This window comes from Pogona vitticeps, chromosome 1 (genome assembly GCF_051106095.1).
Source record: "Pogona vitticeps strain Pit_001003342236 chromosome 1, PviZW2.1, whole genome shotgun sequence".
Lineage (NCBI taxonomy): Eukaryota > Metazoa > Chordata > Lepidosauria > Squamata > Agamidae > Pogona > Pogona vitticeps.
This window is the reverse complement of record NC_135783.1, coordinates 172,106,883-172,250,393: the sequence shown is the minus strand read 5'-3', so window position 1 is coordinate 172,250,393 and position 143,511 is coordinate 172,106,883. Positions and strand designations below refer to the sequence as shown.

The 143,511-nt window shown below is 41.6% G+C and overlaps 1 protein-coding gene and 2 long non-coding RNA genes across 3 annotated transcripts; 1 reads left to right on the top strand and 2 right to left on the bottom strand.

Annotated features, from left to right (window-relative positions):
* Positions 1-84,996: 84,996 nt before the first annotated feature.
* LOC144583984 (uncharacterized) lies at positions 84,997-89,561 on the bottom strand. Its single transcript, XR_013537943.1, has 2 exons — positions 87,862-89,561; positions 84,997-85,455 (listed from the first exon to the last, which is right to left on the bottom strand). It is a non-coding gene; the product is annotated as an uncharacterized LOC144583984 (long non-coding RNA).
* A 48-nt stretch (positions 89,562-89,609) lies between these two features.
* On the top strand, positions 89,610-92,548 carry ARL4C (ARF like GTPase 4C). The gene is made up of 2 exons (XM_078378877.1): positions 89,610-89,871; positions 89,902-92,548. Exon 2 carries the CDS (start codon positions 90,381-90,383, stop codon positions 90,963-90,965), a length of 585 nt encoding a protein of 194 aa, XP_078235003.1. The 5' UTR covers positions 89,610-89,871; positions 89,902-90,380; the 3' UTR covers positions 90,966-92,548.
* A 2,189-nt stretch (positions 92,549-94,737) lies between these two features.
* Positions 94,738-142,913, bottom strand: LOC110086111 (uncharacterized). Its single transcript, XR_002301760.3, has 4 exons — positions 131,352-142,913; positions 122,771-122,927; positions 107,911-108,015; positions 94,738-106,754 (listed from the first exon to the last, which is right to left on the bottom strand). It is a non-coding gene; the product is annotated as an uncharacterized LOC110086111 (long non-coding RNA).
* Positions 142,914-143,511: the final 598 nt, after the last annotated feature.

Here is a 143,511-nt window from a genome sequence, read left to right as displayed (position 1 = left end):
GGTTTTGAGTTGTTCTTGTAATGTAAAATTTCAGTTAAAGCCAGACTGGAAGCCTTAATTGATTGGGTTGGGATCCTCACTGAACTGCAGTCTTATGGAAAGGCTTCTTCTTTTGGTGGCAGAATTTTCCACAGGTGGCTTAATCCAATGGAAAAAAGAGAGAAAAGATCAGCTGTGTGATCTGTTGAAAGTGGGTGAGTGGCACTCATTTTAGGGGAGGACTAGATGGGAGGTTGTCCCAGGCTGAAACACAATTTTCAATACCTGACATTCTGTACTGGCTGGAATTGTTATCATTCAAAAGGAAATATTTACCCAGGGAAGGTGCATTCCAAGTGTCCATCCAAGGAGGGTCAAATTAGGTACATTTCTCCGCATAGCACCTCACATCCTCTACTACCATTATTCCCACCTTCCTCCTCACCAGCCCCCTTTATTTCTTCTGTTTATGAAATTTCCTTAGATCTCCCTGTACATGGGTGTGTATGTGCATCTGTGTCTTCTAGAAAGGAAAGAAGCAAATAACCCCTTTTCTTTTTTCTGTTTCTCCTTTTCCATGCCTGAGCTGATCAGCCAAGTAGGATTTACAGACAACATGTACATGAGCAAGCATGCACACACATACACACATTCTCTCTCACACACACACACAAGCCAAAATCATGGCTTCAGAAAAAAAATGTCCCAGAGCTATCAGAGAGGAGCTCAGCCTTGGGTGTTGGGATGAAGGCTCTAGGGGGAAACAAAAGGCACTAGAGGCATTAACTAGATAGTGAGTGCACTGGGCAGTGGGACACAGTTTCTCACACACCCCTATTCCCATTTCTAATAAGTGTCTGGCCTCTTCAGGCTGCAGACAGCTCTCTCTCTCCCTCTTGTTATGGAAAGTGCTGCTAAGCAAAGCTAAGACAACTGGAATAACCTCAGAAGAAAGACAAAGGCAATGTGAGGTGAGAAAGTCTCCTCAAGTTCTAGGCACTTAAGCGATTAGAAGCAGCTCTGCTGCCATTCTGAAAACCAAGTGGTCTCTTCTGCTATGAACTTACAAGATATGCCCATTCTTAATTACTGCTGCAAAAGGCACAGGAAACCAAGCTTTGCTGTCTCAATAAAATGAACCAAACACCCATGTAGAAATATTGTGTTGTGTAGCTAATGGGGGGGGGGGGAACATTGACATTTACAGTGAGAACTGTGGTACACATGTCTGCCTAATCACACCCTTACAGTCCAAAAAGTGCAGGTCTTTGCATTGGAAAGAGTAAAGAGAGATGACCTCCTCAGGTTTCCTAGACAGTCCTTTACCTGCTCTGACCTGTGCTGACCTTCCTGCAAGCTTAGATTGCTGTTTTTTTAGGATTGCTGACGTCACTTCCTCCCATCTTTTGCCTTTCTCTTGTCCTCCCAAGGAGGAAATGTCTTGCCTCTGGTCTCTAGAGATGAAAGGGCCAGTCATGGCTCTTCAAATGAATTAGCTGTTGTTATTATCTTTTCTATCCTAGATGTATTTCCCTAATAAATGCAAACTTTCTTTCATTTTTTTTCTTAGAAAGAGGTATGAACATGATACTTTTACAAAAGGTGGGGAATGTGCTCAGGTAACATTTCCGAATCTCAAAAGGGCTGAATCCCACAAGATAACTCCTGTATTGCTCCTGTACTGCTGTGTGCTTCCTCTCCAACATGATCAATCAATCCAAAGCAACAACAGCCTGGTTCAAGTAATACTTTTATTGGATGGCATTAAAATAAATTACTGTACAAAGAAAGTGAGCTTTCAGATTGTATCATCAGGCAAAGTCAGTATAATAAAACTTTCCAACTATCAGGAATATTGTGCTGTTTCCTACGTAAATCAGGTATTGCATGGAGGATGCTGAAGAAAAATTCAGTCACACGAGAATATAATCACCCTCTCTGTCAATCTTGTAAAAAAATCCCTTACACTGTACAGTACTATAACCCAACAATATTAAGCTCTTCCATCATTGTGTGTCTTGTGTTAATTCACATCAAAAGAATTACGTCCATGTAAGTGATGAGGTGAGGAACACCATACTGTCATTATGAAAAATCTCTGACACTGAATGTTTATTTGCAAATGGAAACACTGTTGCTCTGTGGAGAGATAGGCTATAAAAATAAATAATAAATCCTATCTGTATTCTCATAAGATGTGACTAACATGCTGCACCAATTCTGGCTAGATGAGAGTACGCAAGGTGCCTCCAACATGCACCCTGGCACCTTGTGAATTAGCTGCCATGGCAAATTTTGCAAGCACTGTGTAAACACCAGTAGGATTCTGACCAAAACAACAATGACAAAATAATAAAAATGATGAAGAGGAATCAACTAGCAGCCTCCTTGTATTTAGAAGGGGTGGCCAGCACATTTGCTCAACCTTTGATATACAGGTTGCTGAGGATCACCTCCCTCAGCATCTTTATAGGGAAGAAGAAGTCTTGCGCAAATGGGGGGGGGGGGGAACCTGCGGTCCCTGTTGACTTTAAATCTTTCTTCACTTTTGCTTGGCAGCTGTCTATGTAGCCAGGGAAAAATTATCCCAGATCAGATGAGTGATGACATCACCGTTATTAAAAATTGAAAAACAAGCCAGTGCAAAACTCTTGAGTCTAATTTAGCCTATGTTCTTTGGGGCATTACACACTCATAACGTAATCAAAGCCGTGCTTTCCAACCACATTTGCAATTGCAAACACACATTATAAAGACTTCTAATTCGCTGGTATAATGAAGAATAATTATGTCTCTTGCAGATCATTGCTTCTGGGGCAGGGTATGGCAGTCTAAGGGAAACAGAACAGAGCAAAAAGGCTCTGCCTGGCATTCTGTTTTGCTTTGTCTCTACTGAAATGTTGCCTTGTCTTTGATTGTGCTACAGACTGTCATATTAGGGTCAGATAATTATGAAGTGGAATGAGAAGTGGAGCGATTGTTCTCCTTGGCACACCCACTGTCATTTATCATAAATAAGATTTACAGGGATGTGTTTGTGTTCCAAAATGTTCTAAACCCTAACCCGTCTAAACTGTGGAGACAGACACTCATAAGAAAAGCTACCATCTATTTCTAGCCTTACTCGACATAAAGATACAGTACGGCCCTGTAAATAGAGATATTAGGCTGAGACAGCAGCTTCTGTGATGAGGGGAGGGGGCTTGCTCACAAATAAAAGGAAAAATTAACTGGACTGATCTAAGAGAGGGTTGTAATAAAAGAAAATTTTTAAAAGAAAGTGGGGTCCTCACAGGGGAGAAACAGCGCAGGGGGGGGGGAAGATGAATAAAAACATTCCAAAGTAGCCTCCCTAACCCAGAACTGGAGCCAACCAAATGGGTACATTTTGGAGAGGAAAGAATAAGTATTTTTAAAAGAAAGATGGGGGAGGGGGGAAGGAGTTGTAAAACTATACCCAAAACCACACAGTCCCCACCTAGTCCCCACCACACAAACTGCTCCAACTCGAAATGGGATTAAAGAGGGCGGGGGGAGGGAAGGGTAAAATAACCTACTCTGTAAAGATACATACATAAACAGAGATCGCCCACCCTAGCCTAATACACACCTTCAAAAAGAACTGGAAATAAAATGTACCTGCCTAAAGAAAGCCTTCCACAAAGTCCAACTAATTGAAATAATGAAATAAAGCTGTGCTTTACACAATGCAACTGAACTGCTGTCTGGCTGGAGAGAATATACAGACACCAGAAACAGTCAGACCAAAAATCTGAGCAGAAGTGGAAAATTGTTGCAAGGAAACTACAACTTCCCCACAGCCCTTTGAGCAACATGTTTGGCTGCCTGATCTGCCAATCCACAAGTCTCCCAGGATTGCCTAGAGACTCCTGATTGACAAGAGCAGGCTCCAGATGGCTTGGGGGGGGGAATGGCCCAAAAGCAAATTGACAAATAGAAAATCGTTAAAAAATTGTCAATTTCTATTCATTGGGGGTCATCACCTCTGACGAGCACGGATCAATAAATTAGCAATTTTCAAGTAATTCTGCAATTAGCATCAATTACTGTAGCTGCGGTGATTTATATGATTAGACTTAGTAAAGGTAAAGGTAAAGGTAAAGGTGATTAGACTTACACAAACATAAAATACAGTACCAATAGAATTAAGGCCAGCATGTTGAGAAATAAGGGTGCCCTCTATGGCCAACTGCCAACACAAAGGGAGGCTCCTTGGCACTAACAATTCCAGCAATACTTCCTGGAGGCACTAGGTCACTCTGTACTTTTATATGTTTATATATGGAGAAAATATCACTGATAATAATGACAGCATTAGGGGAGAAACCCCGGAGAGAATGCTCAAGGAAGAGGACTGCGTTGTTTCAGGGAATAGAAGTGTGAAAACAGGCAAAGGCAAGCTTCTTTTTTCTAAACCAATGAACTCAGATCAAATAAAGACAACTTGCTCCTTCAGTAATCCCGCAGTAGAGAAGGCAGACAGGACAATAGCACATGCCAACTCCTTTCCTCTGCATTTTCTCGGATAATAATCCTCAACAGCACTTAATACATTTTCAAAGAATCTTTCTGTTCCCGATTCCTGAACAAGTCTTGGCTCAGCAATCTCTAGTACAAAAGGATTACTCCAAATAAAGTAATAGCAGCCATGGGCATTTTTTAAAAAACTCCTTATATCAGAGTCACACACCTGACATCTGAAATCTCCTGAGCTCCCCTTACAGAAAGAAGGCAGGAGATTTGCTACTTGGTCTGTTTCTTAACAGGATGTGCCATTTCCTTGCCTCATATTCTGGGCTTTACACGGGCCAGTGCATAATGCAATATTAATCTTTCCGTCAGCTAACTGAAACCAAGATTTGCTGGATTAGCAATTCAATATAATGTAAATCAGCAGGTACAGAAGAAAGTAAAAAAAGAAAGGGTTTATTTGCCATCAGAAATGCTGTCCATGCAGCTTTTCTTGAGAAGAACGCATAAGGCTCTCCACCCCATTCCTTTGCCATTTTTTTTGTTAATTTTCTGTGTATATTGGTCATTCCAAGATTTTATCATTGCCTCTGATACTTGCACAGTTGATGGAAAACATGGAACTCACTGTGTTAGGAAGTGACCTGCTTTCTAACGGCACCCCATGGGTAGGAAGTGATCCCTTTGCTGCTGTCTTTCATTTGGCAGAAGGAGTGCAATGCTGCTCAATTCTGGCTGTGTGAAATCTTGGATTTCTCTATTGCTTTCTATGGGCAAATCTCAATTCCATCCTAGGCAGAGAGAGAGGGGGGGGGAGAGAGAGAGAGAGAGAGAGAGAGAGAGATCGGAGTCAAAAGCAACTCATGGCCCTTCAAATGTTGCTGAACTTCAGCTTCCACCTTCCTTTACTGTTGACAATGCTGCCCATGGCTCATGATAGTTACAGACCAACAACATCTCAAGGGCCACTAGTTTCTCAAACCCTGGACTAAATGGACTAGACATTTGACATCTATTGTATGCATACCAGTCACTCCGTCTAACGTCAAACAGAAGGTAAGCAAACAAAAATAGACCCAAGATGGACTTTGACAAGAAAGGAGGTATCAGAGTGTTTGGAAGGGGTCTAGTATTAGCACTATATATGATATTTAAAATTTAAAATGGAAAAGTAAACCAAAGAGGAAATATTTCCCTTCGCCCTGCAACCCCAAAGAGTAAAACGAAGGCTGCCACTGAGTGTCGTGGTAGCCACAGAATGCATCAGCTGGGAAAGCATAGAGAATGGCAGCGGCAATGGAATGGCCTGATAGGGAAAGGCAGATCCAACTGACATCCTGAAACATCTCCTGGAGCTCTGCTGCCATCGAAGGCCTTGCAATCCTGGATTGCATGCCCAATTTGTTCTGTGTAGTTGAGTGCACTCAAGCCGCAGAAGGTAGGGTGTTAGTTAAGGCGGCAAGAGCAACATGAGAATGATGGGGAGGCTCTGTAAAAGATGCCAAGCCCCTGGCAGTTTATTATCCCTGCACAACTGTACTGGCAGCGCAAGTCACCTTTCTATAAGTCAATTCTAAAAGTTAGGTTAGGTCAAACAAACAAACAAAAAACTTTGAAACTAGACTTTGGACCAACACCAAATTTAATATAGATATACCTGACAGGTGGCTCTTGATCTGTGTCAGACTTGGGCCTTGGTTTGGGCAAAGGTTTTTGAGTTATTTTTTAAATCTAAAATTATGTTTACACCCTCCCATGCAGAAACAAGTAACCCCTTAAACATCCACAAATGTAAAACGGATCAAATAAATTTAAAACACCAGTCTTGCTTATCTTGAAAGAGAATGGTTGGCCCCGATCACTTTTTTTTAATTTGGAAAAATCCAGGCTACTGGGACTGAAACACTGATCCTCAAAAAACACCTTACTTTTTAATAACCTGAGTGTGTGTGGAACAGGTTTACCCACCCAAGATACATTGTCACAGCTTCATGGCCTGGGGGTGCATCCCAGAGTGCAGGGTGTGTAATAATGGGCTCAAGTTAGAGGGAGCCAGATTTAGGTTGACTCTCAGGAAAAAATTCTTAACTGTTTGAGCAGTACAACAAGGGAACCAAATATCTTGGGAGTTGGTGAGTACTCCAATGCTAGAGGCATTCAAGAGAAAATTGGACAATCATAGTTCATTTATGCTTTGATTTGGAGTCCTAAATTGAGCAGGGGTTTGGACATGATGGCCTTAGAGGCCCCTCCCAGTTCAATTATTAATTGAGTTGTGATTGGCTAAAGAGCACTTTCCTGTGGGGATCTGCTTTGGGGGGGGGGGTTATAACTCAAATGTTCCAAATGCAAACTTTTCCAAATTTGGAGGAGGTGGGGAGGAGAGTCAGCCCAAGAGTGAGGCCAGATTTGGTAAAGATTGGATTTTGAATGTTCAAGTTATAGCTCATACAAATTGCCAACACCAATATGTTGAGCATGTTCTTTCATTCTGGGTAGGGGTATTTCTCCAAAGCGCCTCAAAATGAACCACAAAATGGCCTAACTTGTGGGTGGGGGTGGTTTTCTTCATCATCTGTTTCTATGCCCATCTCTAGTAATGAGCAGAAGAGGGTATCCTGTAGACCAGTGGTCCCCAACCTTGGGCCTCCAGAAGTTCTTGGACTACAACTCCCAGAAGCTTTTATCCCCAGCTCTGCTGACCAGGATTTCTGGGAGTTGAAGTCCAAGAACATCTGGAGGCCCAAGATTGGGGACCACCGCTGTAGACCATCTTGACTGCTGCCTGTGGTGTTTTCAACATTCAGGTTGCCCTTTGCTATGTTAAGCTTGACATCCTTTTTCCTGATGGCAATGTGGGTGTGATATTATGTAGCAATATTGGAACATTATCTGGCATTTGGAATCATGGATCCAAAAGCACAGCGCTGAAGCACAATATCCCATATTCATAAACCAGTGGTTCTTTGAAGAATTGAATAATAGTGAATATCTGAGGAGGGATGAAGACTGAGGGAAAGTGTTGAGATTAAAATATCTCTTCCTTGTGCTGCAAGGGGTCATGGAGGAGAAAGAATGCGAAAATAGACCATCTTTCCTGTTCTCCACTCTCCAGAACTACTGTGTCTCAATGGAATAATAAGTTTGTTCAGATTGGCAGCTATCCCTGAATATATATGTGTGTGTGTGTGTGTGTGTGTGTGTGTGTGTGTGTGTGTGTGTGTGTGTGTGTGTGTGTGTGTGTGTGTGTGTGTGTGTGTGTGTGTGTGTGTGTGTGTGTGTGTGTGTGTGTACTGCTTTCATTTCTAATCAAAATGGTTTTCCAGAGAAAGTTGTAAGAGCAGCTTGTAGGACTTCGGGGATAAAAATAAAATAAGTCAAAGTATTTCTATTCTACCTACATGAGGTGTTTTGTTTTGTTCTTCTCCAAAACCAATTTTTGTTCTAGCTAAATGCTTTCCCATCACTGTTAGGTAAGGGTAAATACCCAGATTAAAGACAATCAAACCTAGAAAATGTGAAATCTCACTCAAATTTGGACTATGGCACTCCAGTCTTAGCCTCTGGCTGAGATTAATTTTGCCCTTCCCCATCTCTGCAATCCCCAATCCTTCACAACTTGAACCCCAGCCTATTTTTTATATTTTGGTGGCTAAATAAAGGATCATCCACCCTATATTTTAGATTTTGCACAAAAAAACTACATGGCTCCTTCCTTCCTTCAAAAGAAGCTCATCAGCTTCAGCTATAGGCTACAGTGCTTCTTAATCATTCCTTTCTTAACAGCTAGCTCTGGGCATTCATCTGTCTTCAGAAAAGCAGAGTAAAGACTGAGATGAAAGGCAGTCCTTGGACAGACAATAGGGTTGGTATGTAAAGAATCCAGCCTGTTAGAGGCAGGGTCTTGTGAAATATGGGGGAGGCTAGGAAGACTAAAACAGAGTTGCCAGATCTTAGGAATTCTGACTGTCTTACTTGAGGTCACAGTAAGAGATGAGATCACAGAAATTAGTTGTCTTGAAGTGCATGCCAGCTTTCCCACAGAAATGAAGTCTGGGGAAACTAGAGTTATGGGGGTGGAGAGGGAGGAGCAGGATGAAATAGCAGATCCACAGGTGGTCGTGGCTTGCAGTGCTGCTCATTTCCTTCTCTTACAACGCAGGAGATCAAATCATCCCGGTCCCAGTCATGCCACAATCCTGCTTCTGCTCTGAGGTTGTTCTGCCCCTGATAAATAATTGTGTGCCATCAGGATGACTGCAAAGTATAGCAATCCTTTCCAGGTTTTTCTAGGTAAAGAGTACTCAGAAGCAGTTTACATTCCTTTCTTCTGAGTATACCCTAGGACTATGTAGCTTGCTCAAGGCTATGCAAGACTTGCATAGGATGCACAGTGAGGAAACTAACTCCTGACCTCTAGTGCTCATACTCACCGGGATGCCCAGTAAATCTGGGGTTGTGAAGGATGGCTAGGAGATGATAGATCACCCTTGCAGTCCCTGGATCTGAGCAGGCTGGGAGATTTAAATTTCCTGTCCATTAACATGGGGGAGTGGTGGCAGTAGGGCTGCGTGGACTATATGTCAGCACCCACGGAGGGCAGCTGCATGTGCCCACGTTACCCCTTGCCCTACAGCCCTATCACATAGGGGCAAAAAGCTTGCACAGATCTGAACCAGAGGAATGATGATGACTGTCACATTTCTTGAAATATTAACTTACACAGTGTCAGTACGTTTCGTCTGAGAGCATTTGTTAAGTGCAAAGGAAGTTAGTTAAACTAGTAAATACTACTTTGCGTATCACACAGAGGCCATGCCACTTAGTGTCCACTCACAAGAACATACAGCCTGGAGCTGGAGCCCATCCTGAGTATCTCTGAATGGACCCTATGTTTGTGAATATATCTGTCAGGCTGAAATTTTGCATTTTAACATTCATATTTATACCTAAAAGTGTAATGAGTGAAGAGGTCCTTACATTGAAGGCAGATATGTTATCCTGCAAGGAATGTTCTAGAACTCTTGTTCCCAGTCTCCCTCTCACAAATACACATAAATATCTCAAGAATGTCGGACGGCATAATCCCACCCCTCATAGCCAGACCTCTCCAACCTGCTGTCCTTCAATGTACTGGATAACAGATTTCATCATCTTTAGCTAAGTGGCTGGGGATGATGGGAATTGTCGGCAGCAACCCAAGCAACGGTAGCCCATACGTTCTGAAGAGAACCTGTCTGGAGTTCTTATTTTAACACTCGTGATGGTACCATATCCTCTTGACAAGTGTAGATAGCCCAGGGCCTGCCACATGATTCATACGGCTCTGTGACTTTAATATCTTGCTGTCATTGCCTGCTCCCCCCAACAATCATAGCATGACATTCAAGCTCTTAAATGACTCTGAACATTCTTAAAAGGGACACTGAGAATTCCAAATGAAATCAATCAAGTCAGTCAAGCTCAGAGCTCACAAATGATATATTTCTGGACTACACATGCATGGGCAATGAATTTTCAGACCTAGAGTCCTAATGTTCCCGCTCATAACATGGGCACGCTGTTGTGCAACGACATTGAGCCATTTCCTGGCTTTTTGAATCATGGGCACAGAAGCACAATATCTCACATTCATAAACCAAAGTTTTTTTTAAAGAATTGACTTATTCCAAACTGTGACTGTGTTCAGAGATGATCTATCAATCAATGTTCTGATGATAAGTCTCTATATACGTGGCTAGGCTCTTCTTCAAGGAGCAGTCAGAGCTACAGAGTCACCTCTGCAGCACAGTGAGGCAAATGAATAGGACTTCGTGAATAATTGTTGGTGCACTTAGTAATACAGTATTGGGGTTTCTCTCACACTTCATGCAATAAGCTTTAAGATGAGGTTCATCAATCGTGCCATAGTAGTGTTAGTCTGGGCTTGGCCTAGGGATAGGGAGAGATAAACAACAGTTTTACTACAATTCTTTTCAAGAACCCTCCTTCCCAACCACCAATAACTTCTGCCATGGAGAACGTGATCCATCTGGTCACCTGGGAAGCGCCCCCCTCCCTTTCCACTCCCTCCCTGAGGCTGCTCTGCCACCTTCCCTTGTGAGGGTGGTTGCCAGGAGTGCAGCTAGAATCAGTGCATAGAACTCTTTGCACTCTAGTCTCATTTTTCTTTCATTTGCTTTTAAAAAAGAAAATTGCTGGAAGGAAGAAAACAGTTTCGCTGAAGGTGTTGTTTGAGACACGACTGCCTGTAATGCTGCCTCCCATTGGTACACATGAGTGCTGATATTGCTTGTTTTTTACAAAGAAGAAACTGTTGCCCTTTGCTTTACAAGCTCAAATGATGCAAGCTATCAGCAGCACAACTGAAGCACACAAGAGCAGAGAAAGAGCATTTAATTATGCAGTAGTTACCATGACAACTTTGCCTATCTAATAGGACGGTATCATGGCTTTCCCCGCTCCCACTCTTTCACGGCAGCCTTCCCTTTATAGTTTGCTCTGAAATTTCTGATCGGTAGTCAATGGCTAAGGATGAGCCTGGGCAAACTTTAAAAAGCAGACTCCGTTCTGTATCACAGAAATATAAACCTTGTTGTGCACACCAGTCTTTATTGTGCCCAAATATATAGTTGAATCTAAAATTTGGCTCTTTAAAGACTCTTGGATGGGATACACAGGAAATGACTGGAAAGAACAAGGAAAAGGCCATGGGGTTCCCAATGATTACATAAATGTACAAGTGTGTGATACCGTATACTGGACCAGTAAACATCAAATAAATGGCAAGTTTTCATGGAGAAAATGCCACTTCTTCAGACTCAGCACAACCCCTCCCTGGATTGTGCAGAACAACTGCAGATAAGAGACCAAAAATTGATGGCATCTGTCTGTGACAGTTGATGTTGGTCCTCTTGAGGCGGCTGTCTCAAGCATCCTGGCAGCATGGTTTGGAATTTTCACACCTCTCTCCCAGGACCCAGAGGCTGCCAATTACTTTGTGATTGCCCACACCCACCCACTCACATTGTCTGCTTTGAAATGACTGGTGGCTGGGAGGAGGGGAGCTGGAGAAAAGGAAGATATCATGAGAAGCTGATAGACAAAGCAGAGAAAGCAGCCATGCACAGTGTGAAAGAAAAGTAGCCTACATTTTCTGAGCCCCAGTGCCTTTCTATCATACATAACTGTCTAATCCACAAATAAGCACTGGGCACACCCTCTGAAACAGACTTAAGCATATACATGGACTCATCACTGTTGAATGGGAAAACATCTAATACTGCACATGTAACAGGAATGTAAGGTGATACTGGCATAAGCAGTTAACAAGTCTTCTTGAATTTTTCAAGGGGCAGCCATTTTAATCTGTAGATAACAAAAGCAATGGTGATTCTTATAGAACTGTAAAGATTAACAAGTTTTGTTTGGCATAACCTTTCTTGGACTTTGAAGTGCTGTTTAGTTTTCATTATCTGCTTATGTAAACAGCAGAGAAATATGTAGTTACTGAAGTAAATGTCTCTGTACTCAGAATATACTCTGTGTATCTGAAGAAGTGAACTACAGTCCCCAAAACCTCTTTCCAAATAAAATTTGTTGGTCTTTTGGGTGCCCCAGGACTCTTTATTGCTCTGGAAGAATGAACACTGGCATCTTAAAATCATTTTAATCTGGGAGAAGGAGAGGGCTCAACAATTTTTTTTAAAAAAAATCATATTTTGGAAAAGAATAAGAGCATATCCATGTGACCTCTTGTCCCAGTGGGTGGGACGCCTCCCTTCCCCATCAGGAGCCACCTCTGAGCACTTACACATAAGATACTTTTTCACTTCGCTCCTCCAGTGTCTCTTTTCAAGGCTTAATTAGCTTTCCAAAACTAAAGATAGTGAATTAAGCCTGAAGATTAGCATAACTATGAAAACAACACTGTTGGGTCAGGGAGTCTGATGCCTGAACATCTCCCTAAGAGCCATACAGAACTTTATAGACTTCTAGCAAATAAATAAATAAATAAATAAATAAATAAATAAATAAATAAATAAATAAATAAATAAATGAATGAATGAATGAATGAATGAATGAATGAATGAATGAGTATGTGCTCATCACAGTTGACATTCATCCCACTTAAGGGTTAATTCCAGAATGTAGTCAGATCATCATTCCCAAGTATATCAAAATGCCTCTGGATAGAAATCTTTTTATTGTTGCAATAATTCCAGGCTACATCAGTTGTCTAATTCTACAAGCTTTATTTATCTACATTGCTGTTATGTGCCTAAAGCACATCAAATCCCAAATATTCAAAAAGTCTCATAGGTATGTAAAACTATAGATACAAATACTTAAAAATATGAAATCTAAACTTAAGTTGCAGGCAAATATTGAAGTCATTCATAATTCAATCCAAAATACAGTAGAAAAGTATTTTAAGAGCAAAAAAGAATATTTCATCTATATTCTAACTATGAAGGAGCATATAGCTTTAAAATACACATTCAAAAAGCATGGGATACAGCGTTAAAAATACCAAAGTTGTTAAAATTAAAAATCTATGAAAGTAAAATATATTACTTAGCCTTTTAGCATCTCTAGAAACATGAAAATTATTTCCAGTGCTCACTCAGCCAAACCAGCCTTGTGCCATGTTGTTCTTGTCTGCTGCCACCATCACCACAACTACATGATTGCTGTTGGTATCCAGTTTGTGTGGCGCGGCATGTTGTGCTGCCTTCTCGTGTTGATGAGCTGAATGTTGATGTGTGTCTCTCCTGCCTCCCTATATTTTGCTCAGATGCCCCCTAATCTGTCAACAATTTCTTTTCCATAACCTGAAAGATATGGAGGTCTGATGCACGAAGGAATTTATTTATTTATTTATTTATTTATTTATTTATTTATTTATTTATTTATTTATTTATATCCCACCTATCTGGTCGTTATGACCATTCTAGGCGGCCTATTTTTCAAAACAGAAACCCTATTGTATTTAAGGTTCCTGTAACTCCATAGGCTTGTAACTCAGAATCTGGTGAGCTTCCATTATGATGATAAACATTCTTGTTGTGACTAAAATTCACAAAGCCTGGAGAAATAAAGGCTTGCAAAATATGAGATACTATAAAACCAAGGTACTGTAGTCACAGAAAGCGCAAACCATAGGGCTTGCAAATACCACCTCTGGTCATTGCAACATAAATATGTTGTACTTATTTCAATACACTGTCAATTCTCTCCTTTGTTTTACTTCCACTCTGAACTGTCAACCATAAAGAGAATGTCTTTTGCTACACAATGTTATCATACAATGGCCTTGCTTCCAGACTTGGCTGGAAAACCGCAGTTTTCCAGTGACTGTTAGCTGTTCAAGCCTCATTTTTATTTATTTATTTATTTTATTTACTTAACTTATATGCCACCCACACTGCCCGAAGGTCTCTGGGCGGCTTACAGCATCTAAAATAAAATCAAAAGGCAAAATAAAAGAAACACATTTTCATTCTCAGGGCTACTTTTTCCACACATCCCTTAATTATTGATGTTGTCTTATGAATGTAAAGTTTAATTAAAAAGCAACTGAGTAAGATTTTAATTACAAGCTGAAAATTAAACAGTCCCAAATAAATTTTATGAGACTTTGTATTGTGTCCTTTTGTTTTCCTGAACTGTATCACACTGTTCTGTGCCATTTACAGCTTAAATTATGGAATAACCAAGAATCAACACATCAGTACACTGCAGGTTTTTTTTTAATGAAAATCCCAAACTCGTATCAGCAAAGAGGCTTCCCTCTCCTTTGTCCAGTTATCAAATGCTTCTTCACACTAGACTTAATCGCAGACACTTCTTTTGGAGGGGGCACTAGAACAAGTGCCAGAGGCACTGCTCAGCAGCAGAGGAATTACTCCAGTGTCTGCCCGTTCTTCTTGTGTAAAGGTCAGAAGCTGGGCAAGATAAATGAGCCAGCTACCCTTTTTCTTAGTCCCCCTAGCAAATATAGTTTTTAGCTAGAATTCCTAATCTAAGTCTTGAATCTGGGACTTTCTGCACATAAATGCATTCCTATCAATGATGCCCACATTCTCCTGAAAGGTCCACAGTAATTCACAGGAATCGTCATTTTTCTGAAACTAATGGATGGTCTGTAGAATATGGAGGACACAATGGCACACTCAAACCCGTTCCTCCTTTTTCTGCATGATTACAAAGCAACATCCTTTTGTCGAAATGTATTGGATCCAGAGATGATTTGACTCCCTTTTCAAATGTATAATGGAAGCATTGGTGAAAGACTGGGAGATCACATGCAGGCTGGGGATGAGGGTGGCCAAATATATTTTGTTCAATTCCCAAAAACAGTTATAGGTACACGAAATCATTGGAAACACGAGTAATACCAACCATAATGTTTTGTTAGACATATGCATTAAAGTTAAAACACATGGCAGAATTAGATGTTACATCTCCCAGAACGAATTCACATTGTTAATAAAACCAGATTCCAAAGGAATTTCTAAATTCTTCACATGTTTTGCTTTATCATTTCCCAAAGTTTTCAAAAATTTTTAGATAATCAAAAGAGAAATGAAAACTATGTCATTATGAAATAGAAAAGGGATTTTTTAAAAAAAGAGCTGCCTGTCAAAACATATTAAGAAATTGTTGCCATAGGACCTTTATTTCAAAACAATATTCAGGGACATTTATGTAAAAATAAATTGTTACATATAAGTAGAAAAGGAATCATAGGTTACAGATAGACAGATGCAGATGTTGATCTTTCTTCAGATGTAAAGCCATTTTGTTCCCTTAGAAGGGAATGGTAAACCATTTCTGAGCATTCTGTACCTGGTAAACCCTGAAAAAGAACACCATAATTGACTTGATGGCACATCATCATCACCACCACCATCATCACCATTATTCTTATTATTGAAGGCCATTGATTTCCAGGAGGTACTTCAATGCAGTCCATGGAGCACACAATCTCCCCAACCCTTTCTTAAAGCCTCAGTTCCTGGCACCTCCCATTCAAATCCTCTGTATTTTGACCTCCAAGAACACTTCACAGGGTATAATTATCCTTCAAAAGAATGCATGTGCTCAAAGCACCCTTTATTTAAAATCCCACATTTTTTTTCAAATTGGAAGTTGGCTTTTTAAACATCCCCCCCCCCATTTCTGCAATGGGCAATGGCAGTGGGTGCCTCCCTTCCCCCCTGTGGGGACCTATGGGAACTGCCTACCCCACAGTAGCTCAACAACTGCTATAAATCCTTTCTGCAAACCCTGAGGGGTGCAGTATTTCACAATCACAATTTTACTCAATGGAGAGACCGAATCTGAAAGGAGGAAGTGAGCTGGAAAAAAACAACATGTTTTTTCTTTGTTGTTTCAACCATCATGGTCATTCTAATAACAAATAGAAACATCTATATACAAGCTCTTTTTACAAAAGATTAAAACTGATTAAAACAAGAATCTGCCAATTCCCCCACACACATACTTTAAAAAAATATTTATTGAAGTATGTCATTAAGTTGAAAGGTACCAATAAATAAATGAAGCAATAGAAAACAAGGAAGTGGTAGAAGAGACAGAAATAGAAATGTTGATAGTAATGCATACTTCACTGTTTTGAACAGATTTTTTTTAACAAATATATATTTTTCCAACACAATGTAGCCACCTAAGAATACATTGTTCTGTCAGCAAAACCTTTTTATTGGCTACAAGTTTATTACTGTCATATTTTAGTATTTGGTTGCGTTTTCTCTGGAAGAACAAATGAATGAACAAACAAACAAACAAACAAAAGAAAGAACAGTTAATTCCTGTTATGTCTTTGTAGTTTAAAAATGAAACCAATCTTATTTACACTTCCATTGTACAGCGCTAATCTTCAAAGAGTGACATACCAAAGGCAGTGTAGAACTGTAGATGCCACTGATTTACACTGAATGGAAGCCATAATAGGCTCACTATAAACCTATTTCCTTTCCTGGTTTCCACAATAAAACCATCTTCACACCTCGATGCCATGCAGAGATTGCCCCTCCTTTTTATGGAAGCGAGAAGGAGCAGTAATACTGTTGTCTGTCCTGATGGGAGAGCCGAATCAATGAACCTTATGTGGAGTTTCAGTCTGTCTCTCTTGGGAAACCAAATCTTTGGCACACATAAGAACAGCATTCTATAAAGAAGGGGTCCTTCCCAGTTGTCCCTCTATCATGCTCCCCATATTCACTTCTGCTTGGCTTTCTTTGTTAGTGACTATCACTTAACAACTTGCTCAGCTGATCTTCTCAGCCTCTGCCCTCCTTAAAACAATCACAATGTTCCATTATTTTTTACTTAGCAGCTGACATGGTTGTGTTCTCTGTCCTCTAAAAGCTGACCGGTCAAATGTGGCTCTAGTGCTCTCCTAAGCTGCTTACATGTTGCTCTAACTCTTCCTTGGGTAGCTTCAAAATCCTAGGCTGTATATGAAGGCTGTATGTATATCTTTGAAATCAACATCAGAGGGTAGGGAGGACAAGCACGTCCTCTGTATACAATCCAGTTAATGGTGCAGTTAATTTTTGATGAAGTTAATGATGTATGATTTGTCTGCTAAACAGTTCCACTTGCCCAGGTTTTTTTGACCTCTGGATATCTTTTAGTAAGATGGCAGTGATGATGTGGAGAATGTATTGTGTATGCATACTGTTAACCTCCGTATAGGGATCTGAAACAAATCTGATCTGAAAGGGGAAGGGAAGTACAAAGGCAGGTCTGAGTGAAAGCTTACCATCGGTGGATTTCAAATGAGGCGGCTCTGAGGTGCCTTCAATAGCAGAAGGTCAGGAAGATAAAGGAGAGCATCCATGAGGAAAGGGAGGGACACGGTTGCTTCATCTATCTATGCTAATGCCAAATGCTTTTGGCAGACTTTAGCAAATAGAAAAACATTATGCTCAAATTACTTATTTGTGTTTCTGCTCAGAATCTTCTGGCACTTCTACTGGCTTGTATATAGAGGAAGGTGACTATTATGCCCCTCCTCAAAAGCCTCCCATTCTCTTCCATTCCCCCCTCCCATTGAATTGTGTGAGCTCAGAAATCGTTTGACGAGGACAGTGAGAATGTTGTGTAACTTTCCATAGAGGAAGAAAAAAAATCTCCAAATAAATAACCTCCAACGAAGTTGCTGCCCAGTATTAACAGACTTCTGCATTTATTTTTGTCTCCAGTTATGTTTCTTTATCAATATCTCACTTTATTGCTCAAAATTCACTTCAAAGCAAGGATTCCTTGCTCTCCAGAAGCAGGCAGATAAGTCCTTGCGTGAGCCCTGGTGCCTCCAATTTCCCATCCTCTTGTCTGCCTACTTTGTTTAAACTAGGACACTTCACTTCTTTATTTCTTCTTCAGTTTTGGCGGACAGTTTTGATAGTAAAAATGCTTTTGTGACCCTCAAGGATCTGGCGTAGTCCTGATCACCTCCACTGATCATGGACCCCTAACTCAGATTGAGCCGCAGTTGAACTACAAGAAGGATTTCTTAGCCAAATGTAAAAATAAATCTCATGTTTAATAACTGGAAAATAATGTAGCAGCTCTAAACAGCATGGGTCTAGCAATTAAGTATTTGGCAATATTCCCCAGCATTGCTGCAATGGCTGTCTAGCCTTCCTTCAGAGGACTTCCAAGAAAACTGGCTGTTCAACTTGCCCTGAGATGACTCCTCCTGGCAAAGATATTCAGGGCAAATGAGGAAAAGTGATCTTGCTTACCAAGATTACAATACCATGGAAAAAGAGTGGGTAAATGTGTTCTGTTACAGCTGGATCCTGAATATTTGGGGATTATCAGGTGGAAAAACCACTTTTTTTGGAGGGGGTGTCTTCCACCATAAACAGGATCATGAATCACTGGCATCTGGGAATATGCCAACCTTACAGGACCAAATAAAACTGGCCTGTATATTTCTAGGAGAATGAGCAGGGTGTTTGTCCTTGTTCTATGGCAGCACACCTTGTTGAAAGAGGAAAACCTTTGTGCAAGCTAAATTAATTAGTGTGCAAGACCTTCCTGAATCACCCTTGTAAGCCGAAGCACCACTTCGTGACTTTCAACTGATCTGACAAAGGTAGTTTTCTTACAGCTATTGAAGGAACACTCTATGTTGCCTGATTAAAACTTGAGGTACATTTTAATTCAACTTCAGCCATAGTGCCTTACAATGGTACGATGATTTATTTATTTATTTATTTATTTATTTATTTATTTATTTATTTATTTATTTATTCAATTTATATGCCGCCCAAACTACCCAGAGGTCTCTGGGCAGCTTACAATAATTAAAATTCAATACAGCAAAAGATAAAATAATTAAAATACAATTAAAATACAATTAAAATTGCCATCAGACCCACAGCTAATATTATTTCAATTAAAAGCCTTCTGGAACAGGAAGGTTTTGACCTGGCGCCGAAATGTCATCAGCGTCAGCGCCAGACGAATCTCAGTCGGGAGGGCATTCCATAGTCTGGGGGCAGCTGCCGAAAAGGCCCTTTGTCTACAAGCCGTCCCTCTTACCTCCTTAAGGGACGGCTCTTTCAAAAGGGCCCCCTGGCTAGATCTTAACTGCCGGGTAGGTTCATATGGAAGGAGGCGGTCCTTCAGGTATCCAGGGCCCAAGCCGTTTAGGGCTTTATATGTCAAAACAAGCACTTTGAATTGGGCCCGGGCAGCAACTGGTAGCCAATGTAACTTATACAGAATCGGCTTGATATGTTCCGTGGCAGCTGCACCACTCACCAGCCGCGCAGCTCGATTCTGGACCAGTTGCAATCGCCGGACCGTCTTCAAAGGCAGCCCCACGTAAAGCGCATTGCAGTAATCTATGCGGGATGTTACCAGTGCATGTGTAACTGTCATGAGACTCTGCTCGTCCAGGTAGGGCCATAGCTGGTATAATTTCCGCAGCTGAAGGAAGGCGCCCCTGGCCACCGAGTCCACCTGGGCTTCCAGTGTTAGACTGGGGTCCATGATGGTGTGTCAAAGTGAGGTCTGCCTGATTCTGTCACTGTTCAACATTTGGTAAGCAGTGAAAATATTTTTTCGGGCTGTTTGGCCATGTTCTGGAGGTTTTTCTTCCTAACCTCGTGGGATTTGGAAACGCTACCTCTATTAATGCAACCTAAAATAGCGTTTGCCTTTTTTGTAGCCACATCACACTGTTGGCTCATATTTAGCTTGTAATCTATGACAATTCCAAGATCCTTCTCGCTTGTAGTTTTGCTAAGCGAGATATCCCCATCTTGTAACTGTGTGTTTGGTTTCTTTTTCTGAGGTGCAGTAATTTGCACTTATCCCTGCTGAATTTCATTCTGTTGTTTTTGGCCCAGTGCTCCATCCTGTCAAGGTCATTTTGAATTTTGTTTCTGTCTTCTAGGGCAGCTATTCCACCCAATTTGGTATCATCTGCAAATCTGACAAGCATTCCCCACACTCCTTCATCCAGGTCATTAATAAAACTATTGAACAGCACCAGGCCCAGGACTGAGCAAAATACCCCACTAGTTACCTCCTCCCAGTTAGAAAAGGACCCATTAATCATCACCCTCTGAGTAAGATTCTGTAGCCAATTGTGTATCCACCTGACACTTGATCTATCCAGCCCACACCTAGTTAGCTTGCTCATCAGGATATCATGGGGCACTTTGTCAAAAACTTTTCTGAAGTTAAAATATGCTATGTCTACAACATTCCCTCTGTCTATCAGGGAGGTGACCTGATTAAAAAAAACAAGATCAAATTAGTTTAGCAGGATTTGTTCTTGACAAATGGCTTCTAGTCATTACTGCATTGTTTTCTAGGTGCTTGCACAATGACCACTTTACAATCTGTTCCAGACGTTTGACTGGGATTGATGTCAGGCTGACTGGCCTGTAGTTCCCAGGTTCTTCTTTTTGCTGTTTTTGAAGATAGGGACATTAGCCCTCCTCCAGTCCTCTGGCACCTCACCCATTTCCCATAATTTCAAGAAAATAATGGATAGCGGTTCTGAGAGTTCTTCAGCTAGTTCCTTCAGTACTCTTTGATCTCTCAGCCTGGCCTACCCCATAGGTTTGTTGTGTGGATAAAATGAGGAGATGGAGGAGAACTACCATATATGCCACCTTGGACTTATTGGGTAAAAGATGAGAGATGAATATAGCAAAAAACTAAACAAAACCCAACAACAGATAATTAAAATGGATGAATCTGATCTGGAGTAAAGTAGTTCACAGTATCTAAAATTGATCCTCTTGCTTTAAAGTAATATTCTTTTTTTCTTAATGCTCAGATAGTAAATCCAGTTACTTATCATAATCTTCACTCATGAGAGTTGTCCCGAGGTTGATAGGAAAGGAGCAAATAAGGAAGTACTGCCTGATAGCTGTGAAGATTCTCAGTCATCCAGGTGAGGTTATCTGGAAGCTGAGTCATGGCAAATGGACTTCTTTCTTGTTCGGTTGAAATGTTTAGCTACTCATCCAAGTAGTTTCTTCAGTCTGAGTAGTGAAACGTTTCAACTTAACAAGAAAGAAGTCCAGTTGCCACGACTCAACATCCAGATACTGCCTGATAGGTGATATTGGCTGGTAGGGTTGGCTTTCATAAAAGAGGCAGGATGTGCAACTTAGTTGTTTATTACTACTTTGGCAATAAAACACATTCACAGCATTTCAAGGCAAGATAAGTGTCTTTGTTTTGGGACATGAGGCGCACAAACAAAGAAGCTGGGTATCACAGAGAGCCAATCTGGGACAGAAATAAACAAAGGAAATAGGTATTTGTTTAGCCACCTGGTTCATTTTAGAAGAACATTGAAAAGGAGCTCAAAGTTGAACAAATAAACCCAATGGAGATCCTTTAGGGAAAAGAACCTTCCAGAGGAGGGTGGCTCAAAGGCTTTGGTTCCTTTGGACGGAATGCAAGCAATTTCTTGGCATTGTTTTCCTTAGGATATTAACAAGTCAAAAGAGACCCTCTGGGGATTCTCTTCAAAGGGAATAGTTAAAATTCATCAGAGCTGGCTTGGTTCATGGTACTAGCTAAAGTATTTTTCCCCTCTCCAGTCCTCCCCCACATCCATTAGAATACGTTGTTGTTGACAGATACCCACTGATCTATCAATTATTGCCTGCATGTCCAAAAACTGCAGAAAGGAATTAATTTTCCTCTTCTAAGTAACCAACAATTAGCCTACACATACATCTTGGATTAAGGGAAACTTTAAAAAGGGGGATCCCAGGGCAGAGGGTGCAAATTCTTGACTTAGATCTTGGCATCAGATGGGAGATTTTTATGTCTGAAAACAAGAAGTTCTTTGATGATGACTACCCACCCATCTTTGTTTCTGGAATAAAGCAGATACACTATGACAAAGCAAAAGAATAAAAGCAGTAAAAGAATTAAAATTGCTACTCCTGTCATCACCATACATCTCATGCACTTAGCCACTCTGCAGTTCTCCCCCATGGATGTTGCTGTTATTCCTGGCATTTTCACAGAAAGAAATATCAGGGGGAAAAAACTGATTTCCAGCAGCCTTCCACCACCTGGTGCCCTCAACTTGTTCTTATTTGTTGCTAAGGAGTGCTGCAAAGTTCACATTCAAAATTGTCTCAGGCAAGGAGCAAGACAGGCCAATGTGACACTGTGATCAGTGCAGATGTCCAGCTTGTGCAATTATTTTGCAATGAATAGAGGAAGGACATCATGCATCTGACTTGATGTAGTAGACATGCGATTAGAGATGGAGTATGAAAAGGAGGAAGAGAATATGATTTCAATTTCCACTTTAGCTAGAGGGTCTCTGTCCATCTAGTTAAAAAGTGATGTTCATTGTACCACATGAACACCTGTAGCCACTATCATATCCTAAACAGTAGTCTTAAATGGAAAGAAGAGATATGAGGAGGAAGGGGATAAAAACCTCAGGGTGTCTTTCTCCACTTAGCAATTTTGCACATTTTCATTACAGGAAAACAACATTCCATAGTCATACCATTACCTTTCCCATGCAAGTTTCATCAGCTGGAATCCTAGTAGTATTTCCTGTGTTTTGCATAACTTGCTGTGGGTTTGGGTGGTCCCTCAAAAAGTCAGTTGTGCTTTGGAGAATGAGTGAGAGGGTAATGGGGGTGTGTGATGGTACCATATAACAGTGGCTGAAACCCTATTAGTATTCTCATAAGATTTGCATACATTGCTGTGTCTAGTTTCAACTGCTTGGCAAGACACTAGGGTGCATCTCAGTTGTACAGCTGGGAGCATGACTAACCATAAAACCAAGACATGGCTCAACATCAATTAGCCACAATTAGCCGTGGCAGGTTCTACAGACTTATGCAAACACCTGTAGGTTTTGGGTTGTGAAATCTTACCTTTCACACTTTAAACTATCAAGCATGTTGTCAAGCTGGAAGAAACCAAGGGTGCTTAAGTACAGCCATGCACCAGTAGATACACATAAAAGGGGCTTGTCACACTTGAGGAGAGAGAGAGGAAATAAATAAATAAATAAATAAATAAATAAATAAATAAATAAATAAATAAATAAATAAATAAATAAATAAATAAATAAATAAATAAACAAGCAAACAAGCAAACAAGCAAACAAGCAAACAAGCAAACAAGCAAACAAATAAACAAATAGGAGCGAGTGAGCAAGCACCAACCTTTGACAGAGGCACTCCCATTTTTCTAGTCCAGTGGTTCTCAGATGTTGTTGGACTACAGCTCCCAGAAATCTTGGCCAGCCACAATAGTGGTGAAGGCTTCTGGGAGTTTTAGTTCAAGAACACCTGGGAACCCAAGGTTGGGAACCACTGCTCTAGTCTCACCAGGAGATAAGATAGACCAGATGTATCTCCACATGACAAGGCTGTCTCTATGAGCCCTTAGAAATTATATATCCTGATAGAATGTGCGGGAACCTGTGTAGTTACAAGCATTCTTGTCTACAAAATGTAAAGAAAAAAAGAAAAAAGAAGAAGAGAAGAGAAGAAGAGAAACACAGATGAGAAAAGCTGGTCCTTTGGGAAATGGCAAGTTGAAGACTTCAGAGAGCAAGCTACCCCCACCTTTCTTTTCCCTCACAATAAATCAATGTTGTCAGAGGGTGGCATGTGGAAACATAATTTGACAAGGCCAATCTTCTCAACAAAAATGTCACACCAGCTACCTGGTATTACAAAAACAGAACTTCATTATCATAATGTTGAAGGCCCTGTAGAAGAGTTAACATTGCCTTTCTAAATGGTGGGGGACAAGCATGTGAGATATTAATGATGATAAAAGTGGCTCTGCCCTCACAGGATGACTTTTCAGCAATGCTTGGATGCAAGTCTGTCACACTGTATTATATGCTTCATGTACCATTTTCAAGCTCAGTCATAAAACATTCTGCCTGAGCTGAATGTTTGTATATACATCTGTAGGTCAAAAACTGGCAATAAAATAGAACATTCACCCAAGAGAGGGATGTTTAACTGACAGCTCACAAGCAGCACAGCTGGAACATACAATTTTAAATTAGCCCTGGGTGAACCCTTTCAAAAGTGCTCCCTTGCTTTATCACTTTTTCTATGTGCCTTTGTATGTGTCCGTCCCAAGTTCCAGCTGACATCTGTTTGCCAAAACTGTAAGAGATACTCCATGTTCAATGCCTATCTGTTTTTACTTTTAATGACCTGGATGAAAGCTGTTCATTGCAGAGCTTTATGTTCCATGAAGGGAGGAAGATGCTGGCAGGATCTACTTCTAGCTCCAGCATCACTCTATGGAGAATACAGCAGATGCAGAGAATACAGCAGTTGGCATTTATGATACACTACCTGCAGCTTGTATTGGTCTGTCTAGTTAAAGGTAAAGGTTCCCCTTGACAATTTTTGTCCAGTCGTGTTCGACTCTAGGGGGCGGTGCTCATCCCCGTTTCCAAGCCATACAGCCAGCGTTTTGTCCGGAGACAATCTTCCGTGGTCACATGGCCAGTGCAACTTAGACATGGAACGCTGTTACCTTCCCACCGAAGTGGTCCCTATTTATCTACTTGCATTTGCATGCTTTCGAACCACTAGGTTGGTGGGAGCTGAGACAAGCGACGGGAGCTCCCTCCATTGCGTGGATTCAGTCTTACGACTGCTTGGTCTTCTGACCCTGCAGCACAGGCTTCTGCGGCTTAGCCCGCAGTGCCACCACGTCCCTCATTGGTCTGTCTAGAGAAAAATTATTGCTAAACAAATTTTAATTAATAACACTGAATAATAATGATGCTGATGCATATTTACCTCAAATTATATACTTTATGTTCATCAGAAAGCATTTATATCAGATTAGCTTAGAATATACTCTATCTTCCTCAGTTTTGTCATACAAAATTGTCAGACAATTACTGGCATACAAAGGTACCTGATGTATATAAATTAATTGTTTGGTATCAGTATTGTATTGAGATTTGAGGTTGGTCTAGATAAACTCCTCTGAATCACTTCTGGCCTTTTGATTCTGTGATTATCAGGAGGAGCTTAACTGATTAAAGTTGGTCAGACCTGCAGGACAGGCCTGGCCTGGCCAATCTATTGTTAAACAAATGCCTGAAGGGAATTCCTCCCTCCCCCGAAAAAGTGCTAATTCAAATCTAAAAGGAAGAGTTGCCACTGATGAGGCTAAAATCAGCTTGAGGGAAGAGAGCTTGGATGGAGCCCTTAAGGATTCTAGAATGGGGCTGGAAATCTGATCCTTGGAAAATCCGCTCATGTAAATATTACAGAATGTTTTGAAATTTAAATGATCTCCCTGAAAAATTAAACTCCTGGGAATCTTGAATATCTTGAACCTCACCATACAAAGAACTGGGGCCTACATCCTACAGTAAATATTTATAAAAAGGATAAAGGAATATCCAACAATAAATATTGTAGTGACCCACCATTAATCTTGTTTTTAGAGTGAAAGATTGTGACCTGACCAAAAAGCTAAAAAGAAACCAAGGTATGTGTTAAGATATGGAAAACAGGATATGTAGAACCAACTTCAGGAGTATTCCCTGCAAGAAACCCTGGAACTTTGTCCTTACATCTGAATGAGCCTGTGATTATTCAGGCATGTAAATAAGTGTTTTCTATTGGCTTTGGCGATCCCACTGTGCTCTCATGAATTAGATACTATCTTCACTCATGTGTAATCATGCAAAAATAACTCAAAACTATTTTAATGACATATTTGTTAACAGGACATCAAAGCTAGTTAGCTGGATGTCAAGCATCTTTCATTTCCTTTATGAGCTGAACTGTCAGACGATCATGTATTCCCTTTGCAGCCCGTGAACAGCACACATATATCCAGTGAACAACATTTAAGATTCATAGAAAATGTTAGGCTTGCCTTGTTGGCAACCTGGAGTATGATCTAGGCGATTTATTTCTGTTAGTGCTGGTAAATAGAAAATGCCTAGTGATCCCAGTCAAGAGATATGGAACAGCCGTTCCACCTTTCCTTCCCTAACAGATCCCCTCCTCCCCAAAGAAGAGAAAAGTTGGGAGAAGTGGTGGGAAAACAAGGGAAGCCTTCAAATAAAATTCCATGAGATCTCAGCACAACTAAAATTAAAATACTAGAAACTGAAAGTCCCATCTGAAAGCATCCTCCATTCATGTGAACATTATTACTATGATTCTTATAGCAAATAAGAATATATGTATAAATCAATTATATATCTAAATCCATTGATGACCGAGCTGCTTTACAGAATAATGTAACAGGACAGGTCCTGTCACAATGATTTTCCAACCTACATTTCAAGAGGCATGCATATGATGAACATATACAAGTGAAATCCTACATTTATAGGCTTTCTTATAATTAAGACATGGGGCATTTCCATTAAAATTGTAATGACCACATTTGATATACTATTTACTACACATATTCCTAACATAACTTCATCCTCCTATAATATGTGTCATTGATTCATTCAGCCAGAATCTTCATCAAGCGTCTTATTCAAGACTATCTCTCATTTCTCTGCTTAGGACAGTGGCTCCCAATCTTGGGTCACCCAGATGTTCTTGGACTGCAATTCCCAGAAGGAATGCCTGGGTTACCCGAGGTTTGGAACCACTGGCTTAGGGGGTTCTCTGGCTCATGTTTGTAGTTCAGTACACTTGCCCCCCTCATGTTTTTATTGACTGATTCCCTCCTTTTTATTTGTGCTTATAATAGTACAAATCATTACTGTCTTTAAATATTTATAAATCAAGGAGAGAGACCACTTTAGATATTTGTTAATCAAGGCAAGAGATCCTCCCCTTGGGGAAACTCTCCCCTTGTTAATCAAGGGGAGAGATTCCTACTTAAAGTTAAAATACACTACAAATAAAGATAATCTTGGCCAAAGCATATTCATCCTGTCCACCCTTTCCTACTGTAGTAAACATTAATATGTTGCCAGGATGGGCAAATGCTCGGTGAGTTGGGTGAGGAGCCAGAGGTCAGGGGTTCAATTTGCTGCTGTGGCTCCTGGAAGGACGGTCAGCCTGTGTCGCCTTGAGCAAGCCGTAAGGTCCAACAATACTCCCAGAAAAAGGGACAGAAAAAACTTCAGAGTATATTGTACTGTGTCTGAACAGAGTTGTTTTCAGTTGGAATTGACCTGCTGGCACATAACTATTAATTATTAACCAGTTATTGAACTTGAGTATTCTAAAAATATGTCCACGTATATGACAATTTTACCCCAGCATCTGCCAAAAGATTGTTAATTCCTTATGGGTTTGCATGGTACTAGGCCAGAGTTGTCAGGTTCTTACAAGACCCATTTCCTGATCCAGAGAATAGGGTCTGATCTTGATTATGTAATTGGTGCTGTTAAAGGTGATGACACTGCCCATCCAATAAGGAAGCAATTACAGAGGTCTCTATGTGAAAATTTCCGGCTTTTCTCACTGACGAATGAACAAGGCATTTTTCATAAAATTTCTGTGTTACTGTTACATGTCCGAATACCATTAATCCGTGTGACGAGAATGAAAGGATTGTAAGCGTTTTGTCCAGGTACAATTTCTTTAAAATCAGGTCACTGAAGGCTTACAGTGCTTTTGTGATATATAGTTTATTTGCAGACATATGCTTTGTTCCTTTCCTTAATGTGATGTTTAAGATCACAGAATTAACATTCAACAGACTTCAACTCAACCCCCTCCCCCGACAGATTTCCAAAATACAGAAATCACGTGAACGAAAATTATGGTTCACAAATAGAAACTGGGGTGGATTTGGAGATCTTTGGATTTGCCCACCTCACATCTTGAGGGTTCTCTAACTGTTTTTTATGTCCACTGTGCATTCGCTTTCCCCCTAATATATTTCATATTGACTTAATTATCTAACAAATGTTCATCAAATGGCAGGAATGTGTATGGAATTGTGCTTATAGCCAGATAGGTATGAGCTCACCATCCACAACTCATTTATCCTCCTCTCCCTTAGCCTCTGCTTCCATATTTTTGCTAGACCTTGAGGTGTCTCTGCTCTCCCTCATTATCTATATTTCATTTCCATTCCCAGGTTTCCCCAGGGGGGAAAATATGGTTGGATCAGCTGTAACTTTGCCAGAGTCAGCAGAGCAGGAAGAGGAAACTGCTAATCTGCCCTTATTTGCAGCTTGTTAAGGCAGCTCTGCCATAGCCATCCAGATTTGCAGGAAGCATACTTACAAGCAGAAGTTGCAAAGAAATGCTGATTAGTAATTTCTTCCTCATTCTGCTGACTGATCACACTCCCCGCCCCCGCATGCTGTCCTAGTGCAGTGGTTCTTAACCTTTGTTACTCGGATGCTTTTGAACTGCAACTCCCAGAAACCCCAGTCAGGACAGCTGGTGGTGAAGGCTTCTGGGACTTGCAGTCAAAAACTCCTGAGTAACCCAAGGTTAAGAACCAGTGTCCTAGTGCAACAGCACTTGCACCATTTTAAACAAATCAAACAAACAGGAAGGGAAGGCAGGGGAAGAGGAAAACAAGCAAACTCACTTGTTATGTTATGAATGGAACATATGACTCTGTCTGTCCCAGTCCTGGAGCAATTCCAATATTATTTGCCAATGTAGCCACCTCCTTAACCTGTGGAGATTCATCTGACACCAATATTATGTGAGTCTCAAAGTTCACAGGATTCAGGCTATTTGGGAATGTGCTTTTAAACAGCACAATGATTTATTTTAACTTTTGCATTCCTAAATAATTAGAGCGGTTTCTATGTAGAAATAATCTTCGACACTGTGGTGGGCCCGTTTCAGTTCTGAGCTGATGCAGGGTCAGACTTCATTATTAGAAAGAATAATGGTCCCAATTTTTATTGGCCTCTACTGATTCATAATTCCAAACCTGTTAAGCAAAACGGTCTTTGTTCTCTTTCATAATGTTAAGGAAGAAATTGCCATTGAAGCCATACACAGCTTATGACTATGACAGCCCTCATAGATTTGGGGGTAAGGTATCCACCCACCCTGTCTCCCTCCACAAAGCAGCCCTCACTTGACATCCAAATAAGTCTGAGAGGAATATAGGGGACAGGATGAGGTCTGATGCTTATGTCACAATAGCAGAACTGGTTCTCTAACAACAGCTACTTTTTCCCATCCTGTTCTTCAGAATGGAAGGAAAAGAACAGCTTTAAGGCTTTAGCCCAGGTGTAAAATTTTGACTGAGAGAATATACCCTCTTACTGTACCTTCTTTCCAATCCCACCAGCAAAGGAAAAGTGATTTGGGAGGAGAAGATGGACAGAGAGATTCACAGAGATAATACTATAGTTCAAATTTCGAGCAGCAGCCACTCCTTATTTATACATCCCCAAGGCGGGTGTGTGTGTGTGTGTGTGGAGGGGCAGGATTAGTATAGTCCCCTTTGTCACATCTTGATACTTCATGCTTTGATACTGACTGAATAGTGTATGAATAATTTAGTGTTTCTCACATACGGAAGCAGGAACAGCCATGCATGGTAATTTGATTCTATTTATAACCCTTTACAAACAGCCTAAAGGCATTTTTGGCTTGTCCCACAAACTTTGTTTTCTCAGAGCTTCCTTGTGATATATATTTAAGAACTCCAGTGGGTTTAGCCAACAGTACCTGGTTTTGTTGCAGGTGTGCAAACAGGAGCTAGGTGAGGTGAGCCTGTACTCACATTCCTAACTATATGCTGGTGGCTTGCAGAATGTATAGTCAATGTTTCAGGGAGGTTTAACCCTTTGTTTCCAAGGCACAAAACTGCTGACAGTTGCCACTCTGCCGCATTGTTATGAATCTTGAATAATAGTAATCCTGTGCCATCAAGTCAATTCTGACTTATGGTGACCCTTTTCAGGGTTTTCCAGGTAGAGAATACTCAGAAGCGGTTTACCCTTCCCTTCTTCTGGGGGATATCCTGGAACTGTGCAGCTTGCCCAAAGCCACACAGCCAGGACTCTGCTCCCATGAAGCCCATGAAGAGGGGAATTGAATGCCCAGCCTCTAGCTCCACAGACAGATCTCTAAACCACTGTGCTATCCAGCCAACTGTTACAAACTGCAGCAGGGAGAGAGAAAGAGATCTCACACTGGCACCAATGAGAGTATTTTTGCAACAGGCTGGTAGCCAGTTGCATTTGGAGAATGTGTACATTGGGATCATGGCTGGGGAGGGTAGAGTTAAATCTTTCACCTCATGCCCTCCTGCTGAACATCTGTGCCTTTTTAAAATTTGAAAATCCTGATGTGCTTCCCAATGGCAGACTTAGTATCTGTTGTACCATGGCCCTAGTACATTGTTTAAGCATATTGTTAATATGGATATAACATTGTTTTGGAAACCTGACAAGAAGTTTTTAGATGCCATTGTAGCTCATCTGTGAGTGAATAGCTGGTGTCCATCACAGTTTCTTGACATCCTGGTGTCAGTCACTCCCCCTCCTCTTGGTCCCTAAACCTTCCATTCCTCTGCCTCCACTCATCCCTTTCTACCCTCAGATCCTGCCTGCATTCAGTGGCCTCAGTGATGGCTATTGGCCTCACCCAACTTTGCTTCACAGCTATGGCAGAAGTAAAAAGTGGTCCTAACATTACATTCAAATGGCAGAACACTATACCAGGAAGTATAGACAACTCAATGATGACTTTTAAATGTTTTTAATGGGGTTTTCGCAAAGAACTGGCAACAAATACTGGTGTAGGCTTGGACAAGGATTGGGTCATAGTGCCTGCAAAAGGACACAGAGAAAGGCAGGCACCAACCTGTGTGCCTTTATCTGGGCACGGTGCAGGTTGGGGTTGAGGGAGGAACAACTTAAAATTTTTGATTTCTTGATTATCAGCATTAATATTATGCAATCCTCTGTAGGCAATATTTTTGTCTTCTTGATGTTAAACTGCCATCTTGCTTTTGCACTGTGTTTTTTAACAGTGGTTATTTTTAGTTACTGTTATTTTCTGCCAGTTACACATATAGGGTGAGTTTGTTCATACAGGCACACTGATGTAGCCTCCCATTTCCAAACCTCTTAAGAATAAGGCAAAGGGCCAAATGTCATGGCAGTGGTTTTGACTGTGGCTCAATATTAAAAGAGGACCTTCTCTATCAAAAGGCTGTCATAAACACTGAACATTCTTTTTTTTCCAGCTATCAATGACAAAGAAACTTGAACTAAGGTAGCCAATAAGATGTAATTTCTTAGACTGTAACAAGGTCATTTGGTAGGGAGTGTGGTGGCTTGACCTGCTCTTGTGAAGTAAACACAAGCTTGCACATTAGGTTTTAGAGCAGAAACTTATTACATGCTTCACTTAACACTAACATACCTAGAGGATTAGTGTTTAACAGTTCTCCAGCATGGAAGTCTGGAAATGTCAAGTCTCTGTAGGGTAACACAAGGTACTAGATAACACAGGATGATATAATCACATGAGACAGATCACATGGTATCTTCCTGAATCTAAGTAAAGTAGTGCTGTTGCTTAAAATACCAACAAACACTTTATTTACAAAAAATTATTACAATTTGAACAAAAGGTCAATATTTTATTTACATACGTTTGTTGCATTACACGGTAGCTGCAACTGTAAAATCACAGGAAAAGAAAATGGATCTTATTATACATGCAGTACACACACTAGAAAGCTGTAGCTTCCCACTACAAATCAATAACGTATCTTTTTATAAATTATTTCCTGCTCTAAAGTTCTTGTACTCATTAAGGGTATGGTGTGTACCTGCAGGAAACACAACTGCTGCCTAAACTGAACCCTGGCTTTAACTTCTATTTTTTACTTTGGATTTATTTTGTGGCGGGAAGCACAAAGGCCTGAATAGTGTGTGTTTTCATTCAATTTCCTTAAGCCCTATTCTGGTGTTACAAAATCAAGTGTTTGAAAATGCTTATACGGGAGTGCCTAGGCCCGTCCCATCTTTCACCACTTTGTTCACATGATGATGCCTGAGTCTGAATGGGGGAGGTTCCCGCTCGCTTGTTCATATTCCACATGAGGAGGAACCCAGATTTCCCAGGATTTTTGCTCACATGGAGAGTTTCCATGAAAACAGCAATCTTTCCACTTCAGACTCAGCAATGATTGTGTGAAGAAAGCCCTGACAGAGTGGGAGCAGAGCAAATACTCCTAAGTGTGTTCAAAGCACAAGAGTATATAATCCCTGAATAGGGGTTTCCTTTAAGCATTAACTGGAGTGAAAGAGGCGTAGTTCATTTTTTGGCCTATTTGCACACAAGTCAGGACCTGATTTCAAAATTTCCCTTAGGTTTGTCCTGGTTTATTTACTGCTCCAACAGATGTTCTGCAGATCAGTCCCAGGCCACACCGCGCAGATGCAATGCCTGGAGGAGACAGGGCAGGGAAGCCAGGATGCTGACTCCAAGTGGGCACCCACCAGAAGGTGCCAAACCATGGGGAACACCTGTTGAAGTGGTAAATGAATTTGGGGGAACCAAAGAAACGGCAGTTCGTGCCCATCCCCAATTTCCCAATTAGTTTAGATCTCTAACAGAAGCAACCTGTCCCTTCTCTGGCAAAGGTGGTGTCTGTGAATTTCAATAAAGGAAAGAAATGCTGTTGAAAAACAATCAAGCAATACCTCATTGCTTTAAATGAGCTCTGATCTCCAGGATCTGATGAACTGCATCCGAGAATATTGAAGAAACTGACTGAAGAACTCTCAGAACTATTGTCTTTTTAAAAAAAAATCATGGAGGATGGCTGAAGTGCTGGATGACTGGGGAAAGGCTAAAGTTGTCTCTATCTTAAGAAAGGGCAAAAGGGAGGAAACTGGGAACTATAGATCAGTCAGCCTGACATTAATTCCAGATAAAATTCTGGAGCAGATACTAATGTGGTCACTCTGCAAGCACCTTGAAAACAATGCAGTAATAACTAGAAGTCAACACAAATTTGTCAAGAACAACCCTTTCAAACTAATCTTCTCAATATTTTGATTGGGTAACATTCCTGGTAGATGGTGGTAATATTCTGTTCCAGTTCACTTTAGTTTACTGACACCAAGGGCTGCAATATTTATATGCTCCATTTCTTGCTCTGTGGTTTCCAGTGTACCCTAATTCATAATTCTCATGTTTCAACTGAATGTGTTGTGCAGCATCCTTTTACTTCTCATCAGTCATTAGATGTACTTTCAGCTATAATCTGCTTGCATCATTAGTGACACTGCTATTTGTACTTGTCCTTTGCTCTTCCCCAGTAGCTGACTGAGTGCTTTCCAAACTGGGAGTCTCATCTTCCAGCACTATCCCTTGCTTCATTTTTAGACCATCTTATCATAGTGTTTTCATCGTAAAGACAGTTCAGCAAGGGTTTACCATTGCCATCTTCTATGTAGTAGTAAAAAATGTTAACTTGAGTGTTGTTGTTGCCTCCTCTGCAAGTTTCACCTTCAGTTATTGCTGATGCCAAGTAGCTGCCTTGAAGAGGGTGGATGCATTTTAATCTGGCAACTCAGCTGTGACCACCTTGGGGGACCTGGGTAGCAGCCCAGGCTAGAGATGGGGGCGAACAATGGTGGTTCATGATGGTTTGTGGTTCATCATTTTCCAGAAACCATGAAACACAAACCTTGATGATTAAAAAAAACCCAAACCAGTCTGATGTTTGTTCAGTTTCAGCCCATCTCTAAATGAAGCAGAGAGTTTCTGTGGAGCCCAGATATATAGAAAGCCCACCTTCATGGGTTGCCCACCTCACACCCCACTTCATAGGCTCCAGCACCTACCTTACTTGCTCCATGAAGGGGGCTGGGGGAGGGTGTGAAACAAAATGCCAATGACAAAAATTTGGCATTGCCTTTCTTTTCATGAAAGCATGGTTCCCTGAAGCACCCACAAAATGACCAGGCCAGTTTGTGGGTGTTTTTGGTTCATGGTTAGTTTCGTGCCCATCTCTAGTCCAGGCACATAATGGAGTCTGGCCACTTGACAGCATTTGTCTCAGCTTCACTGATACACTCAAAACCCTTCACCACATTAAGGTGTGTATGCAAGAAGCAGAGGTTTGTTTTTAAAGCATTGGTACTTTCTTTTTAAGAACTTCTTCTGACTCAACAGCTCCTGAAATGAGACGGGGTTCCTTTAGGTTTTCCTCTGAGGAGATTAATCCATGATGAAGAAGGTTCTTTCAGAATTAGGAGTGGGAACAGTGCCGGAAGAAAGGAAAGGCGTTAACTAAGGGTCTCTCCAGATGCATATATAGATTGCTGTTTGGATTGCTGTTGGTACAGTTTAGTTCAGACCAAATGGCAGCATCCACACCTGTTTTGATCCATCCTGCCCCTTTAAGAGCTGCCCCGCTCCTTTCTGGCACAGTGCTAGGAGCATCTGGGTTGTGTTTTTTTGGGTGGGGGGGGTTGTATGATTCAGCATGTTCTTAATCATAACATGCGAATGGGTAGTTCACTCCCAAATGGAGTTGAGGGAGGCATTAACTGAGGAGACAATCCTGTAACATATTAGGTGGGTAGTAAGATTAAAAGGGAGGATGGAGAAACCCTCATCTCTGTTTTCATCTTCTTTTTTAAACATTTCCCTAACTGGTGCAGCACAATTCTAATAGGTTGCTCGACTGATGCATTGCTGCCTCAGGGTAGAGTTATACTACACCAAGGATTTCCATGACATGTCATCCCTCACCCCCTCACCCCGCTACAACCTGTGTTTGAGCCCACAGGCAGGTTCAAACTTGTTCATGAACAATCTAGTGAGAAAGACCAGATTACTCATAAACATGTCTGAACCTGCCCATGGGTTCAAATATAGGCTGCAGAGAAAATGTGAAATATCATAGAAATCCTCCCCCTAGTTATGACTGTATGTGATAGTTAATTACATGTATATCTATTTTCTGTTTGAAAATTTATACACCATTTTTGAGTTCTCAAAGTAGAGAACAATATCAAAAATATATTTGTGCAGTAATATATCTAATGGGGGAGGGAATACCCACTGAATCAGCAGTAAAGAGAAAAGCACAAATATAACTAGACTAAAAACTAATCTAAAAGGCAAATCTTTACAGCCCACCTGAACAGACCATGCTATGTATCTGGCAATACCATATATAATAATTAGACTATTATACTGCTCCACACATCAGTACAGTCACTGAATGTTTGGCTTATCTAAATAATACGCCAATGGCTCCCCCCAGTGACACAAAGAAGGAGTGACTCCCCCCCAAAGCAGTAGCACTAGTAACTACTATATGCATATAATTTTCATTAAAACCAGAATTCAAGTTTTGTTCATTCATTGTTTAGAAAAGTAACTCCTTACATGTGAACCTGCTTCTTTTGTGCTTGCCCTTCTTTACCTCTAATAGAGTAGAGGTCTTTCTCAGTTTGTGCTTTGATAAATGTGGTGGGAAGCACAAATGGGCTGAGTAGCTTTTGCTTTTATTTGGTTTTCTTAAGCCCTATACAGGTATTACAAATTGGTCACCATGTCACTTCCCCAACTCAGCACATGTCTCAGGTCACATGATGGATCTGGTTTCTTCATGGAGAAAGGATGACTGTGCTTTGTATGCAGGGTGACATCTCTTCCTTGTCACAGACATGTTACTATTTGGGGAGACTTTGAAAGTCTCTCATTCCACTCCTCTTTAGGAAAAGAAAACCTGGTCAGATGGCCCACTCCCAGAGACTGATCGGTTTTGAGACAGATTGCTATGAGCCCTTGGGAGTTTGTCCTTAATGATTAGTCATCCTTCAGTCTTGAGAGACTATGGTAATGTGCTTTGTATGGAGGACTTGGAACAGCATCTAGTTTGGCTGAGAAGGCCAATTTGAGAGTGACAATCCCTTCCACACTGAAGAAAAATACAGTCTCTCCCCTGTCCAGCTCCCTGATTTTGTTGGTTTTGGGACTGCCTCTTTGCCTCGGCCTGCTGGGCAAGGGTCTCTTCAAATTGGGAGAGGCCATGATGCACCACCTGCCTCCAGGCTGAACACTCAGATGTCAAGGTTTCCCATCTGTTGAGGTCCATTCCTAAGGCCTTTAGATCCCGCTTGCAGATATCCTTGTATCGCAGCCGTGGTCTCCCTCTGGGGCAATTTCCCTGCACTAATTCTCCATACAGGAGATCTTTTAGAATCTGACTGTCAGCCATTTTCACAACATGCCCAAGCCAACGTAGACATCGCTGTTTCAGTAATGTCTTATGATTGTTGCATGGTGCAGGGTTATTGATCTGCTTGTTGGCTTTCACCCTAAACTCCCCACACCCCATGAGGTTAACAGACCGTGGCGAGATAGCACCTTACTGGCTGTTGGCTTCCCAGCTTAAGGCGGGTGGAAACTACCTAGTGAGGTGCAATGACCTCTCTCACCAATGTAAGTAGCCCCTGGTGTCATGCTCTATGCCAATTGAGCAAAGTCTTATAACTGGTAACTGCTACTTCCCGTGTTATTCCGACACTGTATGTGAAGCTGGAGTGTTCTCTCCAGAGCACAAAACCTGGGTAAAATAATATGGAGGATAGGCTGTTACCCAAGCAGCAAATCCCCCCTCTCCACGTCACTGAAAAAAGGCAAGAGCCAATACAACTGGTTCCAGCAACGTCGCAGGCGTTGCCAGAATGACACGAACTGCCTCTGGGACTCTGGCTCCAGATTTTGCCTCGAGGTTAACTCCTGAAGCCTTTTCCATCAGTGGATATAGCCACAAGGCAGTGGAGGTTCGAAATCAGAGTTTTCCTTTTCTTAGATGGGCTGCCTTCCAGGGCTGAACGAGTCCCACCTACCCGGCTTGTCCTTAATACAGCTGATGTTCCTGTCAATGACCTGATTCTTCTGTGCAGAGAAGGTTCTGCGCACCTCATAGGAACCTGTCCAGGTCTCAAGATCATCCTCATTAGCCCTAAATATTTCCTGGTGCTAGCCCTACACCAAGGCCCAGTGAGGCAGTCAGAAAAAAAAAAAAAGAGCCTCGTGGCGCAGTGGTTAAAACACTGTACTGCAGCTAGAACTGTGCTCACGACCTGGGGTTCAAATCCCAGGTAGCCGGCTCAAGGTTGACTCAGCCTTCCATCCTTCCGAGGTCGGTAAAATGAGTACCCAGCTTGCTGGGGGGGCAATGTGTAGCCTGTGTAATTAAAAATTGTAAACCGCCCGGAGAGTGCTTGTAGCGCTATGGGGCGGTATATAAGTCCAATACATAAATAAATAAATAAATAAATTACTATCCCCACTATTGCTAATGCCCAAGGAAGGTGCGTACCTGTCTGGAGTGACACCACCATGGGTAAATCTTTTTAAATTGTCCATACCCAGACTGGTGGGATCTGTTACTGCGTGCATATCTATTAACTATTTTTTTCTTGAATGGAGTGTGAGAGGGTACATTGCTTCTCCTCTGTCTGTCTGTCTGTCTGTCTGTCTGTCTGTCTGTCTGTCCGTCCGTCTGTCTGTCTGTCTGTCTGTCTGTCTGTCTGTCTCTCTCTCTCTCTCTCTCTCTCTCTTGAAATTGAGCAAGTCATGGCTCTCACACAATTATATGATTTGAAATACTTCATTATTTTTAAAAAATATGCCTCCACTTTCCATTGCAATAACACTGCCCAGGGCAGTACCTAATGATCTGCAAACATCCTCAAAGTTTAGAATTTTATAATACCACAAAACCTTGAAAAGCAGAGACTAGAGCAGCAGCTAAATCCTTGAAAAACCTGGAACCTGTCAGAATATAAATTTACCTAAACCATACTTCTTGACAATATTACTAATTAGGCACCATCCCTTCTGCCGATTCACCCTTCCACCTGTGAATGTAAGATGAGATTTTTTCAAAAAATCTGCAAAGCCTGGCAACCATTCAGTAGGGCAGGCACCAAAGCCAGCTGCTCAGAGGGCATCCTACACACAACAATTCAGTGAAAAGCCCAGAATTCTCATTCAATTCCTGATTGCTGGGACTTACATAACTAGACAAAACAAACAGCCTTATGGATGTAAGTCACTTCTCTCTTTAGGCTGATTCTTTCTATTGTTGCTTTCACACATTTTACATGGCTGCTTCACTTAACTACATTTTGAAAATCCTCTTTGTTCCTTTGTGTTTTCTTTCTGCACGGAGTGCTGTAAAATATAAAGCAAAGGACAAGAACTCAGGAGACCTACGTTTGATTGCCTGTTTGACCATGGAAACACACCAGGGGCCTGTTTCTGGTAAAACCACTCAATAAATAGCTCAATTACTTTGAAACCCTATTAGGGCTGCTATAGGTCAATTCAGACTTGACAGCACATACCACATACACATTTGTTCTGGAACAACTGTAAGAATGAATTTTCTTAGTGGGTTCCCCCCCCCTTCTGTCATGTCTACAGGACAACTGTAATTTTCAGAGATGGTGCATATGGTAGCCAGAATCCTATTGGTTATTTACTTTGGCATAAGTGCAGTGGTGTACCGGTACAGCATATAAGTAAAGGACCACTTGAATGAATCACCACTTTTATTACTCATCACTGCCAAAGCAATGTGATTGGCACATAATGAGGAATATAAGCATGAACTCCTTGATTAGTGGCAATTTGTCATTGCAGTCTATGCCATCGCACTTCGGCTGAAGTAAATAACCAATAGATTTCAGACAAATGCATCTGATATCTTGGGTGCGTATGTAGCAATGTTACAAGCTAAGAGAGAACTCTGGGAAATGGACTAGTTTTCTCTTGCTAGCGGCCAAGAAAACTGTGCTCATTCTAAATCAAGCTGAGAAAAATATGCCCATTGCTATTAAGATCCAGGTATTAGTGACACTTGAGAAGCTGAAACTGCTGCTTCTTTGGTTCTGAAAAGGCCACTTTCTGTGCCAGATCTTCAGACACAATCAAAGAAGCTGTAAAATACCTTGTCAAGGTTTGCTATTTTTGTATGTACAGAGCGCTAAAATAATAAGGGGGCTGCTAAAAAAAGAAGCAACCCCCACAATGTACTTAAAAATGAGATGTGAGCTGCAGGGTACCAAAGGTCACTGCAGAACAACCAGCCAGCTCTTTGTATAAAGCCCTTTGCTTTGCTAAGTGAGTAGGCTTCTCACTTAGCAAGAGACCGCAGACATGCTAAATACCTTCCTAAGCCCTTTGCACACATGCTAGATTCTTGACTTGGTGGCCTACAGAGGATTCCAGGGAAAGCAAGGCTGAAGGGAACGGTTGCCTTGCAAAGCAAGCACTCTGGATCTTCATCTTAGGAAGCTTGCCATTTGAACATGGCAATGTAAACACTGATAGGAAACAGCAAAAGAAAGGAGTAAAATGTACATAGAGAGAAGCAAGACACAGTAACTCAAACTACCAAAGGGGTGCAATAAAGTCCTATAGTGTTTTGAGGTCATCGTTCAAGAGCTTGACAATCTCATGAAAAATAAAAAGAAACATAATTTATTAGTTTTGCTTGTCTCTTAAAGCAGGCATATAATATATTTTTCATATTATTACTTACACCTTTTATTACAACTGGTTGGCAAGCACATTGTCTTTTATTTTTCACTATGCAGAAAAACAACTGCCAGTCAAACACATGTTTTCCTGGATTGAGATATGAATTTCTGAAGATTTGTTACATGGAGTGCAGTTGCATCTTCGGAACTTTATTTCTGCAACAGCTGATATCCACGACACCTATGACATGACAAGACAAGCTCAGGATTGCTGCCTATTTGTCTGTTTTTGAGCCATCAAAAATGTGTTGGCCTGGCCAAAGGCCCGTTGTGTGTAAGTTCTGCCTGCAGAAGAGGGATAACCTCATTGGCACAAGGAGACTTTCAGTAAGTAAAAGATGTTCTCTTTCTGTTTTTGGTTTGTCTGTCTTGTGAGTCATCCATTCCAGAAGATTTAAGCCATGGGATCCATGGGGTGAAATTATTTTTAATGTTTCCCTGCTGGTGACATTATTCAGTGATGGAGATTTCAAAATAATACAAAGAATTTAGAAGATAGAGTGACCCGATATAACAGAGCAGAGGAACCCAAAACTGAGAGGGAATTTTAACCTGTCCATTTTCTCATATCAGTATTATAAATGCACGTTCCCATATAAACAATCTATTCCCCCCTTTAAATTCCCCCCCCACAAAAGCATCTTTTAATAATATTTGGCTGGAAATAATTTTTCCTTCATGGAATACTTTTGGAAAAGTGTTCAAATTATAATTCTGTGAAACACTACATTTCATATGCAGAATGCCCATCAATTTAGGAACAAAACATTGTGATTCCCAAAATGTGATGGTTTTTATATATTTTGAAGAAGGATCTCTACACATCCAGAAATATATTCTGAAAACAGAGATATTTTAGGAGTAACATGGGAGAATGAGTGCTGTGGGTAGCTCACCCTGCAAGGGAAAGTTGCCAATACCCCAGCTCCCCACAAAGCCAATCCACATAATTCAGACAATGAACTAACACAACTGGAAGTAACTAATGGAGCAAAGGGCTCAAGAAATCATGCCAAGCCATAAAGTGCAAGGGTTGGGAGCTTTAGCCCTAAAAGAACCTCCATGACAGATCTCTATAAATATAAAGTGAGAGGCTACACTGCATCTGGAAACAAGAGAGGAAATAAATCAGTTCCATGGTGTAGTGGACCATAACATTTCAAATAGAAAGAAATGAATCAGTAGCATTTAAAAAATGGGGATGTTTGCACCAGTGTATAGACCATATGACCATGATTCAGTACAACAGAAGAATGGACTGTACCATTAGAACTGGGGAACATTTGGCTGGTGTGGTCAGGACCCCAGTTGATACGATTTTGGCTTCAAGAAGATTCCAAAGTAAAGATGGGCACAAATCAGAAAAGTGGTGATTCATTTTGATTCATGATTAATCAAGGTCAACAAGTCACAAATTATGAATTTATGATTTTTTTCTGGCAAATAAATAAGTTGATTTGTCAATCTTTTTTTCACTTTAAAACCCTTTAAATTGCCCCCCAGCACCTAGAGACACCAAATTCTCAGGGAAGCTTTTCCTCACTTTCCTCTACAAGCCCTCCAAGTTTGGTGAAGTTTAGGTTTTGGACATCCAAGGAGGGCAATCCCAGGAAAATTCACACCCACCTCAGGCAACTAGAGACACAAAAATTACAGAGACGCTTCTATTTCAGGTTTGGTGAAGACTGCATTTCAGACATCCAAGTTACACATCCATAAATTGCCACCCCACCCCCACCCCCACCCCCACCCCGGAAAGTGCCCCTTTAGCTGCTGGCTTGGGAAAACCCAATCTTCACCAAACCTGGAGGGCTTGTAGAGGAGAGTCATGAGAAATTTCTTTGTGACTTTGTTGCCGGGGGGGGGCTTTCCTGGGGAGAACCCTCTTTGTGGGTGCATAACTTGAACATCTGAAACCTAATCTTCACCGAACTTGGAGACATTATAGGGGAGCGTCAGAAGAAGCTTCCCTGCAATTTTGGTATCTCTAGGTGTCTGGTGGGGGAGGGACTGTTTTATAGCCCAATGAATCAACAAATCAAAAGATAGCTAAAATTTCATTGATTTACAATTTGTCGATTTACTTCCACTCCATTATTTCTACCTTGTTGACAAGTTCTTCTCTCTTGATGAGAACCAAATCCTGAGTACCTGATTCCTTTGTCTCTTCTACTTTCTGGTAGATGAAGTTGGCAGCAAAGAAATTAGTTGACAAAGCTCGACTTGCAACAGGTATCAAGGTAACAGAACATTCCCATTACTATTATATAAAGTTGGGGGAGACAGGAAGTCTGTCTCTGCGGCCTGGTTCAGCTCAGGCCATGGACCAGCACTGGGCCACGGACCGGGTGTTGGGGACCTCTGCCCTATGGACAGAGGGTCCTACTGTATAGTGACAAAGATGTGAGCCTTGGAGGCACCCAGTTTTCCAAAAGTTCATAGCAAATGTAATCTAAGTATCATTGTGGCACAGTGAATTCTGCTGGTAAAGAATATGCAAAGCAGGTGTGCTGACTGCACTGTCATAGTTTCTAGAAACAGACAGGTGTTTTTTTAAAAAAGGAATGGCACTGTTGAGTATCTGCAATTTCTATTCATTTTATTTTGTAGATTAGTCATCGCTTCCAGACGCACTCCCCTGGCTGATTCCCTTCAACACTTACAGCCTGGTTTCAGTTAAGCCCTCAACTGAACCATCACAACAATACATGGTCTCTGGATCCCTGTAGTGGCCAGTTCAGGTAAACACATTGTGAAAATACTTATTTCTAGGTGTTTTTTCCCTTTCAATCATTTTCAAAATTTCAGACCACAGATAAGTGAAAACATGGATACTCATCCAGCAGATACTGCGATCCTACTGTATGCCCAGCCTGAGAGAAACAGATGCCTACCCAACTGTCTGTAGTACTTTTGCAGGAATGTGTTCACTGCTGAAAGGGAGACAGAAAGGAGATACTTTCTATTTAAAGACATTTTAATTGAAATCCTATTGGCACTTGCATTAGATCTGAGTAACTTGGCATGGCTACCTGCAGCTGATTAATGAAGTGCTGGGGTACATTCTGGTTGCACAAATCAGGCACATGACCAGACACGTGACCCAGACACTCCTTGGCACCTTTCAATTAGCCAGGGCAAGTTACTCAAACCTTATGCAAACACCAGTATGCAAGCACCAATAATAGTTAAATTGATTGCCTGGAATCCATAACCTAATGCCACCTAAGGCCAATGATGGCATCAGCAATGGAGAACGTGACGGGAGCAACTCAGTTCAGAGGCTGGCAGCAAGTCTGGCATGCAGGAAGTTTCAGGTTCAGTCCCTGACAGCCACACTTCAAAAGCTGCTGGAAAAAGGATTCTGCAGGAACAAATACCCCACTAAAAACAGTAAGCAAAAGCAACACCAAAAACATATTCAAAGCAATCAGTCACAACAGTCCATTCAGAATCCCAACCCAAGCAGCCAGTCCATAAGGGAAAGCTTGCCTGAAAAAGAAGGTCTTTGCCTGCTTATGAAAGGACAGCAAAGATGGGGCAAGTCTGGCTTCCAGTGGGAGGGAGTTCCAAAGGCTGGGGGCATCTTTGAAACACAGCTGCATGTGTGATAGTGCAAGGATGGTGTTAGAATACTGGTATGTGTTTCAAACACTTAGGTCTTATTAAAATTGGCTCCTTATACTATCTTTTTCATGGCAAAGACAATTAAAAATGTCCAAAAAGAGGCAAAGAGAGAGAGACCCCCAAAAGGGTCAAAGGCTGAATTGTGTTACTGTACCCATCCTTATTCAATTATTACTTTCATTTTCCCCCTAGCTCAGAGCTTAGGAAAGTTCCTTTTCGTGCTGTTAGCGCAAGAACACGGAAAATTCAGCAGAGTAGAATAAAGTCCGGTCCAGGCAGTTCAAAAGAATCACGCACACACAGGCAGCTTCACCAACACCAGTGTGTATTTACAGGCTATATACAGCAGTGCAGTCCAGCAGCATAACATTCATCAGAACAGGAGGAAGTACATCTACTGTACAGAGTATACATATATACTTATGCACATCTATCTGTGTCCAATCACATTAGACATTGCATCATACATGAGTCAGCCCTCATGAGTCATCATGACTCAGCATTTCTACACACTGTTCATTATGGCTGCTCATTAATACATCTTATTCTGCTCAGGCCTTGCAGATGCTGGAAGATAACTTTTTGGAGCGCCAGCCTAGAATCCTGTCAGAAGGTCAACATGGGGAGATTTAACAATCAGAGGAATTGTTTATTTTATTTTATTTATTTATTTGATTTATATCCCACCCATCTGGTCTGGTTGACCATTCTTGGTGACAGGTGATACATTTATAGGCCACTAATAAAAATATGTATTTAAAAATCATATAAAATGCAAGCTTCTGTGAGTAAATCACATGATCAGAGGGATTGTTGACATAATCTTCAGGACTCAGCCAATCCTGCGGGTGCTGCCGCCACCTTGGGAACCCAACCTCATCCTCCTGGGTCTTTGTGACCTCACAGGGGCCCCACCTCTCTGCTGGCAGATAAAAGGGGCTTGTTGGGCAGGGCGGGAGACCAGAGGGGAGGCCAGTGGGCAGAGGGCAGTCCAGCAGAGAGTGGCGGCGCTGGTGGTGGCTGCAGGGGATCCAGCCCTTCTGCCCAAGGCAAGTTCTGGATTTGCTAAATGGGCTTACGACTTAACAGCTCGAGGCTGGCAGAGATCCATGGCTTGAAGCTGGCTGATGTCGGCGATGGACCAGGGGGAAGTCGGTGGACGTTGGCAGACAGAAGCTGGTGGAATCTGCCTGCGGAAACTGGCTGAGGCCGCCAGGTGGAGAGGTTGGCAGATGAAACCGGTGGAAGTTAGCCTCCTGAAACCAGCTGGTGGAAGCTTGGTGGATCTCGGTGATGGAAGCCGAGGCGTGTGTGTGAATGGCTGGTGGAGTGAAGGTGTGTGTGTGTTGGGGGGGCTGGTGGTGTGTATGTGTGTGTGTGACCGTGTGTGTGTGTGTGAATGGGTGTTCCGTGGGGATGTCGCTGGGGTGTGTGTGACCCAAGCATTCAGGAGTTGGCGGAGGCTGGCTTCAGAAGTGGAGTAGGGTGGATATTCCTGGTGGAAGCCAGTGGATGTTGGCAGGCAGAACTTCAGAATGAAGTTGCCAGAACATTGGTCGGCGGATACTCCATGGTTGAAGCTGATTGACGGCAATGGACGAGCTCACCCCTTAGTTGGTGTTTTTCTCTCTTTCTCTTGCAGGGCCAGAAGCGTCCTCTTCCCCAGGGGGATGTGAGGGACCAGAAGGCAGGCATACTGCTGGAGCTGAGCTGGGCTGTCTCCACTGAGCACTGGGATACCCATTTAGCCTCTTTTCAAAAACAAATAAAAATATTTTTCTGGAATGATTTTAAAGTGTTGTTTGTCAGGGGCTTTCATGGGAGCATCTTCCCCATCCCCTCATTATAATAACTGGGGCCCAGTGCCATGGGATGGGTCTCTGTGAGGTCATGGTGTGGGGCCTTGTGATGTCACAAGAGGCAGGAGCCTCTTCAATAATGGGAACGTAATGCATCTGCTGCAGGCATGAAGAAGTGGGAGAGGCACCGTTGGTCCCCTATATGACTTCCTAAATATATTATGTGTCCAACACGTGCCGGAAGCCAGTGAGCCCTGTTGCCATTCGGAGAGGGTTGGAGTTGTGTATCCAAACACTATGACCACCCCATAACAATAAACAAGACTCGTTCCTTCCCTTCCACCACTGCTCCTGACATTTGTCTGCCTGGCCTGGAGATTCAGGGAAGCACAGCCACTTCCTGGCATTGCAGCTCATTCTCTGAGACCAGGTAAGCCTCATCTTCACCATCAACAGCATGAACACTCCATGGACAGCTCCCTAAGGAGTACAAGTGGGGAGAAAATATGCCACTTCAAAGACGTTTACAGTCCAAACTCTCACACTAGTGCCACAACCGAGGAAATGGAGATGGGCAATAATTTGGAGATGACTGTACATTAAAATCCATGTGGACCCATGCCTTGGATAGACTGCAAAATCTGCTGCCTGAGGGAAGTGGCTGCCTCTGAGCACCTAGTGGTTCAGGTGTCTATGAATGTAGCAAATGTAACACAACTATCATTGTGGCATAGTGAATTCTGCTGGTAAAGAATCTCCAAAGCAGGAGGGTTAAACACTAGAGGTCCACCCATGGACTCATCCAGTGACCCAGTCTTCCTCTCCACTCAGCTGTCATGATTCTTTTTATCCTCTTCTAGAATGCCCAACAATTCCCCTTCCTCTTCTGTTTTTTCCCCTTGAAGGTCTATTCTGGGGCTAATTCAGACTTCCACTCTGCTCACTCTTCTCCCACAATGCCAGGCATTATCTCTCAACATTTGGAAGAGTTCTGTTGTAGTCCTGTCCAGGATGATGGTTTCTACTCCCCTGAGGATGATCAGGGGACTGGAAATGAAGCCCTATGAGGAAATACTGAAGAAACTGAACATGTTTAGCCTTGAAAAAAGGGGATAGAGGGGATATGTGATAGACCTTTTCAAATACTTGAAAATCAGTCATGCAGAGGAGAGGCAGGCTGAATATAAAGAAAAACCTCTTAACTGTTAGAGCGGTACAACAATGGAACCAATTACCTTCACAGGTGGTGAGTGTTCCCATATTGGAGGCATTCAAGAGAAAATTGGACAACCGTGTGTCAGATCTGCTTTGATTTGGATTACATCATTGAGCAGGGGGTTGGACCCCATGGCCTTATACACTCCTTCCAACTCAATTATTTTATGATTCTGTGAATTCCACAATCACGTGCTTCATCTTTTGAGGTGACAGGGAGTACAACATTATCAATGTTTTACTCCAGAGGTGTTAACTCTGAATATATTATTATTATATTGGGAGGCTTTGGGAATTTCAGCTCCTTATAGTGTATTCTCCTACTTGTGTGAGTAGGTGGGTGAGTTCAGCTGGCTGTGACTTGATATCAGAATTTTGGTAAGGAAGCAATTTGTATGGGTATGCACAACACACTACAGAAGTAAAGTTTCTGAGTCAGAAAGCACAGTAGGACCCCCGTATCTTCAGAGGAATGGTTACAAGCTCCCCTCGCAGATGCTGAAAACTCTGGATAATCGCGAACACTATACCTAGCATGGTCAAAAAATCAAATCAAACCCAGGAACATGTATTTTTACCTGCATCACCAGAACTGGTCAACCAACGGACCCAGAGACCATGCTATGTACTCTTCAACAACAATGGTCATGAATGACTTCCATCAAGGTCCAAAGGTTAAGAGACCTCCAGAAGGTTTCACGAAACAGTCCCCAAACAATAGCATCCCAAAACAACAGTTGCTTCCTGCACTGATTTTGCACAGGAGCCAAACCTATTTGGATCATAAAACCAATCCCCTATGGTAGGGGTCCCCAACCTTTTTCACCCCGTGGACCAGCTGATCATTAACACTTTGAAGTCGATGCGGAACCGAATAGGTAACCAGTGCAGTGCAGCCAGAGTGGGGGAGATATGATGAAATTTTCTCACCCCACTAATAAGCCTGGCTGCTGCATTCTGGACCATCTGAAGCTTCCGCATCAGCCTCAAAGGCAGCCCCACGTAGAGTGCATTACAATGGTCTAATCTCAAGATTACGAGTGCATGGGCTAGAGTAGTGAGGGCCCCCCGATCAAGATATGGCCGCAGCTGGGCAATCCGCCATAGATGAAAATAGGCGGAACGGACCACGAACGCCACCTGGGTTTCCATGGTGAGCGTCGGGTCCAGATGTATCCCCAAGCTGCGGACCTAACTCTTTGCAGCAAGGGTCGTCCCTCCAAAAGGGAGGGAGTCACCTATGCCACTGATGGGAGGGCCACCCACCCTCAAGACCTCCGTCTTGTCCGGGTTCAGTCTCAATCCATTTGACTGCATCCATTCCAGTACAGTCTCTGGAACTGACTTGTGATGAAAGTGAAAGAAGAACTTGCCAAAGCAGGACTGCAGTTGAACATTAAGAAGATAAAAATCTTCAGATTTCAGAAGAAACGGAAATTGGCAAGCTGTGAAAAACAGCCACACAGTAAGTTAAGGGTTAATAAGCTGAAGAAATATAATACTGTAATATTTATGTTAAAGGGGGACTTTAAAACATTTCTGTTAATTTTAATTGGAATTTTAATTTGTATTACTACACTAAAAACCTTACTAATCCAAATGAATGCAAAGAAAATAATCTGGTATTTTACTCCCTCTCTTCAGCTTCCCATGTTTTAAGCTTAGAAAAGAAGGAAACAACTGCATGAAACCTTGAAAACTCCATTCTTATCCACTCCAGTAAAACTGCTCTTCTTTTCCAGCTGATTTGGAGGGGGGGAATCACACACCCCGAAGTAGTTTTCCTGAGAAGGGGGAGAGGCTTGTAAAAATCACCCCTTTTATCACCTGATTTGTATTTTTTTTTACCTTCTGTTGTTGTTTTCTTATTTTCTATCTGGCCTTTATAGTATTCTTCTATTAGTCTTATCTCAAGTCTGTGTTTATTTCTCTTAATCACCCATTCTCTATTTGCAGTATCTTCAGTAGAAACACAAAGCATCTTCATTAATATTTGAGAGCTAATTAGGTTCCTCTCCTTCCTTTTTTCTGAAAGCATGCTCTTTCAACAACTGCACAAACTGGCTCAGCAACATTTATTGCATCTTCTTTTCACATAGGATTTTCGCTGGGAGCAAGTAAAGAAACAATGTGCTGCTTTACTCACATAGCCAGCTACCTTTTATTAATGGTTCAAGTCAGTTGCTGCCATTCTTGTTGTCTTGACAAAAGGCTGTTTTTCCTACACGGTATTTTCTTGTATTGCTGAAATGTTCAGAAATAAGGTACCCAGTGTGGTATAATGGATGTTGTTGTTTAGTCTTTAAGTCGTGTCTGACTCTTTGTGACCCCATGGACCAGAACACGCCAGGCCCTCCTGTCTTCCACTGCCTCCCGGAGTTGGGTCAGATTCATGTGACAAATTAGGACTCAGGAGGCCAGGGTCTGAATAACTGCTGTCAGCCATGGAAGCTCACTAGGGCAGTAGAGCGGGTAAAACCACTCCTTTTAAAAAATGATATTTTTTAAAATATATTTTATTTTTCCAAAACAAATACAACAATAGAAAATACTTGCTAAACCACTCCTTAAATATCTCACTTACTTTGAAACCCCTATTAGGGTTGCTGTAAGTCAGTTTTGACTTGATGGCACATAACGAACTCCTTAGTCCTGTTGAACTCAGTGGAGCTGACTTCTCTGTAGATCTGGACAAGCTGTCAAAGCAATATTGTAATACTGGTAATGAAGAGCCATGTTTCCATGCCATATGTATAAGAAGTACTATTGGCTGATTGTTCTGGGTATAATATTTGTATCAGTAAAGTAAGAATATAGGAAATGGAGGGGTGAGGTATTGCTAGTTATTGTAATGGGGTAGTTGTTATGCATTTCAGTTGTTTCATACAGTGTTTATTTTTTTTAAAAGGAAAAAGAAATACAGTGGTCTGCATGATGCCCCTTATGTGAGAATACTTCATCCTGAGTGGTTCATAAATCACAAAGTCAGTTTTTAAGACAACATACTAGGGATGCCTTTGGAAAAGATGTGTGTGGGGACAAGTGAGCTTCATGTTTTAAACCATACCCTGAGCATTTCCTGGTAAAGTAAAAATTCCTGTTCAAGAGAGGTTTCAACTTTCCAACTGTATAGAAATAAAACAGCATTTTAATAAAAAAGATCAGCACCCTAAAACTTAACCCCAGGGACAGACTGATCAGACTGACGTAGTATTCACCAAGGTACCAATAAAGGACACTCTGACACTCATCCAGCAGATCTTTCCAGAAGACACACACCAAGACCCTTTTCCAACACTGCCTAACAACCAGCTACTTTCAATGGGATAATGATTTTTATGAATAGGCAAATGGAGTGGCCATGGGGAGCCCCCTCAGCCCAGTTATAGCGAACTTCTACATGGAACATTTCGAAATGCAGGCCCTGGCTTCAGCACACTTCGCACCCACAGTCTGGTTCCAATACATGGATGACAGCTTTGCAATTTGGAGCCATGGTGAAGAAAAACATCTCATTAACATCCACCCAAATATACAATTCACCATGGAAAAAGAAATAGAGGGCGAACTCCCTTTCTTAGATGTTACAGTCATACACAAACCTGACCTCCTATTGGGGCATAAGGTCTACAGAGAGTCCACCCACACAGGCTGGTACCTACACAAAAACTCAAACCACCACCCACAGCAAAAAAGAGGCATAATCAAAACACTGGTAGACCATGCAAATTGGAACTGGGAAGCTCAATTTCTCAGCACCTAACTCAACTATCAGGAAAATGGCTATTCCAAGAATGAAATCAAAAGAGCCATCAAACCAAGAAAACAACACCAAACTGAAGAAGAAAAACAGCCACCCACAAATAAAGTATTTCTGCCATACATCAAAGGGGTCATGGACTGCATGGGGAAAGTTTTGAAAAAACACAACCTGCAAACAGTATTCAGGCCCACCACAAAAATACAACAAATGTTACGGTCAGCAAAGGACAAAAGGGACCCCCTTACTACTGCAGGAGTATACCGGATAACTTACAGTTGTGGCCAGGTATATATTGGTACCACAAAACACAGCATCTGCACCAGAATAATAATAAAAAAACACGACACCAGCACAGCTTCAACAAAAAAGAAGGAAGTCTCAAACTCAACAAAGCCTGGCTCCCACCACTGAAAAATACAGCCTGCAAAAAGATCATTGAACTCTACCCAGCTCCAAGGACCGATGATCACTGCACACAAAAGAGTAGCTAACAACACCCATCAATCACAGTGACAGATAATCTCCACCCTTATCACAACAAAACACCCATAACAAAAAACACCTTGATCACCATAATCACCCAGTCTCCTGAAAAGGACAAAATCCTGATCCCAAAGCTGCAAATACTCAATAATCCTATACACTACACCAGAGCGCAGACACGTCAGGATTTTGTTCTTTTGGAGAAGAGGGAGTTAAATTTTAATATTGTAATGAAGTGCAGAGTCAGGAATGTAAGGTAAAAGCCAATGTAATGACTTACAGCATACAGGTGTAACAAGATGATGTAATGCTTGATTGTTAAGCAAGACCAGATGGAAATGGTGAAATGTGATTGGTTGTTCTATATATAAATGTAACAGAGACAGAACAGACCTTACCACTCAGCAGTAAGTCTGGTGGTCATTTACTTCTATGTCATTGCTCTGAATGTTACTATGCCAAATGTATCTTGCCTTGTATATATGTGTAGCTATAACCAATATACTATATTATAATCACTAAGAATTTTCTCATGTTGTTTTCTCCCCATGCCTAAGTCTCTTACTTTGCTAAAGTTATGTGGGAAGACTGGAAGCAGTCTGATAGGAGGCTCTGTATAACTAGCGTCCTTAAGTTTCAAGGCTTGTCTTTTAAACCGAGTGCTCTTGCCAAGCTTCACATTCAACCAGACTCTAAGAAGTTTTCTTGAGGCCAGATCCTCATTATGCCTGTGGAGTCTTGGCCCCATGCCAACAAGACAGAGTTCTGACTCCAGCCCTCTGAAGACGCCGGGCACAGAGACTGGTGAAACGTTAAGAAGAAAAACCTCCATAACACGGCCAAACAGTCTGAAAAACCTATAACAACCATTGGGTCCTGGCCATGAAAAGCCTTCGAGAATATATAGAAATATCTTATCCAGCAAGATTAATTTTAAAAACTCTTAGAAACATTGTGTTGCAAAACAACCAAGAATGGTAGCCAACATTAACCTTCAACAGAAAAAAAAACAGTTCTTCAAAATAATGACTAAGGGGTTCTGCAGAGATGATTCCAAGAGGTGGGTGGCTGGAAGGTGCCTTCTTCACAACAGATGGGAAAAATCCATTTCCTGACTTGTTTCATTATGTTATACCTTAGAGAGAAGGGTAGAAAGAAAGGCTAGTTTTGTGACTTCAGTGGAAGCCATGTTCAAGAATGATCATGAAGAACCTACCCTGCAACCTAGACATAGTGAAGAATGTTGGTACCACCCAACCTTTGGTATGTACCACTCAGAAACACATGGAGAATACATTATTTATATAAATGGGATGCCAGACAGTTTAAAGAACATTTGTAGACTTTTATACAGATGACAATCAAACGTCATTGCCTATAGCAGAAAAAGCCACCATCCTATTCAAAAGGGCATAGAAAATATTAGCTATAGAGTCCACAAAATAGCCTCCAGTGGTCTTACAGTAATGAAATCTTTTTCCCCCTCCAGAGGACCAATTAAGATTGAGAGACTTAAATTTAGGTGAACATATACTTAAGCCACGACAGTTTCAGATTAAATTAGGACATCCAGAAGGATTTGCTCACTTTCCAGGTACACATACATAAAAAGACATTCATATGCATCTTGTCAAGGAAGAATGGCTTATTTGATCCAATAGTGTTTACAATCCTTGTTACCATCCATGGAAAAATTCCTCTTTTTAAATGCTTACCCCAGAGGCTCAAGACTGGGACTTTCCATTGCCCACAGATACACTGCATGTGAGGGAGTTTTGAAAAGATTATTTAAAAGCTTACCAGGAGGTCCAGAACTTGTGTATCTGTGTTCCAATAGCAGTCATAGATTCTGTCATCAAGGTAAAACTTCTGGTTCCTGTATCCTCTGACCCAAGAATCCCATACACAAAACATAGGCACATTATCAACAAAACCAGAACAGTGCCACATTCCAACAGAAGAGAACCATTCAGACCTATATGCTCCACCCAAGCCCCTTGGGCCATCCATGTTAAAGGTAGCAAAGTTTGTCTTAAACTAGGGAAATATTTCTCCAGTGACAGATTTCTTTGAACTTGTAAACAGTTATAGATGCAGAACTGTATCCGCAAATGACTGCCCTCAAGATCAGCAGCCGACAAGCTCTTTTTGAGTGTGCGCTGTTTCAGTTATTTCTCATGGTGGGCAATGTTTCTGAATGTGTCTGTAGTAAACTTCATTCCCACTTGCAGCTCTTTTCATCAGCTGGCAGAAACTCCCATTGTCATCTGTATATCGGGATACACACAGTGAATGGACTATCTTAAGCAGAGGGAAACATATTCCATTGTGTTCAGGGCAAATTGTATCCAGAAACGATCAAACAAAGAGAAAGCAAGATATTCCCAAGGAATCTCCAAAGAGAGAACATTGAAGATACTGTATTTAATGCTGCAACTATGTCATTGTGTAGATAGCAAATGTTGTGTGAGTGGAGAAGTGTTCTGCAAGTGGAGAAGTGTTCTGCCCTGACTGGGCAATCTGTTAGATGGCCCAGATTTTCCACAGGAGCAGTTCTTTCTTGTACACATCTGTTAGCAAATAATCAGGCCTGCCTCTTGGTTGCCACATATCATTAGTTATCCCCAGCGATCTCACTCTGGCCTTGCTCTCTTTATCTACTGATTGCAGTCTGGAGCATCTGGTCTTCCCCTCTGCTTTTAACCTCATCCTAGCAGTCATCCTAGGACTCCTCTGTCCCAGTGTACCTTCAACCTTCCTCCCCCTCCTCTTCAGAATAAGTGGTGGAATACAGTTGAAGATTCAATGTATCTCAGAGTTTTGCTGGATGTGAATTTAGCTACCTGCTAGAAGCAATATGAAGCCACATCTGCTGAGGCAGGATTAGTCATATTGACTTTGGTTTTAGCTGACTAGAAGGAGATGTCATGTGAAAAAACTAACAAAAAGAGAGTTTCACTCATTAGATCCAAATAGAGATGGGCATGAATCAGAAAAAATGATGATTCATTTTGATTTGTGATTCATCAAGGTTGATGAATCACAAATAACAAATTTACGACTTTTTGCTGATGAATCGACGAATCAATTTGTTGATTTGTTCTTGCCTTTAAAACATTATAAAATGGTTCTCCAGGTACCTAGAGACACCAAAACTGCCAAGAAGCTTTCCCTGACTCTCCTCTATAATCCTGCCAAGTTTGATGAAGATTAGATTTCAGACATCCAGATTGTACACCCAGGAAAGTGCCCTTTAGCAGCTGGCTTGGAGAAACCAAATTACCAAACTTGGGGGGGATTATAAAGGAGAGTCAGAGGAAGCGTCTCTTTCATTTTGGTGTCTCTAAATGCCTGGGAGGGAAAAAACTTTCCTGGGAGGGTCCCTCTTTGTAGGTGGATAACTTGGACATCCTAAACCCAGTCTTCACCAAACTTGGAGGGACTATAGAGCAGAGTAAGGGGAGGCTTCTCTGCAATTGTAGTATCACTAGGTGCATGGGAGTGTTTCATAGACCAATGAATTGATTAATCAAAAATCACTAAAAAATCATTGATTTGTATTCGTTGGGTCATTGATTCATACTAATAAAAATCAATGAGTTAGCAATTTTTGAATGAATCTAGTGATTCATTTTTTAATTTGTGCCCACCTCTAGACCCAATACCTTGAACAACACTGAGGAAGAGGAAAACAACTAGAAGCAACACAGATTGGAAAGTAAAACAAACCAAAACTGGCAAACAGTTGAATTATCTACAAGTTAAATTTTCCTAGTTTACAGTTAGCATAGTCCTAGTCAGAATGCTTTATGATAAGGCCAATGAAATGGCAAACATAAGACAAAATACAGATTATGCCACAAACCTCAACAAAAATCCTTTTTTATTCTGCTATTAACGAATATCTCACCACATGACTCTCCAAAGTGCAAATCCCTGTGGTGCTATGAAATCTGCTGTCTCTTTTTCAAGCCTTGACATTGCCATAGCAACGCAGGGAAAACATGGCTGTATGCACTGCAAGATGCTGGAGTCAGTTCCATAGAAAGATAGCACCAGATAGAGCAATCACACTGAGGATTTGCAAAGCTGTGACACAGGCATTTCTAAAATGTCTTCAGTAATATCCTTGCCTATGGAGACAGAGGTCAGCAGCACAATTAATTGATTTTGAATTCATGAATGCAGGAGATAAAGGAGCATTCAGAATATATAAGTCCAGCAGCAAATGGATTTAAGTAAAAGCCAGTACACTCCTCTGCCTGGAAGAAAACTGACTGAACAACTGGGCTACTAGGGTTTCAAAAGTGGCACACAAACACAACTGTGCCTTTATATGCAAGTAGATTAACAAATCCACAATAACTACCAGCATCTGGGGTTGCCATATTCCAGTGCGCCAAATCCATGCAGGCTGGTTTGCATATTATGCACATCCTCATGGTACACATATTTGCATTATAAGTGGATTACACTGCCATTTGATCTGCAGGAAAAAAAATCAGCAATCACAGGGAAAAATATAAAATGGTTTCCTTCTGTAATGTAGTTTAATTTTTTTTAATATTATTGTTCAAATTTCACTTTCTGTGTCTGATTTGACTTTTCATCAAATGATGACTGTTTCATGAAAGGATGTATATTCTACCACCCACCTACTGTTTGTTAATGACCTTATTTAAGGCAATGGTCATGTTTCTCCCCCATGACCATACTCATCCATCCAAATATATATATATAATAAATGAGGCAATGTTCTGTAGCTCTGATGAAGCAGACTGCAGTCCAGAATTGTTTCAATAAAATTTGCCAATCTTTAAATGTACAACGGACTTACACAGCTGCCCTGCAGAAAACACTCTCTTGCTTTCCTCAAAATAAATGGTTTCTGCACCCTTATACCAAAGTGCTCTTGTGCTGTTTTGTTTCATTGTTGTGAACTACAGTGTAGTCCCCCAGCCAGGATGGCCATTGGGAATTATGACACATTTAATCCAAAAAAGTAATTTTTTTCCACAGCTTGGATTCCTAATGTATATACACATAGCTGTCTCCTACGCACACTAACTCAGGTGAATGGACCTTTTAATTTAACAGGACTTTTATCTGGGTAAACATATCAATGGTACATACCATCTCCCACAGCAAGTAAGCTAGAATTAGACTTTCCTGTGGAATGTTCTCATTTCTTTGTTATTAATTGAAACTTCCTTCCAGAAATCTTAAGATTCATTCTTAGCAAGCATAAGCCCAGTAACTTTCTATCTGCTCTCTCCTCTTGCTTTTTTTTTTTTACTCCTCCTTTCCTCATCCTAACACCTAGCTAAGATCTCAGAAACCTGTATAAGACTTTAAAAAACAGAACTTGTTTTCTGCTTCTGGAAGCCCTGTAAGATTCAAAATATTAGAGCATGGAAAGGTAATTACTAAACTACAGCTCACAGAATGCCCTACCAGCATGGGAAATGTAGACCAAGAAAGCATCTTTGCTTAAGATCTGCATGATATAGCCATGCCAGGTCTGCTGCAGCAAAGCTACAGAGTCCATCTTGCCTTACACGCTAACATTCATTAAGATGAAAAAGCTTTTGATCTGCTTTGCACAGATATTTATGTTTATATTTATTTATTTATTTATTTACAATATTCTTTAGCCGCACCATTACCAGTTCTGTTGCACACCCTCTCCCACAGGATTTCATATGTAGTATCAAGTTACTTCCAATTTATAGCAACCTTCACAGGGTTTTCAACAGATGTGAAATATTTAAGGAGTGGTTTTACAAGTGCCACCAATGCCAGTGAGCTTCCATTAGTTGAGTGTGGACTTGAACCAAGGTCTTCCGAATTCAAGTTAAATACTCTTTTCATTACATTGGCTCTCTACAAAGGCTAGGAGTCACAGCAGTTTTTGTTTTTGTTTTTCTAGTGAAAGTTGGAAATTTTAGCTATGGATCACATGAGCGGTGACAAGTGGCATCCATAGAATCCGAACAAAACCCAATCAACCAGCCCATATGGCAACCCCACACCATTGTATTAAGGTCTTTCCATCAACAACAATAGGAGATGGCATTACCACTCTTGCACTGTAGCTGTTGAGTGCAGCTGGGTGATTGGCATATGAAAGAGCACAGCTTGTTGAGGTGAACGTTATGGTAGTTGCTGTTGTGCAATGAGTTATTTGTGTATGAAATAAGCAGTGTGATGCATCCTGCCATATTTACTGAGCCAAGAGCTCATCAAGTGCAGCATCTTGTTTCCAGCAGTGCCCAGCCAGAAGTCTCTAGGGAGACTGTGCATTGCTAGTTAGCTGGCATGGGTCAGAAGGATACTCATAAATCCACCAGTGTCACAGTTAAGTACAGGAAGAAAAGGCTATGCTGCTGGTGCACAATCAACACCAATTTTGAGAAATGTTGCAGAGAACAGGCCAAGGTAAAAAGGCCCTGCTGTCAATGTAGAACAAGAACCAAGAACCAGCTTCCTGACAGCTGTTTGAGGCCTTTTCTGGTGTGTGACCTTCATGTAATATTCATTTAAACACAGATTCTCAATATTTCAAGATGGACAGCTCCAAACACTACCCATCAGAAGGCACTGTGCAGCTATTCTGTTCCCCCCCCCCCCCTTTAATGGATTTGTTTAGAGTAAGAGAAACGGTGGAAGAAGCCATAGGAAAGCACAAGGAACTTCACAAATTGAATATGACAACCAAGCCTTCTTTAAAATTGTATAACTGAGGCAGGGTGACTAAACAATATAAGCCTCATCTAGTTCCACAGATTTCAAAACATAAAACATCAGGGAATAATTAAAGCTCCTTCATGTCTTGAAGCTAGTAGTTTCAAAATCATTATCAGATTAGATTATGGTGCTCATTATATCCTAAACAGCAATCTTCAGGAAACTCAGTGGGTGCCTAATTATATTTGGCTACACTGTCATCAATTAGGAAACAAGGACCTAAACATGAAAAGCAGGGCTCCCTCTTTAAAATGAGAGGTTCCTGTGTTTAAGCTCATTTAGAAGCCATTTCCTCTGGCCTAGCAGCATGGTGACATTCTAGGCATTCTTAAAAAAAAAACAGGGTGAAAGGGAACACTAATCTGCATAAAATTCCATGTGCTGGTTCATATGTACAGATGCAAAATCAGAACTGACTTTTGTGATTTTTTTTAAAGGTTATATATCTCAGTAAGGAAGGTTGTGATCAGGTGACTTGAGTGCCTGTTGAGTCTGCTCTCCAGATGCTAAGTGAGAAGGGGGAACTGCAAGGTCTTTCTCCTTTCCCTTCATACCGTTTTTCATTCTTAAATCAGTCCTGAACCGGGCAGCCCTTCAATAAAAGAGAACACCTTCGAACGTGTGTCTGTCCTCTGGCAGTCCTTCCTATAGAGAGCTGTCCCAGGGATAACATATGGCTACTCTTCTTGGAAACTTCTCTTTAAGTTGAAATGCATTTGAGAAGGAACTGATTGTGTGCAATGTTTACAGACTCCTGTTCATTTATAATATTTCATACCTTCTGGGTTGCTCCACAGCCCTGAAATTGGATCAAGGAATAAAGCCTTGTGAATCTTAACTGAACAGTTTGGTTGTTTTGTGTTTTTTTAAAAATGCTATTAAATACAAATAATGTATGGCAAGCAGAGATAAAATGTTTAGTCTATTTAGTCTGAATAAACCAATTTTATTCTGTAAAGTGAATTTCACTGAAAATATTGTCTGATTATACAAAAAAGCTGCTTTCCAAAATTAAATAGTGTTAACTAAACACAGATTAATTGTCCCTCTTAAATGTAATAAGTCATCACCAAAAGCAGAAATAGCAGAAAGGTATTCTGACTTGCAGCCAATTTTATATGCATCTCTTGCGCTCACATTCATTGCATTTCAGTAGAAAAATGAAATATATTTCAGAGTGCAAGTGTAATTTGGCATGTCGAGGGGGGGGAGGAAGGAAATTAAGGTGTCAACATGCAGTTACTATGGCAGCATTCTTCTTACCTCTCTGGTTTAGATATTACAGAGCTGCTGGATTCATGCACACACATACACATTTAAATGCTAATGTGCAGTTCAACCTCCCTTTATAACCTTGAAGCAGCAACAGCAGCAGAAAGATTGAACCTCAGGAAAGAAATATGTGTCCCCATAAATCTGTAGCTCGAAGGGTTTTCCCAAACTCCACATTGCAGTTGAGCCTGAAGGTTATTTCTGTGTTTATTACTCAATGATATATTAATCATTTATAGATGAATGGCAGTTTCTATAGCATACTTTTACCATCAAAACCCTTGATGTCTTCATTTGTTTCCTCTTTGTAGTGCCAGTGTGTTTGTCCTTTGTTTAATTCTAGATCACCCGACAACTGTCCCAGTGATTATATAATGCAGAAGAAAAAAAATACATTAATCTCTAAAATTAACTATAGAAAAACATAAATGAAAAAAGATGCCCAGGGTTACAACTTGACTACCCTGTTTCTTTCATTGCTTTCAATTGCCTTCCATACTAATGGATCAGCCAGTTTTAAAATTGCAAGTTTTAAATAAACTAGCCATTTGTTTTACTCTAGAAACTGAATGGCTATGTACATATATCTGTTTATATTTCTAGATAACAAAGCACTTTACATTGTAAAGGCAATAAGACAATAGACTATAATCAAGATTAGGCATCCTTCAGTCTCGAGAGACTATGGTAATGTGCTCTGTATGGAGGACTTGGAACAGCATCTAGTGTGGCTAAGAAGGCCAATTCGAGAGTGACAATCCCTTTCACACTGAAGACAAATACAATCTGTCCCCTGTCCAGCTCCCTGATTTTACTGGTTTCAGGACTGCCTCTTTGCCTCGGCATGCTGGACAAGGGTCTCTTCAAATTGGGAGAGGCCATGATGCACCGCCTGCCTCCAGGTTGAACACTCAGATGTCAAGGTTTCCCATCTGTTGAGGTCCATTCCTAAGGTCTTCAGATCCCACTTGCAGATATCCTTGTATCACACCTGTGGTTTCCTCTGGGGCGCTTTCCCAGCACTAATTCTCCATACAGGATATCTTTTGGAATCCAACTGTCAGCCATTCTCACAACATGCCTGAGCCAACATAGACGTCACTGTTTCAGTAATGTTATACTGTACATGCTAACAATTCCAGCTCATTCTAGGACTACTCTATTTGGAACTTTGGTCTGCCAGGTGATACCAAAAATGCGTCAGAGGCAACGCATATGGAAGGTGTTCAACTTCCTCTCCTGTCATGCACAAAGAGTCACTGCAGTACAGGAGTGTGCTCAGGACACAAGCTCTATAGACCTGGATCTTGGTATATGTCATCAGCTTCTTATTGAGCCATACTCTCTTTGTGAGTCTAGAGAACATGGTAGTTGCTTTGCCAAAGCTTTTATCCAGCTCGACATCTAGGGAAAAACATGTCAGAGATCGTTGAGCCAAGGTACACAAAATCATGAACAACCTCCAATTCTTGACTGGAGATGGTAATAGAGGGAGGTGAGTCCATGCCCTGGCCCATGACTTGTGTTTTCTTCAGGCTGATTGTTAATCCAAAGTCTTGGCAGGCCTTGCTAAAACAATTCATGTTGTTGGACGTCTTCAGCTGAATGGACAACAACAGCTGCATCATCGGCAATGAGGAATCCCACATGCATTTCAGCTGGACTTTGGTCTTCGCTCTCAATCTAGAGAGATTAAGCAGCTTTCCATCTGATCTAGTCTGGAGACAGATACCTTCTGTTGCAATTCCAAAGACATGCTTCAGCATGACAGCAAAAAAGATCCCAAACAGGGTTGGTGTGGGGACACAGTCCTGTTTCACTCTGCTTCGGATGTCAAAGGGATCTGATGTTGAGCCATCAAAAACTACAGTGCCCTTCATTCCCTCATGAAAGGACCTATGATGTTAAGGAGCCAAGGTGGACATCCAATCTTAGAAAGTATTTTAAAAAGTCTGTCCCTGCTAACCAAATCAACGGACTTTGTGAGATCTATGAAGGCTACAAAGAGTGGCTGTTGTTGTTCCCTACATTTTTCCTGCAGCTGTTGGAGGCAGAATACCATATGAGTGGGGAATTTATTAGCTTGAAATCCACACTGTAATTCTGGATAGACTCTGTCTGCAAGCACCTGGAGTCTCTTCAGCACAACACGGGCAAGCAGCTTCACTACAACACTGAGAAGAGAGATGCCATGGTAGTTATTCCAGTTGCCCCTGTCTCCTTTGTTCTTATACAATGTGACGATGTTTGCATTCTTCATGTACTGTGGTACTCCAGCTTCCTTCCAGCAAAGACAAAAGATTTCATACAGCTTGGTGGTGATGATCTCTTTACAGCACTTCAGCAGGGATGTTATCCTTCCCAGGTGCCTTGCCAGAGGTGAGGGAATCCAAGGATGCTTTTATTTCTGCTAAAGTTGGTTTGCTCTCCAACTCTTCCAAGACAGGCACTCAATGTTATTTAGTGCCTCTTCGGTTACTACATTCTCTCTGGAATATAGCTCAGAGTAGTGCTGCATCCAGTGTTCCATCTGCTGTGCTCGGTCCTGGATGATCACGCCTGTAGCAGACTTCAAAGGAGCAGATTTCTTCTATATTGGACCTAAAGCCTGCTTGATACCGTTATACATTCCCTTGATGTTATCTGTGTCCACTGTTATCTGTATCTGAGAGCAGAGCTGAAGCCAATAATCGTTAGGATATCTCCTGGCAGCCTGTTGGACTTTGCTATGAGCATCTCAAATAACCAAGCAGAAATTGTTTATTGTTAGAAGTGATAAAAATCCAGTCAATATTGTTAACTCTCAACTAAACAACCTTCTTCCTCCCCTCTCAACTGCCTATTCCCCCTCCTTTTCTTCTCCTCCCTTTAACTCCTCCCCCACAAACTCATTGGTGTAGTGAAGCTGCAGCTGCCATCTTTGCAAAGGGCAGCCTGGATTCCCTTATTCTTGCCTTAAGGAAATCCAGGCTGCCCTTTGCAAAGATGGCAGCTGCAGCTTTCCTACCCTAAATGAAGCCGCAGCTGCCATCTTTGCAGCCAGTTTCCCTTTTTATATGCTGTGGCTGTGGAGGCCTGATGGAGACCTCAGCAGAGGCAGAAATGATTATGGTAAGAGGGTGTCAGTGGGTGTGGGGGGGCTAAGGTAGGGAGAGGAAGGGGCTGGGTGGTAGATTGTGGGAGTGGCTGGCTGTGGGGGTGGCTGGCTGCCTATCGGCCTGTCGATCAGTTGTTAGGTCTTTAAGAAGAAGAAATGTGATTAACAATTGGTTAGTGCAGGTGGAGTTATTTAGTCGCAGCCTACGTGACAAGAAGGACACAGACGTGTGGAATTATCTACCATGAGGTGAACCACTAATTTGATTGGTTGGAGGTAGTATAAATTAAGAGGCTGGTTAGTGTGCCCTTCACAGTTCTATTTTGACTGTCATATTAACATTCTGTTCATTTGACAGCTGAATGCCTATGTTTATGTTCCTGTGAGCACTGTGTAAATATGTACAGCAAGTACAGTGGTGCCTTGACTTACAAACTTCATTGGTTCTGGAACTCCGGTCGTAACTTGAAATGGTTGTAAGTTGAAGCACCATTTCCCATAGGAATAAATTGAAATGCAATTAATCTGTTCCGGCCAAAGAAAAAAATCATTAAAAAAACCACACCACTGCAAGACCCATCCGAAATGTGATTAATCCGTTCCGGCTGAAGGGGGAATAAAAAAAGAAAAACAAGCAACCTGTGCAAGACCCATCGGAAATGTAAAAAAGCCAAGCAGAAAGCAAGCAAAGTGTGCAAGACCTATCGGAAATGCAAAAAAGCAAAGCAAAAAGCAATCAAACCCCACAGGACCCATAGGAAATGGAGTGAAACTCAAAAGCAAACAACCCCCCAAGACCCATCGGAAATGGGGGGGACCAAAAAGCAAACAAACCCCCCAAGACCCATTGGAAATGGGGGGAGGACCAAAAAGCAAACAGCTCCCTAAGACCCATCAGAAATGGGGGGAGAAAACTCAAAAAAGCAAAAAACAAACAAACAAACAAACAAAAAACCCAAGACCCATCAGAAGTGGGGAAAAACCCAAAAAACAAACAAACCTGCAATATCCATCACAGCATAGAAACATAATCCCACCACCCAGCCTAAAACCACGCTGCAAAACCCACCCAGAACAGTTTTTAAAAAGCAGAAAGCAGCACCTTACCTTACCAGGCAGTCCGAAGCCTCCTCCAATCACACTCACTCTAACTGTTGGGGTGAAAGAGCTACAAAGAAGCAGCCTCTTCGCCTACCAACAGTTAGCAATTTGAATTTCCCCCCTTTTTTCCCTGCCTTTTTTTGGTTTTAACTCAAAGCTCCGGCCACAAGTTGAAACAGAATTTTGCGGCTGGAGCTGGTTGTAACTCGAAATGGTTGTTGTCACACACCCCCAGTTCCCTTGTTTGTTCTTCTACATACCCAGGTTCACTTTTGGGCATGACATTTAATTTTCACTCTTTTCCACTGCCACCAGTGGATTTCTTTTATCCACAATGTAAATTATTTCACTCAAACACTAGCTGCCAATCACTGAGCATTTTTATTAAAGTTACAGATGTTCTTTATTTACTCAGAATCACAATCATTGAAATGTCTTCTTTTGTTTATTTATTTGTCATTTAATCAACTTGTGTATTTACTTGTTACTATTCTCACTTCTAACTTTGACTATCTAGCTCTTTCTCTAACCTCTGAAATCCTAACTCGAACACATCCCTAACTGAAATCTTCAACTGATATCCCTAACTGAAGTCCCTAACTGAACTTTAACTGTCTTCTATTCTCCTCTTATATTTTCTTGGTTCCGCCCCTTCTGTTCAACCATTGGCTGCTAAACCAGGGTTCCATTGTGATGGACAGGAGTGGTTACTGACCTGTCTGTCACAGTCGGAAGTCAGGACATTCGTAAGTCAAGGCACCACTGTAAATATTCTGTGCACTTGTTCCTGGTGTCTTCCAGTGTTCCTTACTATGCTGGAGCTTCTGGTCCAAACCTTCATAAGGAGAAAATCTTCTGCTATGATTTTAAACTGCTATCAGGCCAGTAGGCAGGATGTATTTTTAAATTACAAAGGGATGAATAAAATGGGGAAATATTCATCCCTTCGTGTTCATGGGGGTCTCTGGAACCCACAAATATGAAGGGATGAATATTTAACAGATCAGCGATTTTCCACAAATATCGTGATTCGTTTTTTATTCGTCCCTATGTCTACTCTGGACCACATGCCATAAATTGCTCTTTCTCAAAGGAAAGGGAGAAACAATGGTGGGCAAACACAACTTTTTGATTCTTTTTCTTTATGCAGCTAGCCAAGTGCCAAAGGTGCTCCTGAGTGCGCTCAATTCCTCTTCTGTCTTCCCCATGCAGGAAAAATGAAGGGGGAAATGGAACTGAAGACACAGCTGATTCCTTATTCCAAGGCTCAGCCAGCTCCTGAAGTTCTGGTTTGGATACATCTGTTTTCTCTGCGAGGAGGGACATGAAGAAGAACGCCAGGCTTCAAACTGAGACACCAGCTGGAGTAACCTCATTTCTAGTTCATGCAGGAGCATAAAGTTCATGCTGTAACCTCTCTAGGTCATGCAGGAGTTTGTAGGGAACTCTACACTGAAGTGGTCGCTACCCCACAGCCTAGAGTCATTTGAGGTATGGATAAGTTAGGGATTCATAGGACATAATCAAGCTCTTGAAATGTGCCTGGAATCATTCTAATATGCAACAAAGTTGTATAATGGATGAAATATGTTATCTTCAATTTGCACTAAACTGTGGATAGACATCCAGTACATCTTTTGAAACTGCTTTTAAATGGATTACTACCTCTCAGGTACTGTATTTTGTTTACATAAATTAATATTTTGAAAGACTTCAGAGAAAAATTACTTAATTTCATTCTCATAATGAAGGCACACTAAACAGAACTGCCCATTTTGTTCCAAAATTGCAATGGTGCAGTAGTTATGTTGTCTTCATCAACAACATAGCCACTGCATCATCTGTCAAAACATTGTAAACTTTAATCATTCACAGTATTGAACCTCCTGTTGGATCACAACAAACCTGAAACTGTTTTACTATATTCAGAACAACGTATGTTCCTTCCTGTTTTCTTATGCTCTGGCAGTGTATGAAATTCTCAGACTAAAGACCTTCAACCTCAAAAACTCCATACAACCTGACCTGTTGAGCATTTTCTATAGAACGTCTCATATGATATGACTGTAAGACTAACTCTTGTTATAACCTCCTGGTGATGGGAGACACATGTTTGAATTCTCACCTGTTTTGGAGTCTTGGGAAAGACAGTATACTATCTTACTTGTATGGCCACATTACTAGTCTTCCCACATTTATCTTATACAACACTTTTGCACTATTCGGTTGAGCAGGGGATTGGTCTACACTCTACATGATCTTTAGACATTCTTCCACCTCTAGAATTCCTTGGCCAGAGTCTGGTTCTGCAATCTCCAAATGTTCATGTTGCAAACTAGCACACTGCCTCTTGAAACCAACAGGGCTTATGTCTGAGCAATGAAAAGGTTCTAGGGAACTCAGGGAACGGGTTCGCTCCCTTGAGGCCTTGGTTGCAGACCAGGAGAAGCAGGGACAGGGAGAGAGGGACCACAGTGAGACTTCCAGGGACCTTCAGGCATCGTCCCACCCACAGACAAGCAGCTCTTCAGCTGCTGGAATTGGAATTGGAAGGCTGGAGGATGCCAATCTGAACAAGAGAGAAACCATCCCCTAGAGGGGACCCCTTGTACAGGTGATGGACCCATATCCAGTTGCACTGAGGATACTCCTCGTGGGGAAGGGGGCTTCTGGTAGTGAGCAATTCGATTATCAGGAACACAGAGTGAGGGACTTCACTCAGATGAGGAAACTAGTTAGAAAGAAGTTGAAAGGGAAAGTAGAAGGAATCCAGTCTCTCCAGAGTGCATGGAGCCTGTTTAAAGCAACGGTAGTAGAGGGCCAGCGGAAGTGCATACCGCAAAGAAAGAAGGGCTCAAGTATATCCAAGAGGGTGCTGGCATGGTTAGCGAGCAGAGTTAGAGAGGCTTTGAAGGGCAAGGAGGGGTCCTTCACAAATGAGGAAAATAAAAAGGAACACAAACTCTGGCAAAAGAAATGTAAGAAGATGATATGGAAGGCAAAGAAAGACTTTGAGGAATGTATGGCCAGCAATACAAAAGGGGATAATAAAATCTTCTTTAAATATCACAGAAGCAGGAAACTTGCCAGAGAAGTGGCTGGCCCTCTGGATGGTGAGGGAGAGAAAGGGGGACTTGGAGATTGCAGATAAATTAAATGAGTTCTTTGCATCTGTCTTCACGACAGAAGACTTTGGGCAGATTCCGCTGTCCTAATGGCCCCTCCTGATGAATTAAATTGGATACAGGTTAAAACAGAGGAAGTTTTAGACCTAATTGATAACTTGAAGATCAATAAGTCACCGGGCCCAGATGGCATCCACCCAAGGGTTATTAAGAAACAGAGGAATGAAGTCACTGATCTCTTAACTAAAATAACAACTTGTCCCTTAAAACAGCCACTGTGCCAGAGGATTGGAGATTAACACATGTCACACCAATCTTTAAAAAGGGAAGGAGAGGGGACCCAGGAAACTACAGGCTGGTTAGCCTAACATCTGTTCCAGGGAAAATGATGGAAAGCCTCATCCAAGATAAAATCTTAAAACACATAGAAGAACAAGCCTTGCTGAGGGGAAATCAGCATGGCTTCTGAAAGGGGAAGTCTTGCCTCACAAAGCTTTTAGAATTCTTTGAAAAGGTCAACAGGCACGTGGATGTGGGTGAACCAGTGGATGATATCTCTCTGGGTTTTCAGAAGGCATTTGACATGGTCCCTCACCAAAGGCTGCTGAGAAAACTCCACAGTTAGGGGATAAGAGGGCAGATCCTCTTATAGACTGAGAATTGGTTGAGAACCAGGAAACAGAGACTGGGTGTCAATGGGCAATTTTCACAATGGAGAAAGTTGAAGAGCGGTGTGCCTCAGGGATCTGTCCTGGGACCAGTGCTTTTCAATCTGTACATAAATGACCTGGAGACAGGGATAAGCAGTGAGGTGGCCAAGTTTGCAGATGACATGAAACTTTTCTGGGTGGTGAAGACCAGAGGAGATTGTGAAGAGCTCCAAAAGGATCTCTCCAAACTGGGAGAATGGGCGGCAAAATGGCAAATATAAGAAAATGTGAAGTAATGCAAATTGGGGCAAAAATCAATACTTTATTTATCAGGTAGTGGGTTCTGAGCTGTCCGTGATGGATCAGGAAAGAGATCTTGGTATGCTGGTGGGCACCTCAATGAAAGTGTCAAGACAGTGTGTGGTGGTAGTGAAGAAGGCCAATTCCATGCTAGGTATCATTAAAAAGGGATTGAAAATTTTAAAAAGGCAACATTATAATGCCATTGTACAAAACGCTGGTAAGCCCGCACCCGGAGTATTGTGTACAGTTCTGGTCGCCACACCTCAAAAAAGACATAGTGAAACTGGAAAAGGTGCAGAAGAAAGCGCCTAAAATAATGACTGGGCTGGGGCACCTCCCTTATGAGGAAAGGCTACAGCGTTTCAGGCTCTTTAGCCTAGAGAAAAGGAGCCTGAGGGTGGATATGATTGAGACATATAACATTATACAGGGGATGGATAAAGTGGATAGAGGGAAGCTCTTTTCCATCTCGCACAATACTAGACATCCACCCAAATTCAGTGTTGGGAGAGTGACAACAGACAAAACAAATATTTCTCTACTCAGCATGTTGTTAGTCTGTGGAACCCCTTGCCACAGGATGTGATGATGGCATCTGGCCTAGATGCCTTTAAAAGGGGAATGGACAGATTCCTGGAGGAAAAGTCCATCTCAGGTTACAAGCCATGATGGGGATGAATAATCTCCAGAGTTAAAAGGAAGGTACCTCAAAATGCCAGATGCAGGGGAGGGGTATCAGGAGACAGCTATCTTAAGTTGTCTTGTGTGCTGCCAGAGGCATCTGGTGGGGCCACTGTGAGATACAGGACGCTGGACTAGATGCGCCCTTGGCCTGATGTAATATAATGTAATATAGGGCAATTAGTAGGCTCTGTTATGATACATTATTATCAGTTTCAGGGACCCTGAGCATTCTCCTCCACCCCAATAACAATAAGTTGACACTAGTTCTATGACAAATGTTAAGCCTACAATCAGGGCCTTCCTATTTTTACCCTTGTGCACTGACCAAGGGTGTGGTCAGAAGGCTGCAGAGGTGTGCACCTGATCACACTAGAAACGGTCACTTTACAGGGAGTGATCTACCTTAAAGTGACCCACCTGCTTGGGAATTGCTCCAGCCCATCCCCAAAACTACAAGCCTTACAGCTGGACCAAAAGGGTCCAGCTTGGGCACAGATTGAGGTCAGACTGGAGCACTATTCCTCATATGTCATGTGCTTGCTGGGAAGGAGATTGTATTGTATTTTTCCGCTCTACCAAGTCTGTATTCCATGCATCTGAAGAAACGGACTGTGGCCACTGGAAATTTTCACCAAATGCAACTTAAAGCCCAATTTAAAGCAACTTGGCATGCCTGTGATTTTTCACTGCACTGAATTTTAGCTATTTGGAAACACTGAGCCCATTGAGTGCAACAATAGGCTCAAATTACAGAAAGCCAGATATTGATTGAATGTCAGGGAAATGTCCAAACTGTTAGAGCAGTATGGCAATGAAACTGGTTACCTCAGGAGGCGGTGAGTGTTCCAACACTGGAGGCATTCAAGAGAAATTTAGACAACCATCTCTCAGATGTGCTTTGATTTGTATTCCTGCGTTGAGCAGGTGGTTGGACTTGATGGCTTTATAAGTCTCTTTTGACTCCACTATTTTGTGATTCTATGATTCTATCTATCACTGATTTTTTTAAACTCCTACATCATCTACTGGTTGTATTTCTCATATAAAGGCATCTTTTAAATCCTTTTATTATTTTATTATTATTATTATTATTATTATTATTATTATTATTATTATTATTATTATTATTATTATTATTATTATTATTATTATTATTATTATTATTATTATTATTATTATTATTATTATTTCACTGGTAAAATTACAACTGTTTGCTCTTTGTGCATAATCAAGAATAGATTATATTTTTCTGTGTAATATTCTGAATAGTTCTACTAATGTGATGAAGCATTATTTCTAAAACTATAGCTGGGGCTAGGACTGGCATAATGTTCCTTAATGCCTTTTCAGTCCCTTAACTATTTAGCAGCAGGTATTTCAACACTATAAAAATACTAATGGAGTCATCCGTTCTAATCTGATTACAGGGCAATGCATTAAGATGATTGTCTTGATTGTTGACCATTTCTCTTCCTGCTTTCTCTTTCAATTCCACTGTGTCTGAGGAAGTAGATTTTCATCTGCAAAAGCTCAAACTGAAAAAAATCTATCCTTAAGATGCCACAACATCTTGTCCTTTGCTTGTCTCTCTTATTTTTCCTTAAACGTGCCTTCTAGTCAGCACTTCTCTGGGGAGCACAAGTTTAGGAAGCCTTTTGAACAGACAGTGGGAACTCCAGTAGCTTACATCTGAACCTCAGTAGATGGCACTCTGGTGTAATTTTGATATTGGCCTAAGTTCAGTATGCCAAATTCTTTCTTTTTCCAAATAAATTTTTGTAGGCTAGTGAAGTCTTTATCTTTCTATTGGGCTGGATTTGTCCTTGTGAATCTCTGCTGCTACTTGTTACTAATGCTGTATTTTCAATTTACTGGCTTGTTTTCAGTCATTTTTCAGCTGACAAACATACCCAGCTTATAACCAGTTAGAAGAGTCCTTGTGCTGATAGACAAAAAACTTCCAAGCAAATTGCACAGGTGCCTAAGACAAAAGCAGGCAGTCTCTCCAACATGAGTAATGCCATGGAACGTGGGGCCGTGCCCTTCCTGTTCATGAAGTGGTCTTCACATGAGGGCTGGACATTTATTTGCAGGGAGGGCAGCTTAGCTTTGCTGCCACACTTGCAATAAGCAGTGGGAAGGTGGGCCATTTTCCAATGAAAACAATTCAGGACAGAATCCCGTTTTGGTAAATGTCTGGGCTTAGTGCTGTGAATGAGCCCTGACTCACAATTATATGAGTCTGAAATCACACAATTTAAAGCAAGGGTGATTGTGCGCACACAAAAAGGTGGTAAATACCCAGTTATGGAAATAGGGGACATACAATGGACTGCTAACAAAAAAGAGGACACCCCCAGTACTTAAGTTTCCATGGAAAAAAATTCCATTTCTAAAAAGAGGAATGTTACTAGTTCTGCTGCTTTGCACTTCAAAGTAATTTGAGGGCAGTGGAGTCCTCTTAATAGTTTTGAGAAGTAGAGGTTCTACCAAAGTGCGACAATTTGGGCAAGCTTTTCAGGTGAAATACAAAAGAAAAATAATTTAAAAATATATTTTTTAAAAGAATGTAACAATAAAAATAAAAAGATAAAAACCCATAGCATCTTAAAGACTAACTGTTGTATCTTGATATGAGCTTTTGTGGACAGGTCACAAAAAGGTCAAAAGGCACTAAAAAGTTCCAGCCAAGTGAGTTCTATCAGGCAGGAAATAAATGAGGCAAGGAGGGCCCAAAGGCTGGATCAAAGGCACTCCCAGGTTCAAACTCTGACTTTCCATACTTTTTAAACTCTTCCTGGAAGGCATGATTCTTTGTCTCCCAGCTTGTTATGGTGATAGAGTTTAGTACTATGATAGCTTTCCTGTTGGAAGGTTTCAGTATATTTCCTAAAGGACAAACAAAATAACTCAAGAACAGAGGTCCCAGCAGGTAACTCTGGAGCTAATGGGTCAGAAGTCTGTGGAAGTTAAACAATAGAGGGGTCCCCTCTATTGTTTATTCTGATGCTAGAAATTCTGAACCAACAAAACAGAAAGGATAAGAAAATCAAAGGTTTAAAGGTTAATGAATTCAAAATTTAAGCCTATGCTAATGATTTAGTAATAATCTTAGAAGAACCTATGGTGTCAATAGAAACATTAGTAGAGGCAATAACTGAATACGGGCATATGTCAGGTCTTAAAGTAAATAAACAAAAAAATGTAAGTCATATGCTCAAAATGTAGGTCATAATATTGAATTAAGTTCCTGGTCCCAAATTTGGGAATGAAATATTAAAATGACTAAATCTATAAATCTAAAAGAAAATATATACAAAATGTTTTGCGGATGATATGTTAACACCAGAGAAATTAACAAAAATGTATAAAAATGTTTCTAATAAGTGTTGGAAATGTGAAGAGAAAGTAGGGTGCTTCTTTCATATGTGGTGGATGTGCAATAAGGCCAAGGACTTCTGGAAAATGATTCATGAAATGGTAGAGAAAATTTTATGGGTTAAAATTGCTTTAACACCAGAAATTTTCTTATTGAATATACTATCAGCTACACTCAAATAAAACAAGACTTACTTGACCTTACACCTGATAACTGCAGCAAGAATTGTATACGACAGTAAGTGGAAGACTACAAACGTGCCAACAAAGAAGAAATATATTGAAAAGATTTTGGAACTAGCAGAAATGGATATTCTGACAGATAACACTAAATGATAGACTGGATAATAATAAAGGGAAACCCCTTTACACCTGGATGAAATCTACACCAATTTAAGAAGAATAGATTAGATTAATATTATGTTAGCGAGTACAAGATAAGATTAAATGTATTGAATACATTGTAATAAATCACTCTGGTTACAACAGGTAGAAAAGTAGAAAAAATACAATAAAAATATCAATGATTAGAAGAAGAAGTTGGTGGAAGTTCATTGTGCAGTTAAGAGTTCCTGGTCAGAAACATTTAATTAACAAAGTTGATCCTCTTCCTCCCTCCCCACCTCAAGTAACCTTGAACTGCAAAGCAGCAGAACTGGCACAATAAGAGAAGGTAATGCAAAAGGATGTCAATTACTCTCAAGCTGTCCTCTGACTCTCAGATCAATAAAAACAGCTGTTCAAGATTTGATGCTGGAAGACTATGCTGATCTGGCCTGTATTGCAAAGACTTATTTGAGGCGGGCGGGGGGGGGTTAATCCCTCTAAGTTCGGCCCACTGGAGTTCTCAGTGCACCAGCAAGCAAGATCATGGGGCAGAAAGGCAAAGTCACAGGTGGTCTCCCATTTCTCTCAGCAGGTACCATATGCGAGCAAACATGGGGCTCGGGAGCACACATGAATGCCTGGACAGAGAGTAATCAGGAGTTTGCACACGCTAAAATGGGCTGAGTGAGTCCTGGAACTCAGCGAGCCGAGCTACAAGCCTCCTTCTTACAAGTCTGCCCACATAAGAACACCCTTGTACTCTCAGATATTACTGAAAGAAAAACATGTGGGCTTTGTAGTCCTTAGACTTAACTAGCACCACAGGCAGGACTCCTTAAGTATGCTAGGCTGAGGCTGCACTCTCAGATGACCCTAAGACAAGTGTACTGTTCAGGAAACCAATTGATTTTTATAATCATTATTTTATTAAAGAATAAGCATGTTTCTAGGTATTAAATCCAAACTAAGCCAAGGCAAGTAAATAAGCATTGTGTTAGTTATTTACAACTCTGTAGTGAGGCAAAGAAAACATGAAAAATAGAAAAGTGTTCAAAAACCTTACAAGACTACAAAAAGCCATTAAAAAGAACAACAACAGTTCCAGTCCAGTAATTCATCAGGAAAAACAAAATAATCCAAACATATTATAAAAAAGGCTATAGTCCTCAGTGATCCTGTAGAACAAACATCCTGTACCAAAAAGAAAAATCCAGTAAATGTCCCATTGTCTTTAGAAAAGAAAAATCCAGTAAATGTCCCATTGTCCTTAGAAAATTACAAGAGCATAGTCCATATGAAGTATTCCAAAAGTAAGAGCCCATAGAGAAATAATTCACAGGAAATAGTCCTTAGGAAAAAGCCCCTAAGTCCAAGGGTAATCCAGTATAGTATAAGGATCAGTCCATGTAAAGATTGGTCATGATAGACTTCAGGGTTGGTCATGAAAGACTGAAGAGTAGGTCATGAAAGACATTGGGATGAGTCACGAATGACATGAGGATAAGTCATGAATGACAATGTCCATAGGCAAAAAGTTCCTTTTTCAAGAGTAACTGGCAAGGGCTTATCGTACCTTCCCACGATGTCATCCAATCAGAGTTCGTTACTAGGCAAACAGTCCTGTTGCACCACATAACTTCGTTCCCATACACACCAGATGTTATTTGGGTTACTGTGGCTTAGCAAAGAGTCACAACAATTCCCATCTATCTAATCACACCAAGTCCTTTCTCAGACTCTCAGAACAACATTCTCCCTGTTCGCACTAGCAAACAACCTGTTAGCATAGCATAGATACTTTATACAAAGAAACAAGATGGAACCTCTCTTGCTTATTTCTTAATTACAAAACCCATATTCCTTACAAGACTCCAACTCAAAAACCCATCTCATCACACCATATTCCCTAGTCTGCTGTTTCTGAATTTTTTAAAAAATCTGAAAACAGGCACCTCAGACAAAAGAGAGATTTGATCAGCATATTTGCCACTCCACTGCACAACTTCCTCCATTCCTGAGCTGGCTGAAATGGTCCCTGGAATGGTGCTGGAGTTCCTTTTGCTTGTTGTGCTGTGGCTATTCAACATCCCTGCCCAATCCACCTTGTCAGGCATATCTCAAGACTTCCCATCTTTCATGATGTTCATGGGTCTGTCCCAAGTGGTTTCTAGCTCTACTCATGTTGTAAGATACACTGCAAACTTCTTTTTCTCTGCTCGACAGAATCATGCAGATTCCGTCGTCATTGTTTAGTTGTTTAGTCGTGTCCGACTCTTCGTGAACTCATAGACCAGAGCATGCCAGGCCCTCCTATCTTCCACTGCCTCCCGGAGTTGGGTCAATTTCATGTTGGTTGCTTCGCAGACACTGTCCAGCCATCTTATCCTCTGTCATCCCCTTCTCCTCTTGCCGTCACACTTTCCTAACATCAAGGTCTTTTCCAAGGAGTCTTCTCTTCTCATGAGATGGCCAAAGTACTGGAGCCTCAGCTTCAGGATCTGGCCTTCCAGTGAGCACTCAGGCTTGATTTCCTTTAGAATTGATAGGTTTGTTCTCCTTGCAGTCCAGGGGACTCTCAAGAGCCTCCTCCAGCACCACAATTCAAAGGCATCAATTCTTTGGCAGTCAGCTTTCTTTATGGTCCAGCTCTCACTTCCGTTCATCACTAGAGGAAAAACCATAGCTTTGACTATTCGGACTTTTGTTGGCAAGGTGATGTCTCTGCTTTTTAAGATGCTGGCAAAGTTTGTCACCGCTTTCCTCCCAAGAAGCAGGCGTCTTTTAATTTCGTGGCTGCTGTCTCCATCTGCAGTGATCATGGAGCCCAAGAAAGTAAAAGCTGTCACTGCCTCCATATCTTCCCCTTCTATTTCCCAGGAGGTGATGGGACCAGTGGCCATGATCTTAGTTTTTTTGATGTTGAGTTTCAGGCTGTTTTCTGCACTCTCCTCTTTCACCCTCATTACAAGGTTCTTTAATTCCTCCTCGCTTTCTGCCATCAGAGTGGTATCATCTGCATATCGGAGGTTGTTGATATTTCTTCTGGCAATCTTAATTCCAATTTGGGATTCCTCCAGTCCAGCCTTCCTCGTGATGTATTCTGCATATACAGTGGTGCCTCGCTTAACGGGCACTCCGTTTAGCAACAAAACTTCATAGTGATTAACTTTTTGCAATCGCATTGCAATATTTCCTATGGAGTTTTATCACTTTGCGATGATCGGTTCCCTCTTTCACTTACCGATCATCGCAAAGCGATGATTTTTAAACAGCTGATCAGCGTTTCCAAAATTGCTGCCGGGTTAAAAAAATGGCTGCCTGCTGTGTTTTCGCACCAATTCCTCACTTAAGAGGCAGCGAAAACGGCCGCCATATGGAGGATCTTCGCTTTAAGGTCAGTTTTTTGCCCATAGGAATGCATTAAACAGGTTTTAATGCATTTCTATGGGCTTTTAAAAATTGCATAGCGACAAAATCGCTTAGCAGCAATTTTTGCTGCACGGATTAACATCGCTATGCGAGGCACCACTGTAAGTTAAATAAGCTGGGGGACAATATACAGCCTTGTCATACTCCTTTCCCAATTTTGAACCAATCAGTTGTTCCATATCCAGTTCTAACTGTTGCTTCCTGTCCCACATATAGGTTTCTCAGGAGATAGACAAGGCGGTCAGGCACTCCCATTTCTTTAAGGACTTGCCATAGTTTGTTGTGGTCCACACAGTCAAAGGCTTTTGCATAGTCAATGAAGCAGAAGTAGATATTTTTCTGGAACTCTCTGGCTTTCTCCATAATCCAGCACATGTTAGCAATTTGGTCTCTAGTTCCTCTGTCCCTTTGGAATCCAGCTTGTACTTCTGGGAGTTCTCGGTCCACATACTGCTGAAGCCTACCTTGTAGGATTTTGAGCATAACCTTGCTAGCATGTGAAATGAGTGCAATTGTACGGTAGTTGGGGCATTCTTTGGCACTGCCTTTCTTTTTGATTGGGATGTAGAGTGATCTTTTCCAATCCTCTGGCCACTGTTGAGTTTTCCAAACTTGCTGGCATATTGAATGTAGCACCTTAACAGCATCATCTTTTAAGATTTTAAATAGTTCAACTGGAATGCCATCACCTCCACTGGCCTTGTTGTTAGTCAGGCTTTCTAAGGCCCACTTGATTTCACTCTCCAGGATGTCTGGCTCAAGGTCAGCAACTACATTGTCTGGGTTGTCCGGGATATCCAAATCTTTCTCATATAATTCCTCTGTGTATTCTTGCCACCTCTTCTTGATGTCTTCTGCTTCTGTTAGGTCCCTCCCATTTTTGTCCTTTATCATGTCCCTCTTTGCACAAAATGTTCCTCTAATATCTCCAATTTTCCTGAACAGATCTCTGGTTTTTCCTTTTCTGTTATTTTCCTCTATTTCTTTACATTGTTCATTTAAGAAGGCCCTCTTGTCTCTCCTTGCTAGTCTTTGGAAGTCTGCATTCAATTTTCTGTAACTTTCCCTATCTCCCTTGCATTTTCTTTCCATTCTCCTCTCTGCTATTTCTAAGGCCTCGTTGGACAGCCACTTTGCTTTCTTGCATTTCCTTTTCTTTGGGATGGTTTTTGTTGCTGCCTCCTGTACAATGTTACGAGCCTCTATCCACAGTTCTTCAGGCACTCTGTCCACCAAATCGAGTTCCTTAAATCTGTTCTTTACTTCCACTGTGTATTCATAAGGGATTTGGTTTAGATTATACCTGAGTAGCCGAGTAGTTTTTCCTACTCTCTTCATGCAGATCCCAACGTGGAGGAATTCTGTGCAGTTCAATTTCATGGACAGATCACTATTTAGCATGGTTTCGACTCACTGCAGGCTGCCCAGAAGAAGGAAATGGTAACCTATTTCTGAGTGCTTTCTACCTGGAATACTGTGAAGAGGGTCACCATAAGTCAGAATTGACTTGACAACACACAAAGCAAGGGTTGAGGGGGCTAAGATGGTGACCCCAGGAGGCCAATGGAGTCAGGCAGTTTCATGGCAACTGTTAGGAGCAGTCCTTCTCACATAGTAGAGTCAAGGTAGTCTTCAGTTTATTAGGAAGTTGGTGGTGATGAAAGAGTGGGATGGTGACTGCTGCAACTTACTAACCTATCCAACCAGATATACTCTTTACTAAAGTTCACTTAATTTGATCTGTATTTGGGATAAGGAAGAATTATGTTTAACGGGCTTACTCCTAGGTAACTAGGGGGTACCCCCCCTTTTTAGGAAATCAAAGAATTGTGCTCATTTCTTATGTTTATATGAGGTAGATGTTAAGGTGCAAAAGGGCTTCATCAATGAGTGAGGATGATCTGTGGTCTGAGTTTTCTTACTTGTGGGGGTTTGAACAATAATATTGTGCTTTTAACCAAAAGGTTTGGTTCTTTTTTCTCTCTCTTACTAGGGGCTTTTCCGGCTTTTGAATCATAAAAATACTATAGACATCCATGTTAATGAAAAGAACATCTCCACCATTTGTTTTTATGAGGAAATAACAGGGAAATTTATCATCAACCATTTATAATCCAGTGACTAAAGCCACCATAAAATTATGAATCCACACTGTTATTCAACAAGTAAATGAAAACAGAGAATGTCCATCAGCAATTATAAATCTTTACTTATTACCTGGCTGCTATTACTGTTTATGTGGCTGGCACTGGCAAAATTATAGTTCATACATGTGCATGCCCTGCATAAATAATTTTAATCTCCAGTTCTTTTGCATTCATTGGAAATATCACCCTGAATACAAATAACAGTATCTGACACATGATGGGATCTAATTAACCTCGAGATACTTTCCAATGTGTTTGTGTGCTTTAAATCACCTTTTCCTTATACATAATACTATACACTTCAGGAAAACACCCTATTACAATAGTTCTCAACGGTTTGCACATTACATCTCATCAATCACTCTAGCAAGAAATTTCTGTCCCACTATGGTAGAAACAAAATGCCAATTTTTTTTTCTGCAAAGGACATTCCCATGTTTACAAGCATTCACTTATTATAGTTATCATTTATAGTAACAATGTGCTTTTGGCTCAGAAATGTATCAGAATCAAAAGATAAACCATGGTATTTATCCGTTTCTGAACCAAGTTGAAATAAAGCACGGGAGCCCAAAGTGGTACTGAGATTGAATCGGGGATACCCACAGCAGCAAATATTGCTTTGGCATTTTAGTTTTAAAAGCTGATTTTTAAAAAAGAAAACACTTGTATTGGTGAACCTCTCTGGGGGGGGGGGCTGGGGGAGATATAGGTACCTAAACAAAACAGGTACTTGAACAGAACCAAGACGCCAAAACAAAAGGAGACTGACTCTTCCAGCACCAATGGAAAGCCCAAGCTCTCAGGGAAACCCAAATCATGGAGATCGTAGGAAGGTTCAGATTGACCAGACAAATTCCCTTCTCCTGTGATCAATGGCCATTTCACATTATGACAAGGCATGAGAATGGTTTTAGTCTGTACGAGACTGCTAATTGCATTGCTTTCATTTTCAGGAAGGGGGATGTGCAGTGGACTTTTTAAAAATTCTCTTTCCTTCTAGGAAGCTATAGATCTCATTTTTGCATTACCCTTCAGAATCAAACCAATTGAATGTCTGTGTGTGACAGAATGTGAATCTCTTGTGTGGGATTTCAGTGCTGTGGGTCACTTTAGCATTATGAATAGGACCTAAACTATTCCTCACCCTCATCTTGCCTGCTGCTAGTTTTTATTTTTGTGCACTTTGGCTTTTTCTTTTTTTTCACAGTGTGTGCCTGCATTCCAGGCACGGTGGATGGCGAACGGAACACACAAGGCAGCAACCATGTACTCCTGATTGGTTTCACTTCCTGGAGATATCTGATCTGGCCTTACAAGTGTTCCATCTGGATTACAACAGTTCATCCTATAGAGGGCTGCCTTTGACAAATGTTCAGACTTTCAGCTGGTTCAGAATACTGCAGCAGGACTGAGATGTGTAACTCGTGCTATAGCAGCTTCACCTACAGCACCCTAAAAAGAGCTGGACCAGTGTATTTAAAAGAAAGTATCCTCTCTTACAAGCCTGCCCAGTGTTTAAGATCTTTAGGATCTTAGTCTTGCCAGCATTACAGGTACACATAGTGTGTTTTTAGTGTCGACTCCCAGGCTCTTAAACTCCCTGTCAAAGAAAAATAGGCTGTTTCATGCCTGTTGTTCTTTTACTGGCAGAAAAAAACCTTTTCATGTGGAAACACCTCTAATTCCTAAACTGGGTCATAGATAAAGAGGGTAGGGTCTTTAGACCTATGTGTTTTTAATTGTTTTTAAATTGTATTTGTTTTTTGTATTTCACGAAGGCTTTCACAGCCGGGATCTAATGGTTGTTGTGGGATTTTCGGGCTCTTTGGACATGTTCTGAAGGTTGTTCTTCCTAGGACAGCACTCTGTGCTCTGGTGTAGTTGGCTTGGGAGTGCAGTATTTATGGCTGTGAAATAGGCTTTTGTCTTTTTCTGTAGATGGGTGATTAGTGTGTCTTGTTGAGGGTGTATTGTTGTGATAAGGAGAAAAGATTATCTGTCACTGTGGTTGATGGGTGACATTAGCTGGTCTTTTGTGTGTAGTGATCCCCTGTTCTTGTGGCTGGGTAGAGTTCATTGACCTTTTGCACACTGTATTTTTGAGAGCTGGAAGCCAGGTTTTGTTGAGCTTCACACTTTCCTCTTTTTTGTTGAAGTTCTGCTGGTGCTTGTGGATTTCAATGGCTTCCCTGTGTAGTCTGACGTAATGATTGCTGGTGTTGTCCAGTATTTCAGTATTTTGAAATAGAATTTCATGTCCAGTTTGTTCATCTACTGCAGATATTTTTTATTTGTTTTTATTTTGTATTCATGTTCAGCTACTGCAGATTTTTTAATTTGTTTTTATTTGCATTTTATTGGGTTTAGCTGCATTTTGGACAGAGTGGTAAGTATAAATTTAATAAATACAATCTGTTTATATTACTGTTATTTTTTGAAACCCTTAGATACCTTTAGGTGAGAAAAATCAAGACTTATTTCAATAAAACAATATATCATATAAAATGCCTCCAGAGCTTGGAAATGTTTCCTTTTTTTACTACAGCTTCATAGAATCCTTCTAGAGGCTAACAGAAATTACCAGGAGTTTCACATAAAAGCAGTGAAATCTCCAATCTTTGCTTCCGCCATGAACAAATTAAATGCACAGCCAATAGCCTCAGAGTGATATTTTAAAATGAGCCACTCATTTCTTATGAAATGCTTTGGAACAGAGAAATGCCTTACTTAGATGCCTAAAAAGTGGTCATACCAGGGCCAGCTTGACCTCACATTCCCATAAAATAAATGTGCATAACTATTCACAGAATTATTTTGAGGAACACATTATATCTTCACAGGAATGCTTAATAATAATTCAAAGTGCATTTGAATGTTTGTAAACTTCTCCAGTTCAGTTGCAACCAGTTATCAAAACAAATAGAATAACACATTCATTAGTGGCAGGTTGGCCACATGCAGATCATGATGTACAATCTGTGCATGAACAAGCAGGAGGAAGCCACATGTGGTTTACCAGCATGTCAGAGTAGGCAGCCTGCACCAACATAAATAGATGTGCCAAACTATCAAACAGTATTACATGTAGACCAGTAAGACTGCAATTCAGTTTCTTTTACAGGCAAGACTTTTGTATAGAAAAGGTTGTCGTGTGTACCGTTCCGTTTTCTTTTAAATGGTTGTTACATTCAGTCCTATTGGATTCTTAGACAAGTGCAAAGTGTTTTTGGTCTCTTAACAGGGCACGGCTGCAGAGAAGCAGCCAGGAAGGTAATGCTCTTTCTAGAGCATTTTCACTTTAACAGAAATCAATAGAAAGGCAGGTAATGCCATCTGAAGGAGGAAAAAACAACATATAGCCTATTACTCCCATTTTGCCAGAAACCGCTAGAAATTTGGCAGCAACTTTGATGTGGAACTACTTTTATCCTAGGGCTATGAATGAGGGCTGATCAAAAAGGGGTGAATTTTGGGCAACAAAATCTCAGCAACATTTTCATGAAGTTCACCTTTGGCCCTCGAACTGTAAGAGCCATCATTTTCTAATGGTGGGAAGTTTGCAACATCATTAGAGTGACACTGTCTGTCATTCCACCACTCCAACTTCTTTTTTTTTCTTGTGTCTTTCTGGTGTGAGAGTCTTCAAAATCCATGCCAGTCCAAAGATCTATTTTACAGTCACTTGTGCAGCAGTGGAGTGGAAATGTGTCCATTTCAGTCTCCCTGCTACAAGAGGACACTGTGTTAAGGGGAAAGCATTTTGCTGCTTTGCAGTCATGTCAGCTAGCAGGCCAGAGGGTGGCATTCCAGATTCCTAGGGCTGATGAAATACAGCATAACTGCACCATACTACTTTTTCACAGGATTTTTTCATGATTCGTATCATTCTAGGGTGGGGGAAAAACAGTTTTCTTGCAGCCAGTTCATACACAGGTTAGTTATGGGGGGCGGGGGAAAAGCTGTGTGGCCTTTGTATGACATATTCACAAATATCAGAAACAGGTGGGCTGTTGATTCCTCTTTAGGCTAGGCACTGCAGAGCTGGGAGAGGATGAGAGAAACAGAAAAGCCTAAATATGGAAATTACTTACAGTGGTGCCCTGCATGACGACGATAATCCGTTCTGGGAAAATCGCTGTTAAGCGAAATCATCATCATGCAAAAAACAATTCCCCATTGGAATGCATTGATGCCCATTTAATATGTTCCAATGGGGAAATTATCTCGTCGTCCAGCAAAGATCGCCCATAGGGGAAGCCATTTTCCGAGCGCCGATCAGCTGTTAAAATGGCTGCCCTGTGAAGCATGGGTCTGGAAAACACAGGGCAGCCATTTTAGGAACCCGACAATCAGCTGTAAAGATCATCGTCTTGAGAATAAAGGGTCCGCGAAGCACAGACCTAATAGACATCCAGTGGAATTCCCCCATAGGAATGACTGTTTTGCGAATTGCTATAGCGATTGCAAAAAGTTACCGTCCTGCGGATTCGCCGTACAGTGGGGTCGTTGTCTAGCAGTGGAAACTGGAAATCTGGAAAACACAAATAGGTAAGATAAAGCCATGGGTCTCATGTGCCCTCAGAGATATTTTTGGAGCCCCAAAGATCATCCAATTCCCCAAAAGTATTTTCATATTTCTGGGCCTCCAGAAGGGGTGTGTGTGTGTATGTGTGTGTATGTGTGTGTATGTGTGTGTATGTGTGTCTGTCTGTCTGTCTGTCTGTGTCTGTGTCTGTGTCTGTTTTTGCCTCAGTCTTTGGGTGGGGAGGGAAGGTCCCCAAACTCCAAAAATTCAAAGGAAATCCTGAAAGTTCTCAGACAGGCATTTCCTGCTTCTATATAAAGACCCCAGTTATTGTCCACTCCTTTTGTCAGACCAGCTTGAAGGAACAATTATATATAATCAATTGTCTCTCACCATTCCTACAGGCAAAAGGCTGAGGCTTGCTCAGTGTTTCCTCTGTTTCTTTGTATCAAAACATTCAACTCCTGTTTGGAAGAAGCACCCAGCTGAATGCTTTGGTTACAATGTGATAATTACCATATTACAAAAGTTCAAAAGCTCACTTGTTTTGATATTTCATTACAGGAAATCAAGTCAAAAGCAAGGTAAAAGCCCTAGGCCAGTTCAGGGCTAAATCCTAAGACTTTCTGAAGTAGCTGGATTGCAGTAATTCATACTGGTTTAGCAGAAATCAAACTGAGAATATGGAAAGGGCATGTAGTAAACAAGGAATCTCCGGATGAAGCCATATAAACAAGGAGGACTCAATAAAGTAGAAATCTGAGATGTTAGTGAATGTTCCAATTCTCCAAATGATTTATTTAAATTTTTAATCAATGTTTTTAAAAGTCAGACCACCTAGTAAGATGTTCAAACCTCAGCACCATCAAGCAAATACAGAATGAACAACCGCATGAGACTAATGTGGTTCATGAGAAAACATATTTGCATAAAACACTGTATTGAAAGTGGCATGTTTCGAATTTAGCTGAATTTCACTTCTATCAGGGTTTTTAACACAGGTAAAATTAATCACGTAATCAGAGTAGCTACTAATTTTCACTCAGACAAATTTACTGGCCATTGGTGTTTGTTAAATAAAAGCTGTATACAAGTATAGATTTTATTTATTTATTTATTTATTTATTTATTTATTTATTTATTTATTTATTTATTTATTTATTTATTTATTTATTTATTTATTTATTTATTTATTTATTTATTTATTTATTTATTTATCCATCCATCTATCCATCCACCCACCCACCCTACCCATCTAGGCCAGGCCATTACTCTGAGCAGCTTACATTATCATGACAGAGACACAAAATAAAACTATAATAATAATCAAATTTAAACATCAAACAAGGAAAAACCAAATCTCTCTATAAAATAACTAATACAAAAGATACAAAAGATGGTGGCAAGACATGGACAATTATTTAAAAATTACTGGAATATCAATAATCAAAACCAAAATTACTCTGGGGAAAGGCTGGGAAAGATCTGTGTAAATAGCCACATCTTCACTTGTTTTCCAAAGCCAAGGAGTAAAGGGGCCTATTGTAGCTCTGTTGTGATGGAACTCCACAATGAGGTATCCACCACAGAGAAGGTCTGGTTCCAAGTTGTTGATTTATGGGCCTCCCTCAGGGTGTCCACCTGTAACACGGTGTATGAGGTGTGGGTGGGGTGGGTGGTCATTCTGAGGTAGAGGCACTCAGACAAGTAGCAAGGTTCTAAACCATTTAGGGCTTTGAATGCCAACATAAACATATTCCCTTCTCAATATATCTCTTCTGAAAAATCAGTGATCCGACCTAGAGCCAGAAATTCTAAGGCATATTTGTAAAATTGATTGTTCCTCTCCGCCACATAGCAGTTCCTTTCACATCAGCTGTTTTATTTTTATTTGTGTATTTTATTTATTTACATTCATATCCTGCCCAACTGGGCGGCTAACAGAATGACACATAGTCATAAACAATAATGTTAATGATAAAAACAATAAAACAACAGCGAAAAATTAATAGCAGGCTGGCAGCAGAAAGGATACATAAGATTACTTCATTAGGGGCAAATTACTGAAAGACTTAGAAAATAACCAGGTCTTTAGTTGCCATGGAGCAAAATGCACTTCCGGTGGCAAGTAGTTCCAAAGTGAAGCAGCCTGGTTTCAAGTGACTGATTTCTGGGCCTCCCTTGGGGCGGCCACCTGGAGCCTCCCACTATGAGGGGTGTGGGTGAGATGGGCAGATGTTTTGAGGGAGAGATGCTCAGCCAGGTAACAAGGTCCTAAACCATTAAGAGCTTTAGAAGTTAATGTGAGCACCTTGAACTTAGCAAACAGGTAGCCAGTGCAGATGAGTCAGGATAGGAGTTAAATGGGTCATATGGGGAGGTTCCAGAGATGAACCTGGCAACAGCATTCTGCACCTGCTGCAGCTTCTGAACCGCGTTCAAGGGCAGCCCCACATAGAAAGTGTTGCAGTAGTCTGTTTTTGAGATTATAGGCACATGGACCACTGCTATATGGGGATTCCTGTCAAGATAGGGGCAAAGGTGTGTGATCCGCCTCAGCTGGTAAAAAGGAGACTTGGCCATGGCTGAGATCTGGTTCTCCACTGAGAGGGCAGGTCCAACAGCACACCCAGGTTACACACCTGTTCCTTCAGGGGGAGTGTGACCCCATCAAGATTAAGCCACTGCACTGGGGTCCCTCCTAAAAGCAGGACCTCCATCTTATTTGGATTCAGTTTCAACCTGTTAGCCCTTATTTGATTTGAAATTGTTCTTTGCTCAAGGATTTCTAATGGATGGTTCAGACAACATTACCACATTGCTTCATTCCTGTATTGTCTTATTTTTCAGACCTAATTTGCGGTGACTGTGGAAATACATGGAATTGCAGTGCTAGCCTAACAGGTAATGTAGCCTTGACAGATAAAGTAATTTTGAGTAAAGAACTACTATGCTCTCTGTTTGTAGTTTCAGACCATGTTACTGTTCCCTATTCAGTGCTGCAGTATATAATCTCTGACTACATGATACTTCCAGCAAATGCACAAGCACAATACTTTAGCAGAACTAAAGAATTCAAGTGCAGAAATAACAAAGGTCTATTGCTAAATTTGCTTTAACATGAAGATAATCCGTTACAAGAGATTATCCTACAAGGAAGGGGGGAAAGCTGTGTGGTCACTAAAATCTCACAGACAGCCAAGCTTTCTAGTCTTAAAGGATTCTTTTATCAGACTGAGCATTACTGAGCAGTGGGGCCACAGAAAGATTACACTGTGATTGTCCTGTGACTTCAGGAGCCCTGTTGCCTTAGCTAGTGAATGAACAGTTGAGCAAATGAGACATTTTCTGGGAAGCCACTGAATGTAAACATTACTGCTAATATCAAGTGAGGACTGCTGGGTGAAAGGCTCTTGTTTTCAACTAAGGTTTGTCCAACATACAATTTGTACATTCTTTCTTCAATTATTCTCTAGGCACTCAAAAGAATTTGCTAATTTTTGCCTTCCAAACTGCTTGGTTCTTTTATGCAAGACCATCTTCATTGTGAAGAGACTGAGAAATTGAGGGAACACGGATTGACGAACCTGTGTGAAAAAGGCCAGGCTTTTCTTGGTGCCTGACTGAGAGAAAAGAGGGAAGCAGTTTTTGCTCAAAAAGGAATGGAAGCATCACCTATGATTTATGTGTTAAACTTCAAGGCTGTGTCAGCTTGTTCCCTGGTACTGTGTTAATCGGGGGATGACTTCAGCTATGGTGAAGGGAGGTGGGGCAGAAAATGCTCTTGTTTATCTGAATGAATAGTCAAGAGAATTTTATTAATTTATTTATTTCAACTTATATACCACCCCATAATGCAATGCACATTCTGGGTGGTTTACAGCAAAGCACACAAAGAATAAATACAGAGCAATATATGAAGACACACCAACAAACAAAATCGATCCATCCATCAAACCACTGGACTAGCTAGCCTTTGATAAATAAACAATTAGAATGACATTGGACATCACAGGTAAAATCACTAATAAGAGGAAGCTTTGAACAGTTATGATCTACAGTAACTTTTTTAAAACTGCAAGGAAAGGCACCTGGTGAGCCTCTGGTAGAAGCTTATTCCAGAGGTGTGGGGCTACAATAGAAAAAGCCCAGTTCCTGATGTTCACTCTTTTTGCCTCCCTTGGTATTATTGTTTTTCACATCCTGGGCTGCAAAGAGCTGGTGGGACAGGCAGATGATTTGAAGTCTGATTGGTGGACCATCTTGAAAGGTCTGGAAGGTGATGAATAAAAAGTTACTTTAGTTGGTTTAGTCATCTTTTAGAAGACACTACGCTCAGTTGCCATCCTGCTATGCTGTGCTGTGAGGGATGAACTCTGTGCATGCCCTGACACTATGCTAAAGCTACGCTAGTGTGTAATTAGCATTCTTATTTTCTTGTGTGTTTGCTCTGCGTTGCTCTTGCCATGGATGCATATTATTTATTCCAGATGCTCTTTTTGAAACTAAGGTTTTTTATATATACTTTTGCCTTTTTTACTATCTTTAATAAAATATAAAAAATTATCCTTTCAATTGTCTGGATTCTTAGTTAAGAGTTTTGTGGTACTTAAAACTAGGTCTTGCCTTGACCAGCCACCAGGAGTCTGTATGTTTTGTGGGTGTGGTGGCAGTTCCACCTTGCAGGGCTGGTGTGAAATTTCTTAATCTTGCATTTGATTGTGGGGTGGTAACTGTCTGGAAGCATTACTGAGTCAGGTCAGACAGGTAGATTTCTCCAACCATCACATTTAACTCTCAAAGCCTCACTCACTCCAGGAACAGCAAATACTGTGGCTCAGTGATTACAGCAGGACTCCCTGAACCTGGTGGTTCGTGACATTCATGATTTGAATATGCATTGGAACCTTGACTCATGTAAGGTAGCTTTAAAAATATTGGGAAACAAGAACATAGAAAGTTGCCTTCTTGTGGGTCGGAACATTGGTCCAGCTAGTTCAGTGCTGTGAGTTCTGATTGGCAGACAAGGGCTCTCTGAAGCTTTAGGTGGCTTCTTTCCCTACCTGGAGATAATCTCTCCAGATCCGACCCTGATTGGCTTCCATAATCAGACAAGATTGGTGTTTTCATTGTGGGATGGTCATTTAAAGTACTATATTTGCTGTCTTTCACTGCAGTGTAACCCTGTGGATACACTCACCAAGCATTATCGCCACACTGAAAAAAAACTCTGTTTGCTTCCCTGTTTTTCACAGGAAGGAAATCCTTTTAACTGTGAATCATGACATGACCAGTCTAGGAACCTCCACTGTGGGGAACGTCCCCCCCGCTCCCCCCCCCAACAGACATTAGTTCCTTCTTCACTTGGCCCAGTCCAATTTGTATACATACTGTATTGCTCTTCTAAAACAAGCAACAGAATGCCCGCATGCCACCTTTTTCATTCATTAAATGTAAGCTGCTGGAGAAGGAGCATGCACAGGGCTGGCTCAACAAGAACCAGCCCCACAGGCAATGAACAGCAAAGCATTAACAACTGAAGTTTCTATCTATTTTCAGCTTTGCCTAAAGAACTGGTGTTCTGTATTTTTCCTTGCAGTTGACTAAAAGAATAGTAATTTTGGAGAAGAGTAGTAAGATCAATGGGGATGTGGTGGTGCTGCGGGTTAAACCGCAAAGCCTCTGGGCTGCAAGGTCGAAAGATCAGCAGTTCAAAACCACACGATGCAGTGAGCTCTCATCACTTGTCCCAGCTCCTGTCAACCTAGCAGTTCGAAAGCATGTAAAAATGCGAGTAGATAAATACCGTATTTTTCCATGTATAAGACTATACTTTTGTCTAAAATCTTTAGACTAAAAATTGAGGGTCATCTTATATATGGAAGTAAGCTGAGTAGAGAAAAAAATAGTGGAGAGGAAAGCAGGGATCAAAGTGATCCTGCAGGGTTTAGATCCCTGCTTTCCCCTCCACTTGCTAAGCCTTAGCAAAAGGAAAGCAGAGATTAAAGCACAGCAGGATGGCTTTGATCCTTGCTTTCCCCTCTGCTTACTAAATCCTATGGGGCTTAGCAAGTGTAGGGTGAAAGGATCAAAGCAATCCCATGGCTGTATAAGGGGGAAAGGGATCAAAACAATCATGCAGTCGCCAGATTGCTTCGATCCCTTTCCTTCTCCTTTTGCTAAGCCCTGCAGGGCTTAGCATGAAGGGAGAAAGCAAGCATCAAAGTGATCCTGCAGTGCTTTGCTCCCTTTCCCCCTACACTTGCTAAGCCCCACTTAGATTTCTTAATTTTGGGTTAGAAAAGTGGGTGGGTGTTTTTTACATGGGGATATCTTATACACGAAAAAATATAGTAGGTACCACCACGGTGAGAAGGTAACGACGTTCTGTGTCTAGTCGCGCTGGTCACGTGACCACGGAAACTATCTACTGACAAACATTGGCTCTACGGCTTGGAAACAAGGATGAGCACTGCCCCTTAGAGTCAGACACAACTTGACAATTGTCAAGTGGAACATTTACCTTTACCTAATAAGATCAATATGAAAACCAGTGTGGTTTACTGGATAGTGTGTCAGACTAGGACTCAGAAGACCTGGGTTCAAATCCCCATTCAACCATAGAAACTCATGGGTGTGTGTCGCAACGATAAACCACTTCTTAAATCCACCACGTACCTCAAAAACCCATTACGGTTGCCATAAATTGGAAGTGACTTCACAGGACACAACAAAAGTAAGGTTCAAAGGTGAAAATGACCATATATTGGCTAGAAAATTTATGGGAGGATGGTGCAGGAAGTAAAATTCCTCTTGAATCTGGCTACAGAAAGCTCTTGAGCTGCACTGCATGTGTACAATTCTGCCTTTCTAACTGAAGTAGAAAAACAAGAACAGAAGGTTACCTCACAGAAGAATGAGGAAGCAGATCTAATGTAGACCTGGAGGGGAGAAACAAGAATGGCACACCCCTGAGTTATTCAGCCTGCCTGCTGCCCCCATCACCACCTTCAATCCACTTGCTGTACTGCAACAACCTTCCTCAAACTTTCAGTGGAAGATAACTTTTTCACCCCTGGGAAGCAGCAAGAAATGTGAAACAAACAGGAGATGAAGGGGGAAGAGAATGTCTTGTGGGAGGGCAGAAGGGAATGCTGGGTCCCTAACCAGAGGAATAGAATAGCTAAGGTTGGACTAGGATTCATTCAGCATGCTCACTAACAGTAGACCTGGGACTGCCACCTCTCAGCCGCCACCACTTGTGGCCAGCATTTTCACTCTCCCCAAACCATGCTATCTTCTGGGCTTTGAAAAACCTCCTCTCCTTCCCTTGCAATTGCCGACTGTTCAAATGAAAAATGAGGACTACCAAAGCAAGCATTGGTTCTATTTCGTTAGTGTGCGAATGGCAGCAATGATTGTACAGTGTATAGATAAAAGACGCAAGAACCCAAACAAAAAGCCCAATTTGCACTCAGGGCAGTTCAAGGTGGGCAGCCCTGCGGTCGAGGAACCCAGATTGAAGCAGGATCATGAATGGGTGTGTGAAGTGTGTGTGTGTGGTCTTCATTTTGTCGCATCAAAATCAACGGAGTCTTTTGTCAATCGCTCAGGTGCACAAGGCTTTTGTGTAATTAACCACTCGCCAAGCGCCACCCTGGGATCCTTCTGGATCGATGGGCAGGGGCATGGAAATCAGTCAGCCGGTCAGCGAACCCCACGCATATTCTCGCGAAGCCCAGTGTTTCGGCGGTGCGGCTCCGATTCAGACGGCAAGGGGAGGGAGGGCTCGCAGGCCTGCAGGCTCCCCCGCTCCGGCCCCGCGAAATGTCTCCGAAGGCCGGGCTCTGGCCCGTTCACCTCTCACAGCCGTTCCCGGGCGCCACACATTTACGCGCGCAAAACGGCATGCCCCGATTTCGCACAGAGGCTGATTGGGCGTGGGGCGTGTCAGGCCACGCGGCCCCCTCCCCACCTGCGGCTGCCGGTCGGGACCGAGTCCAAACCCAAAGTCGAGGCCCACCTGGAGAACGAGGCCAAGCTCTGCCCCGGAAACGGGCCGTTCTCCAGAAGGGCTTGCCCAGGTGTAGCGGCAGGCCTGGCAAGGTGGCTGGCCAGCCGGCCGGCCGTTGTCTGTCGTCCTCGTCCTCCTCCCATCCCCGCCTCCCCGCTCAAGCTCTTCTTGAATGGCATCCACAGAACCGCTCCACAGCAGCGCGGAGGGAGTCAGAGAAGGCGCGGGCACCCGGGGGTGGGGGTGAGGGGGTGGGGGGAGAGCCAGCGCGGATGACTCAAAAGGAGAGGAAGCGCCGACGCCGCGGCTGCCCGGGTTACCCTGAGAAGCCCCTCCTTCCCCCCCCCCCGACTGGCTGGTCTCTGGCTGGGCGTGGGCCTGAGCGGCACTGCTCCGGAGGGAGGGAGGGAGGGAGCGAGCGAGCGGCGGCGGCGGCGGCGCTTTGATGGATTGAACTGCAGTTGCTCCGCTGGAGGCTGGCGCGGCCGCTCGGCGGAAGCGCGAAGAGCCGGGGCTTCTCCAGCCCGGCGGTTTTCGGGGAAGAGAGGCTTCCTCGCCGGCAGGAACCGGGCCCGAGAGGAAAAGGGCGCCGCTTCCCGCCTGAAGAATGAATGAGTCGGCAGCAAGCGGCTCTGCTCGGAGCTAGCCCTGCCCCAGCCGCTGGGCGAGGCGAGGCGAGGCGAGGCGAGGCGAGGCGAGGCGAGGCTCCGTCTTCCTCTCCCTCCTTCCCTCCCTCCCTCTCTTTCTTCCTTTCTCTCTGGAAAGACTCGCAAGTGGCCCCGGCTTTGTTTGGAGGCTTTTCACAGCCCGGCCGCGCCTCGGGGTTGTGGCTGCGGCTGCGGCGCTTCAGGTTGCGGTTGCTGAATGAGGATTCATGGCGACAGGCACGACCGCCGCTGCCCCCCCCCCCGGGCGCTCGGGGGTGAGTTCCACCGACCGGCGCTGATCCCTGGCGAGGATCTCTTCAGGATCCCCTCTCCTTCCTCCTGAGCGGGCCTCCGGGGTGATGGCCGGCGGGGGTGAGTTGGCGTTTTGATTGCAACCTGACCAGCATCTGGCGGGAATGGTGTAAGAGAAGCAGCAGCCGCGGGAAGCGGAGAAGAGGCGACGCGAGTCTTCAGCCGGAACGAACGGAGGATCTTTCCGCTGCGGCTCCCGCCGAGCCCAGCGCTCTGTCCGCACCATGGGGAACATCTCCTCCAACATCTCTGCTTTCCAGTCCCTGCACATCGTCATGCTGGGCTTGGACTCTGCCGGCAAAACCACGGTGCTCTACCGGCTCAAATTCAACGAGTTCGTCAACACGGTGCCCACCATCGGCTTCAACACGGAGAAGATCAGGCTGAGCAACGGCACCGCCAAGGGCATCAGCTGCCACTTCTGGGACGTCGGGGGCCAGGAGAAGCTGCGGCCCCTCTGGAAGTCCTACAGCCGCTGCACCGACGGCATCATTTATGTGGTGGACTCCGTCGACGTGGACCGGCTGGAGGAAGCCAAGACGGAGCTCCACAAAGTCACCAAGTTCGCTGAAAACCAAGGCACCCCCTTGCTGGTGATCGCCAACAAGCAGGACCTCCCCAAATCGCTGCCGGTGGCGGAGATCGAGAAGCAGCTGGCTCTGCAGGAGCTGACCCCGTCCACCACCTACCATATCCAGCCAGCCTGTGCCATCATCGGAGAGGGGCTCACGGAGGGCATGGACAAACTCTACGAGATGATCCTCAAGCGCAGAAAGTCCTTAAAGCAGAAGAAGAAGCAGCAGCGGTAGAGCAGGGCAGGCCCCGAGGAAGCGGGGTCACCCTAGACAGACACAGGCATGGAAGCTTGGTTTGTTAGCTTGAGGCCTGATCAGGCAAATGCCGGTCGGTGTCCATAGACTTTTCCAGGGCCTTCCTTTCAATATGGTTTGCTTTGCCCGGAGATGGGGTATAATATTGTGCTGGCTGGCACTTGGGATGCAGGTCAGATCTGTGCACATCAGCCACCTGTTCCAGCCCCTGGGAAGGCACCATGAGCCACAAGACAGGCGGTGGACGCTTTGGACTTTCTAATATTCTAGCAGGACTAGAAGATGGGCAACTACAAAAACCTGATTTTACCAGCTGTGTCTGCCCCTGTGAACTAGATACACTTGCAAAAGACTTGCCACTAGATGTCCACCCACCAACCCCCATTCCTCTGGAAGGTTTCTCTTTTTTAAAAAGAATACATAACTATATAAATATATCTAAAATGGGAGGAAGTACTTTGGGAGATGACCCTCACAATGCTACAGGGCAGGACCCACTTGTGTTTGGATTATTAAGGTTTATGCTCCCATCTCAGGATCTTAGTGCAAGGTGAAGTGTGCATGAAGAAATAGACTTAAGACATACATTAATTGCTTGATGGGAACAATGATGCTTTGATGGGGGGGTGGATGCATATATTCAATGTATATTGCTTAATGAAATGGCTCTTTGAAGCTGGCCCTTGTGTAAACTGTTTTTTGTTTTTTTTTTGTTTTGAGTCTTTCATGAGATCTCTCCAAAGCATTCATGGTCTGGTAATTGTGTGATGACCAAGATCAAGAAAGTGTATGAAATCAGTGAACAAATGGTACAGTGCTGCTTCTTGTGTGTATTTGGGAGGGAAGTGTCCCCCCCCCTTCTAGCTCTCAGTCCTTCAAGTTGAGTGTGATGAGGATGTACACACCAGTCTCCCCACTAGCGGGGAGAACCTTTGCTCTCTCCCTGGGCTGCCTTTGGAGGGCTACCAAAAGCAAGGCAAAGAGGAATAGGCCCTTGGGCAAGCTGAATGTAGCACTCACAGATTCCTATATTAAAAGAGAATTTTGTATGTTGATGGTGTAAAATCCACTGTATGAAGCCCTTGTAAAATCCGAGCTGCCTGGATCATTCGTTAACCAGCAGCTGCTCTCTGGTGCTGCATTCTAGGCATTTTGCTAGATGGAAATGCCACCCCCTTCTTACAACCTGGTCAACGCAATTGAAGCAATAGCTAGGAAAACACTTCTTTTAAATTCAGGTTATAGAAGGATACCTTCCTCTTGCAACATTCAGCTGCAGGCATACTTTGTTTCTTGACATTGAATCTAATCAGGTTGAAATAATCTGACTCACATTTCAGTTTCTTCACTGTATCATCCTGATGGCTTTCAGAGGCCTAGCTCACTGCAGCAGTAAGAAAGGAGTGGAGGACGGCCAGCCAGACTTCAGCTGTTCTGATAGGTGAAACATAGAGAAGGTTGCAGAACTAAATAAAAAACACATTCTGTGTTCTTTGTTGGAGCTGGGAGAGGGAAATAGATCATACTGGCAAATAGATTAAAATAGACTTGGCTGGGTTTTATTTTGTGCGTGTGTCTTATTTTGTTTTGTTCTTTTTTTAAAAAAATCAGTAGTTCAGAGTTGTCCCCATCAAGAGTAAAGGAAAAGGCAGTTACAGTCCTTCCCCCGTCTGATAGAACTCATGTTGGTTATGGTGGTGCAGGAGAAATCTGATTTCCTTTACAAACAGTGCAACCCTGTACCTCTCTATTTAGTAATAAGCGCCACTGAATTCAGAAGGATCCCAGTTAAGCCTGAGGTTGCAGTCTTATATACAGACTTAACTGGGAGCTTACTTAATTCAGTGGCACTTATTACTAAATAAATCCCCATGGGGTTTATTTACTTGCCTCCAAGTAGATACATATAGGATGGTGTTGTATGACATCAATTTGTACCTATTTACATAGAAGCAAGCGTCATTTGATTAAAAGATTCACAGTTCAGCCACTGAAAATGGAATAAGATCGTAAGGCTGCAATCCTGTGCACAGTGATCTCCTTGGAGGAAAAGCAAGCTACACATGTAATAAATGATGATCATGAAAGAATATCGATACAGTAATTGCAACAGGAATACGATTTCACTGTATGGAGGCAATTTGAGAATCTTTTTTGAGCACACTTAATGCAAGCTTTGCCTAGTATACTCTTTAGTTAATTCAAAACTCTTCTGGAAGGTGTTTTACATGAAACACATCTGTGGCTCACTAATGTTAGTTCACTTAATTTCTGGAGCTTAGATTATAAACTTCTTACTTTAAAAATGATATCAATATGAAAATAAGTGAAGTTGTCTGTATCAGTCAGAAGACACATTTCCCTCCTGAAATCTACATCCATACTAAAGCAATTCCTTGAATGAGCCAACTCAGAGGCTACTAAATGCTGGGCAAGCTGTTGAATTCTTCTGAACTGTTTATCATAATCCTAGATCCCATATTGTTTGTGGGAAAGGAGGAATCACGTTGCGCATACTCCCATAATCCTGTGAGGGCCACATTGTCACCAGATGGCCTGCTGGCTCTGCCAGCAAAATCTGGCAATTACTGTGGTCGTAGTTGCCAGTAAAGTTCTATGGTACAACAGCTAGAGCATTCTCCTTTATAGTAGAGTCTTATGAGACTGCAGGACAGAGCAGGGCCTCTTCTTTCATAGAAGAAAAAAAAAAGAAGTGTGGGAGCTGCTGGAATTGTAGTGGTGTGGATGGAGAGAGCTGCTTCCACTCCTGCTGGAGCTGCACGCAACCAGGCTATGGGTTGCCCATCCCAGGACAAACAGGAGAGCAGTGGATAGTCAACGCATGGAGAAAACTATTTCAGTAGCTGGAAGAGTCTGGTTTTAATGTGTGAAGCCTCTTCCACTTTTTTGTATTAAGTCTACAATCAGATGCAGAAACAATGAAGAGCCTTGTGGAAAAGATTTAAGAAAACTACTCCTGGAAATGGTTACAGCAGAGAAGTAAAAAGATGCAGACGCCATGGCTTGAACTTCAGCTTCCTCCCCACAAGGCGCTCTGTCCGTCACTCCAAAATCCCTACTTATTTATAACCTGCCTGTGCTGCTTTCTAATTTTTCTGACCTGTTGGAAGTGTCCTGGAGAATTCAGAAGATTTCACAGTGCTCTGTGACCAACTCTATGAGTTTGCCCATGAAATTACTATGGTAATATAAACCTTAGTATTTTGTTTTAGATAACTCTCTGTTGACCAAGAGGTGGGAAAGAGAAGGGCAACCCATGGCCTGAGGACTATGTGGCTCCAACAAATTCCAGATGGTTGCTTTTTTCCTCGAGAAAAGTTTCTCCATAGTTTTCTTAGGAACACCCACCCCCCGCCCCCGCAACTAAATATTAAGGACTGTTAACTTTTTATTTTTTCCTTTCAGGGCCTTTTAACATTTGGAAAATTGCATACAGTATTAGTTAAACAGAATATATAGATGTTTTCTTCCTTCCCCCCCCCCCCGCCAATTACTATATATCCTGGTTAGAAAAGGCTCTGCTTACTGAATACTTGCCTGCCATGCGGTTGTTAACAGCATAACAGCAAGGGTCCTTGCTGTTATACTGACATCATTTGCTACCATGTATTATTTATGTACCTGGGGAATTCCGTTTACATGAATGGAGATTTGTTCGTTGACCCACAGAGTGGGCTGGTCCCATTGTTTTAAAACATCTTAGAACTGTTTCCCTTTTTTAAAAAAAATGTTTTTCTTTTTTCCCAGCCACAGGACTCTCAAGCACATTTGTTACCTCATAATTGAGAAAGAAGGAGACAGAGGGTATTAAAGCCAAAGGCTGTAATTTTTAAACACTGTTTAGGAATTAGAAAATACAAATACTGCTCAGAGCTAAATCAGTTACACCTAATCATGTGTTTAGATTTTTATTTTTTGTCGCTGACATAAACCTGGTTTCTTCCAAAAATTAATAACAAAATAACGCTTTGTCTCTGCTTCTGGAGGCCAAGTGGATCAGGCGTAGAGTTACTGGACATCCCAACTGAGCAGTACCTCCAAGTCTTAAAATGAGCGAGTCTCTGTCCTGGACCAACTTGAGTTGCCCAAAGAGAATTAAACCTCTCCTCTTTGTCAAGCAGAATGGAAGGCACTTGGAATGGAATTGCCTTGAGTTCACTGGAGGGGAGAAGTTATAGAAAAGTTACAGACCAACAAGGCCTATTAATACAAACCCTTGATTTCTGCATGATAGTAAACAATCTGAAGAATGCTGAAATATATTAAACACTGACAGCAAAATGTGGCAACAGTCTGTTTTACTTAAAGCTGTTAAGCATCTTTGTCTGACAAAAGCTTATATGTCCTCTTTAATTAAAAATGTAAATAGGAGGCAGACTGCCAAGACCATGTTGCAGCCATTCAGATTGCATTTTTTGGTCAATTTTCTCAGTTATGAACTAGGAGTGTTTATTTTGTCCAGAGGTCATTCAGAAGGACCTCCTGATCGATAAATTGCCTGATTGAGGGAGAAGGACAACTAAAAATGTTGATACTAAAGTGTTACAGATTATCCTTTTTGGGAGGTTGTGTCTTCTGCTCCCAGGTGTTTTGTCTTTTCACATACAGCTTGAAGTTTCCAAACATATTAAATGAGGCTAAACACATTTTAGATATGTTCTTCATGAGGCACCAGTTGCAGTATTAGTATCCTGGCAAAATAATTTCTCTGACAAGTTGTATATTTTAAATTTACATGATTCTGTCTGCTTCTTCTATCTGTACTTTCTGTTTGTTGTTTTCAAAAGATAGGTTAATTCAATGAAGAATATAATAGGATGGGGAGGGGCAGGGAGGAATTGATGAGATGCTAATTAAGAGACCATTATTAAACAGTTGAGGGAAGAAGTTATAACTGTCTTTAGACTCATGATTCCAGGCACCATAATGGTTCCAGATTTTGGCTTAGGCTTAGAACCCCAGGACTTCGAAAGATGGGGAGGGAGGGATGGGGGTCAGGCTCCCCTGGAGATGTCTGGCATCTTTTGGCACCTTTGTTTTCAACATTCTAAGCAAAGTTATTTAAAGCAGGCACCAATTCTGTCTCCAATATACCTGGTAGTAATATGCTAATTATCCCTTCACAGAGCTCTGGTGTCATTTTTTGAAACGGTGTAGGTCAACCTAGAGAGCCAAAGGTACAGGTTTCTTACTTGTCCTCCTTATAGGGGCTGCCTTCTATAACGGGTGTGGCCAAAATATCAGCCAAGGTCAAATTGGCTAATTGACTTTTTTTTTTTTAGAAGGAGCTTGAAAAGTGATTCTCATAGGTTACAGTCCACATTAGTGTTTTATTTCTGATATCATTGGGATTTTTGAATTAAATTAAGGCTTTGATTAAGGATTTAGGATTTAACAAAGATGAGTGGTTTTTAAAAAGGCAACAAAGAATTACCGCTACAGTGTTTTCTCTGTTGCTTATATAACAGTGCTACAGCATCTGCTCAGTTTCACTGCTTTTTATTCTCCTGATTACTGTTAATTAAAGTTATTTACTTGTTAAAAAGAGGCTAACTCCTTTTATTTTTGCAGAAAATGCCTGTTCTTTGCTTTAATAATCCTAATTCAAAAAAGTAGTCCTCAGTCGCTTCCCTTCCTTAAGATTCCAGCTTTGATTGAACTGAGGGTCTGTCCAGAGGTCCTGTTCCAGCAAGTAAGCGTGGAGATTGATGACTTCATTGTTTAATTAAGATTATTAAGGCAAAATCAGACGTTTTATTAAGAAGTAAAAATGGCAAACTCTCTTCTAAGACTAAGTAGCTTTAATTGCCATAACCAAAGAGAATTAAAACTGAAAGCCTGACCAGGTGCTCTTTTCACAGAAAGGCTGCAGTTTAAAATCACTATTCTTTGTTGCCTTTTTTTTCAATATATAAAATTATGGAAATCTGCATGCAGCACATGGGCAGCTCGTTTCCCACCCACTCCTTAAAAGAGAAAAATCAGGAGGGTCCGTTCTGAGCAAAGCAACAGCAAGGAAGAGGGCACAAAAGTCTTTCTCCACCCATCGGTGTTTTTTTTTTTTCCACTTGAACTGTGCCATAGCAGTTTTGCCATTCTAAGGACGGAAATGCCTTTCACCATTTGGTTTTATGCTTTGGGATTTTAATTTTTCACATGAATACTTATTCTAACCTCCGATTTTCTGTAGGAGTTAAGAGGTCTTGCTGAGCACAAATATATTTCAACCCATTATTCTTTTAGCCCTTGATGGATGCCTATGTCAGCTAAAGGAGAACTGGTATCTCTGATGTGCAGTGATGGGTGGAAAACTGAGAGACCTGCGGATGACCAGAGATGTTTACCTTGGGCTATCATTTAAACCTCTCAGTGTTCTTGTTTAGCAAGTAGCCAGTGATCCTGTCTCAGAAGAATGGTAAGATAAACAAATCCTAAATCATAGACAGGATGAGCAAGACAGGCAGCTCTGTTTTTCCCCAATCCAGAGACACCCACCCATCAACCCCATTTTTAACAGAAATTGCAAGATACGGTCATGTTGTACACATTGAGCTTTTCCCCTTCAGACAGAGTTGGTTCTGCCATTAGTCATAAGGCACCAGGTGCCTCAGGCTGCTTATATTGTACAACATGAAAAGGTGGCAAATGATTAGTTGCTTAATTTATTTTTACTGCCAGAGAAGAGCAATTACTGAAATCCTATGCCTCGGACACCCAGATAACTTATTTGTTCTTTGGTACCCTTAGTTGGGTGACATTTGCTACTCTACCTCAGAAGCCAAGCCTCCATTCAGTTGCTGGCTAGCCTGCTAAAGCTTGTCTTCTTGCTGCTTAAAAGAACAGCCATCCTATTAGCCATGGAGGAAGAAAAGTTGGAAGGTACAGATGGAAGTCAGCCTTGCTGTGAATTCATCAGGAACTTGAGATAAGGCTTTGAAAAATGACTTGGTTGTACTTTTCAAGTGAAAAATTTGCTATGTATGAGTACAAAGTACTATTCTTGGACCATATTTGGTTCTGAGTCCTGTTCTAGACTGTATTTAACTTCATCTGACAGCAAAGGGAGCAACTAGATGGCTATTGGTTTCGCTATTTGTGTCATGTTTCTCACTGTTCCTTTTGATACTTCTTCCATTGAATGGACAAAGTTAGTGACAAGTAAATCCACTCTTCTGGCATAAGTATGCAAATTATTTTGTTAGTCTTTCAAAGCTTGTGTGTTTTTGTAGCGTTTCCAGTTGTCTTGGTTTTGGTTTGTACAAGAACAAAGGAGACAGGGGTGACTGCAATAACTACCGTGGCATCTCTCTTCTCAGCATTGTAGGGAAGCTGCTTGCCCGTGTGGTGCTGAAGAGGCTCCAGGTGCTTGCAGACAGAGTCTATCCAGAATCACAGTGTAGATTTCGAGCTACTAGATCCACCACTGACATGGTATTCTCCCTCTGACAGTTGCAGGAGAAATGTAAGGAAAAACAACAGCCACTCTTCGTGGCCTCCATAGATCTCACAAAGCCTTTGATTTGGTTAGCAGGGATGGCCTTTTTAAAATACTTCCCAAGATTAGATGTCCTCCTCGACTCCTTAGCATCATCAGGGCCTTTCACGAGGGAATGAAGGGCACCGTAGTTTTTGATGGCTCAACATCAGATGCCTTTGACATCCGAAGCAGAGTGAAACAGGGCTGTGTCCTCGTGCCAACCCTGTTTGGGATCTTTTTTGCTGTCCTGCTGAAGCATGCCTTTGGAACTGCAACAGAAGGTGTCTATCTCCGGACTAGATCAGATGAGCAAAGACCAAAGTCCAGTTGAAATGCATATGGGACTTCCTCTTTGCCAATGATACAGCCATTGTTGCCCACTCTGCTGAAGACCTCCAACAACTCATGAATTGTTTTAGCAAGGCCTGCCAAGACTTTGGACTATCAGCCTGAAGAAAACACAAGTCATGGGCCAGGGTGTGGACTCACCTCTCTATTACCATCTCCATGCAAGAATTGGAGGTTGTCCATGAATTTATGTACCTTGGCTCAACGATCTCTGACACTCTCTCCCTAGAGGTTGAACTGGATAAAAGCATTGGCAAAGCAGCTACCATGTTCTCAAGACTCACAAAGAGAGTGTGGCTCAATAAGAAGCTGATGGCTTACACCAAGATCCAGGTCTATAGAGCCTGTGTCTTGAGCACACTCCTGTACTGCAGTGAGTCCTGGACTCTTTGTGCACGGCAGGAGAGAAAGCTGAACACGTTCCATATGCATTGTCTCCTACACATTTTTGATATCACCTGGCAGGACAAAGTCCCAAATAGAGTAGTCCTAGATCAAGCTGGAATTTTTAGCATGTATGCATTACTGAAACAGCGACGTCTACATTGGTTTGGGCATGTTGTAAGAATGGCTGATGGTCAGATTCCAAAAGATCTCCTATATGGAGAATTAGTGCAGGGAAATGACCCTAGAGGGAGACCACAGCTGCGATACAAGGATATCTGCAAGCAGGATCTGAAGGCCTTGGAAATGGATCTCAACAGATGGGAAACTCTGACATCTGAGCGTTCAGTCTGGAGGCAGGCGTTGCATCACGGCCTCTCCCAATTTGAAGAGACCCTTGTCCAGCAGGCCAAGACAAAGAGGAAGTAACGAAAGCAGCAAAATCAGGGAGCTAGATGGGGTACATATTGTATTTTTCTTCAGTGGGGAAGGGATTGTCACTCTCGAATTGACCTTCTCAGCCACACTAGATGCTGTTCCAAGTCCTCCATGCAGAGCACAATACCATAGTCTCTCGAGACTGAAGGATGCCTGTTCTAGCTATTGTTGTACCATTTCTCTTACGCCACTGTTGGATATGTCCAGATGATACTGTTGATGATGCATAGAGTAGGGGATGTGCTGAGGGAAGGAACTTTAGACCTTTTGTCTACCTTCTGCTGGCATTAGTAAGGATTAGAATTGTAATTTACAAATCATATTTTAAAAAAATATTTTATCCTAGTTTAGCACTAAACTGTACTGCATATGAATGCCAAAAGATTCAATAGAATACATATGGAAAAGCTATGGTGCTAAAGGGATATAGCATTCATTCAAATGTTTGCTATTAATTCATTGCTTATTCACTTGCTAAACATTAAAGGGGGGATTTGAACGCAAGTGAAAGGAGGGGATAGTAGGATGGTGATGATGGTAGAGAAGGGTGAGGGAGAAGGGGGGCTGTGTAGTGTGTGTACACCTGAAATATGCCTTTGCAGAGTAATTGAACATTTCTGTGTGAATTGTAGCAGTGATTTAAATGCCAGGGTGTGATATAGAGAAGTTCTGGGATAAATTTCTGTGTGGTCACATTAAAAGGTGACACATAGCCATAATGAATCACCCAAATGGAGTTTGACTATAAGGAGCCCATTTTCATGGGTTAAGTTGATTAATTGTTACTTTTGAGATCTACTATTAATGAAATGCAAGATGATAATAGGATAGTATTAATTCACTATCTGATTACCATTAGTACTTGGATCATCGTAGCTAGAGATTAAACACATGAATGTCTAGCATGTGAAATTCAGATATTACATCCTCCTGAAGTTCATGTTCAGTGGCAGAAAGCAGTGGTACATACACGACATCTTGGCACCATAAAGACTATCAGAGTTAATATTAGACACAAGTTTTTGTGGACTGTAGCCTACTCCAGCATCTTATTCATTCATTCATTCATTCATTCATTCATTCATTCATTCATTATGGCATAGCAGAATACAGCATTACTGCTGTATTAGATTTCACAAAAACAATATAAAATATGTATAACATTTAAAACTTTAAAAGAATAAATTCTACGAGATTTAAAAAACACGCAATACAAATAGTGAATAATTAGTGAAATAAATTATGTATGAGCAGTTATTATTATACCTACTGAAAATATTTCTCAGTCAAGTATCCCCAGTCTTGTAACTGTGTGTTTGGTTTCTTTATCCTAAATGCAATACTTTGCAGTCATCTCTGTTGAATTTCATTCTGTTGTTTTCAACCCAGTGCTCAAGCCTATTTAGATCATTTTGAATTTTTTTTCCTCTTCCAGAATATAAGCTATTCCACCCAGTGTTATATCATTCTCAAAACTGATTCGCATTCCCACTGCAACCCCTGATCCAGATCATTAATAAAAAATATTGAAGAGCACCGAGCCCAGGACTGAACCCTGGTTTGTTACCTCCTCCTAGTTTGAGAAGGAGCCATTAATCATCATAACTGAGTTAAGTACAACAAAATCTCAATCCAAAGGCAATACAGTAGTGGGTTTTATCTTTATTTTGACACACGCACACACTGGCTGTGTAATTCTTGATCTAGATAAAGACTCATGCATAGTTGAACGCTTGGCTTCATAAATAACTCTGCTTCTAGAAACACTTCTGTAAAATCACCAACTTTTACAGGAAAATTTAAAATGGAAGTCCTGTGGTTGTGGAGGAAAGCCTGAAAACTGCCACATTGTGTGGTGGTGGTGGTTCTTTTAATGAGGAAAGAAAACAAAAAGCAAGATGCCTCAAGTGCTCTAGTGAATCATTTGATTCTCCATGCATGAGGATGATGCCGTTATTAAGCAGGAGCAAGAGCTGCTTTCTTCATTTCCTCTCACCTTATTAAAGAGAAGAAGAAAGCCTTCTTTCTCTTCTGTTTTGTGTACTGTCTGACCTGAATTTGATGTCAGGCTTTCAATGGGGGGGGGGGGGAATGTCTTGAGCAAATATAATGCACTTTTTATCTTTGCTTTCTCGCTAAGCTAAATCCTTTTTACATTTTCAAATGGGATTTTGTTCTCAAGAAAGCATCCTGTTTAAATGGATCATCCAGCTAATACCCAGATTCTGGTTGTGGGGGAAGGACAGGAACCCCCCAGCACACTCTTCAACATATGTTATACTTCTTCCTACACTTAACTATACTATATTAGGTGTTTGGACAAAAGAAATATATGAAAATAGTTTAAATCATGACAACTAAAACTTCCTTTGTTTCTTGTAGGATTCTTTCACATAAACTCTGCCATCTATTACAGGTTTTTTAATTTGATTTAAAAAAAATTAGCTCTTTGTAGTCCATATAATCATTTTAAAAAATTGAAAGGCTATATAGCATACTTCTCTCTGCATGGCACTCATCTCCTGGAGCAATGTTGGAACTTAGTTTTGAAACTCTCCTGAAAGAAGCAAAATTGTGCACTCCTGACAGTGTGAAACTTAGGACAACTTTCCACAACAGTCACAAGTCCCCTGGCTCATTATGCTCGTGTGGGCAGCTTGATTCCTCCTACTTGTAGCTGGAGTGCCTAAACAAACCACAGAGCTTCTCCCATGACCAGCTTTTGTGTCATTACCTTCCTTGGTTTACTTCCCTCCCAAGAAACCAGAGAAAGAATGTGGGGTATTGTTGTTTGCTTCTTTCTCTTGTTTGCTCTATGGAGGGAACAAACCAGAGGCGAGAAGCTGCCCACTGAAGGATGATGCAATGCACCAACTGCAGAGCAAAGTTCCTTGGGATTTTGTCCCTTTTGGAGGCAATCAGGAGCCGGGGAACAGTGTGATGAATACACTGCTTGTTCATGACAAGGCAGAATTCCCATGGATGCACATATGAAAATGTGAAAATATTATTTCGTTCTGTCTCAAGCTGTGAGAGTGTGAGATAATGTCAATCAACATTGATGAGAGCTCTTGCAGTTACACCAAATTGCAATAACTGCTGCTGTGTTTCCCTGGACTTTTAAAAATCAGACTTATCAGATGTGTTGTTTGCATCATTCAGTCGGTCAGGCAACCCTTCTGTAGGTGTGCACTTTCTTCACAAAATAAAAGGTACTAGTTTTGCATACAGACATACTCCAGTTTGCTGAAATCTCAACACAAAAAGCTTGTTTCCCTCTCCCACTAGAAGTGAGGAATCTTCTGGACAAGGTGTCCTGATAAGAATGATGCAGATTCCATCCAACAAGACAACCCTCTCACCACCTTTGAATACCACAAATATACAAGCTGGGTTTTGGGAAAGAAAGCAAGCATGATGGCAACAAAGCTGAATTACTTCTCTTTAAGCATATGTCATAAAAATAGTAAAGGGAGTCGCTTTGTTTCTTCAAAGGTTCCACCATTACATCGCAGCATGCCCCATACCATTGCTGTTTGCATAAATATGTTTGGATGCCAGGAGGACTGGTCACAGCAACATTTCAAGGGACAGAAACCATGTGGAGAGGCATTGTGTCTGGGAACGTTCCACACCAGAATAAAACTCTCAGCAGCAGCAGCAGTAAGGTTCCTCTCAAGAATCCAGAGACCCCAAAAATCAGGTCATAGACATGAATACCACCACCACCACCCCAGCCAAAGAGCCGCATTTCCTGCAGAAAAGACATTGCTGGACATCATGTTTGTCTCCTTACAGCTAAGGGAAGCCTTGCTTTGTGTGAGGGAAACTAGCTGACTTCTGCCCATTTGGGGGGGGGGAGGGGAACCAACACACAAAGAAATGTTTTATTACATGGTGAACCACTATGGATGTGCATTCCTACAATTTATTGTTTGTTTTGTATTTTTGTAAAAGAATACATTTTATTTTATTTTTTTATAAAAAGAGAAGGAGAAGAAACGCTCCAGTTGGCAGCACTGGCGAGGTCTTGTTTAGATTCCTCTCTCTTTTCTTGTGAAACCACTTCAGGAGAGAAATATGCAACAATTAGTGGAATTTAATATAAGGGAAAATTTGGAAAAATGACATATTGGAAGGTGAGAGAAATTTGTGGAATTATACAATGGAGTCAGCAAAGCGTGCTGCTTATATACCGCCCCATAGTGCTTCAAGCACTCTCTAGGCGGTTTACAAGTTAATTATGCAAGCTACACATTGTCCCTCCAGCAAGCTGGGTACTCATTTTACCAACCTCAGAAGGATGGAAGGCTGAGTCAACCTTGAGCCAGCCACCTGGGATTGAACCCCAGGTCGTGAGCACAGGTTTGGCTGCAGTACAGCAGTTTAACTACTGCGCCACAAGGCTCTCTCTGGGTCAGGATGAGTAATGTATTCAAACACTAGAGTTGGGTTCATATCCATATTAAGAACAATATTATAATGGTCCGAAAATTTTGACAGTAAATCAAGTTGCTTATGGTGGTTGCTATGTCTGTTCTTGTGATTCTTGGTGAAAAACTACAGGCCTGGATCTGGGAAAGCCAGATCTTCTGCCCTGGGAGGAATAAATGTGTTCTATGGATCCCTTCTACCTCCTTAAATCTCAGGTTCTGTTGAATTATTGCAAGGCTGAACAGAAAACATTACACCCTTGTTCTTTTCAAACTTCTGTGGTATTCAGGAAGTGGCCAATTAATGAATTGGAATAACACAAACCAACTCATATTTTACTGAGGCAACAGACAGATATACAGATAGGCACACACAGAGAGACAGCAAGCCAGAGAGAGAGAGAGAGAGAGAGAGAGAGAGAGAGAGAGAGAGATCCTCCTTGTAGCAGGGGGTTGAGTGAGTGCATGTATTTAAAACAGTTGGAACAATGCAATATTATTTCCACTGAAATAACTCCTGCTCTCCATTTCTGCCCTCAGTTTGCAAATGATTAACCAACCCTTTCCATCAAACTTGCTCTCCCTTATATTGGGGACATATTTTGTACTCAGGAAGGACAGCCAACAGTGCAGCCTGTTCCAAAAGCAAATCTATATAACCCCAAAGCCTGCAGAGTTAACAAGGAATTAAAGAACAAATACTGGCATGCCCTTTATGTAACTCTGAAACCCTGAATGAGCAGAGTTGCAACTTGTACCAAATTTTAGATTTGTATACTCTGTTACTCCCAGTAATTATTTGTACAATAGTATTAAGATTGTGCTGGGCACTACCTGGAGTATCCATGGGCTAGTAAACAACAGAAGAATAGCCAGGGAAAGGAGAAATCAGGAAGTAGCAATTAAGTGGAGAAGGTACTTGTAGACTGAAGCAGCAGAGAAGGAGTTAAAGTGAGTGCCAGGAAATATTTGCTATAGTGTGGTCTTGATTAAGAACTTCCTTACAAGCATTAACTGAGTAACTGGTTAGTTAAGTTTACATGTGACTAAATTAGTTCTAATGAAAAAGTGTGCTGCATAGATACAGTGCACATGTACTGTATGTTAAAGGAAATAACGTCATACAGTATGTGTTATACGCTGTCATGTTGATTCCAACTTATGGCATCCCATAACTAAGGTTTTCTGAGGTATCTGAGATATTTAAAGGGTGCTTTTATCAGTTGCAACCCCCAGTGAATATTCATCACCAAGTGGGGATTAGAATCCTGGTCTTAATTCCATTCCACTCTACTCAACAGGCTGTAATAAAATGGGCATAATTTCTCTCCTATAGCAGTGGACTGATCCTTTCAAGCTGATGCCTGTGAATTTTATAAGTCAGAATGGGTGAGAAATTTGATTCACATTTCGATGCCAGCTTATCATTAGTTTTCATTAGTTTTTATTTTATTTTATTTTATTTCATTTGCCATTCTTCTATACAATTACAATTAGAATGGAATACAACACAATTAAAACAATAAAACATATGACAAGTATAGCAATCATAGTAATCTATTCCTGTTGAATAAGTTATGCCATGGTGTAACTCAGAGCACCAGGATTTCAGCCAGTGGAAGGATTTTAATAAATTGATTTTTTTTTCAATTAAATCATATGAGCTTAGTCCTGATGAAGAATTTAAAGGAGGCCTGTGAAATGGTGGGGCCTGCTTGAGATTAGGGAGACTTGGCAGAATGTTTCTTCAATTCAGAGTCCAGTTTTAGGAAAATGAGAAGAGTTTTGTGGTGCCGATGAATGAATGCATTTTATTTCATGGACTGCATGCACACACACCCCCATCATCAAATGCATCATGTATCAGAAGAAACTGCAGCTCACAAAAACTTATGAGAAATAGGCTCTATTTGTTTTTAATGTGACATAAAACTCTTTGTTCTTGCAGGCAAACACCTTGGAAATTTCTGGAGTTTAAAAAATCAGAACGCAAGGTACAATCCACCTGAGGGACATATTTTAAGAGGAACCATTACACAACACATGGGGTAACAATTCCTTCAAGCAATTGAAAAATTAGCTTGAGGTGCTGAGCTAGTCAAGCTCTGATGCTTATTCTGACTTCTGAAGTAAATTACCAATTTGGAACAAGGAAACGACTTATATTTCTTCTCTGAAGGCAAAACAGTACTGACTTCAACTTTAACCCAAATGAACTGTTGGGCAAGTTTTCCCAGTTTCAAGTTCTGGGAGAAAGAAACAACAGAAAGAAACAACAGAAACTAGTTTTCAGTTAAAAGAACAGGTAGTGGAAGGCTTTTGGCTTTAGACAGTCCCACCCTAAATTTCTCAATCTCTAAGCTTTATAAGGAAATTGCATTGCATTCCTCAGATCTAGCAATCTTTCACTTACTTAATGTTGCTAATTGGAAAAGACAACAATGTTAGGAAAAGCTGAAGGAAGCTGGAAAAGAAGAACAGCAAAGGAAGCCATAGCCCAGGTTGGCAAGACCTGAGCAGGAATGTTAATGACAGACCTTTTGGAGGTCTCTAACTCATAAGGTGACCAGAAGTTGGAAGTAGCTTGTCAGCACGTCGCAGCAGTGTTGCTCCAGTCCAAAAATGTCAAGATTGTGGGAATCAAAATTCCCTCTATATGCTTCTGTTCTGAGGAGAAAAATATCACAGTGTACTGGGTACATTGTCTTTCCCTATCCTCACCTCTCTCCTCACCCTCAGAATTGCATCCTGACCTCGCCTGCATTAACCCGTGATACTCAGTGCAACTCATATTACTGTTCATTGCAGCCCACCCTGAGAAGGTCCTGTTGTTTCCTCCTGTATGACAGCAAAACTGAGCAGACACATCTAGCAATACATGGGCTGCAATTGGCTCCATGGGTTGTGCTGACTGAACAAAATTATTGCGCTTCCCTGGGAGTAGCCACTGTCCCAAGAGTGGTGGGCAAATGAAGCCCTCTAGATGCTATTAGATTGTAACTCCCAGTAGTTTTCTCTTTGGCCCTGATGGCTGATGGGTGTTGAATTCCAGTCAACATCTGGAGGGCCTCACATTGCCAAGTCCTGTATTATCTCAGCAAAGAAGGAGTTAGGATTTTTGCACAAGTGACATGAATTGTTGATTAACAGCACAACTGTATGAAAATGTCAGCTGCAAAGTAATTCCCATTGTGTTCAAAAGGACTTACATCCAAGTAACTCTGTAGTTACTTGGACGTAAGTCATTTTCATTTTATATATATAATGAAAATGAACTAACATGAAAATCGCCAAACCACAAGCAATTATTACTAATAAACATATAAATAAAAGAAGGTGATGTAGTACAGTGATTGGTGTTGGACTGAAACTTGAAAGATGCAGGCACTAGCCCCTCATTCAACCATGAAACTTAGCCATGGATAAGCCTTGGCCCATCAATCTCTTTCAGTTTGACCCGGTTCAGGGTTTTTCTGTGAAGGTACAATAGAGCAGAGAGATGTTTGCACCCCCTTGTGCTCATTATAGGACATATAGGAACAGAAGTCTACTCAGAGATTGTACGCTGGATAGCTCAGTGAGATGCAGTACCTGGGTTGGGAGTTCAATTTCCCAGTGTGCCTTCTGGGAGAGGAACCAGCTTATGTAGCATTGGGCAAGCTGCACCATCCCAGATGACCATCAGAAGAAAGAAACAGTAAACAACGTCTGAGAACTTTGTTCCAGAAAATAATAAATAATAGTGCATATTTGTCATTATTTATTCTTAGGAAATCATAAATAAGTACATTGCTCAATTAAACCATTGAAAAGACATGCCTACCTCCTTGCTGCTACTCAGTAGGCAGGACAAGTTCATTCACATTGGTGCCTAAAAATTATTTTGGCAGGTTGCTTTTCCAGTTTTAAGCGATGAGCCAGTAGTACCCTGAGGGAACAGGAATTTCACCAGCTTATTTATTATACACAGGCAGACAAGTGCAAGCAGTGCCAAAACACAAACCCAAATCACAAAAATCCTTCCTTTAGGATATGTTTTGGATTTGCAACATGTTGCAGACTTGGAAGATTTGAAAAAACAACAACAACAAAGCAAACCCAAGATCTCCTATCTTCAGTGGCACTGCAGGCCGATATGTTTTGTTTCTGTTGTGTCTGCCCCACAACTATGATTATAAGCAAGAAGTTTCAAAGCAAAGTAGATTTGAAGTTATTATGTTGGCCCAAGAGGAGCCTCAAATGTGCTAAAGAGACAATACAGATGATTTTCTGAGAAACTGCTTTGAACTGCAAGTTTTACACACATGTGAATCACTGATAGTCAAAAAACCTTTTGGGAGCTGATTCTGAATGGCTTCTTCACATAAGCACACAGGAGAGGATGCTTCATTACCAGTAAGTTTTGGCACAATTTGTTCCAGTAAATGCCACACCAGATGTATCCTCTGTCCTGTCTTGATCAGTGTTCCCTTTACAGAGTGCAGTAAATTTAATATCCTGCTTTTTGCAGTGTAAGTAACTGCTTACAACATAAATTTCTGGCTGTCCAGTGTCTGCTCTATCCTATCTTTCCCCTTTGCCTCAGAGTTTCTTTTTATAATCCTGAGGGTTGGTTGGAAAGAATGTGTTTAGGCTGCTTGGGACTAAAACATCTTTTTGATGATTCATAACTGCACAGTGTTCCAGATAAACGTTTGCCTGTCCATGGTAACTCAGTAAACCCAACAGTGAATTTGGGGAAGTAAAACTGTTTATTAATGCTGACTGCCATCATTTCATCTGGTGGCTATGCATCTGGTAGCTAAGTGCAGTACAAAAGGAGACATGCTCAGATCCTGGCAAAGAATCTTTACTAATGATAGTTTAAAGTGTGCCAAGGAACTACAGCAGCTTCCTCAGGTCAGAAAACCAAGGAAAGCAAACCTGATGAATGCCTGGCCAATCTGCAACATGGCGGTGGTGATCATCTTAATTGAGCACTCTGTTTCAAAACTAAGGAATGTGCAAATAGCCATTCAATCCAATTTGTATCCAAATATCTGCTATTCAAATCAGCACCAACTCCTCTGAGCTGACATGGAGGTGACCTTTAACAATTTGGTTTTCAAGTTTCTGGTGGCACTGTTTGTATTTGTATACTTCTGGATTGGGGACCAAAACTGCAAATGGGTTATACTTGGGATGGGGGGGGGGGGGAAATACTGTGCTAGCAACCTTGGGGATGTGGTGGATTGTCAGTGTGTCTGTCCATCTCCTACCATTTTCTTTCCTTCACCCCATCCTCTCCCAGGAGCAAAGTAAAGCTTGTGCTGGGAGTGTGGGAGATGTCCGCTTGTTGTTCCTAGTCAGTAGCCTGGCTTGGCTCACGGGTGCCCACTCACTGCCTTGGCCCAATCAGAGTGCTGTATCTTGGTTACCCATCCACTCCAGAACATACACAGAGGCACCCACAGGAAGAGAAGAGAAGAACCTCCTTGGTGTCAGTGGCACAGGAAAAACAGCGGGAGACTAAGTTCACACGTTCTTCAACCTCCTCTGCCCAACTGAGCCAGGCATCCATGGTCATGAAGCAGACATGGGCCCATTAGCATTCCAACGACCAGTTGCTACGAGACTGCTAGGCCATGCACACAGTCCATCCTGCTTTGACCATTTCTTTCAATCCTGGGTTTGTCTGGTTGGTGTGTGTGTGTGTGTGGGTGTGTGTGGGGTCCCCCCCCCCCAATTCAGTTTTTATTTTCTTTCTGTCAGGAAATATGCAGCAGGCTGTTTTTTGTATAACACGCAAGCTGCTCACACAGGACAAGAAGGGGCATGCAGAGAATGCTAATAATTTGTGAAAAGACAGAGGAGAAAAGCAGCTTTTGTATCTTTCCTATGTCTGCTCTTTGTTAAGTGCCATTAAATTCCAAATCAATTCACAAAGCAAACTGAGCCAAATACAGGATCTCTCAGTTGACTCTTAAGAACAAACAACATATAGATGAAACTGACAAGAGAGATAAATGTATAGCTGATGGACAAGGTGTCTGGACTGGAAAGAGTTTCACTTAACAGATTTTAAAAGGGAAATGGCAGGAACCTTGACACATTGACAATGAAGTCCTTAAAACATGGGAAGAAATACTCCTTGAATTATTTATACTACACTTACATATTGGGCAAGGGGGGGAGAAGTTAATCAGATTTGGACTGTATACTGTATGTCAGCAAGACAAAATAGACTTAAGAAAAAAATGAAAGCACAAAATCCTCAAATTGAAATATAGGGCTTGTCTACATGGGTTTATTTGGAGCAGGCTGGAATGGGCTAAATTGGTTCAGCTAAGGTTAGGTAGAGGTCCAGTATGTCATTTGGATGCCATTTGATGCAATCATAGCAGCCCTGTTTGATCCCCCTCTCTGTTGAAAACAACAACAAAAAATAACAAATCCCTGTCCTTGTCCTTTCCTCTCTTTCCCATTTCCAGGAAGAAGTTTTTAATTAAAAAAAACTTTTCTAAGTGATGCAGTGCATTAGCACTGTCCTGATACATTTTTTTAAAAAAAAAACCTTTTACTTCATCTGCCCCTTCATAGAGCAGAGGAAATGCTTTATTTTCTAATATCATGAAGTGGCTAAACTGTCTTCTTAATCCACTTAATGATATGGGAAATTGAAAGAGGAAGGGAAATTCATGGCCAAAAGCTAGCTTTGGTTCATTTCCAGTGATCACATGCACTGGAAACAAATCAAAATGGAATTACCCTACCCCCACTAAAAATGTTGAAGCCCCTGACCCAGGGAGACTCAGAAAGGTTTGGAAGGTTTGGATAGGAATGCTGTAGAGACAGGCTGGTTTGGTCCTGCGATCACATTTTGTGACCACCAGAAAAAGGAACAAACCAGCCTGTCTTTGCAGTGGACCAAACAGTGGGAGAAATGTCCATTTGATGGCACCCATAGTGGGATATAACTGTGCTACTATGAAGCAAGAGATTCAGCATGGGAAGAGAAATAGCATTTCTACCAGACTGCAAAAATATCAGAAGTGGGACCATTCGAAAAAGTCTCTATAACGTAAGAAGAATACAAAAGTAGCTATGTGAATCAGGAGAAGCAGAAACATTCTGGGCAGAGCGATACTTTTATTGGATCACTAAGAAGTTGCAAACAATGTCAGTTACTAGGGAACTGGAACAAAAAGTAAAAACTTAAGAAAAAAAATCTGGCCAAATGTAATGACCATTGTAGGTATATTGACTTAAAGATAGAGACACCCTAATCAGTGAACAAAGGCATCAAACGATTATTTCTCAGCCTCTTCCCTTTCTGTAGACCAGTGGTTCTCAAGTTTGGGTAACCCAGGTGCTCCTGGAATGCCACTCCCAAACGCCTTGGCCACCACAACTGTTAATGAAGGCTTCTGGTAGCTGCAGTCCAAGAACACGTGGTTACCCGCAATAGGGAACCACTGCTGTAACCAAAAGCCTGTCTGTACGCCGTGTGCACTTGGCTATCCATTGCCTTCGGTAAGGCCCTTGCCTTGGCTCAGCCTTGGAGCAGAAGCATGACAGCAAAGCAAGAGATGGGGCTGAGGAGTCTTCATCTTCCCCAGTCACCTAAAACATTAAACCACCTAAGCCTGAAGAAGACGTCTGGAAAACTCAGGCATTCGCTTTATTTGCTACATTTTGGTAACCTCGTGATGGTATTAGTCAACCCCCAAAATTCTTTCTATTCTATCTGTGGATCATCCCCGCTACTTTTTGTTTTTCTGTTTTCACTTCCCTGGAAAGACCTACTACCAAAGAAAGAAGCTTTACTCTGAGACTCCTTTCCAGTGAAGATGCCGTCTCCTTCCAGCCACTAGCCGTGGCTCTACCCATTCGACTCTGTAGCACCCAAACCTAATCTAACCGGCTTTGTTGTCAGTCTGACTGAAGAAACAAAGGCCCTTCTTACATCTGCCCTAGGTTTTTGGATTTCTTCTTCCTTCCCAGTCCAATTCCCCCAAATTAGTTACAGGCTGTGAAAAGCAAAATATTTCTCCTCCAAGCAACGCTCAGCGGTGCCACTCAAATGGAAGGAGAAGCTAACATTACAATCCCAGGAAAAGTAATTTGCTATTCAGTTCAGCTTAACCACAGCCATTCATTCCACCACAGAGTCTCAAGTGGATGCCTGACAATCAAAGAGGAAAAGCCGCTTTTAATTCTCATAATTATGCACAGTGGAACCAGAGCACTTCACAAGGAAGTAACACAAAGGACAGTATACTCAGGTGCTTTGTTCTGGCTTGGTGCAACCATTACCAAATTTGCCACCAGAGAAATTCTAAAATGCAAAACAATATTTTGATGTGTGTTGTGGACCCTAATCCTTTGGAAACATCTATTTTCTTATTTTATTTATACCTCACCTTTCTCCCACAGAAGGGACTCAAGGCAATGCACAACAGCTATAAAATACATGTTAAAAACCACAATCAATTAAGACATTAACTTTAAAATATGATTAAACCAAAACAGTATTAAAAACACTATTGTTTGTGTTCTGTGCAGTTAAGTTGGAACTGACTTACAGAGACCCTAATAGGGCTTTCAAGGTAAGTGAGATAATTAAGCAGTAGTTTTGCCAATTCCACTCCCCAAGTCAGTTTCCATGGCCAAGTGGGGGATTCAAACCCTGTTCTTCAGAGTCCTAGTCCATCACTCTACCCACTCCACCACACTGGGAGCCTGAAGAAAACACTACTCGTGAAAACAAATTAAAACAAATTTAAAACACTGGATTAAAAATATCCCCAAAAACTACAATCCTGAGAGGGCATTTGGAGTTCAAAGGGCTACGTAGTTCAAACAAGAGCTAACAATGGTGCCAAATGACTCATGCACCAGATGTGGGAAATTGCTCCCCCCCACACACTTTTTTTACTGGAACTGTACCCTGATTGGGATATTTAAGGTACTGTGGGGGAAGTTTAGCCATCTTCCTTCTAGACCAGAGGTCTCCAAACTTTTTACCCTGAGGGCCACACTGGATATTTTCAAGATCTTAGAGGGCTGAAGGAACAGGAACGTGTGCTTGCACATATGCCTGCACCCCCATAACCCCGCGCCCAAACCCCTCATGGACACACATGTGCAGATGCATGCAAGCCCCCCGATACATGCACTCACCCCCTTATGCATGCAAACACACTACTAATGCATGGCGACAGAGACACCACCAGCCTATGCCCGTGCATGGGGTTAAGAGAATGGGCCAGATAAAACAGCATGGTGGGCCAGATGTTGCCCACAGGCCGTAGTTTGGACATCCCCTGTTCTAGTCTATAGACCTTCCACTTGATGGCGGGGAAATAATGTGATCAGTTGCATCCCCATATGAAAACTTCCTTGACAAAGAGACAAGGCATCAGGAAGAAGAGTTTGAGCCCAGCCCTCTTCTCCTTGAATGACTACACTGAATGGGCAGGGTTTTTAAAATTTGTTTACTTGCTTATTTTGTTTTGTTTTTTTAATTTTTGAAGGACACGAAACTGGCCCTCAAGTACTTCCAGAAAGTAAGACATCATAGATGCAGTTCTATAGTTTCTTCCATACTGACCAAGCAATGTGACGAAACTCTGTGAAACTGTTCCTGAGGTCAGTCAGTACATGTTGCAAAGCCTCAGGCAAGTTGATCAACTAGTGCCTGCTCATTGTCTTCAGATTGCTTCAAACTAAATGATTCTCCAAATCCATTTCCATTAACTGACTAAATAGAACGCTAAATCTCACAGAAAGGGCTGTAGCCTGTCTTCTTCACATGTTAGTTTTCCATATACCAAGGTGTTTCTTCATGCAAGAGTATTGAAAACACCTATTTATGTGTTCAGATACAAAATGCAGATCAGATGGAAAGCTCTTTAATCTCACTAGATTGAGAGCGAAGACCAAAGTCCAACTGAAATGCATGCGGGACTTCCTCTTTGCTGATGATGCTGCCATTGTTGCCCACTCTGCTGAAGACCTCCAACAACTCATAAATCATTTTAGCAAGGCCTGCCAAGACTTTGGACTAACTATCAGCCTGAAGAAAACACAAGTCATGTGCCAGGGCGTGGACTCACCTCCCTCTATTACTATCTCCATGCAAGAACTGGAGGTTGTTCATGAATTTGTGTACCTTGGCTCAACAATCTCTGACACTCTCTCCCTAGATGTCGAGCTGGATAAACGCATTGGGAAAGCAGCTACCATGTTCTCTAGACTCACAAAGAGAGTATGGCTTAATAAGAAGTTGACGGCATACACCAAAATCCAGGTCTATAGAGCCTGTGTCCTGAGCACACTCCTATACTGCAGCGAGTCCTGGACCCTTTGTGCACGGCAGGAGAGGAAGCTGAACACCTTCCCTATGCGTTGTCTCCGACACATTTTTGGTATCACCTGGCAGGACAAAGTTCCAAATAGAGTAGTCCTAGAACGAGCTGGAATTTTTAGCATGTATACAATATTGAAACAGCGCCGTCTACGTTGGCTTGGGCACATTGTGAGAATGGCTGATGGTTGGATTCCAAAAGATCTCCTGTATGGAGAATTAGTGCAGGGAAGCCGCCCCCGAGGGAGACCACAGCTGCGTTACAAGGACATCTGCAAGCGGGATCTGAAGGCCTTAGGAATGGACCTCAACAGATGGGAAACCTTGACATCTGAGCGTTCAGCCTGGAGGCAGGCGGTGCATCATGGCCTCTCCCAATTTGAAGAGACCCTTGTCCAGCAGGCCGAGGCAAAGAGGCAGTCCCAAAACAAGCAAAACCAGGGAGCTGGACAGGGGACAGATTGGATTTGTCTCCAGTGTGGAAGGGATTGTCACTCTCGAATTGGCCTTCTCAGCCACACAAGACACTGTTCCAAGACCTCCATACAGAGCACGATACCATAGTCTCTCGAGACTGAAGGATGCCTACATGAACAAAATGCACCCAGTTCTCATGTGATTTGGAAGCTTAGAAAGGCCAGGACTGGTTCCTAATTGGATAGGAGACTGCCAGCTAGTACCAGAGATCTCCAGGCAGGGCAAAAAAAGCATTCTGACTGGAACTCTGGCAAATGACCAGTCAGAGTGGACAGTACTGGGATCAATGTCTGATGGTCTCATACAATATATGTTAGCAGAGTCAGCAGTATCAAGAAGCAGTTAATTTAACTTGTAGACCCAGCCACTGAGTAATTGGAACAGATAGCAGAGCACATTTGCTCTTTTGGAAAGGAATTATACCCACATTTTATATTCCATTAAAAAAATTAATAGTGTTTATTAGAAGTTCAGGAAGTCAAGAAGTCTAGATGTGGTTTGAAAAACACAACTGTCAAGTGGAGAAATGATAAAAGGTCACTTTGCCCAACAACTGTAGTGTGAGCCTCATGGCATTATGAATGCATCAACACTTACAGGGGAGACATTGGAAAAACTGTACTTTTAATATTTCACATTTTATTTTATCAGACCACAATGTAGGTCTGATAAAATAATATAATAATATATTAAATTAACTTTACCTTTAAAAAATCTGGATAAATGTCATACTGTAACTGTGCAATTTTATTTTATTTTAGAAGACAATTACAAAGTGTGTCTACCCAAGCACAGCCACATAGCATTTATAAATATGTTCAAGGAATCTGATTAAAGAATCTTCAGAGTAAATTACAGGGCAGTTTTTTTCCCAGATCCTGCAAATTTAAAGTCATGTCAGATGACACAGTCCCTTGGGATGCTTACTAACAGATAATTATGGTCATGGTAAGCCTGACCCTACCAGTTTCTTACAAATTTATTCTGGTGAGATGGTTTAACTGCACACCATCTAGCTTTCTTACAAAATCCTGGCATGAAACTGGTCTTATTGTGGCATGTTTCTTCTGACACAAAACTGGGAAAGTGCCAGGCAGGATGCCATGGCTCCACATGTCAGCTCCCTTCTTAAACTCCTTCCCTCACACCTTACCATTCAGTGCCCAGTGAACAAACCTTGGGAAAACTTTGTTTTGTTTAACCTGACAGAATCACTCAACAGCCATGGCAAGGGCCCAGCATGTTGCCTGAGTTATTGCGAGAGTGACAATCCAGATGTTTTGCCAATGAGGCATCAGTCTGGGATGAAAATCCATCTGATCCCTGAGGCTGTTGCCCAGAAGACGTGCAGGCCTAGCCTTGTAGAGATGGGTTGCTGATTCCACTTCAATTCATATGTAGATGGAACTGGCTGGGAATGACAGGGAAGCTGGAAGAGAGGGGTGTTTGCAGACAGAAAAGCAGTGAGCCCTCTCAGCATGTTTACCTTCTCCCAGGAGACAGGAAAGCCAGTGACTGATGGCAGTGGAAGCAATGTAGGGGACATCACACAGAAGCTGAAATCTCCGGGGCTTTCCTTGCCCACCTCCAGCAACATGGAGAAAGGGTACAAAAACATTGCACTGCGAGTCTCTTCATGCAGCCCCGGGTCAGAAAAAGAACTTATAGTAACAGGACTTTTCTTCCCGTTTTTTCCCTCTCCTTTATTTTGCCTTTCCCTTTACTGTTATATGTTAAAGAACAGAATTCTCGAAGAGACATAGGCAAAGCAGCAGTAGAATAAGGGGGGGAGGCCTGTCCGGCTGCTACCTATACCCTATCAAAAAGACATTGTGTTGTCAGGCCAGTTCTTCCAGTTCCCTGAGATTTCAGGGCCAAAACCTGAGATGACGGGAGGCTCATGTGAAGTCACAGCAATGAGGCTGTTGTGTAAGAATTGCAAAATAATATCTTCACATACCTGTGTTCATGGGAATTTCTCGCACAGCCTCCTGAACGAGCACTGTGTGCACTACACACATAGAAACAACTTTGTGCTGAGCCAGCTAGCCCTGCTACTAGCTGAGAACAGGGGAAGATGAGTGCTCAGGTTTTAACATCACCTCATGTGCAAAAATCAGACTTTCTCATCTTCTGATGCTGCTTACCCTGAGATTGGTCTCACCAAGTGGGGACCCAGGGAAGCGTAGTATTACACTTAGACTTTGCCTAGCACATGGAGCCCTGACAACTCATTATAGACAAGGTCCCAAAGACCCATTCTACAAAAACAGTAATGCAGGTAATCAAACCTTGGGACTCTGCACACTTCATAAATCAAAGCATGTTCAGCATCCAACAGCTGCCTTGGCTTTAATTCTTTGAAGTCCTGCCTGCCTTTCTTTTTAAAATGAAGGACATTTCTCCCCAACTAAGATGGAAGTTGAATTCTCTAGATATGTTTAAATCATCTTATTCTTAAATATCCATCTTTCCCACAATTAGTTTGATGTGTGCCACTGAACACTGTGGAAAACCAAATAGTAGAATATGTGTCAAAACTTCCTTGATGTGCTCAACTGAGCAGAAAATTCCCCGGCAGTGTTGACAGGCTTGCTCCTAGCCCACATCATGGTTGGTTGCTTTCTTCAGCTACTATACCTTTGACCTATGACTAGGTTACACAGAAGATCTTTCCTTTAGCTAGCAGGGAAAGTTTAATCCTTTATCCCTGTGTAAGCTTTGGCCCATGACATTCACATTTGTGTCATTTGGTCCAGCACAGACAGAGATCAAGCCCCCCGCTCCATTACTATGATTTTCTTTTCTCTAGAAGAATTCACAATATGATGTCTGATCTACATTTTGCCCATCTGTGTACCCGCAAACTTCTAACTATTGTCAAAACTTCTAACTATTGTCACTACACAGGCATAGAGATGTAGATGTAGAAATACAGACAAGTCATCATCTACCTTTGCATCTGCACTTCAAGGGAGATTATGTACCCCATACACATTTTCTTCTCTGTGACTGGACTACTCAGGCAGACCAGTTATTTACCCCTTCCTTCCTATACCATGCTACCCATTTGACAAAAGATGTCCAGTTATGCAACAAGTTCCAAGCACACTTTTATAAAATAAGTCTTGTCATATTTTGACTAATGTTGTAAGACGACGCCCATAGTATGATTTCTTGAGAAATCACTTAACCATCAGACCCACATAACAATCATCTCCATTCACAATTCTTCACCCATCCAAAACAAAGAAACAAACTTTATTTTTTAAAAAGGAAAACAATCAAACAAAGGAGGGGGGAGGAGAAGTAAGATGGGCCTTTTAAATTTTGAAACTGCTGTCTGGTCCTAATCTTGGCCAGGGACTTTCACTGTCTTCAACTTCTTGAAAAATTTAGACGCTGTATCTCCCAGAAAAACACTTGAGTTAATTTATTTTCCAACAACTTATTTTCTGCTTACTCAGTAACATTGCTTTATGAGACATCATAAAACAGAGTGTGACATCCACCCTCGTGACCCTTTTGCTTGAGCTTCAAGCCTCAGAGCACACAAAGGCAAACACTCTCTTCTTTAACACTGCTGCCACCAGGTGATCCCTAAATCACAATTACCTCAAAAGGATTCAGATCCACTCTTCAAGTTCTTTTAAATAAAACTTTTGTTTATTGATTACAGAGATTGATTCATAAATATCTTCAGTAGCTAATCACACCTCAGAATTTCCCAAACAACACGCTCTATTACTTTCTCTGACTTTTCTCTACTGCCTGACTCTTACTCATACTTACTCTGCTCTCCTGACTCTCTGACTCTGACTCTTATAGCATCTCCCTCGGCTCCACCTCTCAGTAACATGAATATTCATAAACGATTACATAATACAACAAGAAACATAGATCTAATAAATGGAGAATGCTACACAGAGGCACAAACAGAATCATAGACCTGGAAGGGACTCCTAGGTTCACTGAGTGCAGCCCCCTGCCAGTGCAGGAAATCCAAAGTTAAAGCATCCGTGATAGGTGACAATTCAACTTCTGCTTTAAAATCTCCAGGGAAGGAGTGTCCCCCACCATTCAAGGCAGTCAATTTCACTGTTGAATGCCTGTCATTGTTAGGAAATTTGTCCTAATGTATAGTCAAGGTCTCTTTTTTGTAACTTGAAACTATTATTTCTGATCATATCCTCTGTAGCCACAAAAAACAAGCCTGCTCCTTCTTCCACATGACAGCCATATGGCTATCGAATTGCCTCTCAGCCTTTTCTTCTTCAGGCTAAACATGAAGTTCCCTCATGCCCAGTTCCCTCAACCTTTCTTCATAGCACTTGGTTTCCAAACCTTTTACCATCCTGGCTGTCCTCCTCTGGACACATTCCAGATTCTTGGTATCTTTTTAAACCATAGTGCTCAGGACTGGACACAGTTATCTAGCTGAGGTCTGATCAAAGCAGAATAGAGTGATTATTGTACTTCCCTCAATCTGGGCAAGCTAGGTTGATACATTTCTGTTGATACACTCTAGTATAGCATTTGCTTTTTCTTCCCCCCTGCAGCATCACATTGTTGGTTCCTGTTTAGCTGATCCATTAAAACCCTGTGTCATGATACATCTTTTCTGCCAAGCTGTTCTGGTCTATTCCTCAGATAGTCTCTCTATCCCTCTATCCTTTTCCACCTTGAGATAAGAAAGGCATGGGAGATGAGGGATCCTACTGAGCTTAATCTGGACCATTTATCCTGGCACAGAATATCCTGTATGTGGTTCTGCCTTTTAGGAAGTGTTACCCAATGGTGCTCAGTGGCCCCACCCCATCCATTCTCTTTGCTTCTACACTGGTAGCTTCAATGACACTGTCCAACCATCTCATCCTCTGTTGTCCCCTTCTCCTCTTGTCTTCACATTTTCCCAACATCAGGGTCTTTTCCAGGGAGTCTTCTCTTCTCATGAGATGGTCAAAGTATTGGAGCCTCATCTTCAGGATCTGTCCTTCCAGTGAGCACTTATGGTTGATTTCCTTCAAAATGATTTCCTTGCAGTCCAGGGGACTCTCAAAAGTCTCCTCCAGCACCACAATTCAAAAGCATCAATTCTTTGGCAGTCAGCCGTCTTAATGGCCCAGCTCTCACTTCCATACATCATTGCTTGAAAAACCAGTAGCTTTGACTATTTGGACTTTTGTTGGCAAGGTGATATCTCTGCTTTTTAAGATGCTGTTGAGGTTTGTCTTCGCTTTCCTCCAAAGAAGCAGGCGTCTTTTAATTTCGTGGCTGCTGTCTTCATCTGCAGTGATCATGGAGCTCAAGAAAGTAAAATCTGTCACTGCCTCCATATCTTCCCCTTCTATTTGCCAGGAGGTGATGGGGCCAGTGGCCATGATCTTAGGGTTTTTTTATGTTGAAGAACAAACTTGTAGGAAGCTACACAACCAGTCTTGGATTATCTCAAAGAAGGTGCACACATAAGAAAATAAGAAAGTCCTAGCTAGCCTAACCCTTTTACTTATCCTTAACCCGAAGATAAGTAAGCAGACCCATTTGTGAGAGACAAAGTTGGCCCTAATATGAGGATGCTACTCTCTCTCCTGTCCTGCCTCTCTCAGGCTTCTTTATAGAGAATAAAGCTTATGTTTCATATGCCTTGATTATAGCAAGGCCTTTTGAATGTCCCGAGGCTAATGGATTTCTTCCTTAATAGGGCTTCATCTCTCAGTACCAGTTTTCATATGCTGGGGTGGGAAGGACTTTTCCAGAAAATTCTAATACACATATCAAAGCCTTCTTTGAACAGGAGAGCCAGAGACCAGTCCTCTTTGAAATGCATTCTGGCCAATTCTTCTTGCCAGTCTTCCAGCCAATATTTCCTGGAAATTTACAGCGACAGAGGCACTTCAAAGTTTGACTTTTCTCTGCCTAGTTTCCCTAGCACACACTATGTTTCATGATTTCCCAATTCCATCATACGCTGAGAACCTTTTCATGTGTACTATTTCCAAGCATTCTTCAATCATACTATATTTGTGCATCTAATTTCTCTTGCATAAGTGCAATATTTTATTTATTTATTTTCCTGGTTGAAACTTGTCTTGCTTTTATTTGTCCAGTTCCATAATCTGTTTAGGTCATTTTGAAACCTGGTCCTGTCTTTTGATATGTTAGCCATCCCTCCAAGTTTGGTGTCACCTGCAAATTTAATGAGCATCCCCTCCAAGCCCTTCGGCAAGACTTTTATAAAGGTATTGAATCCTGTGGCACCCCGTTTGTCCCTCCCCTCTAGGATGAGAAGGAGCCATTGGTAAGCACACTGAGTGCAGCCTGTCAACCAGCTAGAAATCCACCTAGCTGTAGCATCATCTAGCCCAAATGTTATCGGCTTGGTCACAAGAACGTCATGAGGGATCTTGTCAGAAGCCTTGCTGAAATCAAGGTACACATTCACAGCTTTTTAAGGTTTAAAATAATCTGTCCCTGGAAATGACCCGAATCAGACTTTTATTCAGCAACTTAGAATTTAATTCTTTGGCTGTTAACCACTAGACAATTTTCAAGGGAGGCAGTGCCCTCCCTCCAGGTAGGCTGGCCCCAAAGGTAAGGTCTTGTTAGGCTGAGACACAAAACAAGCCCAGCCAGGGTGGTCTAGAATTAGTGAGAAAGCAATGGGGGGGGGGTGAGGTCTAACAAACAGAAGCTTGCCAGTAATACAAAGACAATTTCCAAAATCAAGCTAGTCCAGTTGTATCAGAAAAAAGAGGAACGTTCAACAAGTATAATCAATCATTCAGAAAGTCATACACAACAAGGTGTCAATAAGAGAGGGTGAAGATACATGACACAAACAATGTAGAGCAAAAAGAGACATTGTCTCCAGCAAGACTATCAAAATTTACATAAGTGATTTGCAGACATTTGTCTAGCCAGGAAAGGAACTGACATAAGTGAGCTGCGGGAGTAGTTCACCAAGTGTCCATGAGAGAAAGAGTTTCTCTCAAGGAGGACTTCTACTCTCAAGGAGGCCTCTTCTCCCTGCAGCTGAGCACCAAGTGCTTTCTATCCAGGTTCATGCCTTATCCTCTGGTGTTTTCATGAGCTGGGAAGTGACCATGCCTCCTCCTCTGACTGAGGCACCGGACTGTCATCTTTTGAGCCTTGGCCACCTGAGTTGCCAATAGTTCAAGGTCTGCCAAATCTTGTATCTGTTCTCCCTGTCATCTTCTGATGAGTTCTGGCAGAACTTGCCCAACTGGGCCATATTAGCCTGTTCCCACAAGTCACTGTTCTTTTTTCTTTGAGGAGATCTTGGTCTCATTAGTTCCCGTTCCTAACTCTTTAGTATTATCAGGTTTTGTTTTGTTTTTTTAAAAAAAAAAAACCTACCATAGAAATTCCCATTTCCCCTTATCCCATTTGAGGGAAATAATTTACTACATTAAACAGTACTATATCAATCGAGGGGGCAGTAGAAGCACTGGCAGTTGCTTACTAAATAATGTGGCCACCACAATGGTGGGGAGGTAAGGGTTTTCTACTTTTGATCTTTTTGACAAGGATTCAGCATCCATAGCACTGGCATCCAGTACAACCCAGTGGCATCATCCCTTCTGACACAACTCAGCACTCGTGCAGAAGCAACATCATTCTTCCACTGCCCTGTAGCATAAGATTCACATTAAAAAGTTAAATAGGGCACACTCTGGCTTGCTTCTAAACAAACCCTCTCACTCCTACCACAGAAAGAGTAATATATACAATATATTACTCAGCAGGCTCAAACAGCAGAAGGGTTGTGTTTTCATTGCCCCCTCATTATCCATAAAGTAATTAGTTACTGCCAACAGACATCATTGTAGCAGCTTACTTCCAAACTTTGCCTTGAAGACATTGACCAAAATGCTGGATCCCGGTGTTTCCACTAGGATTAAAAATCTCTTCCGGTAGACACCTCGTTGCCCTAAAATCTTGCTGGGGCGAGCCAGGAAAGCCTTCAGGGGAAATTCTTTTGGCATTACACAGGGCTGTGATGAAAGGAAGAAGAGGGAGGAAGTTACTCAACTGTTGGTGCTGTATACCAAAATACATGGTTGCATCATGATCCTTGAGGTGGTGCCCATGGGCTGTTTCTGGTACAGTGTTATCTTTCCCTTCCTGCACTCAAAAGTATTTGTAAGGTGATGCAAAACCCAGCAAAGGTCTATATATAACCATACGATGTTCAAATGCCAGTGTGAGATGTGTGGGGTATAGAGAAGACTTGAGGCACTTGACAAAATGTGATTCCAGCTTTTAAAAGTTTAGGCATGAGAAGCATTTCAGTTTTATGTGGCCAATATACTCTTTCCCTGAAAATAACTCTTAAAGAACTATGTTATTAAGGTCACATTCTTATTTTTCTAAAACTTGCTAGATCTGGGATGGATGAGCTGGGCAGCTAATTTTAACATCATACATGAGAGGACTAATCTAAAGAATTCAGGCTTGGGAGGATTATGTGAGTGTTTCATAGCATGCATAATTAATTCAAACCCCAGGCAGGATTTAAGCAAGTTGTACAGTACTTGCATGTAATTTGCTGAAGAAGTGGCTGGAGCTGGAGCGATTCACACCTTATGCTGCCATATTCTGAAATAATAATTAGATATGGCATCCAGAGGGGGTTTTTCTGCAGGATTTACTTCTTCAGATGGTATTTAACCAGTCTCTATCCACCCTGCCAGTAACAGCAGTTGTGTTCAATAGAGCTTCTCAGAAAGCACAAGTTCCTGCTATTGTATGAGCAAACAAGGGCCCTTGTAGATATAATGAAGCTTTTAAAAACTCTTATGATTCTTAACTTGATGAAAAACATTACTAAATGAACTCTTCCCACTCACTCTTTGTTCATTACAAATAAAGGATTGCCCCCTCCCCCTCGGGAAGCTGGGCCTTTACACTTTCCACCTGCCTTAATCCTGCTTCAGTCTTAGAAGCCATCAATGTAAGACTCTACAGTACAGTCTCTAAAGAAAACAAAATCTGGCAGTTTTGTGCACCATCACCCATCACTGCAATCCGAGATTTACACGACTGAAGAGTTTTAATCTGAGCTGCTCAGGAACACTCTGGTCACTCGATTCAGTTGGCACACAGCTTGCAGCCATTCTCTGCTCATCCATTTAAAAAGCAAGGCACTGAGAAGAACTAAAAAAGTTCATAGGGCCATCTTTTTTAACTAAAATGTGACCTTCCTTTAAAAATAAGCCCTTTCCCATGTCCCACTAATGAAAATGATAATAAAGAATATATATATTTTAAATTGAATGTACTTTCTCAGCACATAGGCAGAAAGCGCACAGAGAGAGAGAGAGAGAGAGAGAGAGAGAGAGAGAGAGAGAGAGAGGTGCTAGCAAGCAGAACCAAACCAGTACCACAGACACTCAAGCACCCAGGAAATAAATTTTGGGGAAAGGGATTCTACAGTCATATAAACAATCTGCCCCACCCCCAGAGATCACTCACCTTGCCTGAACACAAGCCTCGAAAAAGAAGTAGCCTAACTGAAAAACCAAGGCAGCTAAGGAAATCCCTCCCCAAATTCCCAGTAAAGTTCAAATAATATTAATGAATGAAATAAGAAATTAATTAAATGAGGAAAATAAGTGTTTGCTTTGCTGCCACAAAAGTGAAAGTAAACCACTTTTGTAAACTAAGGTGAGGGTAGTAGTTGAATTTTGCTCAAAGGGTTTATGTAACATACCCTCTGTCCACAGTCCCATTCCCAGGCATGAGTAATCAAATGGTCTGTTTGTATGACTGACTATCAGAAGGATTACCATATTCCAGTGCTCCAGATACAGGTAGTCTAATATGCATATGTAAATTTATATAATATACAAGTCAAATTATTAACTGTTGCATTTTCCCCATACCAATATATCTGTTATTGTTTCTAGAGATAACAAAGAAAAGGCAGAAGTGCTCAGTTTCTGTTTTCAGCTCAGTCTTTTCCCAAAGGACAGTCTATGGCCCTCCAGGCAAATGTGGAGTGCAAGTGGAGGGGACAGGACCGCTGCTGGAGATTGATAAACAAATAGTCAAGGAATGCCTTATTATCTTGAACGAGTTCAAATCTCCAGGGCCAGATGAACTGCATCCAAGAGTATTGAAGGAACTGGCTGAAGAACTCTTAAGAACTGCTGGCCATTGTTTTCTTGGAATCGTGGGAAATAGGTGAGGTGCCAGATGACTGGAGGAGGGCTAACGTTGTCCCTACCTTCAAAAAGAGCAAAAAGAAGGTACCTGGGAGCTACAAACCAGTCAGCCTGACGTCAATCCCAGGGGGGGATTCTGGAATAGATTATAAAGTGATACCTATGAAAGCACCTAGAAAACGATGCAGTAATAACTAGAAGCCCCATGATATTCTGATTAGCAAGCTAACTAGATGTGGGCTGGATAGAACAATTGTCAGAGGGAAGAGGTGCTCTTCATTTTTATTAATGATGACTTGTATCAGGGGATGCAGGGGATGCTAATCAAATAGGTGGATGACAAGAAATTGTGTGCAACAGCTAATACCTTGGAAGACCGGGGGTGGGGGAGATTCAAAATGATGTAGATAGGCTTAAGAACTGGGCTGAAAACAACAGAATGGAATTCAACAGAGATGAATGAAAAGTATTGTACCTAAGATAAAGAAACCAAACACACAGTTACAAGATGGAGGATACCTGGCTCAGTAACACTATGAGATCTTGGAATCATTGTAGATCACAAGGTGAATAGGAGCCAACAGCATGACGTGGATACAAAAGAGGCAAATGCTACTTTACGCTCCATTAACTCAAGTATAGTTTCCAAATCCCACAAGGTATTAGTTTCCCTCTATTAAGCAGTAGTTAGGCCTCACCTTGAGTATTGTGTCCAATTCTGGACACCACAGTTCAAGAATGATGATGAAAAATTGGAACAACTTCAGAGGAGGTCAACAAGGATGATCAGGGGGCTGGAAACCAAGCCTTATGAGGAAATACTGAAAGAACTGGACATGTTTAACTTTAAGAAAAGAAGACTGGGCAGAGATACGATGGCACTTTTCAAATACTTGAAAGGCTGTCATATAGAGGAGGGGCAGGATATGTTCTCAATCATCTCAGAATGTGTGGGATATGCAACAATGGGCTCAAGTTTGTTGTTGTTTAGTTGTTAAGTTATGTTCGACTCTTCATGACCCCATGGACCAGAGCACGCCAGGCCCTCCTGTCTTCCGCTGCCTCCCAGAATTGGATCAAATTCATGTTGGTAGCTTCGATGACACTGCCCAACCATCTCGTCCTCTGTCGTCCCCTTCTCTTGCCTTCACTCTTTCCCAACATCACGGTATTTTCCAGGGAGTCTTCTCTGGAAAACTAGCTAGAAAGGTGCTGGAAAGATGCAGGAACTGGGCGAGAATGAGCTTTAGCTAAAAACACAGAAATGTTTATTTCAAAGAGAACACTTGGGCAAGACAGTGACTGCCAGATATTTTGCCTTCTGCCTCAGGTTCTACAAAGGCTAGAGATTTCTGTTTTTTAAAAAATGAAAGCTGGGAATCCAGACTAGAGGACTCTCCAAATAGGCACCAAGTAACATGACTAGAATCTGAGCAAAACTCAGAAGAACAGGTAATAGGGCAACCCAATCTGTAAATCTTGGAAATTCTGCCCACCCTGTAGTACACTTACTAATGTTTCAGGTGCCAGAGGATTGTTGTTGTGGGACATGAAATTCTATTTCAAAATACTGAAGTACTGGACAACACCAGCAATCTGCACAGGGAAGCCACTGAAATCCATAAACATCAGCAGAGCTACCTGGCTCCCAGCACTGAAAAATACAGCCTGCAGAAGGTCAATGAACTCTACCCAGCCACAAGGACTGGGGATCATTGCACAAAAAAGACCAGCTAAAGACACCCATCAACCACAATGACAGATAATCTCTCCTCCTTCTCACAACAGTATATCTACAACAAAAACACGATAATCACCCTATCTCCTGAAAAGGACAAAAGCTATTCCCACAGGTATAAATACTCAACTATCCAACAAATAGCAACAGAGCATGGACAGAGTTCTTACTCCAGTCCTCTGAATATGCCGGCCACAGAGACTGGCAAAACATCAGGAAGAACAACCTTCAGAACACGGCCAAACAGCCCAAAAAACCCACAACAGCCATCAGGTCCCAGCCATGAAAGCCTTCAAGAATACCTTGCCAGAGGATTCTTTGGTGTTTTTCTGAGTTAGATGAATATGCTGACAATTAGTCATTGGACACCTTTGGATATAACATTTGTGAGTTTACAGCACTTGGTAGTGTTGCCTCTAAAGAAAGCCCTGCTCCCTAGGTTTTCACAGAAAGGACCGAACATTGGAAATGGAAGCACAAACATCATTTAAAGCTAATTCATGGAATGAAACAACCTATAGAGTGGGGGGGGGGGAAGGGCTGAGATAAAAAAACCTCTTAGTCAGTAGTTCTGTACAAGGTTATCCGAGACTAAGTTTCATTGAAATCCACAGGATATCCAAGTAGAGAGGCATGGAAACCATATCTCTTTTCTCACTTTCTTATACATAAACAAGGATTTTTATGTTTTAAAAAAATGTGTGTTTATGCACAACCTGCAAGACAATGTGAACTCTGAACACCAGCTACATGGATTCTTCACATCAATCAAATTGAATAAACATCTCCTTATGCTCACCAGGTAAAAACATTATTTTGATTTTAATTGTGCACAATTGACTATTTCTAGCTGGTAAAAAAAATAAAGTATAACCCTTAACTTGTGCTACAGGTTGCTATGTCTTTGTGTTGTTTTGTTTCCAAGTAGGCAATGTGAGCCTGTGTGGAGGTGGCACTCACAGACTTTGGCAGCATTTTGGTCCTGGGAGAGGGGTGTAAAATTCCAAACAATGCTTAAAGGAGGCAGCAGTAAGAGCAATGTTTTTTAAAAGCCCTCTTTGGACCCCACAATACTGAATAATTACCCACCAGTATCTAATACCCCATTCTTGGTGAAGGTAATAGAGTGGGTTATGGCCTCTCAGCTCCAGAGGTCCCTGGATGAGAGAGTATCTAGACCCATTTCAATCTGGCTTCATACCTGGTTATAAGACAGAGATCAATTAGGTCCCACCTACACTGGGAGCTGGATAGTGGATCTGTGTCCCTGTTGGTTTTGCTGGACTTCTCAGTGGCTTTCAATACTATGGACCACAGTATCCTTCTGACCCGTCTCTCTGGGATGGGACTTGGGGCACTGTTTTACGGTGGCTCCAGTCCTTCCTGGAGGGTCTGGGATTCCTGTTCAAAACCCTGACCTGTAGAGTCCTTCAGGGTTGTTTTGTCTCTTATGTTACTAAACATCTACATGAAACCACTGCGAGAAATTATCTGGAGTTTTGGGGTCCAGTGTCTCCAGTATGCAGATGACACTCAACTCTGCCTCTCCTTGCCACCTAAATCTGAGGATGCTGCTTCAGCTATACATCAGTGTTTGGTATCAGTAATGGGATTGGACAAGGGTGAATAAACTGAAACTTAATCCAGCCAAGATAGAGATGCAAAGCAAAAGCAAAGCATGCTGCTTCTATACCGCCCCATAGTGCTTCAAGCATTCTCTGGGCAGTTTACAAGTTAATTATGCAGGGTACATATTGCCCCCCCCCCCAGCAAGCTGGGTACTCATTTTACTGACCTTGGAAGGATAGAAGGCTGAGTCAACCTTGAGCCGCTACCTGGGATTGAACCCCAGGTCGTGAACACAGTTTTGGCTGCAGTACAGCAGTTTAACCACTGCGCCATGGGGCTCTGCTGCTGGTCAGTCAAAAGGCAGATCAAGGAATAGGGATGGGATTACTGTACACTCCCAATGCCCAGGTCTTGGCAGTGGCCAAGAGTGCATATGTACAATTAAAACTAGTGTGCCATCTACATCTGTTTCTTGAGAGATCTGATCTGGCCACTGTGATACACACCCTAATTACTTCTCGGCTTGATTACTGTAACACGCTGTATGTGGAGCTGCCAATGCAAAGTGTCAGGAAACTTCAACGGGTCCAAACTGCAGCAGCCAGGTTGTTGACCGGAGTTGGTTACAGGGATCACATAACCAACCAACCAAACAACCAACCAACCAACCAACCCCAACATCCCACCACACACACCCCATTACAGCAGCTCCACTGGCTGCTGATCAGTTTCTGGGCACAATTCAAAGTGCTGGTTTTAACTATAAAGCCCCAAATGGCATAGGCCCAAGATACCTCAAAGATAGTGTCTCCTACTATGAGCCAGCTCGGGTGTTAAGATCATCAGGAGAGGTGTTTTTCTCAGTCCCACCACCTTCAAAGTTTTGTCTGATGGGCACACAGGAGAGAGAGTCTTCTCTGTTTCTGCCCCCAGACTTTGGAACTCCCTCCCACAGGAGGCTAGACTGGCCCCATCTTTGCTATCCTTCCGTAAGCAGGCAAAGACCTTTCTCTTCAGGCAAGTTCCCTCAGTAACTAAACAACCTGTGTGTGATTTTTAGATGGATTGTTATGCCTTACTGCTTTGACTGGATTTTTAGTACTACTTGTATTTTCCATTTCTCAGTGTAGCATTTTTTTCAAATATATTTTTATACTTATTGTTCTTAGCCTTAATATTGCCCTTTAGTGATGTTAACCACCATTGTATATTCGTTGTTTTCAACTTTAAGTATTGCCTTTCAGTTTTGTAAGCCACCTTGGGTCTTTTTCAAGGAGAAAGGTGGGGTAAATAAATAAATAAATAAATAAATAAATAAATAAATAAATAAATAAATAAATAAATAAATAAATAAATAAATATAAAGATGATTGACACAGGAGCCTCAAAAGGAACTGAAATCAACTCTCACAAACATATACCATCAAATATTGGACTCTTATCTACAATTTTCCTGCACTGTCCATAAAGGGGTTGTGCTAAGCATGAAGAAGTGGAATCTTCTCCACAAAAGCTCACAATTTGTTTGATTATTTTAGTGGTCTAGTAAAAGGTATCACTTTTACATTTGTGTAATCTTCTGCCTTTTCCTTATTCTTTGAGAATCTTTCTGCTCATCCTTTCTTCTTCTTCTTCTTCTTCTTCTCCTCCTCCTCCTCCTCCTCCTCCTCCTTCTTCCTCCTCCTCCTCCTCCTCCTCCTCCTCCTCCTCCTTCTTCTTCCTCCTCCTCCTCCTCCTCCTCCTCCTCCTCCTTCTTCTTGAGGCTGCTCTCATTATCTGCAAGTTTAAGAGGTCAGGCCAGGCCTGAAATCTCTGAGGTTGCTTTGTTTGCATTCTCCAGTGACATCTGCTCAGGAGAAGCTCATCTGCATGCGCCAGCAATCAGGCAGGGCATTCTAAGGGAGAAGGGATAAACTTACCGGAGGCATTCTCTTAATCTCTCAAATCTTGTTTGCCAGAACATCAGAGCAGAGATTAGCTGTGTTTGTTCAAGAAACAAACTGTTCTATAGCAAAACATTTAGGCTGGTGTTTCTGGTTTGCTACAACCCTTTTACAAAAGGAGTGTTTTCAGAGTTGCAATTCCATGTAGATTCTGTTGGGATTGAAATAAAAATAGATGACAGGGGAAATCTTTTACTCTTTTTGAATGGCTATTCAGCTGTTGTGTCACTTCATTCACTACCTCATTCTTAAAAATCAATTCTTAGAAGTTCCCCTGTAAGAACTTGAGAGCTGTGCATTTGAATCAACATGAGTTCTTTGATTCCTGAGGAAATTTAAACAAACTGCAATCTTATAATACATTTTGATAGTTTGAATTCCTTGCCTTTAACCCAGGTGGAAATGGAAACCTCCACAGGTGAAGCTTTTATAATAAGCTGTACCTAGCGAAATTTCTTTTTCTGCCAAAGTATAGGAGCCCCATCTTCCATCTTGTCTGGCCACCCCTGTACAAACCAAAATTGAATGGGTAGACATACATGAAGAATAAACAGATTTGCCAGATGAAACAGAAAACAGCCTCTCTGAACCTTGAATAGTTGCTTAAGAGAGGAAATTTCAGCAGCTGCAGCCTTTACTAGAAGCGGCACCTGTTGACATTTTGTCCTCCATACAACTATTCAAGATAGCCTCTGTTTCACTCTAATTAAATATGTTGGTTATCAGGCAAAAATTGAAGGATGGCTGTATTAACTACAAAGCAATCAGCGGATGTAATATAAACTACATATCAGAAAAATCTTGATATCTGAATTCCACTTACCTGACTACCTATTTTGAGGCAAATAATGTTACCTCTACCTATGTAGTTTATCTGTCTACCTATGTAGAGATGAAAATGTGTTTTCCCTTGTCTGTCTTCACATGTCTGTCTTGTTTGCTCATAACCCATGGGACTGAGTGTTTTGTAATAAAAAAGTACTGAACTTCCCCTACCCTTACCTTCAGGCTTATCTCTTCTTCCACCAGCATTTATAGCCATTTTCTCTCAGATTGGCACTTCCACGGAAAGTGAAAGTTAGGCTGAAAAGAAAAGTACTCGGGGAAGCAGATGAAGGTAGGAGAGGGGCTAGTATTCATTCTGTAAAAAAAAGAAAAGAAAAAGAAAAGGGGCCCCATCCCTATTCTACAGGAGTCATGTTAATTGGGCAGACAAGGGAGCAAGTAAATCTTGTCCTTCTTCACCTCTCTTGTGGGGCCCTGCATCCCTGGGGGCCACCACTTCCAAAGGACAGTGGCTGTCCTGCTTCCTTAGAGGAAGGTCAGCTTCTTTTCTTGGCTTTCCCCTCCCTCTCTTTTTTCTTTAAAGGGAACTCTTTTGAACTGCTACTTAAACACCTCCAGACTTCTAAACAAGATCATAGGGCACAATCACATTGACGTTTTTTCCTGCCTCAATGCAAACCTCTCCTTACATTCAAGTGGCATTTAAATCATTACCAATGTTCACATAGAGATGTTTCATTATAGAGTGTATTTCAAGTGTCCATACATCACAAAGCCCCCACTTTCCCTCACCCTTTTCTGTCATTATTACCACCCTCTTACCCACCCCTTTGGCAGACAAAGAAATCCCTTCTTTTTATTCAGTGTTAGACAAATGAAATTGCATTAAACTGACAAGACATGGTAAGCATTCGAATTAAGAGCAAACTTGTTTTTAAGAGCAAACTTAAGGCCTGGCTCTTTAGACAGGTCTTCCCTCCTGTCATCACCTCATTTATTCGTTGCCATCTTGAATTATATTAATACTGTTGTTTTTATTTTAAATTGCTTTTATTTTTATGTACTGTTGTAGCCACCCAGAGTAGACTTCAGTCTAGATGGGCAGGGTATAAATTAAAAATATATATTAATGCTACATCAGTTTAGTGCCATAGCTACAATACTAAAATGGACGAAAGTATTTAACAAATAAATTTTACAAATCACATTGCAATTGTAGCCCTGATGAGCACAAGCAAAAAGACTAGGATTCACGCGCGTACCATGCCCCTCTCTGTGCATTATCAGTGATATTGTTTGGACATAAACAGCAGCAGTCCTAATGACCAATACAGGAAATCACAGAAGCCAAAAGTGAGAAGAGAAAATAACATGAGTGGATTGCTACAAATAAAATAAAATAAAATAAATTTTTAAAAAGTCAAGCGCTACTGGGCAAACAAATTCTATTGCATATGCTTGCCAAAAGATTGGATCTACTTGCAATTAGTATTAATGTTATATAGTTGACTGAATAAATATTGAAAGGAACCATGAGAAACATGGGACAAAGTGGGACAAATCCCTGTCTAGTCACTCCCATAGTTGTGCCATATTGGGGGAGGGGAATCAATTTAGTTCAAACTCCTTCAAGAACCATCAGCTGAAGGGCAGCTGTTTGACTCCCATATAAAAAGGGCTGTTGTCTCAACAGAATAAAAGAAAACACCTCTCTCTTGACTCTACTACTGGAGCCCCTACCTTCCTTAACCCCAACCATTCTTCTTCAACATCATTTCTTCTGTGGGATCACATCTTTTTCATCAGAAACCTCAGTTTGTCAACTATTTCATTGAAAAACCGAAGGGAAACAAGTACAATGTATTCGCGAAGGCTTTCATGGCCGGGAGCTAATGGTTGTTGCGGGTTTTTCGGGCTTCTTGGCCGTGTTCTGAAGGTGTTTTTTCCTAACGTTTCGCCAGTCTCTGTGGCTGGCATCTTCAGAGGACAGCAAACTGCTCTTGTGTAGTTTGGCTAGGGCGTGGAGTATTTATGGCTGTGAGATGGGATGATTAGTGTGTATCCAGTATACTCCTGCAGTGGTGAGGGGGTCCCTTCTGTCCTTTGCCAGAATGGTCTACAGAAAACCCACCCACACAGACAGGTACCTACACAAAAACTCCAACCACCACCCACAGCAAAAAAGAGGCATAATCAAAACACTGGTAGACCGTGCAAATCGGAACTGTGAAGCTCAGTTTCTCAACACTGAACTCGGCCACCTGAATTGGGCCCTACAGGCAAATGGCTACTCCAAAAATGAAATCACAAGAGCCATCAAACCAAGAAAAAAACACAGAACTGAAGAAGAAAAACAGCCACCCACAAACAAAGTATTTCTGCCATACATCAAAGGGGTCACAGACCGCATGGGGAAATACAAACAGTATTCAAGCCCACCACAAAAATACAACAAATGTTACGGTCAGCAAAGGACAGAAGGGACCCCCTCACCACTGCAGGAGTATACTGGATACCTTGCAGTTGTGGCCAGGTATACATTGGAACCACAAAACGAAGCATCCACACCAGAATCAAAGAACACGAGAGACACTGCAGACTAAAACAACCAGAAAAATCTGCAGTAGCTGAACATGCCCTAAAACAAACTGGACATGAAATTCTATTTCAAAATACAGAAATACTGGACAACACCAGCAATCATTACATCAGACTGCACAGGGAAGCCACTGAAATCCACAAGCACCAGAAAAACTTCAGTAAAAAAGAGGAACGTTTGAAACTCAACAAAACTTGGCTCCCAGCTCTCAAAAATACAGCATGCAAAAGGTCACGAACTCTACCCAGCCACAAGGTCAAGGGGATCACCACCATCAACCACAGTGACAGACAATCTCCTTATCACAACAATACACACACAACAAAAAAAACTAATCACCCATCCACAGAAAACAATACACCCACAACAAGTACATTTTTTTAACCCGGTGCTCTTCCTGCAGAGGCTATGGAATGACATTCTCTGAAGCTTAGGGCCCCACTTACTGTCATCTTGCCAGGATGACCCAAATGCCCCAAAAGTTATTTCACACCCATGTTGCCACTTATTCTTTTCTGGTGCACAAAGTGTCCATCCACACAAGAAGTGTCTGAACCAACTTAAAAGGTGCTTTACTTTTTAAAGGTACAATATCTGGTAAGAACTTGGAAGGATATTTTTAGAAGGAGTGAATGTAGTGACATGCTGGAGCAATGGTAGGTTGGAGATTCTCTGGATCGCATTAACATCCTACCAGTGCTCTCTCTCTCTCTGTCTCTGTCTCTGTGTGTGTGTGTGTCTGAGAGAGAGAGAGAGAGAGAGAGTATTCAGTATTCACTGTGTACTTAGAGTCACCCAAGAACTGACAAGATATAAAGGCCCAGTGTAGAATGGAGATAAATGCTGACAATCATGGATGAGATACTCATTTATGAAATTTTGTTGCTGGGGAAGTAATAAAAATGCTGTAGTGCTGATCAAAAAGCTGTGCCTGCCAACTGCTTATTCTGAAGTGGAACTGCTGAAATCACACTGAACAGTGAATCACTACTATGCCTAAGAACAATGGCTACAGAACAAAGAGAAGCCCCAAGTGTCAGAAAGAAATGATCACAAGCCTTATAGCTAAGGAGGGAAAATAAAAATGAGCATATTTTCAGTGAGTGGGCGTTTGCTTGCTTGCTTGCTTTTGTGTTTCAGTATGATTATTGGTACAGTGCAGGTTCCCTTTTTGAGTTCCCTTTTTGCCCTTAATTCCACACTCTAGGCATCTTTTTATAAATGCTTGCCTAGTCATGACACCCAGGAATAGGCTTTCTTAGAATTATTCAGATCCTCAAGAAGCTGACAAGGCTCATCTGCAATGTAAAGTCTACACCATAAACTCTACCTGTTCATCTTCCCCTGCAATGCCACAACATGGTTATAGAAATAAAGCAACCCTAGATAGTGGCCACTTAGAATATTTTAGTCTCACATGACGTGAATGGGTGAGGTGCCCTGCTCTCTCTGGTTTCTTTGTTCTTAATGAACATGTCTCTCTACTATGTGAACAAAACTGGACATCGCTAGGAGTAGGACTTGTGGTGTTGGCTTGTCTGTTAAGTTTCTTCACATCATACCAGATAATCGGAGTTCCTTCGACCTGCTTTCGCTTTCTAGATATCCCCTCTAAATACGAAGAAGAACAAAAACCAAAACCTGATTCATTGGGAAGGTGTGTTTTAGTGACTAACCAGAGTTACCCTCCTGGTGGAACTGCTTTGTGGACTTGCTTACTTTCAGTTTCTAGAGTCACACATTTGAAAAGTGACTATAAAGTCATTCAGTACACCCCAGATTAGCAGTGTTGATCTAAAGTTTAGATTCTAAACTAAAGCCATTGCTAATTAATTGTCACAGGGAGGGTTTTTTTGTAAACATTTTCCAGGTATTGAATGTATCAACAAGTCCTAGCCTTACAGATGCCATTAGAGGGAAGATGGAATGCCAGCCATCAGCAGTGTCTCTCCCGGTCACTAAGGCCAAATGTTGTTGAGGGAAGCAGCAGACACACAAACACATAGCAAGGAACGGAAGGGAGGTACACTAGCACGGGGCTGCAAACAGTTGGGAAAACAGCTGAGGCATAACTGCTCTGCCACTGTAGCAGCAGCAATTTCTCCACAACCACTGTCAGACACTGGAAAGGAGGTGCTACAGATACTTAGCGCCAAGGAAGTTTTGCATGGAGACATGTCAATCAAGTGTGTGTGTGTGTGTGTTTCAAATACAGTGGTGCCCCACTTGACGACGATAATGCATTCCAGCAAAATCGCTGTACAGCAAAATCATCGTCAAGCGAAAGAAAAAAACCCATTGGAATGCATTGAAAACCAGTCAATGCATTCCAATGGGGGAAATACCTGATTGTCCTGTGAAGATCCTCTATAGGGCAGCCATTTTCTGATGCCTATATAGCGAAAATAGGTCAGCAAAACAGCGGGGAGCCATTTTGCGAACCGCCAATCAGCTGTTTTTAAATCGTCGTTAAGCAAAAAAATCAGTTCCTGAAGCAGGGAACTGATCGTCGTGAAGCAAAAAAAAACCCATTGAATCATTGTTTTGCGATTGCTATAGCGATCGCAAAAAACTCATTGTTAAGCAATTTCATCATCAAGCGGGGCACCACTGTACTGTTGTTATTTTTCACATAATTTCTCAGCTGTAGACTTCCACTAAAAGGATTATATGGTGTCTTTATCTGAGACATTGGAGAATTGCTGCCAATTTAGAACTACTGAATAAGCTCAGTGGTTTAGGTAGGGACATGGTGGCACTGTGGGTTAAACTGCAGAAGCCTCTGTGATGCAAGGTCAGAAGACCAGGCGTCGTAAGATCAAATCCAAACAACGGAGTGAGCCCCCACTGCTTGTCCCAGCTCCTGCCAACCTGGCAATTCGAAAGCATGTAAAAATGTGAATAGATAAATAGGCACCACCATGGTGGGAAGGTCACAGCGTTCCGTGTCTAGCCACGCTGGCTACGTGACCACGGAAACTGTCTACGGACAAAACACTGACTCTACAGCTTGGAGACGGGGATGAGCACCGTGCCCTAGAGTCAGACATGACTGGACTAAATGTTAAGGGGAACCTTTACCTTAGGTAGGTTGGGTGTTCAGTTCCCCACTCCTTGACAGGGGCTGGATTTGATGATTGATATAGTCCCTTCTAGCTTTGCAATTCATGGTGATGATGATTACTAAATTATAATAGATAGTGAAATGGATGAGAAAATGGCCCTGTCATATTTCATCTTATTCTGTCTTATAGCTCCATCTGCCAAACATTCCTGCCCTAGTGGCCCTGATGGAAGTGTGTCAATGGTGTAGGTTGTAATCCATCTGCTCCAGGCGTATGCCATAATTAGTATGCGTATATCTTACTCTAGCAACATGGACCATAAGCACAGAGAAAAAGATTTTCAGTGACAAGCCAATTGATAAAGTGTGAATTTGAGCCAAAAATAGAGCCAGAGCTTTAGACATAAAAGTCTCCTAAATGCAAATTTTAATTTAATGCAAGACTCTTATGGATTGTTTGAAAATATGGATACCTTCAACTGTGGATACCCACTGGGTAGTAGTAACCACTCCTTAAACATCTCACATTACTCAAAACCCTGTTGAGGTCTTCATAAATTACAGATGGCTTAATGGCCCATCACACACAGAGAGAGAAAGAGAGAGGGGTTTATAAACTGGTTTTCCATAAACTTTTCCTTTTGTAAATCTCTGGACTCAGAATCAGAATTTTTTTCAAGAAAAAATAATTGACTTTCTAGAAATAATTTTTAATACTTCTAAGCAGCTGTATGTCTACCAGTTAATCATCACTTACAATGAAGATGTCTACATAACGAACATTTTCAATTCACTATTTTAATAATACTATCTTAAATTTGAAAGTTTGTGTCTCTGGTTGAAATCCAGTAATGTAAAATCTTGCCGCATAAGTCGGGTGATGTCAACAGCCGTGGTTATATTTGGGTAATTAAAACTTTCCTATTCCTTCCCCAAAACTCCTTGTTCCTTTAAGATCCCTTCAGTCCTGGTGAATACGGGGTACAAAATACACCTTTATCTGACACCTTCGCCTATAAGAAGCTATTCTGTCACTCCATATTCTGTCCTAATGATAGCTTCTTGTCCACGATACAAATCACACATCAGGACAATCAGGTGCTGAGGCACCCCTGTTTCTTTCAGAACACCCCATCGTTTCTCATTATTCACAATGTCAGAGGATTTCTAGTAGCCTATAAAGCACACAATGGTCTTCTTTTGAAATTCTGTGGTTCACTCCAGTAGCCAGCAGATATTTACAATATGATCTTGACTGCCTCTTCCTTTTTGAAATCAAGCCTGAACATCAGGCTTTTAAAAATTTCTTCCCTAATAATATATCTCATTTCATTCCATGGTTGTTTTGTTTTATGTTCAGTTGGTTCTAGTAATTCAAATCTCTTCCTTATGTGGACTTTAAATTCATCAGGAATGTTGTTTAAATTATATTCTGGCACTATATTTATTTTAGTGTTCTTTTTCAGCTTTACTCTAATGTTGAATACTAACAATTTACGATCATACCACAATCCACTCCTGGTCTAGTTTTGGTAGAAAGATTGTAACATCTCCCTCTCCTGTTTTCAATTATGTAGTCTATTCAATTTCTACATTAACGAAATGCTGATGTCCACATGTACAGCTGTCTGTTCAGTTGCTTGAAGTATGCAAAAAACAGATTGTTGGCTTTGCAGAACTCTATGAGTCATTCTCCTGCTTCATTTCTGTCCCCTAGGTCAAATTTTCCAACAACATTTGGTTCTGTTTTGTTTCTTATTTTTGTGTTCCAGTCACCTATGAATATATACATATCTTGTTAGGGTATGTGACCAATTTTCTCCTGGATGTTTGCATAAAAGCTTTCTTTTTAAAAAAATGTTTTATTAGTTTTTCAATCTACCTACATTCAATTTGTGCTTGTTAAACATTGTGTTACATGGGTTGCTTATAATTATTTGTTTTTTGCATATTGGTGTCTTCTTAGTCGTCCCTTCAAAATCTATACATTTTAAAAATATTTAAACCATTCGTGTGTGTATTTTAGCATACAATATTGGCTACTAGAATAATATTGCTTTCTATTTCATTTTTTCCCCAGCATTGGTAGGTTGAACATTGACCAGAATGTTGTTATGTTGATCAATTTTCACAGAGTCTGATGGATATTATTTGGTCAGATCTTACTTTATAGCTCCTAATTATTTGTGCTGGATCTTGCCTCGGTATTACAGCCACTCCATTTCTTCTCGATTTATCATTTTCAGAGTAGAACACTTTGTAGTTGAATAACTGAAAATATCCTGTTCCGATCCACTTTAGTTCATCTACATCAAGCACTGCAATATATTTCCAGTTTACCTCGATTCCTACTTCTCACGTTCCATATTCCAGCTGTATGTCTTGTGCAGCATCAGACTTTTTGCAGAATTTTGAATATCTGGTTAAAATTCTCCTTTTGATACATACAGCAGAAGTACAAACATCCACAGAGGAGAGTAGCTTTAGGTTCTCAGATAGTCCACCCCTTTTCTCATAAACTACCACTTACAATCTCAGTAACTCATTCTGAGACATTAGTAGTAGAAAGAATAAAAATATTCCATTTCTTACAACTGGGAACAGATAATAGCAAACTAAACTACCAAGTGAGTAACTGACAAAACAGAGGGAAATAACTCAGGAAAGACTCTTGAATTCAGTGGCTGGAAGGAACATTTGGTTAGTGCTAAATAATTTTTTAAAATTTTAAACTTTTATTGACAACCCACTTACATTATTTATCAGCCCAGTATTTACTCTCCCAGTAGTTTATCGAGTGCTTTCTGACCTGAAAGTCTCCTCTTCCAGCACTAACTCTTGTTTTGTTTTAGACTATCTTATCATGGGGTTTTCATGGTAAGCAAAGTTCAGCAGGAGTTACCATTGCCACCTTTTCCATAGTATTAATAAAAGTTAGCTTGAGTTAGTACTAATAAAAGTTAGCTTGTCACTACTGTTGCTTCCTGCACCAGTGTCACCCTCAGCTACCACTGCTGCCCAGTAGCTATCTTAAAGAGGGTGAAAGCATTTAGTCTTGAGCCTCACCTGTGACCATTCCTCCTTGGGTGACCCTGTTAGCAGCCCAGGCTTGGCTGGCCTCTTGACGCCATTGCTCTCAGCTTCACTGATACACTCAAACCCCTTCACTACATTAAGGTGTACATCCAAGAAGTGGATCATAAGACTTAGATGGTGTCAATTTACATTACCGGATTTCAGCCTATATGTCATTTCATCTAGTGCCTACCCCCACAATCATGTATGTTATGTCTTAAATAGTGCACTTTCTGTATATGAAGAAACAGATTTCCTCAGAAATCCACAAAAGCTCATACTGAAAGTGATTGATTTTGAAAGTGCCATAATACTTTTTTTTTACTTTTGCTATACCTGCTTAAACAGATCAACATAGCTACCTCTTTGAAAGATGCTAGGAATCTTTTTCCCATGAAATGTTAATCTTTTCTTTGGGATTTTTAACAGACTCTGAAATAATCAAAGAAATAATATATATCAGTAATACCTGTGAACTACTTATAAGGATCTATTTCCAATATTCTTTACTAAATCTTTATCAGCATCAACATGAACAAGGACTCTTAGAGTTCTAATTATGAGGGCCATAGGTTACAAAAAATGATGAAACAAATGTATGGTTGATTCTGGTCTGGAATTGCTAGTCATTGACCCAGCTGGAACAGTTTTCCTATCACAGGCCAAACTGGGGAGGAAAAAAACCACCTTGGTTGTGGCTGAAGTTACAGCCGGAAAACCAAGCTGCCTTTGTGGAACCCTCAGCTTGCCTTGAGGTGAGAGGTGTAGCTAAAGGGGTTATCACTGCATTGCTCCCTGTCACGTTGGAATTTCCATCCCAAGGCACTGAGATGAGTCAGCCACAAAGGAATGCAATGATCTGCTTGTTTTCCCCTCACACCTCTAAGCCTTACTAGCTGCCTTCTGAAAAGAACAGAGGGAGGGGTTGCCATGAAGGGTGGCTCTTCCGGCATTTCCCCACTCCCCTTCCTTCTAAATATTTAGACAAGAGAACAGGCCCAAAGGAAGGTGTTTAAATTATGCCTCTCCATAGTAAGAGCTGCTATCTACTCAAAGTGCAAATATCAGCTATCCCAGAGATATGTGGGAAGGCTGATATTTTTAACTCCTGAGCACATTTTACGTTACTAGGCTCCATTGGCATGCTTTATGAATAAATTCCTTAGACATGGTTTGTTTTTATTGCTCTCCATCTAAGTTACCCAAAATTTGAAAAGGATCAATGGTGTTACAAGTTATTTCTGTGGACTACAGTTCCCACAATATCCCAGTCAGCACAGTCATTGGCTGAGGTATTCTCTAAGTAATTTGTAATCCAAAAATCAACTTCTGTCATCACTGGAAGCATGTCCCAGAATCCACTAGGCTGGGAAGACTGGTGCCATTTGTGATCTAAGTAGTCTGTAAATTAACCTGAACTTTGCTGTGTGCGCGTTTTTGCACCTGTGTTTCCTGGCTGTGGTGTATTCTCAGAACGTTTGCAGTTATGTTAGGGAACTAATTCATTCTAGCAGGGCAGGAGGAAAGAGGAGAATCTGGATATGTGATAACTTTTGTTGGGTTTATTTCTTCCCATGTCAAGATTATGGAAATATTCTCCTGAATGGCCTGCATGACCTTTCCATGGCCTTTCAACATAAGTTAATTGGTTACTTACCTTGTTTCTCATCATCTCTGGATGGGTACAAAATGGCAAAAATTTGTGTGTGTGTCAAACATAACTTACTTTTGAGTCTCTGTGATGGAACGCAGTCCATGCATCCCTTTGAAATGAAAGGATAGCAAACAGAATGAGAGTAGGGGGGCAGAACAATGCCAAGGTATCTCCTTGAAACCTCCAGCAAAAGAACCCCCTGGGGGTTCACGCGGCTCAGGCTGAGCAGCTCTGTAGCACCACATTCAACAAAGGGATGTCCATGTGTCACATGTGATTTGTTCCTTCTCATCCCTCGCCTTGGGGGTTGAAACTTTGCACAGTCTAGCAGGCTGCTTAGCTGGCAATTAGTTTTATAATGCCATTAATTAAAAGTGGGACACAGTGGTGAGGACCTTACTGTAAAGCTCATCTGGCCATTGTCTTTTGCCTGTGATTGCTCTCGAGATTGCTCGGCATAAAAGGATCTGAAGGAGAGAAAGAAGGGACAGCAGAGGGAGCGGGTGTTTCAGCCGGCAGCACCCCATTGAGCCTTGCCCTTTGATGTGCTGAAGACGAGGCTTTCAGCAAATGCACAAGGAGCCATCTAGGCAGTCAGAGTAATTATCAGGTCTCTGCATTTGCTAGCCTGTTTGAGCAGATTAATTTTTTTTCCCCAGGAAAGACTCGTGATTCAGGCACAAGTAGACTGTATTAAATGCAAAAGACAGGGAAAGAGAAAAATAGAGAGAATGGTAGTGTCTCAAGCATTTATGTTGTGAAATGTCTTGTTAGAGCTCGCAATTTGATTAATAGTTGATAGACTATATTTAGCATCTGATCATTAGGTTAATAATGGGAGACAATTCTATAAACTTGCAAAAGAAAAGCCACAAGGCCCCTAAAAGCTGGCTGCCTCATATATGGATACTCATTACTGCACAGACAGCAACCCAGCATGAAGGCCATGGGAAGCAGAGTGCTTCCGAGGGCTTGTACACCATTTTTTATCTGTCATGTATCTAATTCATCACTGACATTATTGGTATCTTTCCCAACATCCAGGCGACATTTGCCTCATTACTGTTCAGTTCCTCGTTACAGTGACAAAAATCGGTGGGTTCCCATGATTTTATTTTTGCCCCTCCTGAAGGCACTGATGTTTTAAAACCCAGTTTGTTCAGAATTTAGCATGGTGATCTTCCCATTTCCACCATTCTGACCAGGCTCTATCAGGCTTTTGATTAGATAAACGCATTCAAAATTGTTCAGGATCCAGAAGGGAAATGGATTTCTTATCTTTCTAAAGGTATAAAAGCGTGGCTGAGGAGAAGCTGATTTCAGCTGAATGTCTCTTTAAAGTGCTTTGTTATCTCCTTTCTAAAAGACCCAGCAGCCTGCAACTCTTCCCCAATTTACAGCCAATTGTGTTTGTTATGACTGAGTCCTGCCTCTTCCCTCTCCCTCAGGACACTGGCTCTTTTCCCTTCTCATGGACAACAAGGACCAGGGCAGCCTTGTTGTCCATGAGATGGTGGGAAAGGTGAAAGAGGAGAAAAACAACAACTCCTGAGCTAACTCCACTTGCGGGATCAGTGGCATTTTTATTGCAGTCTGACTGGCTCTTTTCCCTTCTCATGGACAACAAGGACCAGGGCAGCCTTGTTGTCCATGAGATGGTGGGAAAGGTGAAAGAGGAGAAAAACAACAACTCCTGAGCTAACTCCACTTGCGGGATCAGTGGCATTTTTATTGCAGTCTGACTTTTCCTCGCTGGCAGCTCTGTTTTTCCATATTTCTTTAGTATCTCTATCCTTGAAACAAAATGTGATCTAGGGAAATCAGCAGGCTGCCATTTCTCACTCCTTCCTTAGCAACAAGGTGATATATTTTATTGTTCATATACATGTTTGGAGAAGTAGCTTTTAAAACGGAGGTTTGGGCGCAAATCTTGATTGTCACCAGGAAACTTCATAACCAAGTAAGAAAAACAGAAGTAAAACTT

What these genes read in the sequence shown, in the direction of transcription:
- ARL4C (XM_078378877.1), top strand. Translation starts at nt 90,381, where the DNA reads ATGGGGAACATCTCCTCCAACATCTCTGCTTTCCAGTCCCTGCACATC.